General features: G+C 34.0%; 1 protein-coding gene across 3 annotated transcripts; it reads right to left on the bottom strand.

Annotated features, from left to right (window-relative positions):
• Positions 1–68,523: 68,523 nt before the first annotated feature.
• Cph (BCL11 transcription factor chronophage) lies at positions 68,524–135,359 on the bottom strand. Of its 3 annotated transcripts, none has more exons than XM_023162978.2 (3): positions 134,948–135,359; positions 90,113–90,613; positions 68,524–72,474 (listed from the first exon to the last, which is right to left on the bottom strand). In XM_023162978.2, the coding sequence occupies exons 1-3, from the start codon at positions 134,982–134,984 to the stop codon at positions 70,517–70,519; spliced, it is 2,496 nt and encodes an 831-aa protein (XP_023018746.1). In that variant the 5' UTR covers positions 134,985–135,359; the 3' UTR covers positions 68,524–70,516. The 3 variants fall into 3 exon arrangements, with proteins under 3 accessions (XP_023018746.1, XP_023018745.1, XP_074033178.1); XM_023162977.2 differs by having other exon boundaries at positions 90,113–90,616; positions 134,948–135,351; XM_074177077.1 differs by lacking the exon at positions 134,948–135,359 and adding an exon at positions 134,478–134,608 and having other exon boundaries at positions 90,113–90,616.
• Between the last annotated feature and the right edge of the window lie 8,820 nt (positions 135,360–144,179).

The following is a 144,179-nucleotide window of genomic DNA, read 5'->3' as shown; positions in this document are numbered from 1 at the left end:
GTATTTTTCGTTCGTTATTGTTTTAAGCTTATTTAAAAAAAATATTTTTAACTTTTTAGTTCGATGTTCTCCAAAAGCGTATTTTTTAATTTTTTAAACTATATTTATTTTGTTTTCTTTGTTGGACCCGGTACTTCTGAAATGTCAAAAATGTTGGATACAGAATTGAAATAAGAAGTCACTCGGCTATTATCTCCATTTGAAATATTTGACATGTGCTTTGTTGACAAGGGGTTGATTGAATGGAGTTGACATATTTCACGATTTTTTATAGTGGCTCGTTTCAATTAGGCAACTTTTGAACAAGTAATATTATGTAATATTAATTGGTAGAAAAAGTATAATGAACTGAGTCCAGAGAATAAATAGATAAAAAACTATTTACAAATCTAAGGAAACTGAAAAACATAGAATGATTGAAGTATAACTTCAAAGATTCCAATTCAAAGCGCGTCTCAATAAAGCTTCTCAGAGATTCTCAGTCGCTACCCTGTAATTCCACTATAATGCATGATTGTCGACATCGTTGGGAAATAAAATATCTGCATGGAAGGTAAAGTAAAATATTCGAAATACAAGAGTAGTCTGTTACCTGGGTGAAGTCACAGAGCGTGTTGCTGGGATACCGATCCCTCATCCTCTGAAGAGTTAGTGGGCATATCAGCATATCAAAGCGATCGTCCAATACAACTTCTCTAGCAGCACAATTATTTTTGGCAAGAATCATATGGAGACTTTACCTGAGCGAATGTGTCTTAAATGCCACTGAGAAAAATACAATATTAAAATATAGAAATATACACATTCTTGCTTGGCGATATTAAATTATTGACATTTTTGACGATATTTCTTCTTTTATATTATCGATGAATTGGAGAAAGCTCTTATGGTTGGTTGATGCTTCATTTTCTTGATACTGTTCGAGCTTTGGTTATACAGGATGGAGTTAATGGGAAAAAGAATTGATTGGTAATGCGGTGTAAGTGAAAAATAATTGTGAATAAAATAAGAAGCATAGCAGAAAATACTATCAGTTACGCATTGGTTGGAGATGAGAATGTCAAATAATTGAGAAAGAAAATTAGATGTTTGTAGGGATTTTCATTCAACTACTTGATTTAGAAACATTTTATTCCTTTGTTGATTTTTATTTTGTATTATAAATTTTTGTTAGGAAATAAAATTTTCATAACTCTATTATCGAGCAGTTGTCCAAAATATCCATCTACTTGGGTTTTTATTATCATTATTATTTTTGTATTATCTCATCGCATATCATTGAAATGCTCTCTTATCTCGAAACGGAATTTTATGGCCGAGAAACAGATAAATATTTAGAAGGACATCACTTGGGTAGTTTCGAGTAGGTACTCATTGTTAACACTTTTATGGATTAAGACAAGGAATTCAGGCGCAAATGGTTGACCCTTCTTGACTATATTTATGACCCCCACCATTTGTCAGTGATGAGTTTTCGAGATTTACTTAGAACACATTCCTTAGCCGATGCATGCATTTTATTCCTAGATTTCAGCCGAGAACTGTTTCTTATTCAGGGTTTTCCGCCGAGAACCAAAACCCGCTCTACAGTCTCCTCGCTGATCGAAAAAAGACTTAGCGTTAGTTTCTCAAAATTATCATGTTTGGTGTTATGTTTGTCATTGTATTTTGTTGTTGATAAACGCTGTGTTCATCTAAATAGTAATTCACCTACCACCAGTCCTGACATCTTCTATTGGCATATTAATAATTTATTATTCATATTATATTTTTCCCATGTCTCTTGAACGTAAGAAAACGGAGACGGAGCTCCTTCTGATTATGTAGTATTAGAGTGTCAGTTATTCGAAAATAACTTTTTGGGTCGACGCATTGGAGAGAGAGATTCTACGGAATGGCCACTGAGATACCCCAGCTATCCCGATTTGAATCCAGTGGATTTTTTGCTATGTGGATGGTTGAAATCACTACTGTATACATAATTAGGTACGGGAAGAAATTGTCAGTGACTTCAGGCTACTGGCACCTGATATTCTTCAAAAAGTAGAGGGAAACAAAATCTCGTTCGTACCATTGTACTCAAGTTGATAGTGCTCACTTCACACATCATAAATAAACTCAAGCAACAATGTATTGCGAAACTTTCGTTTCTCGCCAAGCACTTCGATAACTTTCTCACCGGTTGAACCTTCTCCAATCAGGACCAGGCAGAAATGACCTTCGTCGACTTCATTGAATCCCGAGCTCGCAATTTTCATGCTGACGGAGTTAATCAATTTGTGATACGTTGACAAAAGTGTAATGATTCAAATGTGGCTTATTTCTATAAAAATATTTATTAGAGTTACGGAAAAATCTTTTGAAGCGACATAATATTCACTTACAAGAAAAATGAACTACCAAGTTTCATTATATGAATATATGAATACTATCCAGCTACCTCAACCTCTTATGATTTATTTTAACATGTGTTAAGAATCACACGTTAAAAGGTAAGACCTCGTTAGTACTTGGCTCGCACAAGCTTCGGCTTCTGAGGGTTTTCGTTTGTAGGGATACGACAGCTGGTTAACGGAAAAATTAACAAACATAAACATATTTCAAATACAGCGATGACTTAGGTCGGTAACAGTAGCTGCCATTAGATGTGAAATAATAACATGGAAAGTAACTGCATATGCTCTCTTCCCATAAAATTATTCTTGCCATGCATAATTTATTCGTCTGTGTATTCTGTTTTAATAGATTCAGATCTCAGGAAAACTTATAATTGAATCGATATTGATTGTAAATTTGGGATAACATTTTTGTCAATATATACTTATGATGATGATATGGGCGAATTTCGAATTTGTCATAATATGTTGGGTCGCTCATTTTTATTTGTAAATAATTCAAAGAATGCGAATAGACCTTACACAAAACGCTAGAAGCAATTTTTATGTTGAAGAAGAATCAGCGAAACAGAGATATATAAGAAAATATCTCGTCGCGAAAACTTCCCAGTTTTAATTTAGCTACGGTAAAGAGAACTACGCTGCTGTTTCTAAATGAAAATCAATAATCAGTCACCAGCTCATTCTTTCTCGAATGAAACGTACATGTTTTCGAACAGAATAAAAACACGTGAGCGAGGGGAATACGTGTTTGACGAATCGAAATCATTACAATGATCCTTGTTTCGCCTGCGTGATTTGTGCTTCGAGCTTCAAAGTGACCAGTGGGCAGTGCCGACCAATCGAGAGTGTCAGGGACACACCCTCTGAAGTTGTAGTGGGGTTTGTCGGATAGCAAAGGGAAATACTGACCCTTGCACAAGCTTTACGAGGGTAAAATGATTTTTTAGTTTATTTCGCTTTTTATAGTCTCTGACTGCGGCTTGTTACTTTTGAATTTTAACGCTTCTAACCTACTAGCTTCGATGGTTCCATATACTGTGCTGATCAACTATTTCGAAAGAATCTCTACGTCTCAAAAAGTTGATATGTATTTGATAAAAATAGTTTTGGGCACTCCACTTCTCAAATTATATATGAATGACAGAGAACATCAGTTTACAGGATGGGAAATAACTACCAGGAAAAGACCTTCTCACGAAAATTCAAAAACATGACGAGAACAAGTTTCTGAACTGAAAAGTATTGAAAATTTCGCAACAACGTTTTATTGGAAGTGAAATAAGTTATATAGAAGTGGTCAACAGCCTAGCAATTTCATGACATTTTTCGAAAAATTGTTGCTACGGTGAAAGCCGGCTTTCATTACCAAAATCACTATATATACAATGTGACACCTCCCTAAAATTTGCATCTTTTCTCCGAATTCGAAGAACTTTATTTTCAATTGTAGAGATTATAAAACTGTACTTTGGGACCAAATATCATTTTCTCTCTACAGAAACCAAGGCCTGCTGCGAATATTTTCCTAGGTTAAAATACAAGAATTTGAATTCACCATTGGACTGGGCACCTTCTCAAATAGTGGTATACCAAATTTCATTAATAATTCGGTGGTCAAATCAACATTCACATTGTATAACGATAGAATGGTAACTGCACACCTATCAAATGGTTTTTGAATCTTTGTGAGTTGGCCGTGAAACACCGTTGAAACACCGTGCGGATATGCAAAATCGCGCTGCTTTCATTTAGCACTGTAAACAAAAGACTATTGTTGATTATTAATGCTATTAAAACATAAACGTCAGATTATGCCCGATTTGTAAGAAAAATATTTTGTGGAGCGTTGGAAATTAGTGATTTATTATGGGAGAACTAAGTGTGCGAGATAAAATTGAACTTGTGCGCCTTGTCGGAAATAATGCTCTTTCGGCAAGAGAAGCTGCCAGAGAATTTTATAAAATACATCCTGATAAACTTCCAGTGAGTAGCAGTAGTTTGAACTTGAATAGCACTAAAAAAATATCAGGAGAGGCCTTGTAAAAAATTCTTTCAAACCAAAAATTTTACACACTCTGGAACCGGCAGATGAAGAAAGAAGGTTAGAATTCTGTTTGTGCGCTCAAGGAAAATATTTGAATGATTGTATAAACTTCTTCAAAACTATTTCGTTCAGTGATGTGACCTACGTTCACTACAAATGGAGTATTCTCGTCCCAAAATTCAAGGTACTGGCCTGCTGATGATCCTAATTGGGTTATAAACGCAAAAAGACAATATTCCAATAATCCATAATCGGTCCGTTTTTATTCAAAAGTTATCTGAATGGAATTATATTTCTAAACTTTTTGAGAAATGACTTTTGGGACACAATACATAACTTACCAGTGCAGGGTGGCCTAAATTTGAAGTTTCAACTAGATAGGTCTTCTTTACATAATGAAATTATTATAAGACAATGGCTGAATAATGATTATGGAAATCTATATAAGTTGAAAAAGTCCTTAAATTCAGTGGCCGCCAAGATCACCGGACCTGACATCGCTAGATTTTTCTTTGGGGTACTGTGAAGCAAAAATTTCACGAGTCCAGGCCGCAGTCAGTGGAAGAACTATGGATCAGAATATCTGCAGCTTGTGCAGAAATTACAACAGAACGACTGAAAACAATTATTATATTGAATATTTGAAGAAGGTATGATAAGTGCATTGTAATTGATGACGGATTGGTTAAAACAACCAAAATTTGATGAAAGTTCATTCCTGTTTCTGTCTACAATAATTTCTTGAATATCGTTTTTCAATTGTTTACTTTGACCAATGAATAATTGATCAAAATGAATGTTCATTCGTTTATTTAATTTGCTACATATTTATCAACAATTACCTACTCAATGTTCATTCTACTTTTCAGTCCATCAGATAGGTACCGACCTCAGAATTATCAATATTAAAAATGTTTTGATAAAATTTAGTATATCACCATTTGAGAGGGTGCTTAGTCCAATGGTGATTGTAAATTTTTCCTAAAAAATCGCTAATACGATTTCCTGTATTTCAACATATATATATATATATATATATATATATATATATATATATATATATATATATATATATATATATATATATATATTTGCATATTTTGTAATATATGGACACTACCAAAAAACAATCACGACAAAAACGTCGTAAAGGAGAAGTCAATAACCTCTTATGATTTAATTATCTATATAATGACCTGTTTCTTGTGAGGAATTTAGAAGAAGACTTTAGTGAACGCAAAACGTTATCCTACCAATTATTTTTAAATCTAAATAATATTTCTGATATCACATAAAAAGATAAGTTTGAGTTGATTTCGTCATCAATTCATTTCACACAAATTCTCTTTCAAATCCTATTTTTAATGCTTTCGTAACGATTGTATCAAAAGAATTCGGCAATTCTACCATACGAATTTCCCGATATAATCACCACGTTAACAAGTGCAGCAATGCAAATCTCTAAGTAGTCACATCATACCTACTTCGAGAAGTAAAATAGGCTGAAATTTCCAATTAGATACAAGTTTGTAGTAAACATGGAACGTGGACCGTGAAACCTCAAAAAAATTGTGAAGTGACTACGTGACACTTTATCCAATTCATGAAACAATAACAGGTATATAAGATTGAGTTAATTCAACATCAGTCAATCAGGTCAGCTAACTTTCCAGAAAACAACTATATTTACCTTTTATTTACCACTGTGCGGAAATGCAAAAATTAAAATAAACTTTCAAAATTGGAACATTAGAAAATCTGTACCACTAGGTTCAGGGCATGGACTTGAATATATAGATAGGTACTTTTACGACATAAAAAAAGAAATGTGTTTCTTCATATGACATCTAAGGTAAGTGGACCAAATAAGGCCCACTTAGCGGAAATGGTATTTGTTGTTATAAAAAAATGTCCAAGTCATCTGAAAATATGATTGTATGTCAGGTACTAACAGATTATTCATAAAAATGTTTATAATTTAGACATATACGTATGTAAATAATGCCGAAATTGTTATCTGCCACCCCTCAATGAATCTCACGTGTCCAGTCGTGTTTTTTTCCTTTTTTTGATATTACAGTTAATTTGCTGAAAAATATTTCCATTTCTTTCAGAAAATCAATTTGTTTTAGTGTTCCGCAAAAGGTTTATTGAAATCTTCGACATCGTCAAATCGATTCGAATTTAAAATATTAAACACTTCATCAATGTTTTATCCATGGTTTCTGCTACACTTTAGCAGATGAGGAGTATCAAAAAAGTAAAATATTTTTTCACATCACCAAAGAAATATGGCTGCTCCACAGTTACTTCGAAATCAATTCTGGCAAGTTTATAAAAATTAGAACCTGCATCTGAAATGATACTCCTAACTCTCAATCCAATTTTTGATAATTGCCTATCAGCTTCAATCACAATACTTTTTATATTGTATTGTGGATGACTTGTAAAAAAGTATGCAACAGGCTGTTTCTAGTTCGAACGTATGCCTTTTGCCATGACTACCAAGGCATATTCTGCTATAGAAGCCGTTTTCTTGTTCAATAATTCCAAATGTGACTTGATGCTCATTTTATCGAAACAAATGGTATTGAATAGATTGAATCAGAATTTGATGGAATACAAAAAAGAAGTAGGTTAGCAAACGTTCATTTCGTTTGGTTTTGAACCGTTTTTCTGAAATAACTTTTTTATATTATTGGGTTGGTTGTTGTAAATCAAAACTTCAGTATAAAATACAGATTTCATAGTTTTGGGTTGCCTAGTTTGCTAATTATGAAGTGTGTCAATCAAATGAAATTCTATTGATTTTTGTTATTGATGACAGAATGTAAGGATAGAATTATTTGCTATTTATAGTAGATTATTTGGAACATATAAATGGAAAGTAGGCTCCAATAACGGTTATTTGAATGTATATTTGATACTTTGGTTCTGCAGATATTTCAGTGAAAGTATTTTTTTCCTACAGATACATACAAGCCAACTCAAAAACTTGATGTGGTTCAACAATTATTTTCCTTTGTGGATTTCCAGTGGAACTATGATTGTTTTGTCATTTTATACCATTACTTGTCAGGCATATACTATTCGTAAAATTCAATTTCATCAAATTAATTCCATAAAATAAGTCTGCATATAATGACCCCACTCTATATGGTCTATAACAATTTATTTTATGATTTTCGTTATATGTCCATTCCTTCAATCCTACATAGCAAATACTAGAAAAACATACTTTTTTTCGTAAATTGGAAATCGAAAAAAAGTATTGCCGACATCACCCTGCAAATTACCTCAATCCATAATTCGACACTTGTTCATTTTGAAACTAGACACGAATTTTTCACAAATACATAACCACTACCAACAACGACTGACTCTGTAATAATATTCCATGTCACAACTTGGCTCCCTTGGTAGACGCTTCAGATTCAGTCGGTTGCGCTGTAGACCGACTGAGCATAAAATTCAAGGTAGGGAATCTTGACCGAAATATGGCGGAGAGTGAACTTACTTGTCTTACTTCTATACGATGCCTTCATTAACAATGTAGTTCTCAACATTGAGTATATTGAACACATTGTCGACTTCTCCGAAGTACATCATAACTTATTCTCAAATAGAATGTACCTGGTTGATGTTTCGCTACTGCATGAATCGTGAGTGTCTTTAAATAAGTGGGTCATAATCACTCAGCAGTGACTGACTGGCGAGCTACGTATTCACTCGTACATATCATTTAAGAGAGTGGTGGGCTGATGATCGGAATGATAGTGGGGGTGATGTTCTGATGTCTATGCGAATGCTTACTGCTGATAAGTTCGCACAGTTATTTGGTTGTTCTGATTGATCCACGTTGTTGATAGGTATGCTTCTGATGGAATATCGATCGTAGTAGTATCCATGAATGAATACGTAGCTCGTCGGTCAGCTGTTGCTGAGACTTCCAGATATAACCTTTTTTCTTGCAGTAAACAAACATACCGCAGTAGCAGCCGAAATGTTTGATACTTCAGGTTCCATTCGGCGACAGCCTACCAGTCCGGATTTTGTTCCCTTCAATGATGACTCTGGCCGTAAAGACTTGTGTTTATACAAACAGACGAGAGTCACAGTCCATCCTTCAATATCAATATTAAAATATTAAGATTCTTTCCGAATCAAGGTATTCATCAAATTTTACATGAAACTTCTGATGGTAGTCATCTACTCACAAAGGTTAAATTGTGTCAAAAGCTTTTTACTAGGTTTGTTGGCTATGGTCTGAAGGTTTTTAAGACTAATGTTTCGTCCACTACTGTGATGGACATTATAAAAGGCGATGAGGTAACTTCAGGCTTGAAAACCTGCATTCCATGGCCAAAAAACCGGAAACCAGCGAAGAAAGTTAAAATTCTTAGAATTGAAGTAAAATTGTTTACAATATTTTTTTCCACCTGTTATATTGCTTTATTATAGACAGTCCAAGCAAAAACAGGAAGATACAGACGGGAAGTGCTGAAAAACTGAAGAATATGTGAAAGTTTCCAAGAAATTTTACACTTGCAGAAAAGTTTCACGAAATCTGTGAAAAATTTCCACAAATTACCAAAATTGAAGTTGCCAGATATTAAAAATAATAGAAGTCATTGTTATCGACGATGATTCGCCATGATACTGGCAGACTGCATCTATTAGTGGAACATGTATTTCCGAAACAAAAGGTGATTCAGTAAGAATTCTGAATAATGTACCTGTAATTAATAATGCTAAGTGCGGTATTGCCAATGTAAATTTTTGCGTTCATCAAGTTGTAGAAAGTAGTTTGAAGTTGAATTTAAAATTTGATCATTTGAAAAGTATAGAATGCTAGGGGAGCGAAGGGCACGTTGTGACAGGGGTGGACATTATTGGACTCATTTGTTTTTTTATAACATCGTGCATCATATAAAAATGATCGGTGACCTGCCAAGCGCCAAGTTACTAGGTTGTATGTGTCTCGATTTCAACCAAGTAAGTGAAAAAATCCTTTACGAAATTTTTTATTCCTGATGAAACGGTGAGAGGGAAGAGGGGATAGGTGGAAGCACTTGAATGATCTATGAGTAGTCAGATATGGGAGGAATAAGTCCAGTTAACACCCGAAGACGATTGTGGATACTAACAATCGAAACATCATGAAGTAACTTGGTTTGGAATCTTTTAATTTTTGATTTTTCATATCTTGTTGATGAATTTTTTATTTTTCATCACGTGTAAACAGTTATATTTTTTTATTTTTTGGTTGTTGCTTGTATTTCATTTCATTGTATTGTCAGTTTTTCTTTATATAATTATTACTTTTTCAGATAACCTCTTTAATTCTTTTACATATTCTTTTAGGGATTTCGAATCAATTTGTATCATATTAGACAATGGAAGTTCAAACTAATGAAATGCATCCCGAAACATTGTCAACCACCTTTAAACAAAGACTAATTTAGCTTAGTATGTAATATTGTTACCTACCTCTATATAAATAACTATATACTTTTCTATAATATAGTCTCTTAGAAATGTTAGAATCCATAGTACCTACCTATTTTTGTTCGATAAGAGTTTATTAAAATAACTAATAAGTATAAATAATTTACTACAAGTTATTATTTGCAGACGAAGTTTCTGTGTTTTCATATAAGATTTTAAAAAACTCCTGCCGAAGTCATGTTATTTTTCTACAAAAAAATCTTTAAAATTTACGATATTATAATTACTCATAAATATTAGAAGACTATTCAAAGTGATCTCTTTTGTTTATAACGTTTTGAAATAATAATGAAAATGATTTATCATTGATATTTTATTTATTTCTCTACTGTAACATTGTTTTCCGAAGATGTAACAACTAGCCCCAAAGATGTAACAACTAGCCCCAAATTGGGGGTAAGTTGTTACAATCGACTTTAAATTGTTCATTGTTAAATTGTAAATAAATTTCAATAACTTTTCAATCAAATAATACTAACGATAACAGTAATCAAATTTTCAAATTATTCAATAGCTTTTGTCACATTGACAATTATCAACAACGTGCCGCCCACTCCCCTACTCGTGTAGATTCCACACTCGTATCTCCGCATTCGCTCGTGCCACAACTTCCAACTATTCGTGTGAAATAGATCACTTTCGACACTTATTGCACATTATACTATTCCAAGACTTTATATTTTGAAATATCGTTAGATATCATCACAAAGTGATTCTATTTTCTAGTCCTGTTTCTTTCATTTTTCAATATCTCCCTAAGAAACAAAATTTGGTGGATTTTAGTCGTTTTCAAATATCTCCATTACTAATCAGAATTTTCAAATCCAAAAACTTCATTTGAATAAGCTCTGAAATGATCAACTTGTTTCTAGTTCAACTGACTCTGTATATCTTACGGTTTCCCGATTTGTCATGCTAGTTCTCCTTATCTTGAACATACAATATAGTTAAGAAAATATGTAATAACTGGCTTTGCTAAAACATGTATTTTCTTCACCAACAAAGTGTTTTCAATTAAACCCAAAACAATGTTCTATCGATACGGCCATTTTGTTATTGTTTATCGCGGAAAGCTAAAGCTCACTGCCAGGAACTGAAAGAGAAATCTGTGATAAATTAATCCTTCACTAATGAGCGTAAGAGCGATAAGCTTCATCATGTGAATGCTCCCAACCCAACAGCTATCGCTAATTAGATGAATGGATCACAATGTCTGTGCCTGTCTGCTCACAGCCCACTTGACTAGGATGGCGGAGAATACTATGTGGTTTGTTGAATAACCACTACCATTGAGTCCTGCCGAATATCCCTTCTATTCTTGTAGATGTCTTCAAACGCGAGTTGTTTCCAATATATAGATCGAAGGAAACGATTGTAAAGAATGTATATTCTGTTACGGGGTATTGGGTATGAAATCGGACTTTGTGGGAGCCGTTCTAGCGTGAGGAATGTTAACAAAAAATAACGAGTGGAGAAAACTAGACAATAATTTTCGTTATATCAGACGAATTAAAACGAACTATCAATATTCAAGAAGTGAAAATATTTGGACGTTCAATGAGGTATAAGTAGAAATATTGGTTTTGAAATTCAAGTATACCTGAGTGTACTACTTTTCAAGTATACCTAAATTTTCAACCGATGTATTATGTCTGTTTGAAATCTGATTTTCCGTTAACCAGCTGTCACACCCCTACGAACGACAACCCTCAGAAGTCGAAACTTGTGCGAGCTAAGGATTAACGAGGTCTTACATTTTAACGTGTGATTCCTAACACGAGTTGGATGATAGCAAGTGAAAATCCATCGTTCAGACTAGGGCTTGAACCACCGACCAACACGGCAGTCAATTCGAGTGAGTGAACAAAGCACCCTCGTCGAACCGCCTGGCTACCGACCGACTGATCTGAGATAAAGAAATCTGAGATATAGATAAAGATGTTATCGAGAAATTTATACGCTGGACCCGATAGTCACTCACGTAGCTGTAGTTGCCAACGTGGTCATGTTAGTTGTTTCTTAGAACTAAAACCACGAATGTGCGGTAGGCTCCTGTTGTTGACCCCGTTCATATCTGTTGTTTTCTGTTATCGGCAGCCAAGTGTTGCCCATCTTTGCACTTGGCTGCACCTCGCTGATGAGACCAATAGCCAAAAATATGTGCCATCAGTTTGTCCCCTTTTTAGAGTGGTAACTCAACTAATGCTGCATAGTAAGTTGAAGTAAAACCATCAGGCACCTGTGCAACTTCCTCTATTTAGAATATTTTTCACAAGCAACTTTCTATAAATGAAAAGCTGAAATTGACTTCATTTGGTAGGGATGACACCGATAGACTTCCACCCCAGAGTATATGTTTGTGGAGTTGCTTCCGGTTTCTGTCTGCAGGAGGCGCAGTGGTACATCTTCTGAATCAACTGCAGGGTTGTACAATTACCAAAACTCTCATAAATATTATAAAAAATCGAATCTGTCAATTATAAATGAATTACAGATCCGTATTTTCTCAATAGAGTTCGAAGAGATTGCTAACATCGCTGCAATTGAAGAAGATTGAGCCAAAAATAGAAACCAAACCGAAGTGAAACTAAAAGAGGCTGGAGTTTTTTAATATTCAGTTGTACCTACTTCAAACTATCCCAAACTGAGATAAAATTCCACTGTACTTTTCGACAAGGAGTTTAGAAAGGCAAAAAGGGCGCCTGGGGGAAGTTCTGTGAGAGTATCTCTGATTTACCTCGCAGCACAAGAATTCACAAAATTCCCTCTAGAGAGCCGACTGCTGAAATTGGGTCGCTTAAACGGCACGATGAAATATTCACGATCACTTTCCTAGAAATCTGACTCTTGATAACAACATACCTCCCATCTTCGAGAGCGCTAAACGCCCAAAAAAGATCGATTGTCAGGTCATCAAGAAGGTTATTACAGCATCGGCAGTTGAATGGGCTATCAAGTCGTTCAGTCCTTTGAATCTCCTGGAGAGGATGGTATATTTCCAGCTCTTCTTCAAAACGGACTGGAAATAATTTTACCTATTCTCATAAAATTGTATAGAGCTAATGGAATTATATACCACCCAGCAAGGGTGGTATATATACCTAATGGGTCGGAGAGACCCACACACTAACTCGGTACAACCAATCAGCCTTACATCCTTTCTGCATCCCCCCTGAATAACTACTAGTATGCTTATAAAACCAGTAAATCGACAGATATAGAATTGAACAATCTTGTAGAGAAATCGACTATAACTGGCTGGATCTATGCCATACTGGTAAACAGAACTGCAACTACGACTCTTCAAGGCGAGTTCATTAGGTTCAGGGTCACCAGAGGCTGCCTTCAAGGTGGGGTACTATCTCCCATTCTGTGGTCGCTTCCGATGGATAGTCTGCTTGATGCCCTCGACAGAAAAATGTAAATCTGCAAGCTTATGCAGATGGCCTCGTCATCTTGGCACGGTCAACGCCATGAAGTCTAGCTTGACACTGGAAGTCACAGCATTCTGGAAATGATCTCAGACTTTATGGCACCAACTGTCAACTACCAACTGCCTTATAAAGTACTGTTCCCGAGTAGGGAGGACTGGATCCTCAGGTAGAAGGAAATATCAAGGGCAGATAGTTGTTGGTTCACAGATGGATCAAAAACATTTTCAGGTTTTGGTGCGACTCTATTTCAAGCGGAATTTTACGCTATTGAAATGTGTGCGGAGAGAATTGTAGAATCCAACCTCATACACAAGTCAATGAAAATATTCTCGGACAGTCAAGCGGTGTTGGAAGCTCTTGGCTCCTACCGAGCAACGTCTAAACTGGTAGCAAATTGCCAAAAACGACTCTACTTGATAGGACGGCTCAACATATTGTCTCTGGTCTGGAATCCTGGCCATACTGGCCTGGAAGGCAATAAAGCTGCTGACCCCCTTGCAATGGATGGTGCTGCAAGCACGCATGCAAAAATACATTGAAAACGTGGATGGCAAGAAAATTCATGGACTTCTGGCAGAATATTCTATAATTGGCTCACTCCAAGGCGTTTATTCACCCTTCGGATCATGGTAATTTGATTGAATCATCATATGCAGATCCTCGGACTGTCGGATGACAGTGTGTCTTACCTCTGTTTGGAAAATGATGAAACAGCAGGGTACATATTTTGTGCCTGCCCCGCTGGGGACCGAATCAGGTTTTCAGAGTACCCTTACCATCTGACCTGAAAGACCACTCACCATGCAAACTAATCGGCTTCGTTAAAAAGCAGTGTTTATTTGGGCGAGTGAGAATATGTTTGAGCCACAATAAACTCTTGCGGGTTGTGGTGGACGGTCGAATAGACCAACTCACTTCTGACCTAAACTCACTCTCACTTCTGACTTAAACTCACTAAAAAGAAAGAGCATATACCTAAGAGGTAAAGTCTTGGGTAGATATATAAAGAACAAATCAACCATGGACAAAGATAATGAATGGGGATCTACAAACTAACATGTGGATCGTGCCCAAAGGTTCATATAGAAGGGACTTCAAGAAATTTGTGAGAATCTCCGAATATAAAAAAGTTTTGAATTGCAGAAAATCAGTTCCAGCTAAGCTTGCCACTTTTTAGAGAACAAAAACGAATTTCAACATAGCCTACCACATTTTATACAGGGTGATTCAAAAATACTTTGACAAACTTCAGGAGGTGATTCCTCACAATATTCTAATATGAATTGTCCAAATAAATGTCCGGAAACGCTTCGTTTCCAAGATACAGGATGTTGAAATTTCATTTTTATTTTCGTTTTTTTCAAATAACTTTTGAAATACTGAACTTAATTAAACGAAACTTAGTAATAGGAGATTTTTGAGGTGTCCAATTCGAACCTGATGTTCTTATTGCTCTTACTCGTAGGGGGCGCCACCTACACGTCTTTTTCTTTTTTTTAAAGATTCATAATTTTTGGGCGTACTTCTAGCACATTTTTCAGTAAAAAAATCGATTCCTCTATCATATCTACGTAAATAAGCTATCCTTGTTACTAGTCGCTGTAAGCAACCGTTTTCTAAATATTTGGACTTGAAAACTTCAAGTCGATTATTTGATAATCGATACATGTTGAAGTTATTACGAATATTTTGCTTTTTTCAAAAGAATGCTTTGGAAATGACTTTGACGTTTTACTCGTTTGAAGAGGTCATTACAGTTGGGTACGTTCCTTTATGACATCCTTAAGCGAAATAGTTATTTTTGTATCAAGGGTGCATAATCAGTATTTGTTTTAATAAAAATTGCAAGACATTTTATTTCAGAAAATTTTGAATATGTAGAATAAACTAAAATAAACGAAACTAAATTGTATTCAAATAAATTGTTGGAAGTGTCCACCTTCAGCGGAGATACAGACAGTCAGTCGTCTAGTCATTGAATCTCGTACCCGCTCAAAAATTATTGGTGTGTTTCTTATTGTTTCGCAGGCGTCTACTATTCGGTTTCTTAGATCTTCCTCGTTCACTAATGGAGTCTTATAAACTAGAGACTTCAAATTTCCCCAAAAATAAAAATCTATCAGGTTCAGATCTGGGGACCTTGGTGCCCACGCCTGGTTAGGTTCTTCTACACCCCTACCGAAACATCGATTTGGATAGACTGTGTTAAGGAATTCCCTGGCTACAACGCTAAAATGGGCCGGAGCCCCATCATGCATAAACCACATGCGGATACGAATTTCTAATGGTACATTCTGAAGTAGTCCCGGCAATTCATTTTCTAAAAAGTGTCTGTAAGTTGCGCCATTCAGTCGGAGCGGAAGAAAGAAAGGACCTATCAAGTAATTATCAATTATTGCCGCCCATACATTTACAGAAAATTGATACTGATAATGCCTTTCACTAACTGCGTGCGGATTTTCGAGAGCCCAAACATGGTTGTTAAGAAAGTTTGTGATAGCATTCCGGGAGAAGTTTGCCTCGTCCGTGAAGAGTACATATCTTAAATATTGAGGATTTCCAGCCAATTTTCTCAAAAAACATTGACACATAGTAATGTGTTGGGAAAAGTCTCGTGGCAAAAGAGCTTGTACCCTTTGAATATGGTATGAATAAAACTGTTGATCGTGGATAATTCTCCAAACTGTGGACTGAGTAGAATTGACAGCTTCAGCAATTACTTTTGTGCTTGTTTCTGGATTCTCCTCGAGAGCATTCAAACAGCTTCCAATTCTGGGGTTCGGACTGCTCGTGTTCTTCCAATAATATCAGCTGCCCCCTTAAAGCTACATGTTTCTGCCAAACGCCGGTGGAGACTAGCAAATGTTGGAGCTGAAGGCAGTACTCGATTAGGAAATCGCTCCTGGTAAATACGTCTTGCTTCGCGCGCATTGCCATCCGCAAGGCCATAAACGAAATGCATATCGGCTAAATGAGCATTATTGTTTAAATAATCCATTTTTTCAAAATAAGTGTTTTCTACTTCTACTTACGGAAACTTCAACAAAACGTCTAACTGTCACAAAATATGTAATTACCAAAACTACTCATAAACGTCAAATTCATTTTCAAAGCATTCTTGTGCAAAATATTCGTAATAACTTCAACATGCATCGATTATCACTTGAAGTTTTCAAGTCCAAATATTTAGAAAACGGTTGCTTACAGCGACTAGTAACATGGGTAGCTTATTTACGTAGATATGATAGAGGAATCGATTTTTTTACTGAAAAATGTGCTAGAAGTACGCCCAAAAAAGTTATAAATCTTTAAGAAAGAAAAGACGTGTAGGTGGCGCCCCCTACTAGTAAGAGCAATAAAAACATCAGGTTCGAATTCGACACCTCAAAAACCTCCTATTACCAAGTTTCGTTCAATTAAGTACAGTATTTCAAAAGTTATTTGAAAAAAACGAAAATGAAAATAAAACTTCAACATCCTGTATCTTGGAAACGAAGCGTTTCCGGACATTTATTCATTTGGACAATTCATATTAGAATATTGTGAGGAATCACCTCCTGAAGTTTGTCAAAGTACTTTTGAATCACCCTGTATATAGAGAACGTAGAACAAAAATTAAACCACTTTGAATCTCTGGAAATCAATACACGCAAACATTCAAAATTCTTTTCTAACAACCAACAGAAAGTTAACATTTTCTTAAAATTACCTGTATTCTCAGAAATTGTAATCGTTTCATCAAAATCTACCTGGATTTGGTAATCCAATAATTTATCAAATCAAGTGTTGTAACTACTTACTGTTATAAAATATATTGTAGAACAGTTAGTTTCACCAGTTCAACTGATGAAACTACAGTGTAGTGAAACGCATCCTAAATGAAATTTATTGTAGATACTGAATAGAATTACAAATATCTTGCTCTGATAGCATGTCCATTTTGGAATGAATCATATAATAGAAAATAAAAGTTAATTTCAAAATTAGAATGATTATTGTATTTTCAAAACTGATTTTTTCCAAATTGTCTACCTTTTTTCCTATCGATAACTTTCTCTTCAGAGAAGAACCTTTTCAATCGGGAATTCGTTAGGATTTTGGCAATGATCATTCACAGTTCCCAATACGAACAAATGAATGTAATGTTTATTTCTCAGTTCAAATGAATAACATCACTTGATTTGATAACAGTAATTAATATTCATTGAGAAAGGCCGTGTAAAATTTCATCTAGGCTCTTGCTCTAAACGATGGCCGCCATATGTCGAAATGAAAATTATGGAGGAGTCTTATTACTTTCAGTATAACCGAAACATAGTTCAAAAATTATGATATACCTAATTCAAACCATTGATTACAATCAGTAATCTGATTGAGTGCATCTTGAATATTTCTATCTATGTTGAAGAACATAAAAATTAGTTTCAAATAAGAGAAACCGCTGTATCTAAGTACAACTGAGAATATTTTTTCGTTAATTCAGATATTTCTTTTTTACCACCAAGAGTTCGAAAAAAAACTTTGTTTCCAACCAAGAACCGGATTCATACTTCCAAGTTACAACTGTCTGTTGACTATATAATAACATAAGGTTGATTTGAACATCTTGTCTATTAACTTTTGAGAAAGGATATCTGAATTTTCATCAAACATTTTAGTTAGGCCATTATAATAACGAACCGTTGTATACAGAATAAAATATCAAGATCGGACAAAATTCATGTCAAAAGGCATCTTCATTAGTATTTTTTGATAAGAGAGGGTGCTACCAATTTTTTTCTTTGAGAAGAAAAATATGTTTTGTGAAAACTTGTTTGTGATATCTCGTATTTCAAATCTCTATCTGGAGCGGCTTTGTTATCTCTGAAATCATAACTAAAAAAAAAATTATTCAAAATCTACTCAAGTTGATCCAATGAAATGTTCACCTTTCACAATTTATTTTTCCCTCCATTATGGGATGTGTCTCAGCACCTGAGCACCTCTTATTGCATCCATGAGTTCTGGAATAGGGTGCGGTTCTATAACGTTCAGTTTAGGTTTCACGAATCCACACAAAAATCCAAGGATGTATTATTGGATGAACCAGTAGATCACTTTGAAGGGATCATGTTTTCCTATTCTCCAGTTTGGATAATTGTTATCTACCTACTTTTGAACCAGCCTATCGTAATGAGCAGGAGCTCGACTTTCTGAGAGTGGTATCAGTTGAAAACTGATCGATAGTGTATGATACACAGCCGAATATTATTTCAGAACTCGAGGATAAAAAAAGAGAGGCTTACTCCAGGAACAGTTCATGGAGTGGGAAATGAAATTGTTAATATACTGAATTATTTCCAGGAAGTGAATGGTAAACATATTGAACAGTCATTGGAATAATCTGAAATGAGTTTTGATTACATTTTTTCCTGAACTTATGATATTAATCGTTTGTTCTAAAATGTTTAAAATGAATATAGAACCGCTGATTACTCAAGAATGCGTGCTCCGATTCCCTATAGTAAAACAGTGTTGGAAATTGAACTGAAATGACTGTCAAAATAGGTATCACAAGACCTTTTTTCTATTCGAAAGAAGTTATTGGCCTCCTTTAGCAATATTTTGTTTCGTTCACACTGTATATTTTTTGAAGGTGTTAAGTAGCATCAATAACTTCAGAGACCAACTATGACCAACAAAAATGCATTACCTCTGAAACAGAAATTTTGAAATGTTTGTTCCCGTTCCCTTCGCCATTTTTTGAAATATGGAGTAACCTCAATACGCAGCATAAAACATAATTAAATGAATTTTTGTGAATCATATGTGATTATATAATTTACGATTCATGATTAACGAATGAATACAACACAAACGATGAAAAGCTGCCGCTTTTCAGAAACCTCAATTGGTTTTAAATTTGATTAACCAGCACCTTCGCCATATATTTAAAACATATAATTTCAACGTCCTATTTATAGTGAACTATTTCAGCATAATTTGTCTTAAGAGGGGATCCAAATAATTTCTATAAGTATTAGCCTGGCGACCAGCTTTAGGGCGCGGGTGCAACTCAGCTGATTGGTCGAACAAAATATGTAAAAAGTTCTTTGCTGAAGTCAACTATGTGCTGGTTGCTATACAATCCCGAGAGTAATAGTCGTCTCAGTTCTCTATGTGCATGATTATCTCGAAAGAATCAAATTCCAAACACGTGTCTCCGAAAGTACATTATTATTCAAAAAATGATTTCAGGATTTGCACTCAAACAGGAAAGCATCTAGAACACGTATGGATAGTGAAAAATAAGTTGAGCTCAGTGTGATGAAAACTGCTGGTAATATTTAATACAAAAAAATCAACTGTGGCTATTATTATTATCAGTATCATTTCCATTGATGAAATATCATATATTGATACTTATAATCCTAATCCTGATGAAGACAAATCCAAAAACACTAAAATCATAAACATTGGTCCAGCCGTTCTTGAGCTCTTTTATTATTATGCGCTGGTCAGGCCCTATCCCCCGAAGCCCCGATACATTCAGGAGGGCACGCCAGCATTATCGACCAACGACCACTTCTCACATCGTGAGGTGATGATTAGGTCCAAGAATCATGTGCAATGAGCAAACGCATTGAGTCAAGAATGGCAGCCTACTGCATCTGTCCGGCTAAGATTCCTGCCTTAGTGTGGAAAGCCGGTATGATTTTTGAGATTTTAAAGTGGAGAGGGTATCATTCCACCAAGGACTCCAATAATCGGAACAACCATCTTGACAGAGTGGTCTGGATAGAGTCTGCGGAGTTCGAAGAGAAAATCTCGATATTTTATCCGTTTCTTCTCCCCTTTTCGGACGATATTTGTCTCGCCAAGAGCTGAAAACTTCACGACAAATATCGTTTCGCTCTGGTGGTCGAGAAGGATTACATCAGGCTTATTAGCTTGTATGAGCATGAGGGTGGAGAACGAATAGTTCCAATAAATTCGGCACTTGTCGTTCCCCACAACGGATTCAATATTCTCCGTAGAGTAGGGCAACACCGGCGTCTCGTCAGTACCGTAAGGGTGACATAGATGGTAATATAGCACTCTCAGGGCGGCGTTATGTCGATAGATATAGGCCGAGACCGCATATGCTAGACATGCTGGTGGCAAGTACATCAGGGTTTCGGATGCCTCGTGGCAGGCCCTGCATTTCGTGTCAGGAACCTCTATACCCATCACGCGACTGCGGTGGACTAAGGTGTTGAAGATACTGTCCTGGCAAGCCATGATAAACCCCTCAGTTTCCGACTTCAACCCACTCGACCTGTGGAAAGCGAAAGTCAGGCGCTTTGATAAGACAAGGTCTCCAATGTTGAAGAAGACCCCATACATTGGCTTATCCTTCAGTTTTCGTAGAAGTGAGGTGATCTCTGCGGCTTTTATATGAGCTTTTTGCTGAACGAGTTCCAACTCGGTGACAGAGTTGTAATCACCTCGTTCAGTGTCGAAAACTAAACCGGGTTCATCAGCTGCTCGGGCAGCTGCCCTAAAGAGAAATGCTCCAATTCCTGATCTCTCATGGTTGCAGACCATGCAGATAAAGGAATCCGAACTACTGATGACTTTACAGGCTACATCCAGTACCATTCTGTCATGTAGACACTCCAAACCCAAAAGTCCACGGCCTCCATGTTGTCGAGGGAAGTACAACCGTGGAATGGACGATTTGGGATGCATACTCCTATAGGGGTGCATCATTTTTATTATTATCATTATTATTATTATTATTAGTTTTTGTCATATTTATTCATATTTCAAACCTTTCCTGTACTTCCACAAATCATTCAAAACCGAAATTAGCTAAATCGTTCCAGCTGTTCTCGAGTTTTAGTGATACTAACGAACAGCAATTCATTTTCATATATCAGATATTTTTTTTCACCGTAGTGTCGCTGGTCAGGCCCTATACATTATCAACCAATTACCACTCCCCACACCGTGGGGTAAGTGATCATTGGGTCCGAGAATCATGTGCCCTGAGCAAGCGCAGTGAGCGAAGAATGACAGCCTTCTGCATCTGTGCGGCTAATATTTGTGCCTTAGTGCGGCAAGCTGGTATGATTTTAAGATTCGATTCAGATATTAAACAATAATGAATGGTCCTAAACTTCTCCTAATAAATGAAATATTCAGAAGTTATCATTGTGAGTTTGTTGATACAAAAATATCATTTGGGAAAGAAGGGTTTTAGCTTTTTACTTCCCCATCGTTATACAAAAACAAATGTGGGAATTTTCCAAACAAAGGAAATGATCAATTGATTCAAAATGAACTCTTGACAAAGATGTGTTGATCATGCAAATAAGTAACTTTCAGACACTAACTGGAACAAAAAGCCCTCTCGAAACACAAAAAAAATACTTTCGAAACAACTACTTTCATATGAACACCGAATTATACAAAAATACTTTTTTCTATTCAGTTTGTACTCCGAACATTTAATTGTTGAATGAGATATTATTCACAGTCTTTATTTGAAGGTGACAATGTTTCATGATGAACTATAGTGAAATTCATTCACAGTCTTGCTACACATACAAAGAAATAAGTAAGTTTGCATGGAAATAAGCAACATTACATGCAAAGAAGTAAATTTGCATGATCTACACATCTTTGTGTAGATCATGCAATTTTTACAATTAATTGCTTTTCTCCTTTCTTCAAGAGATTCCACTTTTATTTGTATAAAAATGGAGAAGTAGAAAGCCAAACCCTTTCTTTTCCATAAAACCAATCTTTACTAAAATAGGTATATACCTTTTCAATTTGGAAAATATCATGTTTTACGCTGACAGATCAATCAAAATTGATTATTTTCCTCCACATATCATAAATTTTATCAACAAAATGAATACCAATATACAAAAGCTCATATATTATGATGAATTTTAAGGAAACAGATTTTCCATTGTCTTGATATTGATTCGAAATAATTTGCGGTGAATTATTCCAGAGACATGAACTGAACATATATGTAGATTGTTCCGGGAAGATTCCGGCTTGTAGAATGAAAAGCCGAACAGGGGAGTTATAACTGCTGATAGGTAAACAAAGCTGGAACAATCAAGCTTTAGCTACAAATCCATCCAACAGTCATCAGCCATAATAGCTAGGTGTTTTTTCATCTAGTATCGTGAGCCGCCTGCTTGAGACAGCTTTAGATTGAGTATCACCCCCTTGCAATTTGGGTAGAGTGCGGCAGAGTCGTTTCATTTTGGTTTTGAACGCTCTCTCGAATGGAAAACAGGGAAAATAATCAGTTAATGAACGGAAGTGGGTTGAGGAATGTAGCAAACTTTTCTTCTATCACTAGCATAATACATGAATTAAAATCATTTATTATGAATTTTTCACATCAGGGCTTACCCAAAGTTCTTCATTTTTACTCTTTCCTGTCTATTTTTTCTCTGATTACGAGAAAAGTTACTAAATTCGTTCCACGGATATACTCATTTCAGATAATAAAATCTTGTGAAATGTGACATTTTTATCATTTTCTTTTATCCCGTACACGATAAGAAAATGTTGTATACTTTGAGCCATTGAAATGTGCCACAAAAAGTATTTCACTGAATATTGCAATACTTGTTTCCCCTCCATTTTATATTTTATGAATGCAGGTTCTAAATTTTCATCAGATGTTTTTGAATTTTCTGAGTTATGTTTGATGATGATATTAAAATAATTTCGGTAATCGTTAGTGAGTTGTCCCGCAAGGCAGAAGTGCTAAGAAATGAGTTTTTTGTAAAAATACAAAAATAGAGATGCGCCGAATAGCGGTTTCACCGAATAACCAAATACCCAATACTACTCGGTTCAACCTGTACCGAACTGAAAATTCGAACGAATTATTCGGTTTGAATATTGATTTGAGGGTTACTGACCAACCTAAACTAACCTATTATTGGAAATGAGAAAAATGAATTTTTTATTATGGGATCACTTATAGAAAACCCTCATACGAGTCGAAGTAAGATCGAGAAATATACAGAAATAAGTAGACGGAGAATTTCTAGGGTGATAAAAATACAAATTCCACCTGTAACATATTCAGATGCACCGGGATTTATATGAAATAGACTTCCATCGGCGATTAGAGTTTTGTCTATGGGTTTTGGACAAGTTCAGTGAGGACTCCATTTTATTATCTGATGAATCTACTTTTCATAACACGGACTTAGTGAACAGACACAAATTAGTATAGTGATATGAATCCTCGTTTATTCCGCACTCTTGATCACCAGAATATATGATTTGTTAACGTGTGAGGAGGAATTATAGGTACACAACTTATACGACCCCCTACCATCCGAATAAATGGATTGGTAGGGGGAGACCACAAAATTGACCAGCGATATCACTAGATTTTACTTGCCTCGATTTTTTCCTATGGGGATAATTGAAGAATGAGGTTTACGACATTCCTCCAACCACACTGGAAAATATGAAGGAGACAATTCGGGCTGCTTTTAGAAGAGTGACGCCTCAAATGTTATTAAACGTTAAGCAGTCTTTCACAAAGAGTGGATCTTTGTATTCGACAGGATTACCGTCATTTGTGTTTCATATTTTGTTGTTGTTTCAGTTGAATAATAATGAAAAAATGTATAGTCTTTTAATGAACCACTGTCAGGATATGAATTTAAATGATAATTACATTTCAGTGAAACATTTAGGTAAATATTTTCGCTGAAGTGAAGTATAACAACTGTCAATGATAATTCTGTGAACGAATGAAATAAATGTCGTTTCAAAGCTATCTCAAATAATGCATCGAAATAAGAACTACTATTTGAAACAGCCAATATCTGAGAAACTATTTAGATTAGGGATAGGAAATTCTGAATTGAAATGGAAATAATTTAATTTCATATTATTCAGATAAAAAAATACAGAGTGTTCTATTTGAAATAACAAACCTATCTTTTTCCTAAATTATAAAAAAGTGATAATGATTAACGAACATTCTGTATAATATTGAGAAAAGAATTTCATCGAAATCAATAGCCCAAAACCTCTTTTATGCTTGGTCAGAATTCGAATGGTTCATTTCTGTACATTTCGATGTTATTTAGTTTCCAATTGTACTTACCGTTTCATAAAAAATCAATAACTCGAGAACGGTTACAGTTACGTACATAGTACATTATACGAAATCATATTATTTTATCCTGACCTATTCAAAAGTGTAACGAAATAAAGGGTATTTCCTGATTGATTCAGCCGTTACTTGATGAAGATCCAAAGTAATTTCAAAAACTAGATCTCAACGATTTTATCTCCAACGATTTGATCTGAAAAATATATCACGATATGTTTCGCTATAAAAATAGCTTCTTCAACAGTGAGTATTCAAATCACTATTGAAGAAGCTACTGTGTTAGTGAAACATGTCGTGATATATTTTTCAAATAAAGTTAGTGGAGATCAAATCGTTGAGGTGTAGTTTATGAAATTACAGAGTTGGATGGAAGAGCAAGGTCTGCTCATGTTGCTATTTCTCCGTAGCATGATCAGACCATTTCTTGAGTTTTCATTGAAATTCAATTCTAAGTGCTGAGAAGGGTTATCAAATTGAAAGTTTATATTCGTACTGCTTTTCAACACTTGTCACTCAAGTACACCGAGAAAGGAGACACTTCCAGTATACCAATAAACCAAGGAATACAGTTCACCTGACTGTTTTTATAGTGTTTGCATCCCTATTTTTGAAATAAACAAAAGAATAAAAAGTAATGAACACTCGATATTGAGTATTAACCGTTTTTGTAACAAGAAATCTGAGTGTCCATATTCTGAAATGGTTGATTCAATAGGAAAAGTAACAATATACAGGCACTTACCTAAGGGTTAATGCACTGAACAGAAAAAATCAAGGAAACTCAAGACTTTTGTTTTGCACTCCTCCAACTAGACTCCTCTGATTCTTTAGCTCCCGGACTACGGCAATCTCCAGCAGAAGTTATTTCAGATCTAGTTTTTGCAGTGCAGCCAAACACGTCCAAGGTGTTCTCCCCACTGTGTCCAATTCATTCAATTTATTCCTCACTGGTTTAAATACTTTTATTATTATGAAAAGAGAAATGAAAATTTCTATGTTTTTTACCACTTTTAATTGTAACTAACGTTACTGCAGTTTCGTCCTATATGGACATTCTCAAACTAATACAATAAACTCACAATGATTCCTTACATTCGCCAATATATACCATTCAGGTACTTGATTGAGAACCTGAATTTACAGTTCAGAATGCGGATGTGTCAATTTAAAAAAACCGGAGAGTGAATTAAATCGATTTGATCATTTAACAGGTTGCACCCGCAATGTTTATGCTTGTAAATTTCCAAGGATTCTGAATAATTGAGTTTGCAACCCTTCCTTGCATAGTGCAGAATTTCCGTATCGTTTAGATTTGAAAACTTGTGGTTGCATGCCAAGGAATGGTTTGAAAACGTCAAATAATTTTTTCCTAGTATGAAGGACCTTTCATGTTCAGCATACCGTTTTTGGCAATTTCGTCCGCATTGTCCCACATAAACACTATTACACTCCGGACACTTAAGCTTATAAACTCCAGATTTTTCCAACTTGTCGACCTTATCTTTGACATTGAAAAGGAAATGAGATAACCTAGCATGTGGTCTGAATGCTACTTCCACATTGTTTTTTCTGAACAAACCTGCGATTATTTCTATTTTTTTATCAAAATATGTTAGCGTTACCAATTTCTTGATTTCTGGTTGTTTGGCCTGAAGATATATTAATCTGTGAGTGAATTTCCGGTTTTGTTTCCTGACTAACTTCTGGATAGTATCTGCGTTGAAACCATTATTATGACCTATGTGTCTAATTGTATCAATTTCCCTAGCTAGATTGTCTGCAGACAAAGGCAGTGCAAATGCTCTGTGCAACATTGAGTTGTAGGCCGCTAATTTATGACTGTCTGGATGGAAAGAATCGCTTGGGATGGTGATGTTTGTATAGCTAGGCTTTCTGAAAATATTGAACTCGAATCCATTCTGATTGTGTGTAATCGCCAGGTCCAAGAAATTTATCTGCTTCTTTATCTCTGTTTCGAGTGTGAACTGAATGTTGCTATTGAGATTGTTCATGAATGTCATAAATTGGTTCAGCTGTCGTGTAGTACCTCTAAAACAGGCAAGAATATCGTCTACATATATGTACCAAAAATGAATATGTTTTTTACCCAAGTCGGAGTTTACTATAGTGGTCTCCAAGTTATTCATGAATATGTCTGCTGAAAGTGGACTAAGGGGTGAGCCCATTGGTAAACCTGAATCCTGTTTATAGAATTTGTTGTTGAACTGTAGGTAGCTTTGATTTAGGTACACATCGAAAGCTGTTGAAACTTCAAAGCAAGTGATATGGTCTACTTTGCCTTGATCTAATATGTCTAAAATGAGGGGCTTACACTTGTTGTATGGTATGTTGGAGAACATACTCTTTACATCGAATGAAACTAAAATTGTATTATGTGGCATGGTTTGGTTCCTTATGTTCTCTACGAAAGTCAGCGAATTTTTAATGCTGTGAGATGGGACGAAATTGGTAATATTTTTGAACAACTTGTTAAGATGTATTCCCAGTATTCCCGGTCTTATGGGGTTATCCTCTTATGTGTTTTTATCAGGACATACAGTTTAGGGCAAGAGGGGTTCATGTTGGTGATTCTTCGTTTCTCTGATTCCGTGAAAATGATTTTAGTATCTGAGAGGAAATTTTTCAGTTCATTTTGATTATTTTTCGTCGGGTCTTTCTTGATGAATGACTGACTCAATTTTCTGAACATTATTATTGTTAAAAATCCTGAAAAGCCTGAAATGAGTTGGAATTTATTTATTAAATTCCAAATATGATTTTATATAACTCGCTTTCAAATTGATATCTATGTGTACCTCAAACGTTGGAATTTATCCTGATAAATTATTATCAAAGTTTTTATTTAAATTACCACTACGTCCTCTTCATGTGAAGCTAGGCACAAAAGAATCCTTTCAAAGTTTCATCCTCCACACATAGAATTGGTTCAAGTTCAGAACCCAGGCAATGTTACCACATGTTTCATCAATCCGTTCAAACAAATACACAGAGAACGGCCACCAATTCTAAGTATGACATAACTAGTCATCTGTCTGTACCTCATTTCTCATTCTACGTTGATCACTATGAAAAACAACTGTACGATTGAACAAATAGAGGAAAGTACTTGTTGACGTTCATTTTCATACTTGACTATAAAATGAATAACAATAATCAGAATAAATAATATGGACTTTGAATAGGTGCCTGCATTCTGATTATGATTTCACTGGAGTACTGCTGTAGACTGCTCAAAAGAATTCCAAATCTGTGAAAATAGAAAATAAAAATTTCAAATGATTATTGGCTTGTTACAATCTACAAGTTAAAATTGACAAAAATTGTTTTTGTGTACAGATTGTCTCGGGAACAGTACAAAATGAAAAGTTGAAAATATAACGTTACATTATCAAAAGGTGCTGCATTATTAAGAGTGGGTCTGGAAGCAACAGACTGAGAATACTGTTATCTCTGTTTGGAAAGACAATATTCTGAAGGAAGAACTCGCACCTGGATAAAAATTCAGGAAACGACTCTCTGTAGGGATACCTACGAGCTCCGGTGGTTTAGGTTACCTATTGGAAGGACGACAGGCAAGTTAATATACTCAGTAACCTTCCTATGGAAGCGACATCCCAGCTGACAAAATCAACAAGGGAAGAAGTCTCCTAACTAAATGGTATTTGCAGAGTAGAGAGCAGGGACAGTTACCAACCTATTACAACATCCATATAACAAAATGTAGAATTGGTACAGCGGAAGGCGGAATTATCACGGAATCATAAACTCCCTAATTCTAAAACGTAAAGAGGAAAATTAGAGTGATAATAAACAAAGTTATAGGTGAACTTGAAGTAATTCACATTTCACCGATGTGAATAACCTAGAGTTAACAACAAAACATTTGAACAAATGAATCCTGTGAGTAAAAAAAAATATGTGAATGATAATTTTTCAAGAAATTATACAAATATGGTTTTATATAGATGAATATTTTCCTGAGTAAATGGATTTATAAATGATATAAGGAGAAAGGAAGTTCATAAAACAGTCTCCAATATAGACGATTAGTCTCAGTTTCTATTTTCAGGTAATAACAGTTATGTTTTGATGAATGTCAGAAAGTGTTTACTTTGATTCGAAAAAGAACATCACTACAGGAAGTTTACTCGAACAGTTGTCTAGAACAACCCTTATCGGATATTTTTATGATCAACTTTAAGAATTTTGAAGATATGTGTTGGATTAGGTTAGGTCAGAAGTGAGTCGGTGTATTCGATCCTCCACCGCAACCCGAAAGCATTTATCGTGGCTCACACCTATTCACACCCGACCAAATAAACCCAGCTTCTTAACGAAGCCGATTAGTGATATTTCAGGTTAGATGGTAAGAGTGCGGCTCTGCCAATTTCTGAAAACCTGATTCGGTCTGCAGCGGCGCAGGCACAAAGTAAGTGCTCCGCTGGCGACACACACTGTCTTCTGAGAGTCCGAGTCTCTGCATATGATGATTCAGACTACACTGTTACAGGTCACTGTCATCTGTTAGACATCGTAGTTCATCCCTACTGTAGTCCAATAACTGGTATCAAGCTTCGAAGGGTGATTGGAGTGAGCCAATCCTGGAAGATTCTGCCAGAAGTCCATTAATCTTCTAGCCATCCAGGTGTTCGATGTTTATTTGGCAAAGTCTGAAGCAATGCTAATGACACGTTATGGTCCGATGAGGCTGCTTGCAGCACCCTCCTTTGCAAGGGAGTCAGCAGCCTAATTGCCTTTCAAACCAGTATGGCCAATAATCCAGAACAACGACAATTTGTTAAGTCTTCCTATTGGGGAGAGTCATTTTCGGCAATTTGCTACCAATTTAGACGTTGCTCGGTAGGAGCCAAGAACTTTCAACGCCACTTGACTGTCCAAGAATATTTTTATGAGGTTGGATTTTATCAATCTCTCCGCACACAATTCAATAGCATAGATTTCCGCTTGAAATACGATCACACAGGTCCCTAGGCAGGTTGATATCTTTGTTTTGGATCTGCGACTGAAAACACTCGCACCAGAACCTGACGGTGTTTCTGATCCATCTGTGAATCAACATCTATCTGCTCTTAATAATTCCTTCTCCCAGATGATCCAAACTTCTCTACTCGGGAACAGTACTATATAAGACAGTTCGTAGTTGACAGTTGAATGCATAATGTCAGAAACCATTCCCAAAATGCTGTAACTTTCTGTGTCAGTCAGCAATAATTGAACTCTGCATTGGATTGATTTGTACACTATATGCAGTTTATTTAGCCTGCTCTCTCTCCAGAAAACTGTAGAGAGGTAGATTTAGAAGGATCTCTATGGCCGCTGATGGTGTGGTACTGTAAGCTATCTGTCTCTGTAAGCCAAAGAGCTTTGCCTGAGCCGTTTTCTGTAAAGCCTTCGGTCACCAGGCAATTGCGCCATACGTGATCATTGATTTGACAATCATCACCTAAATTCAATGGATTTGTTTGGGACCTAATCCCCGAGTTTCACCACAAATCCTCCGATATATCTATACGGCTTTGTGTGAAACTTCTCCAAGTAAGCGTTCCAGGTGACTTTTTACCAAATGAAATGACCCCACCATTGAGGGAAAGTGGCGTTGAATCGTCCAATGTTCTCATCCTGGTTCATCAAAGTTTTGCTGGGGTTGACAGACATCTGCTCCCTCTGGCACCAACTCTGAACAACGTTCATCGTACTTTGGAACTTTGACCGTGCCAAGATGACAAGGCCATCTGCATTAGCTTGCAGATCTACTTATCTTATGTCGAGGGCATCAAGAGCAGACTATTCATCAGGAGCGCTACAGAAGGGGTGATAGTACCCACCTTGAGGTCATATCACCCAAACTTTTATTATATATGCATACGAATGGTTTGTCTTCCTATCTATTCTGTAAATAATAGAATAGCTGTTTCAAAATCGCTACCTCAAATATTTGAGAAATGGTTCAATTTTCAGTAAACCCTCAATAGATTCCATAATGAAGAATGAAAACCTCTATAAAATTTTACATGGTTTATAGTTTATTTACAATATAATAAAGACATTTCGTTTAGTTTTATGATATAGTATGACCCTCCACATTCACAAAGTTAATTTATGAGATATCGCTTTTTCCAAATAATTCATCTGTCTTTCATGACAGTTTATGTTATTCGACACTTCGAAACTTAAAAGAGAAAACGCTTCTTTCTTCTTTTTAATTTTGGACTAGACACAGAAAGATCATCACGATTTTGCGGATTTAATAGAATGTTTCAAAGTATTCCTGGATCAAAAATTGATCCATCTCAATGAAATAATCAATTATCTGCTATCGCAGGATTTTTTTTGGAATAACTCTAAACTTTCTGATTGAAGTCTACCTTGTCGAAGATCTCGGACTTCTGAAAGGCCACACTCCATCCAAGGTATTAACAAACATTCTGTGTTTTCACCGGATATGATCTAGTTGCTTGCAAGAAATTATGTTCAGACATATATGAATTTTTAGGTCCTCATTTTCCATTTGTCTCTGGACAATATTTCCAGTAGAATAGAAGATCTCAAGATCTTCGCTTGGCGAATGTTCGTTTCTTGGAATCCTAGATAGCTCACTATCGTTTGTTTAAAGGTGGTTGACAATGTTTCGTGGTGCATTTCATCAGTTCGGACTTCCATTGTCTAACATGATATAAATTGATTTGAAATCCCTGAAATAATATATAAAAAATTAAAAAGATTAGCTGAAAATTAACAATTATATCAAGCAAAAAAACTGAAATTACAATGAAATAAAATACACTTATCCCTAAGGTGAAAGCACTCGAAATGACCTAAAAATAGTCAGTTCTCGGAGTCCAGTTATCACCCGAAGACAATTGTGGATACTAACAATTGAAACGTCGTGACATAACTTGGTTTGGAATCTTTAAATTTTACATTTTTTGTTAATGGTTTTTCATTTTCATCTCGTATTGATAGTTCAATTATTTTTTAATTTATGATTGTTGCTTGCATTTTATTTCATTATAATTTCAGGTTTTTTGTTTAATATAATTATTTTCCAGGTGATCTTTTTAATTTTTTATAGATTCTTTCAGGGATTTCAAATCAATTTATATCATATCAGATAATGGAAATCCGAACTGATGAAATGCACTCACTATCGTTGTTGAAAATGGCATAAGAGCGGTTAGTAAGCCTTATTTCCTTATCAAGGTAATCTTGTTCCTTATTATCGGTCATTTAGATCTGAACGGGACGCATTGGCATCACAAAAGTAATACTGCAAAACTGTCACCTTTACGGCGGTACCCACTTCACCTAGCTATAATAGCTATTTCTTATATGCGTGTTAAAAGTAAGGTTTTATTTTGTGAGGGAAAATTTCACGAACTTATAACCCAACACAAATATCATACAAAGTTTTTTGTACAACTGTCCTGTTTTCATAATAAAATAGATAAATTTAATATTTCCATCGCTTGTCAGTTAACTATTTCCATTTTATCGCATTTGCTGTGAAGTGGCCGTGTCAGGTGACGCCAAATCACATGGTTACCAACAAACAGTAATGTTTACAGCTCACACGTTTTATTTTGAATCACATTTAAAGTTCTTGCTGGCGTTTAATATCTTGCATAATGAAGAACAATAGTGGGGAATTGAGTGTTCCTAGCGATATTGAAGAGGCTACAAAAAGAGCTTCAATTGTATTGAATATGCAACATCGCATATTCTATTTTTCATAGCTGGAGGGAAATTTTCGCGAAACCGTCTTTTGAACCTATCTAAAAGAGAAATTGAAAATTTGGAACTCTTCAACTTTGTGGAGCAAGTTTTCAATGATGAAGTCGAGTGCGCTCGTTAAAAATGGTGTTAATACAAGCAAATATTTCAAGGTAATAGCCTTCTTAAAGCGGAAAAATGAAATTTATAGGCCCAAAAAATCAAAAACTCCTACATTTGAACAAGTTCAGAGGTTTAAAAATGAGGCGCCAGATGAAAAATATTTGATGATGAAAATTGCTACTATTTTCGGAATATATGGAGCCCGCCGGCGTGTGCCATTTATTAATAGAAGACATTAAACTAATGGATAAATCATTAATTGTTCAAATTCCAAATACAAAAACGAAAAAAGGTCGTTCTTCTTGCATTGTTGGAAAAAAACATTGACTATTTTAATAAATACGTTGCATTACGCCCTTCTGTTATCAATCATCAACTTTTTTTTCTGAAATACTCAAATTATAAATGCAGTGCCAACCCAATTAATATATACACGTTTTGGCAAATGCCTTCTACCAGTGCTGAGTTTCTGAACCTTCCGGAACCAAAGGGATATACAGGTCACTGTTTCAGAAGGTCTTCTGCTTCTTTGCTAGCAGAATTAGGAACAAATATAACGGATGTTAAGAAGCTGAAAGAATGATCCCAACAGCTAGCTCCAGCGTTACAGCATCGTCCTCTTCACTTCAAGAATTAATTGTTAATGCGCACGAAATTTGTCAACTCAGCAGTTGTTCTAATTGTATTAATGTTCATTAATAATAATAATGTAATAGATGTATATGATACATTTGTAACAGAATGTATCTATATCTATTGCTCATAATAAAACTTCCTTGAAAATTTAATAATTGTTTCGTTTATTGCTATTTGGTCGAAAAAAATCTTGTTAAAATAATTCTAACACTAGTGTTGAAACATCATCTTTCAATACCCTTGACAACCTTAAAAAATGTCATTTTAGTGACAGTTGTACAAAAGTAAATTTACTAAGTTACAAGTCTAATAATTTAGAGTGTTTGTATTGGGATTTTGAAACCTTTCCTTAGCTACCTTTGAACAACTCTCAACCGATGGTGTGCAATCTAGAGGAAATATAATTCATCAGTTGAATAAGACAACGGGGATATCATTCATTTCAATAACATTTATTTTCCTTTACATTGAAGGAGTATATTTTTAGGAGGGATTAATTTTAGGGAAAGAAAGTTTTTGGCCTTCTACCTCTCCATTTCGATACAAAAATGTGGAAATCTGTCAAAGAAAGGAAGGGAGCAATCAATATCAAAAGTAGTAACTCTGTACATACATAGATTATGCAAAGAAGTAACTTTTAGACAGAAGCTGGAAGAAAAAGCCCTTTCGAAACAGCTGAAAGTTGCTTCTTTGCATGATCTACACATCTTTGTATAAAAGTAGTTGTTGAAATTGATGGCGCTCTTCTTTTCTTTGGAAGATTCCCACATTTTTTGTATCAAGATGGAGAAGTGGACCTCCAAAATCTATCTTTCCCAAAAATTATTTCTTCTCCTGAAACTAAGCGAATAAATGTTATTTACGTACTGTTATCGATGACATGGGCGAATTCAACCCATTCCGTGACAAAAAGTCGTAATTATAAACGAATTGAATGTAAAATGGGCGAAACATCGGACGTCTAACAGTGATTATGACAATGTTCCATGTGGGTAAAATTTTACTTTTCTCATTAATTATACTGTGTTGGAATCCTGTGAATGATATCTGATTCGATCAGAATACAAACGAAATAGAGAAAGTGTTTGTCATATAGTTTAGCGTTCATATAAAAGAATTTGTTTCGAAAATATTTTTCTTTCGTGTAATTCAATGTTCATATGAAAATAGCTTTATTAGGAAGGTTTTCTCTTCCAGTTTGTGTCTGAAAGTTACTTCTTTGCATGATCTACACATCTTTGTATGGAATTAATTTTTGGAAATGATTGTTTTCTTTTTTTCTTCGAAATATTCACATATTTTTTGTATCAAGATGGAGAAGTGGAAGACCAAAAACATTCGTTCCCAAAAATTTATTTTCCCATGTGAATAAATCAACTTCTGTAGATTGTCCTGACAAGTTTAGTTACTTTTCATTAATTCCTTGTTAAAATAGTAACAGTCCTTCGTTATATTTGACCGACGCTCTCTTTCCCATAACTTTCATCAATAAACGATTCACAAATTATTTTATTCCTTTCTTCTTTCTTTATAATCACTTCCGTCTCCACTGTTTGAAAGTTAGTAGGGCATTCGAGAAATTGATTCAAATTGGTTCAAGAAACATGTTTCTTCAGATTTCTTCAAATTATTACATGCATGATATAAATATATCCGTCAGGAGTCGGATAAAAACTTATTTGGAGGCGAAAACAATGCATTCTGATGAAAGGGCATAATTGGAATCGATGGGAGAAAATAAATAGATCCTTTATCAATAAACAAAAAAATTATTTCATAAATGGCGAAGGCGCTAGGGAAGGTTGATAAATTTGGTTCTGTAAGACGGAAACAATTAGGTACAGGGATGGTTGAAGAAAAAATGTTGCATATAATTTGGTCAATTAATTATTATTGATAATCTCACTCCCTGTTCTCAAGGTATACAAAATACCCACTTCGTCATGGCACGTGTATTATACTATAAATATTTGCTGAAGAAACTGTTTGTGAAAGGTTTTGTGCCACCCCTAACCTAACTCTGATCTTTTAAATACAAACAAGTATTTTTATCACAGTGACAGTACATCAGTTATTTCGGAAATATTATGTCATCGTAGTGAATAATGAATATTTAGAAAATATACAGTGCGTGTTTTATTACATTAGTGTTCCGACACTGATATTTATCTTAACTGACGTATGACAGGTAATGAAAGAACTGATGTAGTGTTTACTTTTTGATATAACAAAGAAGTGCAAGAATTATCTATTATTTTTACATAATAAAAGTTAGTTAAGTAGTATATTTTTATGCATCTGAGTTTCTGCTGCAAATCCTCAGTGCGGACATAAATAATTTTTCTGGTAACTTTCGGAAGGAATAAGATATCAGATTCGGACAAAATTATGGTAAAAATTAATAATTTTCAGTACGGTGACATCGCTTGCCACCGGAAGGGCGCTATAATTTTTTTAATGAAAAAGAGTATCTTGTGACATTCTGTATGAAAGGTATTTCAATTACCTATACAATGATCGCGAGTCTTTGAATTTCGATAACCGGTTGCGGAGGTTTTGATGTTCAAATTTGGGTCTCCACTACCTTATGTCTGATTTTTTGAAATGAATGTTCATGGGACAGCAAAATAAATCAGTAACATCTTTTGCAATAGATGAGTGTTGACTTCAAGAGCATAAAACGATAGCATTTGGTTTTAACCTCGTTATTATTTATCTTATACATGAAAAATTCATTCAAACAAATGTTTGAAATGCTCTCCTTGATCCTCCCGACAGTAAAACACTTTATTTTTGAAATAATTTTTGATATTTTGGATTGTTCCTGGGGTAATACCACCACAAGTTTTTCTAATTCTGTCTAAGCTCCTGTATTGCTCCAGGTTATTGAGTCGTCTGGTGGATTTGGTAAAAAAGTCTAATTATATGTCTCAGACATGAAAAAAACTATTGTTGATAATAGGTTTCTTGAATAGTATGCAGATGTCACTCCATTTGTTCAAAGGTCTCACCATTAAAATTGTGTTAGTCTCTGGCGATACCACTGACAAATTAATCTGCATTTGAAAATCACGAATAAACCATGTTGGTAAACTTTGAACATAGTAAGGATAAAATAGAAAAGTATTCAACAAGGTTTTCCAATTCACATGGTGACTAACGTTTAGATTTCGAAAAAGGTTTTCAGGTTTAGATTCTTCATTCTCTAATATTTCATTCAAACCACCTTTTTTGACTTAGGGTGTTCCATCAAAACGATATTTTCTACTGTAAATTTCTACAGTAAATCATCGAGCATAAGCACTACAGAAAAATCCTTGAGGCACTCTCAGAGCGGTGTCTGTGCGAAAGTAGCAATTCACATTGGATTTGAACCGCTGGAGATTAAATCCATTTGGAAAAACGTTCTCAGGAAGTGTATTCCACATAAAAGTAGTTCTCCAGATGAAAGATTCTTGAACAGTGAAGTTCGAGGTGTACTGAGTTGAATCTCAAAACAATGAGCAGTCACAGTCCGTCGCGTATTTCTGATATGTACTGCTCTTGGTGAAATCAAATGTGCCAAGTCACTTGAACACTTCCCGTGAAAGTATCTATAGAAGAGAGACAAATCTTCAACCTTTTTGCGATGTTCCAGGCTATCAAGGTTGCACATGATGGGCGCGTCTCCAATCAGGTGGATGGCCCTTTCCTGGATGGAATCTAGCAGCTTCAGGGTATGTTTGGCGGTGGAGCTCCGTTCATGAGAACAATACACCAATGAAAGTCTGATCTGAGCTTTATAAAGCATCAAAAGATGCTGAGGTGTGTTCAGTTTTCTGGTTCGGAACAGTGTTCCAAGCTTTTGAGAAGCAGCCTTTGCAATTCCAGCAACATGATCGTGCCAAGACCTATTGGTGTCTATTTTAACCCCCAACAAACTTATCGAAGCAGAAAGCAGAATTGCCTGACCTGACATTATTATATCCGGATCGGAGACATTTATCTTCTTAGAAAAAACCCGATGCCTGGGTTTTTGTGGGATAGAATTGAACCTGATTACTTTCACTCCAATTCGAAATCACTTCTAGATATGCAACCTCCTGCTGCCGGTGAAGATGTGCCTCCGTAGCCGATGTCTTGGAATCCAAATGGATTGACGAGACAAGTGTGCTGTCGTCAGCAAATCAATATATTGGATTCTTGGTTTTTTCCAATAAGTCGTTGATATACAATAAAAAAAGGGTGGGAGACAATATCCCTGACAATATCCCTGACAATATCCCACAAGCGCTTATGGTGAAAGTATTCGAGAGAAATTCATCGACGGACACTTGCAGGGAGCGTCTTCAGGAAACTGCAGAACCACATACAAAAATGATCCGACAAGCCATAGCATCGAAATTTGGCCAGCAGACCCTCATGCCACACACGGTCAAAGGCCTTAGAAATATTAAGCGCAACAGGGAGAGAGATTCGAGAGATTCTTCATTGTCACAACTATATACAAAGAGCTAATCAGCAAGTTTAGCGACAGCTTAGAAGGATGGGCATGAATCCTCAAAATGAAACTGAAGATGAAGTTAGTGAAGAAATTGATGGTCATATTTGGGATGAATTGTAACAAAGAGACAATAATAGACAAATTCCTATTCATTAGTTTCCAACAAGATTATGATTTCTGAAAAAAAAAGGTTTCGGCTTCCTACTTCTTCATCTTCATACAAAAAATGTGGAAAACTTCAAAGCAACTGAGAAACCAATTATTTTTACTAGAATGCAAGAACCTTAACAAATTTTCCTCATTTTCAAACCATTGAATATTGGCTCGGAAACTTTTTCTGACCAAATCAGCATTCATAGAAATTATGTGATGAAATCGGCAGATACTTGATGAAAATGTATAACGTATTCAAGAATCACTTTATCGTGAGATTTTCACTAAACAGTTTTACAAAAAAGCAACACACGTTTCGCTATACAACACTTCTTCATAAGTATAGACACGCCGGAAGAAGCTATTTTATAGCAAAACACGTGTGGCATTTTCGTAAAAGGGTTAGCAAAAATCTCACAATAAAGTGTTTCTTGTATAGAAATTTTTGAATTTGTAATTATTTATCATCGTGATGTTTCAAAATAAATTCAGGTAGTTTTTTTAATGCTAGTGACCTTATAAAAAAATCAGAATTGCTGAAAGTGTCAGAATCCTAAAAAGTTAACATTCAGAAAAACTTTCAGTATTTAGAAAGTTTTGAATTGGGTATGAATTTGGTAATTTCATAAATATGCGATGAGAATATATACGTTTACGTATTCAAATGAGTTTTTTTCTAAGAATTATTTAATGAATCACTATTTGTATTACTCACATCGCATTTAGAAACACTATGTATTTGTTGCTGCCAATAGAAATGATGATTTAGACCTCAGAATCATTATACTGATCAAATGATAATTATCGATAAATCCATTTCAAATATTTCAACAAAGCAATAAACTCAAATAAGAAGAAAACAAATTATCCAAAAAACGAAAATTTCAAACGATCGTAATCAATTTCAGTTTGAAAAAATCTGTTTTTCCGTTAACCAGCACCTCTACGAACGACAACCCTCAGAAGTCTCACCTTTTAACGTGTGATTCCTAACACGTGTTGGACGATAGCAAGTGAAAATCGATCGTTCAGACTAGAGCTTGAACCACCGACCACGGCAGTCAATTCGAGTGAATGAACAAAGCACCCACGTCGAATCGCCTGGCTACCGACCGCCCATTATATATCTGGTATAAATTAATCGAGAGATTAATTTATACGAAATACTAAAACTGGAGTTCATGGAGGTGCGAAAAAATAGTAAATTCAGTTCTACTTTAATTTCTGGAGGTTTTAGGTACAGTTATTCGACAGATTTGCACATCAAGTTTTTTCGTTCCTGGAGTACTTGTGATGCACCCTTTGGAACCTTTGGTGTAGTGATAAATATTGCTGGAGTTTTTTTCCGACACCAAACCGTTATTTTAACACCTCGATATGTGTCTCAATCACCACGTGATCATCTTCAAGCAGAAGATAAAACTGTTGATCACTTGCTGATCGAAACACGTGTGGTGGTGTTAAAATAACGGTTTGGTATTGAAAAAAACTCTAGTAATATTCGTTCCTGGAGTTCTTTTCAGAATCGGTTTCAATGAAAGGCAGTCAAAAATTTTCAAAATATTTTTGATTTTCACATTCCGTAAACAGTGTTATTCCGGAAGTAGCCGGATCTATGCATTTTTTTGCGATGTTGTTTGGCGATATTCCTAAGGTACTCATTTCATTAGAAAGCAATATGTATAAAGATCCCCATTGTACGATTTTGGACAGATTGCTATTGAAAATATTAATATAACGGTATCGCTAGTTCCTGCAGTTGATAATTCTAAGAGTTCTCTACGACATTCATAAAAAAAGTCTTCGGTGTTCTCTTCAATTTGGAATATATTTCCAATTGCTTTATTACCGGAAAAACGTGTTTCTTTTATCGGTGTTTTGGCGCCAATTTCACGATTGAATTTTTCTTTTCATGAAAATAAATGTAGGTGAATATTGAAGCTTTACATTCTCAGAATTCTCATCCATCTTGATTATTAGAATACCTGAAAAATTAACAAAGTTTTTTATGAAATGAAGCCATTTCATAACGGTTGAAATTTTTTTCTTTTCATCACGCTCTCTCATTTTCGAAATTATCTCTGTTCGAAAACAAATTGCCTAAACACTGTGAACAGTTATTACATATTTACGAGTTTTGATAATTTTGAAAACTCAACACGGAAATATGTCGGGTTTCCTACTAAGAACTGATGATTTACGAGTAATTAATTTTACCCAACTGTCAGTAATTTGCGATTTTATGCCAATAGGAAAAATTTTTAGGGAAGTAAGGTTTTGGCTTCTCACTGCTCTATTTTGAAAATGCGGGAATCTTCCAAAGAAACGAAGAAATCGATCCATTTCAAAAAATCAACAATATACATAGATGTGTAGATCATGCAAAGAAATAACTTTTAGGTACAAACTAGAAGAGAAAGCCTACTCGAAACAGTCATTTCCAAATGAACATTGAATGAATACTACTGGAATTTTTGACCAATAGAATGTGAGGATGGTTAGAAGAGTCGTGTTGTCAATGTTCCGTTCAGGAACTGATCGCGATTTGAGTCTTGAAATTCATTATTGGTGCAGTTATAATTACTTGAAATTTTTTTACCTGTTTAAAATGTGGCATCCTTCGACAAGTACTAATAGTAATATCGAGTGTGATAACAACGCAGACTTTTTCCAGTGTAGTAATTCCAATAGCGATGGTGAACAATGCGAAAAAGAGATGCCAGTGAATAGGATTCGGATGCATTTGAATATTGAAACATAGAGAGTATGTTTCAATGTATATAAGAATCTACATCTTAAGTTTGGTTTCGAGAAAAAATTACTATTACAAGCAACATCAGATTTGACCAAAATTCCTTTCTCAACTGTACGTAAAATAGTCAAACACAAACTTTATGAACGCAAGCAAGCCGCGATGTGATTCAGGATTACCAAAACATTCAGATGTACATGTGATAAAATCATTGAAAAAAACAATATACGACTGTTGTGACAAAACTCTTTAGAATTGGATGAAAAAAAATAGGATTTAGATTTAAAATAATAAACAAACGTCAAGCAGCTATGGAAAGCAGAAGAGTAATGGAATTGCCTAACAAATACTTTGAACAAATAACTAAATATAGACAAGAACAACGGCAAATTTTCTATTTGGACGAATCTTGGAACCTCACAACACATTTACGAAAGAGTGGACTGATGGTTGGAGAATGTGTACGCCTAACATACTTGAAAACAAAGGATCGCGACTAATTATTGTGCATTGCGTAGTAAGTCAAGGACGGGTTCCGAATTCTTTGAAATTATGTAGAAAAAAATCTTCAAGAAAATATACTCTTTACCAGTTTGGCTGGAAAGCAAAGCTGATTTTTGAAATAATTATTCTAGAATTCTCAAGATGATAGACGCTATCTCCAAAAGATGGCGTCGCCAAAGTAACCTCTCCATCAACTCTGGTCGTGAAATCACTTGTTAATAAAACCTAAAAAAAGCATTGAAAATATTTGAATAGGAAAATCTTGCTCCCCACAATAAACTGCAGTAACGTTAATTATAAATAGAAATGTTATAAAAACAGAGGCAGTTTTAATTCTCTATTTTCAAAACGTATATTGTAAAAAAATTGCAATTTTCGTATAAGAGAAAATTGTTTTAGTTGCATTCAACATCATCGCATTTCCTGCGCATTTCAAACTGCAAAATTGAAATATTCCGCCAGGATCCTCCATTCTAGAAAAATGTTCTTATCACCACTACCCTATTGAAGTGGCAAAACCTTTGAAAAAGTGATGTCCTTGAGAGTATTGCTGAAAAGTATGGACACACCATACTGAGACTTCCCCCCTATTTGTGTATTCAATACCATCAAGTTGACACAAAGCATTAGACGTAAAAATGATTTTCCAAAATTTGGTAAGAAGGTAATAGAGCTAATTAAAGAAGAAGTATCGAATATTACCGAAGAAGACTGACAAAAAAGGATTGAAAAAGTAATTTTAGTTGACTATATGGAGATTGGACACTTCCATATTGATGGTGGAAATAAATTCTTTATTGTTTAAATGACGACAGTGATAGTGAAACAGATAATATGGAAGAGAAGCTTTCGAAGAAATATGTGAGTAAGTAGTATTCATAAGTATTTTCAATTATCACCCTGTTATTATTATATAATCATATATATATATATATATATATATATATATATATATATATATATATATATATATATATATATATATATATATTGATATTGATATTTGTGACAAAAAGGATTTGAAGCTTCATAGTATTTATACCCAAACCAGGTAGGATGGACTACACCCTACCAAAAGCATTCCGACCAATTAATCTCACATCGTTTTTCTTAAAAATCATGGAGAGGTTATGTGAGCGGTACATAAGAGATGAAGTACTTGTTCACAACCCACTTCATCCAAATCAGCATGCATATACCCCGGGAAGGTCTACTGATTCGGCCCTTCACCATGTGGTTGGCAGCATCGAGAGATCATTGGACAACAAAGAATCCACCCTGGGTGGATAGCTATCGAGGGAGCGTTTGATAAAACAACCTTTTCAACAATTACCCAGCAACTACACTCCAGAAATGTACCCCTGGTAGTAGGAGAATGGATACTCCAGATGCTCTCTAGTAGAGCAATAAGTATTAATATAGAAGACATCAAAGTAAAAGGACTGGTCGTGAGGGGATGTCCACAGGGAGGGGTCTTATCACCCCTTCTCTGAAACATAGTTCTGGATACCCCAATTGATCACCTTAACAAAAATGGATTCTACACAATTGCATACGCAGATGACATAGTTATCTTGCAAACCGGCAAATTTGTAAACACACTGTGCGATAGAGCGCAGGATGGGCTGAGCTGGTCTTTTTCACCAGGAAAAGAAGTTTAACGGGCTTAAAACCTCCCGAAATCTTCAAAAGCAAACTAAACTTCTCTGAATAGGTAAAATACCTTGGTACTATCCTCGACAAGAAGCTAACATGGAACTCTCATCTACAGAGTAGAGCATACGTAGCTTATGAGCAATGTCGGAGGACAGTGGGACGCGCAAGGGGTGTTTCATTCCGTGTGGTCATCTGGATCTACACTGCAATAATAAGACCTATGTTGAGGTATGGAGGCATTGCATGGGGACCGGAAGTTCTACAAGCAACGGCCATCCAAAAATTATATCGAATACAGCGACTGGCTTATTTAAACATCACAGCCATGAGAATAACACCAACCGCGGCAATGGAATTAATCACGGTTCCGATCTCTCTGGATCTGTACGTTAAGGAGGTTGCGTTAATGGCCATGGTACGATTGCGCACGGCTGGTGTAAACCTCGAAGTAGGAATGGGTCAATTGAGGCTGGGCCTATGGCGGGAAGCGCTTACTGCGCAACCTCTGCTGCAGGCAACAAATGATGCAATTGAACCCAGGTTTATGTTTAATAAACCTTACAAAATACAAATCAAGTAGAACACAGAGTCAGATGCTACAAATGCAATAAGGATTTATACAGACGGCTCAAAAACCAAAGAAGGCTCAGGATGTGGAGTGTACTCCAGGTCACTAAGCCTAAGGATTAAGTGCGGAATGGGAAGAAAAAGCAGCGTGGTCCAAACAGAACTGGCTGGTATCTCAATCGCCACAAAAGAAATAACCAAGAAAGGAATTTCTGGCAAAAACATAACAATCTGCACTGATAGCAGACAAGCACTATTAGCCTTGAACAGACAGCGTGTTACCTCAGGGCTAGTACTAGAGTGCCACCAAGATTTAGCCAAAGCCTCGGTAGATAATAACATTATCCAGAGGTGGGTTGAATGGCACGACAGGAGTAAAGGTAATCGCATTGCCGACTCTTTAGCCAAGGAAGCGGCTGGACTAAGAATTTTAGGACCCAGTGGCACCCACGGTCTGATGATTTCGACAATTGCGGAACTAGTCAAATGTTAAACCCATGCTCAATCCTTAAAGAGATGGGATGGAATCAAAGGATGTAATCTTGCCAGGATCACCTTGGGCGACCATGGGAAGCTAGCGCCGAAGAAATATCTGGCAATGACCAGGAAAAATCTACGCCTTGCAGTAGGATTTCTGACTGGCAACTGTCAACTAAGGAAACACCTCCATAATATGGGGCTAGTGGACACACTTCTATGCAGGATGTGTGAACAGGATGATGATACTGTCAGGCATATCCTGTGCGAGTGCCCGGAGTTATCGTCAATAAGAGAGTGTGTGTTCGGCGAGTCTTGGCCTACACCTGCCGATATAAAGGAGATGTCTCCCAGCGACCTGTCCACCTTCCTGGAAAGGACAGGATGAACGATGACCTAGGAGGATAACTCCTCGGGAGGATTTACAATGGGTCACATGTGGCCTAAGTGCGTGGGCTTACACTCACCCTCCCTACTCTACAGATACAGATTGAAGCTTCATAACTGTTATTTAATTATATGCGAGCGCTTTCGACAGCTGGTGGTGCTGTCATCATTAAGGCTCTACTCAAACTCAACCTCAAATTTTGTAACAAATATCCATATTAAAATACTGAAAATGAATTAAAATTAGTTGCATTATTCAAAAATATATATATTTAATATATATGTTACCGGCCAAACCCGATTTTAGGCCAAACTAGTTTTACCTAGGCTAAACTAGTTTATCCTATATGCGATCGGATAAACGTAGAGACTAGGCGAAACGGGTCTGTCCTAAGGATGACAGGAGAAATTAGTTTAACCTAGGAGGAACTGGTTGGGCCTAATATGAATAAGTACACTTCAGGATAAACTAGTTTGGCCTAGGATTAACTGGTTGGGCCTTATATGAATAGGTACACTTCAGGATAAACTAGTTTGGCCTAGTCTATTCTATGCTAACAGGGACAAATTAAGCGAGCAGGTACGTGTCGAGACCTATGCATTCGGGGATCCTCCGATCGTATTTCTCACGTCGTCGCTTGCCCAGTTACGCTCATTCTGCTTTAAATTGAGGACGTGTTAGTTGATACTCGTGTTTTGAAAAGATAAAAGTATATTTTTTCGGTTTTGTTTTATGTTATCATGGATGAGCCTTCTACATCTAGTAGACAAGCAGATCAAAAAAGTGGAGAGAAAAGTTTGTAGCAGAAATTGCGGAAAGTGAAAATAAAAAGTCTTTTCATTATAATGTGTTGTTATCAGATATATATTCGGAACTGGTTGAACAAGTGGAAGATGCTGAAAAGTTGGAAAAAAGGACACCTTTACAACAAAGACGACTCAAACGATTTGGTGTGCTAAAAATAGGAGATGTAAAAAAACTAATAACACGGAGGGAAGGGAATATAAAATACTATCTACAGGCTGATGAGCTTTATGATGTGATTGACGCAGCTCATGTGGCGGTTGGACATGGAGGACGTGACAGAATGTTAGCCGAGACATCAAAAAAATATGCTAATATCACAAACGAAATGATAAGCCTCTATTTATCAATGTGTGATGTATGTCAACAAAAGAAGACAAAAAAGAAGAGAGGACTAGTTTGAAAGCCGATTCTTCACTCTGAAATGAATAGCAGATGCCAGGTGGATTTGATAGATTTTCAGACACAACCTGATGAACAATTCAAATTTATTATGGTTTACCAAGACCATTTAACAAAATTGGTTTTTCTGCGTGCATTAACATCTAAGAGAGCGGCAGAAGTCGCCTACTACCTGAATGATATATTTCTAACTATAGGAGCACCATGCATTATCCAATCTGACAATGGTAGAAAATTTGTCAATAATATGATTAGTGAGCTCGCAACTCTTTGGCCAGAACTTAAAATTGTGCATGGAAAACCAAGGCACAGTCAAAGTCAGGGTTCCGTTGAACGCGCTAATCAAGATTTAGAGAACATGATAAGTTCTTGGCTGAAGGACAACAATTCAACGAAATGGTCGTAGGGTTCAAAATATGTCCAGTTTATGAAAAACCGTGCCTTCCACTCAGGAATAAAACAATCGCCTTACAAGGCCTTATTCGGGATAGAGCCTAGAGTAGGACTTTCGACTTCATCGTTACCGCAAGAAATAATAAATGATCTTCAGGATGAGGACGACCTCAGAAAAGTTATCGAAGATGATTCGAATAGTAACCATAGTGAAGATGGAGATGGCGGCGTTGTGGAAATTGATACACAGAACATTAAAGATGTTAGAATAACGACGGCAAAAAATCTTAAAAAACAAGCAAAAAAAAGGAAAGCTTCTTTCGACAAATCCCATCCACCGGCAACATTGGAGACAATGTAACTATACCAATTCCAGACGTAGAAAAAGGCAGAGGTGATCTCAGAAACATTATTGGGGTTATTCTTAGGAAAAACGATGAGGACCTTTATGAAGTTGGCACCAAACATGGTGTATTGCTGAAATTATAGTGCAGGTACAGATTTTTTGCTCACTGTATTTTTAAAGCCCATTTTAATAATAGTTATTTTAAATAGACTCATACTTCAATGCGACTTTACCATATTTTTCTGGTGATTGAAAAATATTAGTTTTGATTTGTTTTTTTCTTTCAGAACTGAATTCGATATTTGCATTTAGAAATTTTTAAACGTAGGTGATGTTGACCAAGATACTGAAATATCTCTGAGGACTGCAGCCACTAAGCATTCAGTTGGTTCAGGGCAAGGTTTCGTAAGGTGCAGCTGCGTAAAAAAATGTTTGACAAACAGGTGCAAATGCAAAAAAAAATGGTTATCTGCAATTCTAAATGCCATCAGAGTACACCATGCAAAAATAAGTGAATTTGATTTTGATCTAATTAATAAATACATCTTGATTTTATTACTCGTATTTCTGGTATTTTATTATTCCCTGTTAGCATAGAATCGACTAGGCCAAACTAGTTTATCCTGAAGTGTACCTATTCATATAAGGCCCAACCAGTTCATTCTAGGCCAAACTAGTTTATCCTGAAGTTTACTCATTCATATTAGGCCCAACCAGTTCCTTCTAGGTTAAACTAGTTTCTCCTATCATCCTTAGGAAAGACCCGTTTCGCCTAGTCTGTACCGGTTTATCCGATCGCATATAGGATAAACTAGTTTAGCCTAGGTAAAACTACTTCCATTGTCTATTATATGAAATGATTTGAAATCCCTGAAACAAGTAAAAAAGAATAATTAAAAAAGAATAGTTGAAAATAACAATTATATTAAGCAACAATGAACCTGAAATGAAATGATAGTAAAATAACCTACAAGTAAAAATATAATAATTGAATAAATAAAAATTAAAGGAATGCAAAAAGAAAATAATAAAAATAAAAAAGTGTAGAGATTCCAAGTCACGTTAGTTCACGACGTTTCGATTGTTGGTATCTACAATCGTCTTCGGGTGATGACTGGACTGATTCCTCCGAGAGATGACTATTTTATAGGTCGTTGAAATACTTTCACTTTCTCTACTTTCCATTTTCCGCTTCACTGATTCCGTGAGAGATGACCAATTTGGCGGGAGTTGGTCATTTCTCGTTTGATGATGGGTTTCCATATGTTTCGTATATCTACGCTGGCCTGGCTGAATACGTTGTTGGACAACATGTATGCGGCTTCCTTAAATTTTCTCCTGAACCAATGTTCCTCTCTGTGCAAGATCTCAGCTTGGGACCACTCGATGTTGTGTTGATGGGTCCAAACATGGTCTGCTATTCCTGATTTGCTGGTTTCTCCTCGCTGTGTGTGCTTCTTGTGCTCGGCAATGCGAATATTCAATGGCCTCTTAGTTTCACCAATATAGGATTTTCCGCACTCACAGGGTATCCGGTAAATGCAATTCTTGGAATCGCAGTCCGCGTTTGGGGGCCTGGTTTTCGTGAGGCTGCTACGGATAGTGTTACCGGATCTAAAACAGGTTCTAATGTTGTACTTGGAACCAATTCTTCTTATCCTCTCCGATAATCCTCTGATGTAGGGAAGTGCAAGCACTGGTTGTGACGGCTTCTCTTCCTTGCGAGGCTCCTGCTGTCTTTTGGCCAAAGTCTTTTCTATCATCGCTTTGGAGTATCCATTCCGCTGAAGATCACTTTTGATGATGTCTAGTTCCTTCTCGAGACCTTCCTTTGTATTACAAAGCCCAAAAGCACGGTCTAATAGAGTCTTGATGATTCCTCTTTTTGTCGATTGATGGTGGTTGGATTCGTGGTTCAGATACTGTCCCGTATGAGTGGGTTTTCGGTATACAGATGTTTCCCACTTAGTGTCGGTCCTCTTCACCAAAACGTCTAAGAATGGCAATTCATTGTGGATTTCCTTCTCCATTGTGAAAGTGATGGAAGGTCTCACGCTGTTGATGTGTTTCAGAAAGGCGTCTAGTTCAGTATTCCCATGGTTCCATATTATGAAGGTGTCGTCAACATATCTCAACCAGACTCGAGGTTTCTTGTGGGCTTCTTCAATGGCCAGAGTTTCAAACCACTCCATATATATGTTGGCTATGACTGGTGAAAGTGGCGATCCCATTGGCAGTCCCTCATCTTGTGTAAAGAATTCGTCCTTCAGTTGGAAATAACAGTTTCGTACACAGCATCCTGTTATTTCCAACTGAAGGACGAATTCTTTACACAAGATGAGGGACTGCCAATGGGATCGCCACTTTCACCAGTCATAGCCAACATATATATGGAGTGGTTTGAAACTCTGGCCATTGAAGAAGCCCACAAGAAACCTCGAGTCTGGTTGAGATATGTTGACGACACCTTCATAATATGGAACCATGGGAATACTGAACTAGACGCCTTTCTGAAACACATCAACAGCGTGAGACCTTCCATCACTTTCACAATGGAGAAGGAAATCCACAATGAATTGCCATTCTTAGACGTTTTGGTGAAGAGGACCGACACTAAGTGGGAAACATCTGTATACCGAAAACCCACTCATACGGGACAGTATCTGAACCACGAATCCAACCACCATCAATCGACAAAAAGAGGAATCATCAAGACTCTATTAGACCGTGCTTTTGGGCTTTGTAATACAAAGGAAGGTCTCGAGAAGGAACTAGACATCATCAAAAGTGATCTTCAGCGGAATGGATACTCCAAAGCGATGATAGAAAAGACTTTGGCCAAAAGACAGCAGGAGCCTCGCAAGGAAGAGAAGCCGTCACAACCAGTGCTTGCACTTCCCTACATCAGAGGATTATCGGAGAGGATAAGAAGAATTGGTTCCAAGTACAACATTAGAACCTGTTTTAGATCCGGTAACACTATCCGTAGCAGCCTCACGAAAACCAGGCCCCCAAACGCGGACTGCGATTCCAAGAATTGCATTTACCGGATACCCTGTGAGTGCGGAAAATCCTATATTGGTGAAACTAAGAGGCCATTGAATATTCGCATTGCCGAGCACAAGAAGCACACACAGCGAGGAGAAACCAGCAAATCAGGAATAGCAGACCATGTTTGGACCCATCAACACAACATCGAGTGGTCCCAAGCTGAGATCTTGCACAGAGAGGAACATTGGTTCAGGAGAAAATTTAAGGAAGCCGCATACATGTTGTCCAACAACGTATTCAGCCAGGCCAGCGTAGATATACGAAACATATGGAAACCCATCATCAAACGAGAAATGACCAACTCCCGCCAAATTGGTCATCTCTCACGGAATCAGTGAAGCGGAAAATGGAAAGTAGAGAAAGTGAAAGTATTTCAACGACCTATAAAATAGTCATCTCTCGGAGGAATCAGTCCAGTCATCACCCGAAGACGATTGTAGATACCAACAATCGAAACGTCGTGAACTAACGTGACTTGGAATCTCTACACCTTTTTTATTTTTATTATTTTCTTTTTGCATTCCTTTAATTTTTATTTATTCAATTATTATATTTTTACTTGTAGGTTATTTTACTATCATTTCATTTCAGGTTTATTGTTGCTTAATATAATTGTTATTTTCAACTATTCTTTTTTAATTATTCTTTTTTACTTGTTTCAGGGATTTCAAATCATTTCATATAATAGACAATGGAAGTCCGAACTAGTGAAATTCATCACGAAACATTGTCAATCACCTTCAAACATAGGTAAAACTAGTTTGGCCTAAAATCGGGTTTGGACGGTAACATATATACCTATATATATTATATAGTTATTGTGATTCTTATATACAAAGAAATGATGAAATGATAATAGCTCCCTAACTATTTTATAAAAGGAAAACTGTTGGAAGGTAGGTTGCACTATATCGTTTACTTGAACTATACGAACTGAATAGAAAAAGTGATTTTCGTATAATTCAGTATTTCTTTCTTTCTTTCAGAGGATGCATGGAGACGTGGAGAGCCAAAACATTTCTTTCCCAAAAATCAATCTTTCTTAGAAACACACCCTTTTCAATTTGAAAATTTTCAACTTCTTGCTCAAAATCAATCTAATGAAAACACTTTCCCCACACCAGTATTATTAGAGATGGTTGAAAATGATGCTAATTAGTAGTCATCTCCTAATGATGCTAACTTGATTGGAAAAAAGCGCGTCGAGAGACAGTTATGTTGTTTCAGTATGAGAAAGTTGTATTTAAAGAATATTATTTCAATTGTGATTAAGCCGATTAGTTGAGGAGTTCTACATCACACCCAAATCCGCCTCAGGTGTAGACGCCGCAAAATGACATATCATCCAATATTTTTGACGATTTGGTACTAGTCATACTAGTCAGCATTATATGTATATTATTGAAGAATGTTTCAATGGGGACAGCCACAAAAATTCTTCCCGCATGAGGGCGCTGAGGGGCACGATGTCAGTCCTCGTTGTCCAATCGTTATTTAGATATGGATAATATGAATTTATTAGAATGATGCGACAAATAGTTGGGAAGTCTTTTAAAGAGGGGTGTTTTAAGAGCAGCGATACTAGGACGGAAGATATTACGCAGTATTGTAACAAGTACTGCTGCCTAATCAGAACTGATTTCTTATCTCTCTTGAAAGACATGGTTGTTAATGTTGTAGAAGGTTGAAAATATTAAACATACAAGGACCGAAATACCCCGAGGAGTTAGTTATAAAAGGTAATTTGAAAAATAATGATATATAAACAATTAAATTCAAGATGAAATAATGAAGATGAATGACGCAAAGAAATGCAATAAAAAAGAATATGTATTTCAAAATATACTGCTTCTCACGAAATTTCAATTGTTAATATTCACAATTGCCTTCGGTTGATAACTGGTTCCAATAAAAAGCACTTTTTCCAATCACCATGCAATGCGTCTTCAGGAGGTGAAGTCTTCTCAGGCACTCAAATAGCTGATTGAATTACAAATAGTAAATTTTCGTCTTGCCCTCTCGCAGATGGTGACCCTCATTTCCTTCTCAATTTTTTTAATTGGCGAAGGCGATGGGGACGATTTTCGAGTCGCAAATATGTAGGCCAACTAATGATTTTCATAAGTTCGAGAGTACATAACTTTTCACTTGATCAACTGTGAAAATATTTCTAAACAAAATAGTTAACTGACAGGAATCACACGTTAAAAGGTAAGACCTCGTTAGTCCTTAGCTCGCACAAGTTTATCAACTTCTGAGAGTTGTCGTTCGTGTGGGGGCGACAGCTGATTAACGAAAAAACAGATTTTGAACAGATAATACCGTTACGTAAATTATCATCATATCCAAGACATTGTATAGTATGTGGAACAATATTTTGTAAAGACAACAATGAAGTTTTATTCAAACAGGAAAAAACAAATCATTCTTCACCTTTCTATCAGACTGATTCAACCCTATGATTCCTGTACTGAAGGTGATGTTATCCGGTTCTCTCTTGGCTTGATTAGTATTATTCAGAGTAGATGGGACCCAGTGCAATTGAGACATCTCGGTTCATTTTTGAATCTCACAAATTTTGCAAGACACAAAAACTGAAAACAACCTAGTCTTAAAGCTCATTTGTTTCAAAACCTTCATAAAAACTGTCCAGTAATGAACGTTTCATAATTTATATTGGAGTAAATTTCGAATTGTTTTTTCTAACCGACATCCCTATACTGCTTCTTATACAGTTGTTGATTTGGATGAGCTAGTTTGAATTTTGGAATAACGAATGATGTGAAAATGATTACTCCTTTATCGTATCTCAAATAAATGAGTGAGGCATATAGGTCATCATTGCGGAACACATGAAGATCAACACTTCATTGTCAGATTTTCACTGGACAGTTTACAAAACCGCAAAAAAACGCTTGAGACTTGCGTTTCGCTATACGCTGGTCTCAAGCGTTTTCATATATATATATATATATATATATATATATATATATATATATATGGCAAGTTGACTTGGTTGTCACACCAATAGGTGGTTCCACTTATGTTTCGCTTGCGTTTACTCAGCTGTTTTTATCAAGTACTTTCTTGGTTTTTCTCATTTTGTCTTCAATCGAGGACCGCCTGCCCGGTACTGACGATGCCCAATAGGCTGAAACAGCTGTATACCGGTGGCTCTCAAATTGAAACCAATATGGGAATGATCAAAAAGTATAAGGACTCGTGTCACGGTTGTTTGCGGTTTTGTAAACTGTCTCGTGAAAATGTCAGATTGAAGTGTTATTTGGATACGTTATAGATTTTCTTTTTCCATTTTTTCTTTATCCATTTTCCATCGATGAACATTTGAACATTTATATTTCCTTTTCCGAGAGCCTGCATACTCTGACCATTACCAATAATAACTGACTGGGAAACTTGGAAGTTTTCGAAAGTGGAAAACCAATTTCGGTGCATGGTCATATGTTGAGTGGCACCTGAATCTGCAATCCAACTAACGTTTGGATGTAGATCTAACTGAAAAGGTTGTGAAATGAATGCTGAACCTTGTACTGAAATAACATTCGTTTTGATATCTTTGGTACAGTCTTTCTTTAAATGTCCTCTATGACCACATCGATAACATTTCGGAGTAAACTTTTTCTTCGCGTTATCTTTCTTGTGCAGGGTTGTTGTTATTGGTGGGGATCGATCTTGAATATGGTTACCTGACAGAAATGACGTTGTTCGAAGTCGTGATGTTATTTTCAAAAAGGAAATATCTGTCAAAGAAAGCACTGTCATATTTGAAGACACTGTTGCAAGTATAAGTTCCGAAAAGCAATCAGTATCAATTGATGAAGGTACTGCTTTGGGTAAAATGGAATCAGAAATAAGCATTAGTCTGCCAGTTGATCATCCTGTTCTCCGAGATAGATCTAAATTGCAGAAACCTGAAAGATATGATGCTTTTGCTATGCTTGCTGTAGAAGAACCCAATACTGTTGATGAGGCCTTTTCATCTAATGAATCTGAGATGTGGAGAAAAGCAATGGACGAAGAAATGCAGTCGCTGGTGGAAAATGACACCTGGATATTAGTGAAAAAGCCTATTGGAAGAAAAATCATTAAAAATCGTTGAAGAAAACCCAGAAGGAGATATTAGATTTAAAGCAAGGTTAGTTGCAAAATGTTTTTCTCAAGAAGCTGGAATTGACTTTGATGATACTTTTGCACCAGTTGCTCGATTTGATACTATAAGAACAGTTTTATCAATGTCTGTTTCCGAAAAGTTGCACTTATCACAATTTGATGTGAAGACGGCCTTTTTATACGGATTACTAGACGAAGAACTTTATATGGAGCAACCGGATAACTATCACGACGGTACTGATATGGTATGCAAGTTACTGCGTAGTCTGTATGGTTTAAAACAGGCACCTCGTTGTTGGAATTTGCGCTTCACCGAATTTCTGAAGAAAAAAGGATTGCAGCAAAGTTCATCAGATGCATGTTTATTTATCAGAATAGAACTGGATAAATTACTTATTGTAATTTATGTTGACGACGGATTAGTATTGGGAACTGATTTAAAAAGCATTGAGAAATTTCTCAATGAGATAAAAACTGAGTTCAAGATAACTGAGTGCACAGCAAGAAGATATCTTGGGATTGAAATAAATAAATCAAACGAAGGTGTGTTTCTGAACCAGGAAATTTACATTAAAAAACTTTTACAAAAGTTCAATTTATGTCAGTGTCATCCTGTCAAAACAGCAATTGAGAAATGTTAAATTGGCGATGAGTTTCAAGATAAGGATATTCTTCCAAATATTCCTTTTAGATCAGTCGTAGGCGGTCTTATGTATTTATCAGTAGCTTCAAGGCCTGATATAGCCACTGCTGTTCACTTTGTAGCACAAGCAGTGTCGAAACCGAAGTATCATCACTGGGAGATAGTGAAAAGAATATTGAAGTATCTTCGAGGGACAACTGACTATGGCATTAGTTATAAAGCTGATACACGTTCTCTCCAAGCTTACAGTGATTCCAATTATGCAGGTGATTTATCTTCGCGTAAGTCAACTTCTGGATTTGTCTGCAAGTTAAATCAAGGTGCACTAACATGGTTTAGTCAAAAACAACGGTCAGTTTCATTATCAACGATGGAGGCAGAGTACATTGCAGCCAGTGAAGCCGCTAAAGAAATTATCTGGTTGAATTATCTTCTTGATGAAATTCATACATGTGTGAAGACCATCCCAATATTATGGATTGACAACGCTAGTGCTGTAAAGTTGGTTCACAATCCAGAATTTCATAAAAGATCCAAGCACATAGACGTTCCATACCATTTTATTAGAGAAAAAGTACAAGAAGGTATATTTCAAGTACTACATATAGCAGGCGAGGATCAGATAGCATATTCTCACCAAACCACTGAGCAGAACTCGTTTTGAGAAGCTGAGAGATTTACTGGGTGTTACTAAGAGACCACTGCACTTCAGTTCAAGGGGCAGTGTTGGAATATGAACTGAATTGCAGCTTATAGTCATCCTGTATAGTTTTATGTGGTTGCTAAATGTTGCTATTGAGAAGTTTAGTTGGTCAATTATTTTTAATTCAAAGTTTGACTGTCACGTATATATTTGTATTCCTCAAGTTTATTAAAGTTCTACTTCAACTTTGCTATTTCATTACTATCCACAGTTTCAAGTATAATCTACAACAATGAGTAACAGAAATATATGATAAATACTCATCATATATTTCTTCTCGTTGTGGCTGTCTTTTCAAAAAATTCACCACATTCCTGGACTATATCATTTTCATAGAAAGCTCACTCACTTAAAACACTTTGTTCAATTTTTGTACCACTATTCTTTGACATCATGACATTTTCTCTCTACTGATTTTCCAGCGCATTTGCAATAATTTTAGTTATATCCACTAGTGAATAAGATTGTCTTCGTCAGTTAATTCATATTGTGCCGTATGATATTTCCTTCTCCACCTCTTACAAAAAAGTACTGTTATTGGAACTTTTATGTATGCGGGTATCAAACTCATATTTTTTAAATTAGATGATTTTTTTTCTTTGATATTTTACTTATTTAATTGATATGCTAATAGCAGGGGAGCCCACGATGCAAAATGGGGATTTACTCGAGCATCATTGAAACATATTAGGTTGCAAAGCTTAGATGATAAGAAGAAAAAAATGTTATATAATATATACTTGAATATCACTAGAGTTTTTTTTCCCAACACCAAATCGTTATTTTCAACACCTCGACACGTGTTTCGATCACCAAGTGATCATCTTCAAAGAGGAAGATTAAAACTAGAAAGTAACGCGAAGCTAACTCTATTTATGCTATATAGATATCCCATACAGGTAAATCATCCAGGTGTACCACCTATACAGGTATACCAATCTGAATTAATTTTAAAATTTTTCTTCTTCTATTATTTTACAATATACGTTTAACTGTTATAGCTGTATATAAAACAATTTTCAGCTATATGAAAATTAATTTCACAATATTGCCCATCTAAATTTCTGTCTGGAGTTTACGAAATTGAATGAAAGGACTGCGATGCAAAATATGGACAGACAAAAAGATCTATCAAAGTAAGATATAAGGAACACATATCACACTTAAAATATGGAAGACCTTAAAAATCAGCAGTCGCCCATCATATTTTGCAACAAAACCATTCCATAGACTCCAGTTCATTAAGATTAGTTAGACAAGTTAACAACAACAGGCAACTAGATGCCTATGAGAGTGTAAAAATAAGTAAACACAATATTATTATGAATAACGATGACGGACCTATACCAAAGGGCATGCTATATAGCTTGTTGAAATAATATTGTTGGGTTCACTGATTACTACATAAGGACACATTACAAAAATAAATTTAGATAGGCAAAATTGTGAAATTAATTTTTATACAGCTGAAAATTGTTTTATATAAAGCTATAACAGTTAAACATATATTGTAAAATAAGAGATAAGGAAAAATTGTAAAATTAGGTTAGTATACCTGTATGGGTGGTACACCTGGATGGTTTACCTGTATGGGGTATCTATATAGCATAAATAGGGTTAGCTTCGCGTTAGTTTCTAGTTTTAATCTTCCTCTGTGAAGATGATCACTTGGTGATCGAAACACGTGTCGAGGTGTTAAAAATAACGATTTGGTATTGGAAAAAACCTCTAGTAATATTCATTACTACACCAAAGGTTCCAAACAGTGCGTCATAAGTGTATAATATAAACCTTTTCATCGGTGGGGGAAGCGGCTATAGACTTTCGAATATGTAAAAAAATACTGTTGCATGGACATACTCGAGCGCGTCAGATATTGATAGCATCAATGTCTTACGTATTTTTAATAATGTTGGTATGTTAATCTGATCGTTTGCATGATGTGGATGGTTGTACGTAAGGGTTAAAAGTGAAAAGAAAAAAAATTGAATCGAGCGCGTCAGATTTTCTAATGGGGTGTTAAGTGCAACAAAAAAAATTCTCTCATTCAATAATCTGACAATTTCGATCTAACGCAAACTCGCGGTCATTATTATAATGCGCAAAAAATTTCACCATTTTGAAATACTCAAACGCGTCAGATTAAGATATATGTGGTTCATCTTTATGTTTAAGACATGCTGTCTCATAATCTGACGATTATCTAGAGGGATTCGCTCAATCTAACAAAAACAATATTGTTTTTAATTTTTTTCAATTCATTGAACTTAAATAATTGAAAAGCTCAGGAAATAGCATGTGAATAAATAAGTGTGTGTTTTTTAAGTAGGATACTGGTATTATTAAGAAAATAATTTTAAAAATATGCTCAAAAAATTTTTAATTTTTATAATCAATTGATTAATTAATGAAGAAAAAAGAAATTAAACTTTTTTACCACTTTTATTTGTAACTAATGTTACTGCAGTTTCGCCCTATAAGGACATTTTCAAACTTATATTTTGTATGAGTTTGAAAATGTCCTTATAGGAGGAAACTGCAGTAACGTTAGTTACAAATAAAAGTGGTAAAAACATAGAAAGTTTAATTTCTCTTTTATTCGTTATGATTTCCCACCACGTAGTAACGGCTACATCCATCAATTGATTGATTAGTTAATCATCATCTTCATCACGAACGAGTCTCTGTGATCAGCTGTGATGGCGTCATGGCAACAGAATTCAGAGTGGGGATGGAGTGAGAGAGTAATAGATAGAGAAAAAGTGAATAGAGAATAGAGGAATAGAAACGTGGAGAGGGAAATATAGCTATCACACAGCTGCACGCATTGAACTTTATCGACGAATTTTTATTATTTCGGCTTGCGGAAATCGTCAGATTATATATTTTTCGTTATCCTTGAATTATTTCCTTCGAAATAAAAAAATAGCTACGCTGGAGACCATCGAAATGACATAATTTTTTAACAGCTTTGCTGCCCTCCCCTTTCTTTACATCACTCTCAAATTGTCAGATTACTGGATTATACACTTTTTAGCAGGTAATTTACTCACCCTACCTTAATCTGACGCGCTCGAGAATTTCTGATGATCAATTTTTTTTACTAATCTGAACCTTTATTCCTCACAGGCGGCCTTATATATGGGGCTCATATTTGGTGGAGGTACTTAACCGGGTTCAAGGTATCCCCCGGTATATTAATCTGCCGCGCTTTAGTAAATCCCGAAATCCCCGCTTGGACTCTCCAATTATAAGAGAATATTATAATATATTACAATACATAATGAAATTTGGAACAATCATGAATTACAAATCAATTCAGAGAACTAAGATTTTTAAAAGCAATGACCGAGAATAGGTATCAATTTTTTTGGAATCCTCAACCCACTTGCCTGAATACATTTCAGAATTATATAAGTTTTTCAAATGATTTTTAGTGTTATTTTCAGACTTTCCCATTATTCATCAATGCAGTTCTATGTCTCTTGCCAAATTCAAGCGTTTTCTTTAAAAAACTAATTTTTTTCTTATTCTTTCTCTTCATCAATTTTTGTTGTTCTTTCAATATATTGGACTTCTTGCTAGTAACTAATATTTTGTTCGAATCCACTTCCTTGACTGAAGTGTTCTTAGGTACATATTCAGGATCAACAACTTTTTCAGAAACATTGTGGCTGAAATCGCCTCCTCAAAAATACCATTTTCAGAATGTGATTTTTTTTGTATGTAGTTTGTCATCAAGTTTCACAACATACTAGATGATGGCAAATTTGAACAGGTTTCTAGAGTAATTATTTCTGATTAGGAATTATTTTCATCAGAGTCGGCTTTAATGCACCTACTGCTTTTCCACACATCATTTTCATTAACAGCGTCATCTTGCAACTTTTTCGGTGTCATTACGTGTTTTAATGAAGGCTTGGTGGACTGCTTAATCCTTTGCATAAAACACTTTTTCAATTAGATACAAAGTTTTGAATGAATAAATAAAGTAAACAAAAATATCTATATCGTATAATTTCGAATCATAATCATAAAATTAACAAAAATATCTATATCGTATAATTTCGAATCATAATCAAATAGTATGGTAACGCCACCGTTCAGACTTTGTACGGATAACATCATTATATTTCAACCAATTTACACAAAACATCAATGAATCATATGCATAAACCTTCCTCTTTCAAAAGCCGTATGAAAATCCATTCAGTTGTTTTTAAGTTTATCACATCCAGACAGACGGCATTCATACATGTACCTGAGAAGTAACATTAACGATCTGCATTGTTCGGCTACCCTATAATAGATGTCGCACAAGATACAGTTATGGCGCCGAAAGAAAATGAGTTGAATGTGTTGAATTATAGAGAAGTGTTTCACGGTTTTATTATTACAGAAATTGAATAGATGAGGGAATTCTCTTTCTTCTAGTATACCCAGAATTTTTACCAATAGGTATTACAACAGTTCATTTTTATTTAGTATACCCATTCTAGGACAAGTCCATCACTCTTGTAGATTCATTTGGCCGATTCGGTCGATATAGAAATGAAGTAAAAATATATTTTATTCATTTTTAATCATTCGACAACGAATGACGTTTCCGTTCTTCTGACATCTTCAGGTCCTATAATATTTCAAAAATATAAGTAAACAGAAATGTATAATCACACGTTAAAAAGTAAGGCCTCGTTAGTCCTTAGCTCGCACAAATTTCGACTTCTGAGGGTTGTCGTTCGTAGGGGTGCGATAGCTGGTTAACGAAAAAAAACATATTTTAAACATATATTTGTGAGTGACTTCACTCACAATTAATATTTCAAAAAAAATGTGTTAACACTACATGCTATCAAAGTCAGTTTGGAAATTATTTCATAAAATCGGGTTATCGTACTGAGTCTATAAAAATAAAATCAAAAACAACATGTAATAAGTTCAAGAAGTAAGATGCAAAACTTTTCAAATCGAGGTTAAATGGGAAAGGTTAGGCTATGTTTGTCAAATTGTTGTAAATATGAGATAAACCTAAAAGCTCACTTCGACTATTATTCAATACAGGAAAAGTAAAAACTTTGGAACCAATTTTTTCAGTTTATTTTGTGAACAAGGATACATCAGAATAGTCATGTGCACACTGAGCTTTCAAGGTGGACTGTTTGATTTTTATCGAAATTGTATCTTGAAGAAGGGCCACAAAAAGTCATTGAATCAGAGCAACGATTTTTTATTTATTGTTTAGAAAAAGCAAGTGACAAAATGAACAGCAATTTTGAACAGCAAAAATCCATAAGAGATGTTGGTTTGTTATAATTGACCCATTTCTCGACATTTCGTTAGATAACAGAAATCTAAGAGAATGAGGTCTGGGAACATTTCAGTCCCTCCACAAATGTATCAATTTTGTAATTTCTCTTGAACTTCAATCCACTGGTTGAATGCTGCTTATGTAACATCTATCCTATCACCATCTCGCTTATCAAATTGCTATTGCATTGCAATTACTTGAAATTGATACATCCTGGAAGTACACCAATGTCTTCAGATTTTTGTTACCTACAGGAATGTCAAAAAAAGGTCAACTGTGGAAAACCAACGACAATAGTGAAAATAGAATCAGATACCAGTTTACGTTACCATTCAATGGCAAAATCATTATTACTTTGATTTAACGACTTCAAGTGTGAATATATGAATTTATTCAATTTTCAGTACAAGGATCAGTCACATTATATTCACATTATAAATCAGAACTGTTAGAGTAAAATGGACTTGACAACTCAGGTTATGAAAACGTAAAGATGTAAAAATCTTAAATGTTAGAAATGTTAAAATGTATGTGTAATTTTATTATTTTTCGAAAAAAGGATAAAAATAAAAACAACAATAAAAATTAATTTGCGTTCCGGGGCGACTTCATTGATTTCAGTGGCGCATTTGCTTTTTTAGCTGCAGGAAAACCCGGAAAAACCTGCAGCACCACATCGTCTGAAGATCTTGATCTGCCAATGTCCTCTCTCTCATAAAACAAAATGTAGGGTATCTCCAGAGGCTCAGAGGCTCCAATAGATTTATTACATCGCCAGAACACTTCGTGACACAACTATCGTCAAACTTAAACCAGCCCGTTTCGTCTTTGACCAAGGCGTAATAATGACCAAATTCAACGCCAGAATCACAGTGAGCAATGACTGCATGAATATTATAATAGTGGTCTGCTAAATTGAAATGTTCAACTATTTCGAACCTTCCAAAGAGTTTCTTGCTTCTGTCAGAGGTTGAGTCTTGTTTGAAGATCATCAGTGTTATTATTATATTGACTGGTGCCTCAACTATACTTGTTTCCTTATCACAGTCAGTTAGTTCGACGCATGTTTGGCAATACAGTCGATCATCACCTGTTAAAAATTCCATTTTCAGATGATTTAACAATAAACTTTGTACGGACTGGTTATTAGTCATATTAGGAAACGCTAGATTCCGAAATATAATCATGTAAGAATGTAAAAAAAATATGTAAAAATGAAAATGTAAAAAATAATGGTAGATGAAAAAATGATAATGCAAACATCTTAAAAGTGTATCTGTTAAAATCTGTTTAAAATCTATTTTTTCGTTAATCATCTGTCCCCATACGAAGGACAACTCTCAGAAGTTGAGAAACTTGTGCGAGCTAAGGACTAACGAGGTATTACCTTTTAACGTGTGATTCCTAACACTGTATAAAATTGCAACAAATATTAAGCTGTAAAATTTGCCATTATTCGCCATGATTTCACAATATTAAAGATGGAAAGAATTTTATACAAATATTTGACAAATAAATGTCTCACTTTACTAGTTCCCATTTTAGTAGGTGGTTTCAACAGTGTTCTTACATGGTATAAATAAGTTTAGTGATGAAGGAACACTCACTAAGGCTTTGCTTGGGCGTGGGTGTTTTTTCATCGTGTATGGTTCAACATGTTTTGATAATTTCTGTATTGTTCTTTTAGGATCAGATGCTCTCTTCAAATTCATTTTCGATAAAAACCAACCAGTCCAACCCAACATTTCTTGAAAGTTAGGATTGTTGTCTATTATGTTATGTCTTTGTTTACATATATGTCCTGCGATAAAAGTTCAGAAAAATTTATTAATCTGTTAATTATGATTTTTTATAACTATTGCCAAATGAAATATCTAAAAATTGTTCATAATTTTTTTTTCAATTGATATTTAGCTATGTCTGTTTTCACATTAAACAATGGCAGTTATTAACATAGGATATGAATTTTTTACGTAATCGAAATATAAAAAAATGGATTTTAAACAATTAAAAATTAAAATAAAAAAATCAATCATAATCATGCCATTGTTTAATGTAAAAACAGACATAGATAAATATCAATTGAAAAAAAATTTCATCAACAATTTTTAGATATTTCATTTTGCAATACTTATAAAAAATCATAATTAACAATTTAGTAAATTTTTATGAACATTTATCGCATAATCGTATGAAGTATATATATTATAAGGGCTCCACGAAGTTTAAAATTTATAGGCCAATTATTTATACCTTTTATCCCAGTATTTATGCCAACGGAGATTGTGAAAAAATTTGTTAATTAACAATTGAATAACTCTTTGAAAAATGGTGATAAAACTTTTTTTTACGGGACTCGATTCATTCAAGTGTTAAGAAGACATTAGATTTTTTTCAAATTTTTAAAATGTCATTTTGTGTTATAAAAAAATCATTTCTTTTGATAAACTCTCTTTAGCGGCAGCGCGCTTATGCCGCGCGGAACCCTATTTTCAACGTCAAATTAAATTTATAAATAATGGAGATAGAGTTTCGGAAGTTGGGATTTTTTTATCAGAAATTTCCTCCTCTTTAACGAGCTTTTTTCAAAATTGCTTAAATATTAATATTTTTTGAGTTATTAACGAAAACTAAATACCATTTTTTTTATCTTATTTTGTTAATAACAATTGCAATTTTTTACCTGCACCAAAATCCTTCAAAAACATTTTTCTAGAGGTAATTCCGAATCTGATGAGCTATCGCTCATATTTTTAGGACCTTCATCTCTATTTTTCAGGTTTTTGAACTTGTCAAGTCACTTGAACACCTTATGTGAAAGTATTTATAAAAGAAAAACAAATGTCCAACTTTTCTTTTCCATTTTCCAAACTATCAAGGTTGCAAGTGATCTTCGTGTGTCCAATCAGGCGGATGGCTCTTTTCTGGATGAAATCTAGCAACTTAAGGGGCTTCAAGGAGGCGCTTCATATATGAGAATTAAACTCCAAAGAAGGTCTGATCTTAGCTTTGTGAAGCATTAAAAGTTGCTGAGGTGTGCACAGTTTTCTGGTTCGAAACAGAATTTTTTGAAGATTCCCAAATTTTTAAATTTTTTTTTCAATAGAACTTTGGGAACAATGTCCAATATGTCTATGATATAACATTTTTAGAAACTATTCTGCATCATAGATTGAATTGAAAACTACACATACAAGCACTTCAAAAACTCTTGTAAGAAAGAATTGAATTTGTTAAGTGCCATTGCTTTTAAACTTTGGGGGACCGACTCAAACACGTTGAGGCAAATTAACAGATCGTATACGAGATACCAATTAGACTATGTAGTATGGAGTAATCATATACAATTTGGTATATGTTCAAGCAGGAGTATATGTCATATTTATGGTTTTGAATATTATTGAAAAACTAAATGGAAAAAGAAGTGTTACATAAATCTATTGTACAATATACGAAAGTGAAGAACCACTTAACGAATCCCTGTAGACTTTTTTCAGATTTATATTATCGCAATGTCTTATTCGAAGTAAGTAATCCCATTAAATCTATAAAATTGTTTCTGAATCAACTATAAAATCCAATAAGGAATATGAATCTTCATTTCCAAACCAACAAGAATTTATAACGTGTATCTCTCAGTGCAGCTACACTTTTCTACTTCCTGAAAATGTCAAAGTCGAAGCCGAAACGTCGAACAAAGCAGAGTTTTGAACACGGTTTAACTCGAAATCAGATGTTCAAATTTTTAACCGCGGAAATCTATTCTATTTGTGATATTTAGAATACTTCATCTATCTTCATTATCATACCGACGATCAATTTGATATTATTAGTGTCAATGATAATAATAATATCAAAATTATTTACATCAAAAGACGAATCATAACTCCAAATTATAATGTTTTGATTCAAATAGGTTGGATAAAGAAAATGGATAGAGTCTTTAAAACGTCACCAGATGATACATATTTCTTTCAATATGCAAAATTTTTTAAATTCAAGTCAATGACAAATTTGATTTTTGTTCCAAAAAGCTGATTTATCAAATGTAGTAACTTTTTGCCCTTTCTACATTTGTATTTATTTGTAAATTTAATATTCTAATTATTTTATAGATCTGTAGAAGGTAACAAATCTAAATAATAAAAAACTTTCTCCAATATAAATTGTCCTTCCCAAAATAAAATTAATTTTCACCATATTTTAATTATCTTCTCATCATACAGAATATATCAATGGAAAATTTATTTTAATACCCGCAGTCCGACGCCTATTAATATTATCTTAAACGTAATATCAGAAAAAAAATCGAGCGGTTCTTTTGGCGATAATTTCGCATTCTTTGTCGGTGTTTTCGCGTTCTTTGTCGCATATCCCTATTTTAATGGCTCGTTAGCGGCGTCCTCAAGGGATATAGAGGGTAGACATATCTCAATGATTTTGTGAGTGAATTGCAGTGCTATTTGCTTGAGACGATTATGTTGCTTTCTTTGATGTAGCGACATGTTTTCATTCTTGAAATTCTTTTACTCTCAGAAAATACTGAACGAACTATAGGTGAAAATCGTGTTCCCATACACCTATTTTGAATACGGTATGTTCTGATGACCTTTCATTTGTTATATGTATACTATAGCATGTGACGGCATAGCATTTCTTTCTTGTAATGTCTCTAAATTCGAGCTTTTCTGTGTTCTTCTAAACCTTCAATATCTGCTTTCATCAAAGTAGAATGAGAGATTCGGTAAGTGATATTTTGTAGAAATTTGCATATTTGCAAATATATAATGAAGCCGAGATACATGATGTAATGTATGATATTCTTTGTTTTACATGGCATTAGGATTTTGTACATTTTTATCTCTAATCAATATGATGAATGGTGGAAATTTTCCTTTCATTTATACCTATACATTATTTTCTTCAAATTGAAGCTTCACTTAAGGTGAGATAACATAAATGAATCAGAGAAGATACAAAACTAAAAAGAAAATGAAGAATCCTAATTTCATGACAGATACGAGAGTGGTCTGAAAAGTTTCCGCCCTCAACATGAAGATGGCAGCACACATAAATAAAAGCTAGTGAATTTCCTTGGTCATGTGTTGACAGTTACTCACCAAAGTTTTAGCCATTTTGGACGCGAAGATGTTATGTAACAGTCGTTTGAGTGAGTTGATGTGAGTGTCTTTATGAAAATAGACCAAATCGAGTATCGAGCTGTCATTAAATATTTGTTTTTGAGAGGCAATACGCCTACGCAAATCAAAGATGAGTTGGATTCTGAGTATGGATTCTGGGCAGCTAAATTTAAACGTGGCCGTAAGAGTTTGGGAGACGATGAACATTCGTGACGTCCAAAAACTGCAACTACCAACGAAAACATTGCCAAAGTTCACTAAATGGTGCTAGACAACCGCCGAATTGAAGTGAGATAGCAGAGGTTATGAACATGTCAAAAGAACGTGTTCGTCACAAATCAAATCTACATTTATTCATGAGAAAGCTGTCCGTGCGTTGGGTGCCGCATTTGCTCACGTTAGAAAAAAAATTGTTTGAATGAACATTTCCTACGCTTTGTTGGTGCAGTTTAGGTGCAATAAATCCGAATTTTGGCATAGAATAATTATTGTAGATGGAACATGGATACACCATTATACGGCCGAAACAAAAATACAGTCCAAACAGTGGACTGACCGGCTCCAAAAAAAGCAAAAACTGTTTTTCGGCTGGGAAAGGGATGGCGACTGTTTTTTGGGATAGTCATGGAGTTATTTCAATCGAGTATCTTCAAAAACAAAAAACCATTGCAGGAGCATATTACGCGTCATTAGATGACAAGGTGAAGACAGAACTAGCAGAAACAAGGCCACATTCGCTAAAAAAAATCCCGTGTCACCAACACAATGCACTGTCTTACACCTCAGAGGTTGCCATGGCGAAAATCGTCTAATCCATCCTACTCACCAGATCTAGCCTCAAGCGACTTCTTTTTGTTTCTTAATCTGAAAATTGCGCTCGGAGGACAGAGATTTTAGTCAAATGAAGAGGCAATCACCCTCGTCAACAAATATTTTGCTGAAAAAAACGCCGAGTACTATTTTGACTGGTTACAGAGATGGAAGCATCGCTGGGAGAAGTGTGTAGAGTTTAAAAGAGACTATGTTGAAGAATGTAAAAAATTTGAAAAAATGTTTTGTATCTTTGTTAGGTCGGAAACTTTTCAGAACAACCTCGTAAAATTGTATTCAGTAATACAATTTGAAACACAATTTTGTTAGATTGTGTTTAAATGACAATTTCTCAACTTTTAGATTCCAATCTGTCTGATGAAAGCTCAAAAATTCGAAGAAAATAAGTGAAAGTTTAATTTTATTTGAAAAAATTCGTATGAATTATGAGTATAATTTTCTATGAATATAGTCAATACTTTTTGAATGAATTCTGTACTCAAAAGCGACAATATATAACTATAAATACATCAATATTACTGGAGCTTTTTTTCAACACCAAATCGTTATTTTAACACCTCGACACGTGTTTCGATCACCAATTGATCATCTTCAGAGAGAAAGATTAAAACTAGAAACTAATGCGAACTAGCCCTATTTATGCTATATAAGTATCCCATACAGGTAAACCATCCAGGCGTACCACCCGTACAGGTATACCAACCTAAATTAATTTTACAATTTTGTTTCATCTACTATTTTACAATATATGTTTATATAAAACAATTTTCAGCTATATAAAAATTAATTTCATAATATTGCCTTTCCAAGTTTATTTTTGCAATGTGTCCTTATGAAGTAATCAGTAAACCCAACAACACTATTTTATTTTAACAAGCTGTATAGTATGTTCTTTGGTGTAAGCCCGTCATCGTTATTCATGATATTATTGTGTTTACTTATTTCTACACTCTCATAGGCATCTAGTTGCCTGTTGTTGTTAACTTCTCTAACTAATCTTAATGAACTGAAGTCTATTGAATGGTTTTGTTGCAAAATATGATGGGCGACTGCCGCTTTTTCAGGTCTTCCATATTTTGAGTGTGCTATGTGTTCCTTATATCTTACTTTAATAGATCTTTCTGTCTGTCCATAAAATATTTTGCATCGCAGTCCTCACATTCAATTTCGTAAAATCCAGACTTTTCCGAATTCTCGACTTTGTCTTTTGGACTTCCCAAAAGGCTCTGTAGTGTATGACTTGTTTTAAAAACCACCTTCATACCTAGTTCCTTGAAAATCTTTCCAAAGTTCCTCGTATATTGGTGGTATGGAACTGAGATGTATTTATCTTGGTTTTTGTCCTTTCTGAAAGTCGAGATTTCGTTCATTCTTAACCTAAACTTCTTCTTTCTTATTATATATTTTTTAAAACAAGTCATACACTACAGAGCCTTTTGGGAAGTCCAAAAGACAAAGTCGAGAATTCGGAAAAGTCTGGAATTTACGAAATTGAATGTAAGGACTGCGATGCAAAATATTATGGACAGACAAAAAGGTCTATTAAAGTAAGATATAAGGAACACATAGCACACTTAAAATATGGAAGGCCTGAAAAATCAGCAGTCGCCCATCATATTTTGCAAAAAAACCATTCCATAGACTTCAGTTCATTGAGATTAGTTAGACAAGTTAACAACAACTGGCAACTAGATGCCTATGAGAGTGTAGAAAAAAGTAAACACAATAATATTATGAATAACGATGACGGACCTATACTAAAGAGCATACTATATAGCTTGTTAAAATAAAATAATGTTATTGGGTTTACTGATTACTACATAAGGACACATTGCAAAAATAAATTTGGATAGGCAATATTGTGAAATAAATTTTTATATAGCTGAAAATTGTTTTATATAAACATATATTGTAAAATAATAGATAAGGCAAAATTGTAAAATTAGTTTAGGTTGGTATACCTGTATGGGTGGTACGCCTAGATGGTTTAACTGTATGGCATACCTATATAGCATAAATAGGGCTAGCTCGCATTAGTTTCTAGTTTTAATCTTCCTCTCTGAAGATGATCACTTGGTGATCGAAACACGTGTCGAGGTGTTAAAAATAACGATTTGGTTAAAAAAAAATCTGTTTTTCCGTTAATCAGCTTGGTGTTGGGAAAAAACTCCAGTAATATTCATTACTACACCAAAGGTTCCAAACAGTGCATCATAAGTATAAATACATCAATATGACGTGAATCAACCTAATAAATGAAAAAAGGATTTTCAAGTTTTGATACATTTTACTCCAGAAATCATTTGAAGCTTTTTTCATTTAGAGAATGTAACCCTGTACTCGTTTCGTTAATAATAGTTCGTTATTTGAAGAATGACCATCTATGGATTCTAACTTTACTTTCTTTATTTATGTATTATCAAGGTAGGGCTTCCCATCACTCTTTTATACCTATTACAGTGGTTTATTACTGATAAGTGGGTTGAAATAATGAAGGTGAGCATTTGTAAAAATATTTGATGACGATCTCATTGGTCAGTCACTTTTTAATTTTATTCACAATCACACATCTCATTAGTGAGCAATGATGAATCTTTTATAAAAGAAAAATGATGTCGATTATGAGATGACCTTGTAGTGACAGAACAAATGAATGATTATATTTTGTATTTTTTTTTCAATATAAACGGTAATATTCCATTATTTGTGGTTGTTTGGTTATTTAACTTTTAGGTGTATGATATGATTGAAACACAAACAGTCGGTTGTAATAGATTTAATTTAAACACACACTGAAAAGTGATGTCAGTATAGGAACACATTGATATTAAGTACAGTGTAGCCCATACGAACATCGTAAAGTGCTACAGCCATATTTTCAAATAAATTAAAATATTTGAAATAACATATAAACATTAATAGTTACACTTAGTTTCGATTTTCTCGTCAGAGACATACTGTTCTACTGAAGACCCTGGTCCACTTTTTGACTAAATATTGCAATAACTCAGTATGAAACAGCAAATAGAAATTCATTATTTGTTTCAAAATTGATTTATTTTAACCCTGAAATAGTTTTATTATAACCCTGTTATAAGGTTAAGTCAAATATCTAACACATTTAAGTCCATAAACATTTTTTTGTACAGGAAGTACGATATTGTGCCGTTGTTAATCCCAAATCACAGAACAACAAATATAAACAAATATACTCGCAAATCACTTTGGTAATATTTCAAAATACATACATACATAATATTAATATATGATTTATTCTTCAATTCATTTCATTATTAAAAGAATTCACAAAAATATAAATTCTATTAAGAATTATTATTATAATTAAAATTTGATATTGAGGTTTTATACAGGAAATAAATTAATTGGTTTTCGGAATTGAATGTTGAAATTCATATATCTCAGAGTATGCAGAGTAAATTTCCAACTGAACAAACATTTCCAATGTAAACACAATTGAAATTACTATAGTGGAAGTATATTTCAGCCACTATGGTTGACTTTAGTTCCTTTAGATTTATGGGGAAATACTAATCATACTTCTTTGATTGATGACTTGTTTATTTTGTGGAAATTCATGTTTCCTGAGGATACTATGAAAACTATAAAATACACTTTTGTCTATTTTCCACGATAGTTTCATATTTGTTGACTACTTTCGGTCATTACACCATTTTCGAAACTAACGAAAAATTGTGTAATGACCGAAAATAGTCAACAAATATAAAACTATCCTGGAAAATAGACAAAAATATATTTTTATAGTTATTATAGTGTATCCTCAATGAAATACTAATCACATAATCAATAAAAATTCAACTTCTGGATAGCTGCAAAATTGTACATGTTTTTATTCTTAATGAAGTCCTTTCGTAATTATGTTCAACTGATGGTGACATTTTAGTGAATTGAAAATATTTGTGAAGTAGCTTTTATTACTCTGCATACAAAAAATATATTAGTGAAGCGATGATTTGGGATCATCAATTATACAACACATTTGAGAGTGACACCGGGAAACATTATATATTGAACAATTCATTTCATGATACAGTAGGTCTAACCGAACATATAATAAATAAAATATATACAAACTCAGCGTATACTGGCCAAAAAACGATATGATAGGGAATGTACAGTGGGGCTGTAAGTTCGGAGGTTCGACGCCTAACTGTCTTTACCTATATAACATAATACTTAACCCAATCTTGCAACCCTCAGTCTCAAAATATAAATTTAATTACAAATTTACAAGTAATAATTAATCAATAAACTCAATAATCAATCAATAAGAAAAAGTTAAACATTGCTTTGGTATCGGTTACAAAGAACAACATGATCGTATTCCTATTTTCTGTAGTTCAGGAATAATTTTCAAGTAATAATATACAAAGATAAGTCATTCAAAAAATACGGAAAAATGCATGGGTATTACAAATATGGAAATTTTCAAGGTAAGATCTATACCTTTTCAACGTGGACACAGCACAGTCGTTGACGTCAACAAAATAATTTGATTAATAAGTTTACTGAAATAACCATATTCGTCAAACTACCAATGCGATTTTCCAAGTTCAATTTGCAAGTCAAGGTCACTGAAATATCAAATTTCACCAGACTTTCCAACAGAGGCAAATCACTTTTCACAATAACAATTCTTTCAAATAGTTTATTGGGACTAGTACGTTAAACTTGGAGGTGGCGGGGGCAATCTCATACCACCCCACGGATAGAGTCATACTGCCTCTTTAGAAGTGATACTTGTAGACGAATCTTCATCTCCCGACAACAAGGGCAATGTGCTGAGTAAGTGACCTTTTCCTTGGTTGACCACACATTTCCTCATATGTTTCTCTAGAGTAGACGGAACTGAAAACGGCATTTCACAAAATCTACATCTGTACACATCTTTGCCTATCCGACCATGCGTTTTCATGTGTCTTGTTAGTTTGGAACTTTGGGCACATGCATAGGAACATAGTTCACATTTATAGGGTTTTTCGCCTGTATGTGATCTTCTGTGAACGGTCAAGTTAGAACAGTTCTTGAACACTTTACCACAGTACTCGCAAGTATCATTTCTCCTGGACTCCTTCTTCATTAGAGGGTTTGGTAGAAGTGCACTAGGCCCTGGTATTCCTCCTTTAGAATCACGGGTTAAACCTGGTAGCCACCAATCGTTTCGATCTAACTCTAACTTCAGTCTCTTAGATGTGTCGTAGGAATCATTGAACGGGGGGAATAACGGAAGCGGCTGGGGTGGTGGACCAGGCAGCATTCCTTTGGAAAAATCCTCCCTCATTTTTAATTGGCTGGATAAACTTGTATTGTTATTGTCACGATCTTTACTTGCTAAATGAAGTTTCATGGCTGTGTTAGACTCTTGTAATGCTTGTTTGTAAGCTTCACTATACTGCGCGATATTGTTGAATCCAAATTTATCCATCAGTTCACCGACCAGTGAAGCTGATGGATTCGCAGCGTTTTTTGGAATCTGACTGGGTAAACTCAAATCTTCCGCTTCCTCTTCGTCGATTTCCTCATCCTCTTCCTCATCTTCCAGCTCTTCATCCTCGCTATCGTCACCATCCAAAGTCTCTACAGAGCCAGCATTACTAGTTCGATCTACTGATGTCCTATGTATTTTCATATGTTTTTTGAGTTTGGAATTCTGAGCACAAGCATGATCGCAGACTGTACACTTATAAGGGAGTTCTCCCGTATGAGCTCTGCGATGAACTTCTAGGTTGTTCAGATAACGGAATTTTTTACCACAGTAATCACAAGCGTGAATTGCATCAGCAGAATTTGAATTTCTGGGTGATCCCGGTTTGCCAGGTGGAGTTGACGCTGACCGGGGAGTGTTTATGAGCTGTTCCTCCCCTTTATTAGGGGGAGATGTACTGGGTGGTCTGCTACTGTTTCCACTATTGCTACTGTTGTTATTGTTGTTATTATTGAAGTTACTACTACCAGAACTGGTATTATTGGGGATAGAAGTTGGCGGCAACTGAGAAGGGGAAGGACTTGCGAAAGGCGGTGAGTGCTTGCGGGGTGACGGCGAGCTCGCCTGCGCCGCTCCCGGGCTGGTGGTGCCTGCCAATTGCCTCAACCGCTGTGAGTAAAAATCCAGTTGTGGTTCTAAAGAAAGAGCTTGATTAGGAGTATTTCTGTCTCTGGGCGGTAAGTTGTTCACTGAACTGACTCTCTCAGCTGGCGATGGAAAATTCGGATGAGGCGGAGGTGGTGGAACATTTCCTGCAGCAACCGCAGCAGCAGCCGCTGCCAAATTCAATCCGTGGTGGCGAAATTGCTCGCTCACTAGTTGGTCTATCCGGTAATGATGTTCGGGTCGTGAAAAAAGTGGCGTTGGTGGAACTGGGCCATGATTCAGAGGCGGTAAAGGTAGCCTCAGTAAACCTCCCACACCAAATGGATTGTGCATGTCAGGAGGGGGCAGCAGGTGATGTCTCATATTTGGAGGAGGGGGTGGTATGCCACCACCAGATGAACACCCTGAAGAACTACTTGTCGTGCTACTTGCACTATGATTATTGTTGTTGCCACTTTTTGAACTTGAAGGCGAACTTTCTACATAGATTTTGATTCCATGTGCGTGCTGAACATGTTGTACCAGTCTCCAAGCCGAATGCAGGCGTGCTTTGCAGGTACTACAAACGTAGTTGCTAGGTTCTGAAACAAAAAAATGATTTAGAGCGCGGCTTGCGAAATAGGTACGAAACAAATAATTATTTTGTTTAAACATATTATCGTATGACTTTGAAAAAAGTACGGGAAATATTTATGAAACAATTTTTTTTCATAATCCCCCCAAAGAATTGTTAAGAAACTACTCCTAAATTATCAAACGACTTGATTAACTTCAACAAAGGACAAATTTTTCAAAAAATTGACAGAGAAAAGAACCAAAGAACCTTTTTTGTTGATTCCAAAAACATATGGTGAAAGTCAGAGATTATCAAAAATAAATCTGAGTTTTGTTAAAATAGTGAAAAACGTTTTTTGTAACTTAAATAGTTTAGCAACTTTTGACCAAAAATGGTAAACCCGAGGAATCGGCTGACTATTTTGTCAACAGTGGTCGAGTATCCACGAATTTTTTAAATATCGAAAATTATCACATCAACATTTTTGTGGCAATTCTGTAAACATGTACATTATACATTTTCTCATAAAATCAATAGATTAGGATTCATTTGAAAATGTTAGAAATAGCCTTCCCAACTAGAAAGCGAGGCCGAGTTGGTATTCAATTATATTCAAAAAATTCATAGGTGAGTCATTGTTGGAATCAACCGAAGAAATATCATATTTTTCCATTTCAGCTGCGAATGTTTATCGAAGGGCCACGATAACTGCTAGGATGTATGGGTAGCTGAACATCTCGACGAGGTCAAACATGACCTAAGACAAGCGGAAGTGACATTATAATGACGGGCACGGTATGATCCGTGCAGCTTCTTTCTCAAACGACGGCTATTGTTCTGGCAAGATAATTTCACGAGTGATTCGGTTAAATGGTGTCCTGTTTCTGCCGGACGCTCGAGGAGACGGAAATTGTATCTGTTTCCTATTGGTTTCACCACTGTCGATGCACATTATTTTTCAGATCGTTGAAATAAAATAGAAATGACTGTCTATATTCCATTCACATCAACTAGAACATTAATATTTGCCAGATTTGATTTTTAAAGGGCTGAGGTGCGAATCATTATGATTTCAGACGACCGAAATGAAATGAAAATGATTGTTATATGATCGTTTGCTGAGTTTTTTTTAAATTATTTGACATGCAAATCGTCATCAAACTTAATCTGAGCAGTTTTTGGATTTGCCTGGAATCGCACGTTGAAAGATAAGACCTCATTGATTTTTAGCTCGCACAAGTTTTGACTTCCGAAGGATGTCGTCCGTAAAGGAACGACAGCTGTTATTGGAAATATAGAATTTAATTATAGCATGAATGTGTGAAAATATGTTTACTGTTGAGTGTACGTTTCTGACTGAAATCAAATTTAGATCTGTTCAAAACCGTAATAAGCTGTAAATACAATTTATATTATAGTTCTGAGTTGCGATTTTTTGAAATAACCCAATGAAGAGATAAAGAAAGGGAGAGATACTTAGTGACTTTTTTCAGTTTTATCATCAATACTTTGAAAACGTATTCACCGTAAAGAACACTGAAAATGTAAGCTACTCTTATTTTCCGTAATGCTCCGAACCGAACAACTGATTTTTGATGATATATATACTACTTCAACCTTAGTAAAACCAGTAAATAATTTGTAAATAAAATATGAATATTTCAAATGAATTAAGATATACAATCTTGTGGACAAAGTAATGTCATAATTATAATTTTAAATATTTGCTAATGAATGGTAAAACTGAAACATCTTCCATATAGAATGAATCCAAAAACAAATACTTCTCCCACTCACCAGAAATGCAACACTATTCTCGGCACGCGTTTCATCAACCAAGTTTTCTTCAACCCCTGCCGACTTGGTTGGTGTCGAGAAGAGTATTGCATTTCTGGCGTTTAGAACAAGTGCTTGCTTTTGGATATTTGCTAATATTTATGATTTTTGTAGACAAAATGACATACTTGTTCGTATCTATCATAAAATGAGTTATGTGAATAGTTATATAATAATAATGATTGAGGAAAACGTTAAAGTTCATTCAATAAAATCCATGAGCAATTTAATAGAAAAATCCAAAATTGTGGAAAACTTCCAAAGGAAGAAAGAAAGCAATTAAGTTCATGATCTACGAATCTTTGTAAATAGTTAATTTTGAACTCCATTGATTTCTTTTTTTCTTTGGAAATTTCCAACAATTTGTTGTATAGAGGTGGAGGGAGAAAGCTGGAAGGCTTTTTTCGCATAAACTAAGATTATAACTAAATATATTCCCTTTCAATTTCAACAAGATTCCTGTGGCTGAGATAAAATAAAATCAGCGTATGAATGTGTTTACGTTCTGTCATAGTGGGCATGATAATAGATTTGTCTCACTCGTGACATGAATTCGTAATATTATGAATAAAATGTGTGGCCCTATCTTGTAATATTGTCCAGAACGGTGCTGATGAGGTGAGAAGACCCGTGTCTTATTCCGAAATCATTTCATATATTATATTGTGTATCGCTCATGAGAATAATATCTGATTCAATTTCACAATGAAAGTTTGGAGTACAAACTGAATGGAAAAAACTGATTCGATTTTGAATATCGAGTCGAGTATAGCTAGTCGTCAGTTTAAACGTTCGATGATAGTTAATCCATAGTTTGAACTGTCGATTATAAAATTAAAAAAGTATGACGAGTAAGTAATACGAAATGTCGAATTGATAATTATTCATGATCAACGAGAAAGGCGTTTGATCGTCCAATTGAAAATTACACACTTTTGAATATACCATTGAATATCAAAACACGTGCAAAATTTTCGTGTTGGATAATTTAAGATGAAAATTCTCAATATTTAAAAATTTTATCAAATCATACAAATTTCAAAATGACTTCTAATTATTTTGAAAGATCACCTAAACTTGATGCAGTCGACGCATAATTCATGATATTGTATAATATTTTTCCTACAATGCAGATGTGGTCTGTAGATGAGCGTGCCATGGGAAAATAGATACACTAAGAAAACCAAAATATTGAAAAAAATATACATTATAAGCAGTAGTAGTATGCAAATAACTGTAAGGAAAAAACCAATTCATGCAAGTTTTCTCATACAGGCCAACCTCACAGATGATTCTTGTTGAAGAATAGCAATTCAGAAAACCCTGTGAAATGTCAAATTTCTTATTTGAGATAATTATTGAAATATCAAGATTGTAGAACAATTTTCCGTAAACAATTGTGAGAGAAAATCAATCTCTTGAATAAATTTAAAATTTCATAAATTCGCAACAGCGGAGATCTACATTTCGGCCACATGTTGACAGGCCATTACCGCTTTCTCGGAGGTTGGTCCGCCCCATAATACACTGAAAATTGAAAATGAAAAATTGCTCGGACGTTTATGTTGGAAATTCAGCTCGGTCCAGGGTGTGTCAGACGTGACTCGACTTGAAATTGTCTATACCTAGTTGAAAATTTGCAGTTTGCTTCGGGAGGGTATTTATTGGATATATGTAATGAGGCGATTATAATACAGTAAATTGATTTATTATTCCATTATTTTCACGATGATTTCATGAAATCACGTGGAGAATTACAAAATGAAATACGCACAATAAACAGTTGTTTGAAAACTCTTTCGGAGAATATGTAGATAATATCTTTGTATTAGTTAACAAAAACAATTATGCTGAAGTGAAACCATCAGGCACAAGCGCCTGATGGTTTCATTACAGTTTTCTGTGCGGCATTAGCTGGGTAGCAAACCATGTACAGCTACAACAGCATCGCATATTACAAAAATATCCAAGCATTTTGGTCCGTTGTACTTCAAACTGCTCGAAATCTACGTATCAGGACAGGAATATAAAACGAAGAGGTTTGAAATGAATGTACTTAAATAGTAAGTTTAAATATTGATACTTTGTTCGAATTTAAAGGAAACACTTGTGAATAATCATTGTCAGAAACGTCCAATATTAAAAAAAAACATGCATAATTTTTTTGATTTGTTGTTCAAATTACTATGAAGAATTTGAGATAAGTGTTCAACCCAATTTGAGACTGAGAATGTATGATTCATGTGATTTTACTACGATGTCTTTCTGGCAAAAACATAACAATCTACACTGATAGCAGACAAGTCCTATTAGCCTTTAACAGATAACGTGTTATCTCAGGGCTAGTATTGGAGTGCCACCAAGATTTAGCCAAAGCCTCGGTAGATAATAACATTATCCTGAGGTGGATTAAAGGACACGACAGGAGTAATGATAATCGCATTGCCGACTCTTCAGCCAAGGAAGCGGCTGGACTAAGGCCTGATGACTTCGACAATTGCGGAAGTAGCTAAAAAGATGGGATGAAATCAAAGGATGCAATCTTGCCAGGATCACCCTTGGCGACCCTGGGAAGCTGGCGCTGAAGAAATATATGGCGATAACCAGGAAAAATCTACGCTAAACAGTAGGATGTTTGACTAGCCACTGTCAACTAAGGAAACACGTCCACAATATGCTGCTAGTGGACACACCTCTATGCAGAATGTGTGAACATGAAGATTTTCACAAAAAAGATCTCTGCATCAATATTTATATTAGTTAATTTTTGATTATGTCCTGTGAGGATACGGTAAGAAAAAATTAGGGAGAAGTTTCTGTTGTGGTTAGGGAAATTATCAGTGTCTTCAACTCATTTTTGATATTCTACTCATTTCTCAATTTGAATTTTTCAATATTTCTTCGACAGTGTTCAATTGCGTCACACATCTTCATAGCTAGTATATTATTTTCAATTATAATGAAAAACTATTGGATAGCTGAACTGAAATATAATACAGTTGGGGCCGCGAAACATCACGTGAAAAATACGTGATAAAACACATTCTTTTATGTAGGTAGACATCCTCTTCTTCTAAAGTGAAAAAAGTTTGCGTTCAATCAAAGGAAGATCTTGTTTTAATGATAGCTTCAACCCGTTACGTTGAAGAGATATTCAAACGTCGATAATTTCTTTTTTTTTGTTTTTGAGATCAGTTGATGTGACGTATCATTTTGTTTCGCAGTTTATATCGTTAACATGCTGCTTATTGAAAAGTTTCTAGTTTATTTTACAGTTGTTTTCACTATTTATGAACTGTGGCTATTTCATAGATATCACACATTTTACAGTGAGTAAATTTTATATAGCAGTTCTGAATTAAATCCTTAAATTGACAATTGCTTTGTTTAGTGTTTGGTATACTGAAATTGTCAGGTATCGAAGTTGGAAAATTATAATAATTAATTTAGTTATGATTATAGATTTTAAACAAATTTTTTATAGGATAAATATAAGTGCTGACGAATTAAATGAATTTGTCCCAATCTCGTAGCATTGGGTTACTTTTCAGTGAATTTCAAAAAAGTAAAAGTCATTTTTCATCAAAAATTATTTGGAGCACTAGCCAGGCGGTTTTATTTTGAATAGATTGTAGTCTCATATATTAGAAACAAAAATTTTTATGTATATGTAATCTTTTGTGTCTCAACTATACACATGGACAATGAAAAACACCATTCCAAAAAGAATTTCTGAAAAAGACATAAAAAATTATTATACTTTCAGAAAAGTGAATACTTATTTATGATCCTTGAGGCAAATTTAAAAAATATTCATCCACGATATCATCAACTAATTGGTATTCTCCTCATGTGAAAATATCCCCTATATAACCACGTATGATAATTTTCAGTTTCTAAATTCACCCTCGTATCAAACTTTCAACAGGGAAATACAATACAAGATTATGAATTTCACCGCAACGTCAACTGCCATCGATACCCCGTAAATGAATCAAATCGAAAGTGCAGATTTCGCTTTTTAATAAATACGGCTCACGGTGACATGCCTCGCAGAATTTGATGCCTGTGTTTTAATAAAGTCGTATAGCCTTTACGTCAAGGGTTGAAGAGATGAATTTGTACAGAATACATTTGATATGAAAATATCACCAGTCAACAAAAACACTTGACTTAACGATTCCGAATTTCATATAGATGAATAGTTTTGATACTACACCTAAAATATACTTTGTTTCCACATATGCCATTCCTGGGATTGAAAGGGCTCACGAAAGAGCAATTTGTTGTACTACTGGTAGTACAGTAGGTTACATTGTAATTCTCAAAGTTGAGTGGAAGAATAGCGTAAGCTATAAACTCCGCCAAGATAAAAATAAAGACCATTTATTATTATCATAGTCGCATGCGCACTAGTCGCATTATTTCGGATGATACCAATAATGAAGTGGAAAAATTCATTCATATATGAAATACTCAGATTACTACTACTATTAGAGTTAGTAGGACCAGCACTAACGAAAAAAAGTGCGGTCATGAGAGATGCAATTAGTGTGTAACAAGAAATATTGCTCAAAATTAATTCGAAGATCTCAAAGTCAGTGCAGCTTGTTACGACAGATTTTAAGCATGCTCTTCTTAAGTATGAGTTAACTAATATATTGGCAGTTATTCCTTTTTGATAATGTATTTCTTTACTTCTTCGACAGATGTCAAAGGAGTTTTGAAATATGAAATTATTTCAATGTTGTTGATTGACAACTGAAACATTCGATGTAATACAAGGTGCTCTCCGATATCAGTCTGTTGCCATTTCGCCACTATCCAAATTTTTCTTCAAGATGGGTAGCCAAGTACGGTCTATTTCTAAGGAGCTATTCGAAATACAATTGTCTCCAGATATGAGAATAGCTCCTTAGAAATAGACCGTACTTGGCTACCCATCTTGAAGAAAAATTTGGATAGTGGCGAAATGGCAACAGACTGATATCGGAGAACACCTTGTATTACATCGAATGTTTCAGTTGTCAATCAACAACATTGAAATAATTTCATATTTCAAAACTCCTTTTACATCTGTCGAAGAAGTAAAGAAATACATTATCAAAAAGGAATAACTGCCAATATATTAGAATTTTTTTGTCCATTTCTGAAGACGGGGGCAGATTTTGGCCTCCAAAACGTTAAGACAAGTATTGCATTATTTCTTAACAATTTTTTTGATAGGCAGAATTGGTAAATACGACAAGTTACTGATAAATAGAAGATTTTTCTTTGTGAAAAATACTTTGTTTTTACGCAGTAACTTATCGGGGTAAACTAAAGAGTTTGCCCTTCTACACTTGTATGAAGTTCTCCATTACCATGTTTATATTTTTCAGATTATGGAAGGTAACAAATACCCAAAAAAGGCCGATGAAAAACTGATTTTCCTCCACAAAAAAATGACTTTCGTTGAATACAACATAACAAATTTTGGCACCGAAACAGCCACAATAAAATGAGTTATTACCGATATTGTTTTTCGTAAGTTTCTCTACAAAAAGGTTTCGATGATTTTCCACGATATCCAAATAATCGACGTTTAATAATAATGTAGTTTTTTGATGTAATAAATGCAATTTCCGAAATTATCAACGTAATTATAGAGGGGTGGGCAACTTTTTTCATTCATCAAAAAATCCTCTACAAAAAAGTTCTCACGGTCAGAAAATTTGACTGTCATTAAATAACATAGATATCTTTCATAACAAGGTATTTTGTAAAGGTGACAATATATACTACACTAGTAGAGTACCGGAGGCGTTTTGTTGTGGGTTCTCCAATAGAAAATAAGATATAACATTGCCCTGGAAAAATAGTTTTTAGTGAGTTTTCATTATGTATTTGGTATCTTAATTGAAGAATTGATGGATGAATTCTATGATTTTTTTTAGTTTACGTTACGTTACGTACGGGCAATACTGAAAAATAGATCAAAACTGATTCAAATCCCAATCAGTTTTTGCTATAATATATATGGATTAGACCTATTGAACTCTTTTAGTAGGTACTTTACTTATTAATGACGATAAAAAATACGTGACATGAATTGAGTACTTTCTGTAGAACATTTTATGATGAATAAACAAATGTAAAATAGCATTCTATTATTACTTTTGATACATTTCACTTCTGATATAACACATCTATGTATAATTGAATGAAATGTCGATTGTGTCAAAGATATTAGATTTGATATCTTATGAGATAAATATATTATTTTCTTACTGTAAGGTATTATCAAAGATTGACTCTCTATATATTCCTTCAATAATTACGGAAGATGTGTTGTTAGTTTTTCTTTTTTCGTAAAAATGAGGGCAGTATCATTAACCAATGACCACTACTCTTCACACCGTGAGGTAAGTGATCATTATGTTCATGGACCGTGTGCCCTGATTAGACGGATCAAATAAAAAATACCATCCTTCTGCGTTTATTCAGCAGGTCTTCAGGTTTGAATATAGGCAAGACAGTATTCTAAGAATGATAACTACATTCCACGAGACTGCGCAGTACGAAGATTAAATCTCGATATTCCATCTTTTTTTTTCTCCTTCAGGATAATATTTGCATTTGGAGTAGAAAACCTCGATTATATCGGAAGCTGACAACAACTTTTTATTTGAAATGGAACACTGTAAATTTTTGTTTGGGTATTCCTTTCCGATTTAGAATCATTTAGGATGGTATCATTCAATGTGAACAAAATTGATGATTCTGTTCATGCCGACGAAAACATGCAGTAGTTCCAGTACAGGAGATGCCATTATTCACACGGAAGTATTAATATACTGATTCGAAAAAAATTGAATTATATTATTTGAAACGAATGGAAATTAATGGAGTTTCATTTCGAATTAGAAAAAATTTACTTTGCCTTCTTTGGAATTTCAACTGTAAAATCGTGTCAGATCTATGCTTTCATAATTTTCTGTAACAGGAAATTACACATATGCCCCTACATATGAACGGGAATTTCAATCAATGAACTTATAATATCCTGGAACTTGTCAATCAGCCTCATCGCGTCCTTTGATAAAATACTTGGCCCACCATCATGCTCAACGGGTCGCGCCATTCATTTCAAGACGGGTAAATCTTTTTTTCTCCATTAGTCCGCAACGTCCGCAGTCTTTAGAATTTCAGATCACGGTCAGCACAGAAGGCTTAGGAACATTTGCATATGTTTAAAATGTGACCGCGAGCAGAGCACAAAGGCTTCACGGAGACACGATTATTTATCACGAGACGAGGGTCCATTTCTGGGGCGGGGGTGGTGAAACATCTTGGCTACTCCTTTCAAATCTGAATCGTATGGTGTTCACACTTAGTTTAGAAGGACTGGTCGATAATTTTCAGTATCAATCATAATAATATTCCATGGTTCTCAAAGCAGACCCAGCCCTTTTCACTGCTGAAATCCTCATCTAAAAATAACAACTTTTGAAGAACTACGCTTTTTGACAGTATTTCCGTTTCTTTCCGTTGCTATTGTTCCGTACGAAATAACGCAAATACGGTGTTAAAAACAGTAAATAATGACTAAATATTGAATGTGTTTAAGCAGACTAAGCTGACTACAGTAAAGCTCGTATAATAGTATAAATGTTATAATCATGAAAATAGAGTCCTCTCAATTATTTGTTTTCGGTTTATTTCCACAATCTATGTAAGATATATTGGTTTTGTGGTAGTTTTTTCAATGACACTAACAATATGCAATAATGAAGTTTAAAGTAAATGAAATAGAATATTTAGTGTACATATTGGGCTTCGCAGATGATAGAGCCATTTTTTACAAGGCAAATAGCTGGGAGCAACGGGAACATGTAGTAAAATCGGATCTGGTTTTGATTAAACATTGGCTCGAACATCGATTATTGACAGAGAATCTGGGGAAAACTCACTATATACCTTTCAGTAGCAATAATTCCAGCAAACATTGTTTTTCACAACTGAAAATTGATCAATATGTGATACTTCCCGAAGCTAAAGTGAAATATTCAGGAGCAATAATAAATTCATATCTCAAATGGGATGCTCATATTCAGTATATTTGTAATAAGTTGCGTTACATGCTTTTTAAGCATGAGAATTTCATCATCCACTCTAAAAAAAATAAAATTTTTAGAGGGAAAATTTATACAGATATAGAAATGGTAAACTCCTAGTTAACCCAGCTGTATTACTGCGTGAATTTAATGTATTTTTTATAAAGAAAAATGGGCTATTGAGCAGTGAATTGTTAAATTTGATGATTTTGCCTATCCAAAAAAGACGCTGATTTCAACGCAAACTTTTATTTTCGCTATATCTTCAAAACCATTCACTATCTTCAAAATCGGTAGGAGAGCCTAATTCAAATTTTTCTACAAACAATTAAACTATTGAATTCCTCCCAACTAGAATAATACCTGAGAGTTGAATATTTTGTTTTGTAATGAAAAAACTACTTGTAATTCCTTTCAATGAATTCTACAAAGTAGTACGGAACAATTAACCTATAATTATTATTGCTCACAAAATATTCAAATTTTGTAAAAATTGTGTTTATATTTGTTATTTTAATAATTGTGAGACAGAGAATTCTCCTCTTCACTATGATTCAAAACATTGTTTTCTTCATTTTGATATAAGAAAGCACCATTGAATGTACTATCAGTTTGAACAAAACTATATTTTTAAATCATTGGAAATAATTTAATACACGTGAAGAACACCTCAAATGTATAAAATTGATGCAAATCATGATAACTGTCGCAAGCCGAAATATTTGAATATTTCGCTAAAAATTACACCAAATTTTTGGTTGTAACACTAGTATAACCAAATGGAAAATATTATAGAAGGGTTGTTTTAGAGATGGCAGACCGTTGACCAATTAATTTTTATGCCTAGACTATGCACATTGAGTTAGATTCAAAGTTCGTATAAGTAAATCATTATTCAATGAAATTATATGCAATTTCCTTCAAATATATCGCTTCAATTAAAAAGTTAGTACTGGTCCTCTTTTCTCAAAAAATAGGAAATATACTGAGATGTTCCTGTACATTTTTCTTCAGAGGTAAATTTATCACTCAGCACACACCGGCCCTTTGGAAATAGGGACAGCTTATGTGTTCCTTTGAATATATAATGTGGCTGTGGACAGCACAAAAGAAACGGAGCTTAAAAATTTGAATATCGCGGTCATTCTGGGTTTTATCACAGCATTAGGGAAATGATCTATTGAGTTTAATGATGGATTGCTCTCTGGGCACCATAAAAAATCAGCATAAATACAATGTCTAGTTGATAATCATACTTCCAATCATGATGAGTACCCTACTATAATTTGAATGAATTTTCTAGTAACAAATTCCAAATTTAAGTTAGAATTAATTTGCGTTTGTGACAGTATTCAAAATTTATGAATTATAATTTTTCGTACATATTGTTATATTTAACTCAACTGTATATATTTCGGTTGAATTTTTCCTCTATCATCTCATGAAGATATAGAATATATTAATTCAGACATGAAATAATTTCCCCATTTTAGTTAGTGCTGATTAGATTCACTACGCCTATAACTAGTATTTTGAAAATGTATGGATAATGTATGGAATTTTGCCAAAAATCCTAGTAACTTATAAAATTGAAATATTTTCGTTCCCGTCTTGGACCGTATTCCAGAAAAAAAAAAACAGTATATATTTTCATCATTTAATTTGAGATTTGGAAAAAAACTTGTATGAATTAGGTGTAATGGTGGTAGTCACTCAACTAATTCGAAATTATTTATTCAATTCATCCATCCATTCAAAAAAGTATTAGAAAGTGGTTGGAGTAGCATTACTAAGTATGATGAACCCTTTTTTATTATTAGGTGTGAGCATTTCTTGAAATTTCGTTGCAAAAAATGATATACTATATAGGTACTTGAGTCGTATCAAATCATCGTCCAAAATCTTGTTCACGTGTGTTGAGAGGGTTCAACCCTTGTTCTTACGAAGGTGGAAAACTTATTAATTATTCAAGCAACCCTCTGGTTATCTTGTCCACACGTCGGCTATAAAAAAGAGGATGAGCGCGCGACCAAAACCAGATGAACAGATGATAGCATCAAGAGCGTGTGCGTAAGCACAATACTAATACCTGAAAGTAAGAACCCTCTCGGGATTAATAATTAGCTTGTCGAAGTTTTTTGTTCAACGGAATATGCTCGACACACGTTGATGAAATTATTTTACCCTATGTATGAGATAGTTAAAGGAATAATTGAAATATTGAAAAGAGGATAGATATTTGTTTTTTTTAAGAAATCCGACCGCTCAAAGCAACAAATTTCCATATATACACATCTTGATCAATCCGCAATTTTCTCGATTTTTATATACCTATAAGAATACGATTCAGAATTGAGTATAAACGTTACCAAACAAATATCCCAACAATCTTTTTACATGTTGTATTTCATCAGTTCGGACTTCCATTGTCGACTATAATATAAATTGATTTGAAATCCCTGAAAAAAATTAAAGAGATTAACCGAAAATAACAATTTTATTAAACAAAAACCTGAAATTACAAAGAAATAACATACAAGCAACAACCAAAAAAAATGAAAAATTGAAATATTAATGAAAGCTGAAAATAAAAAACAAATTGAAAAATATTATTAACAAAAAATGAAAAATAAAAATTAAAAGATTGCAAACCAAGTTATGTCACAACATTTCGATTGTTAGTATCCACAATCGTCTTCGGGTGATAACTGGACTCATTCCTCCGAGATGTGACTATTTACAGGTCATTTGAGTGCTTTCATCTATCCCCTATTTCCTCTCTCCGCTTCAATGATTTTAGCGGGACATGACCATTTGGCGGGAGTTGGTTGTTTTTCGCTTGATTAGAGGTTTCCATATGTTACGTATCTCTACGCTAGCTTGACTAAATGCGTTGTAGGACAACATATACGCGGCTTCTTTGAATTTTCTCCTAAGCCAGTGTTCCTCTTTGTGGATGGTTTCAGCTTGAGCCCACTTGATGTTGTGTGTGTGTGTGTTTCTTGTGCTCAGCAATACGAACTTTCAATGGCCTCTCAGTTTCACCGATGTATGATCCTCCGCACTCGAAGGGTATCCGGTAAATGCAATTCTTGGAATCGCAGTCCGTGTTTGGTGGCCTGGTTTTCGTGAGGCTGCTACGGATAGTGTTTCCAGATCTGAAGCAGGTCCTAAGGTTATACTTGGACCCAATCCTTCTTATCCTTTCCGATAATCCTCTGATGTAAAGAAGTACAAGTACTGGTTGTGGTGGCTTCTCTTCCTTGTTGTCTTCTAGCTAATGCCTCTCCTACCATCACTCTGGAATAACCATTCCGTTGAAGGTCATTTTTGATGATGTCTAGTTCCTTTTCGACACCTTCCTTGGTATTACAGAGCCCGAAAGCACGGTCTAGTAGAGTCTTGATGATTCCTCTCTTAGTCGATTGATGGTGGTTGGATTTCTGGTTCAGATATTGTCCTGTGTGAGTGGGTTTTCGATATACAGATGTTTACCATTTAGTGTCGGTCCTCTTCACCAATACGTATAAGGAAGGCAATTCGTTCTGGACTTCCTTCTCCATTGTGGAAGTGATGGAAGGACTTACGTTGTACATGTGCTTCAGGAAAGTGTCCAGTTCTGCATTTCCATGGTTCCATATTATGAAGGTATCGTTTACGTATCTCAACCAGACTCAGGGCTTCTTGTGTGCTTCTTCAATGGCCAGAGTTTCAAACTACTCCGTATGTATATTGGCTATAACAGGTGAAAGTGGCGATCCCATTGGCAGTCCCTCATCTTGCGTAAAGAATTCGTCATTCAGTTCAGTAGCAGTTTCGTACACAGCATCCTAGTAATTCCATAATTACTTGTATCGGTAAGTTTGTTCTATCTTTCAGGTCCCCATCTTCGGATAGCTTCTTCTGTATGATTTGAAGTACTCCTTCGACAGAAACGTTGGTGTAGAGGCTTTCCACGTCGAAACTGATCAGTTGATCCTGCTCTTTGACTTCGATATTCCCTAGTAGTTCAACGAAATGCCTTGAATTTTTCACAAAAAATGATGTGTTACCTTGCAGTGGTTTGATTATTGGTAGTAAAAATCTGGACAAGTTCTGAGTGGCTGAATCTCTGGAGCTAATGATCGGTCTGAGCGGAACATCCTTTTTGTGGATTTTGAGTAGTCCATACAAGTGAGGTGTTAGCGATGATCTTTTTTTTTTCGTGAAATATTTCTATTTTTTTGGTTGTTGCTTGTATGTTATTTCTTTGTAATTTCAGTTTTTTTTTAATAAAATTGTTATTTTCGGTTAATATTTTAAATTTTTTCAGGGATATCAAATCAATTTATATTATATTAGACAATGGAAGTCCGAACTGATAAAATACACCACGAAACATTGTCAACCACCTTCAAACAAATCTTTTTTCATCTTTTCTTTATTCTTATTTCAACCAGCCTTTTCAAATTTGAAGGGTGATGCCTTCCGTTATATTGTGTTTTGGAAATGTGAACATATGACTTGGTTTGATTCATATTCACCAAAAATACTAGATCACATAACTTTTCGAACATACCCTACTTATAACTGATCTTAAAATTTGGAATGGGGCTCATCTCGTGTTTTCAAAGTTTCACAGGCACAAAAATCTGATTATTTTGAAATATATTAAATTAGGTTGGGTAAAGTTAAGTTAAAGTGAGTAGGTACATTCGAACCTCCACCGCAACCCGAAGGGGTTTATTGTGGTTCACACCTATTTACACTCGACCAAATAAACCTAGCTTCTTAACGAAGCCCATTAGTTGGTATGGTGAGTGGTTTATCAGAACAGATGATAAGAGTGCGGCTCTGCCAAACTCTGAAAACCTGATTCGGCCCCAGCGGGGCAGGCACAAAGTATGTGATCTGCTGTTTCATCATTTTCCAAACAGAGGCGAGACAGGCTGTCTTCCAATAGCTCAGGTCTCTGCAGGTCCACTCCTGGAAGATTTTGCCAGAAGTTCATAAATCTTCTCGCCATCCATGTGTTCAATGTTTATTTGGCCTAAAGCGATGCCAATGACAGGTTCTGGTCCAATGAAGCTGCTTGCAGCACCCTTCTTTGCAAGGGAGTCAGCAGCCCCATTGCCTTCCAGGCCAGTATGGCCAGAAATCCACGTAGAGACAATTTGAGTCTTCTTATTGAGAAGAGTCGTTTTTGGTAATTTGCTACCAATTTAGACGTTGCTCGATAGGAGACAAGAGCTTCCAACGCCGCTTGACTGTCTGAGAATATTTTTATTGACTCAATAAATCAGATTAGATTTGCAAGTTACTTTTTTGTCTAAAACACCATATCATGTTACAGCTTGAAAATTATTTCGTTGGTAAAGCTGAGTCTAAACAAATGGCAGGTCCGAAGAATACATTGATTAATTGAGCGGTTATGAAAGTTTATTGAAGTTATTCCGTAACCGGAGAGTTTTTTCATGTTATTCTGTAGCTGAAGCACTGAATGAACCACCCTTATTATCATCATAATGTATTGAAATTCGAAAACTTCCTCTTCGTTACTTTTTCAATTTCAACACGAAACCGAGTTACTTGACACCACTTTGCTTGAGGGTAGAAGCATAAGATTATTTTCGTTTTCATTTTAGTTGAGTACGATTTGTTTCAGATTGTATCATATATCAGTTTTTAATTGGAAACAGTAATGTGTTTGACACGAAAAAACTCTCTGAGAGTTTAATTAGGATCATGAGTAACTTATTAAACTCATTTTACAGCATCAGTTTATTTGCCCTTGATTGAATAGCATGCAATAACAATGAGAGTGAAATTAGTAATGAGAGTTCTTTATTATAGACAAGAAACATTTTTTCTAGTATATTTTCATATGTTTATAATTCTGAATCGTAACTTTAAAAATATCAATATTTATTGTATTGAAATGGTTTTTTTTGTGTGTTATAGTGTTTCTATGAGAAAATTCACCGGCAAAAATTGCCAATTGTTACGAAGGAATTATATCAATATTATACGTTTTTATTTGAAACATTTAACATTTTCATTCATTTGGAATTAATGTTATTACAAATGTGAAGTACTATGGGTATTTTTCCAAATAGTATTTACAAAACAACTTTTTGCAAGAAATTTTATGATAAATAAAAAGTTCATAGCTAATTTCATTGTACTATTTCGGAATTTGACTTCGACGGGTCCTAGTGACCCGTCAGGGTCAGGGGGACCTTTATGATAGAATAAAGATCATGTAAAAACTTCAACTGGCTATTTTATCTGATGCAGAAATATATGATTCCTGGATATTATGGTTCCTATTGAGCATATTCATATTTTTTTAATATTGCGAGTAATTAGTTTTTAATGTATACATATATTTCTTTAACTCAGATTCAATGTATTATAATTAATAAAAAACGAAACTCCCAAACTGTTCTGGACGTTATCTCAAGTGATTCCATCTGGACTTTGATGAAATGCTATCCTTTTGTCTTTTATCCCGCTGGGGACATATGTTTTGAAGAGTAGATGACCATCAGCATCAACCCCCATATGAATAAAGAACTTTAAAACATTCATCATGCATCAGTGGGTCTATTAGATGAAATTTCAAGGGTCACAAATGGCAAGGGTTATAAGGACAGTGTTTTCGACTTCGGGTGAGCAGAACAACGGATTTGGTGAAAGAATAAACCACGCAGAGTACTAGAGTTTTATCTGAACAATCTGATGCCGACATATACAGTGTACGCCAAAATTTCCGGAACGGTCAAAAAAAGCCATTGCTTACAAAACTATTTTTTATACATGTCTATTGCTTATAACCAATCTATCGTTCATATTTCCCAAAAACCAAAAAATTAGTTTTTACAGAAACCGTTGTCATAGGAACTGATGATTTGATGAAACGAAAGGAATAATTTTTTGAAAATTAAAAATGGAGTATTACCACATAAATACTATATAATCATACTCATCATTCAACCGATCATTACCAATGAAATACTTGAGTTTATAGTTCAGTGAATATATAAAAAGTTCCATCTGATTGACCGATTAATTTCCACCTTGAATATTATGTTAAGAAATGTGAGAAACTTTGAAGTTTCCAAAAATACCTATTATGAACCAGTGAAGATGAAATTACACAAAGAATAAGATGCTTCAATTATCGTCACTGAATCACATGATTTACAATGAATGAAAGTCGTTATTTTCCCATAAGAAACTTTGGCCAATTTAATAATCTTATCTTGTGTTTTACCTTTTCTATATATGCATATGCATTTATATTTGTTTGTGGCATTTTTCAACAAGAAGAACATAGGTACTGGGCTAATCAAAAATGGAATATCCACAATAACTTTCGATTCAGATATCATATATGTAAAGTTTCGTTTTGAGAATAATGTACTTATTTCCAATATAATGACTAACGTGACACTGGAGGCTCTTCATAATGATATTTGACATTTGTGAAAAAATAGTATTTTCTTAGTTTATTTATCAATGGACTGTACTGTTTCTAATGAATACTATTATATGGTGATTCATAAAGTTGTTTTTCAAGAAAGCAAGAAATAGAAAAGCTGTATTTGATTTAAATGAGGCTTTCATGAAACAAACTCAAAAATAAGTAACTCAATACTAAAATTTAAAGAGAGTTCGGATTGAATCACGTCTTGGACTTTGCGTTGCTTATATTTGTACTGAACTTAACTTAAAAAAACATGTACTCACCGCTATGTGTTGTATTCGATTCAGCATCAGCTACTTCTGTCCTCGATCGTTTACAACTGTTCTCCTCAGATGACATGGTATTGTCCATTTTTTCCTGTTTGATAAGGGGTTTTATATCTTCTTCAGGGCTGGAGCTGGTCAACGGTGAGGATGCCCGCCTCTTGGGTGTTGAAGACGCCGCTCCATCGACGCAGAGGTCTCCTGGTGCTGGTAGCCTCGGGGAGGCCGGCGGAGGTGTATGTACCCTGTTACCCATATTTTTCTTGCCAGAGATTGGCGCCGAAATACTGGGCCTCCTTGTATTAATACTGGATAATGGTAAATTTCCGTCGTCATTATCTCTCTCCCTTTCATTATTCGTGTAACACTGGTTGAAATTTTCTTTGTTGCAGGAACTCACTTTATGCTGTATAAATCGAACTATGTCAGATAGTGCGAATGCTTTTTGGCAGACACCGCAGGTGAGGATGTCTTGATGTGGATCTTCCACTCCATCTGCATCTACTGTAACAAAAATATGGTTTGAAATATAAGATGACAGCATAACAAGTCAAAGGATATACCTATTGACGATATCTTCACTTAAATACGTCATAATGTCTTTAGAAGATTTACATTAATGATTTACTGGTTAGATACAATTGAAATAATTAACATAAAATGAGCATTACTCATTAGAACCTAGATCAGTTTATCTGATTTGGGTAATTATCAAAAATAAGTTGAGCAATACTACAATTCCAGTATAATGTATCATATATGTATACCGAGTTTTTATATGTAGCATGTGATCATTAAAACGATTTTCGATAGAACGACAAATTTGTCCAATATACTTTTGAGCGCCATTTTCTCTCAAAACTTTCACATTTTCCTGTGGCATGACGACAAACTTTTCATCTTTTTTTTTTCAGATGAAAAAGCAGATAGTTGCCTGCCCATCTACAGCATAATAGCTGATATCTAAGAGTATAGGAACTAGCGGTATACAGAAAATCTTCTTTTACAAAATATATCTCTTAGATGAACTACTACACAAAGAAAAAAACAATTTTTTTATTTGAATAATATACAATGATGATAAATATTCTTCAATATTTTCCTCTACATGCAAGTAGATACATGTTTCATAAACTTCCTAAAAAGTTCATTAATGCAGATTTCACAAAATGAATAGTTTGAAATGGGGGTTTTGTTGTTAAACAGTCGGCACCCCCCGCACCCGGCACCCGAAAGTTGCTCGGGTTGAAGATTAACGAGGGCTTACTTTTTGAAAGTACGTTTAACATTATTTCACTATTTTGTATGAAATTTTTTACTACATTTCAATAAAAACTCAAGAAAGCAAATCAGATCTAATTTCTTTCATTCAAAACATAAAAATTAAACCGACAAACAAAGTCTTGAGTGAAGGAGAACAATTGAAATATGAATTAGGAAAACTGGCAATTGCTAATCTCGGTAGGGGTCCATTTATAGCGGGGTGAAGGGGTTGGAACATTGCTTGTCGAGTGTCATAACGACACCCGGTCGCGTCAGGGGGTGGGTTGAAGCTTGCAGCTGTTTTCTGGCAATCGATACCTCTGTTGTAAAATATCATAATGAATATGACGAATAAATGGACCATGTGGACATTCACATATCAAATGAATTTGTTTGCTTTCAGTTATGTTTTTTGTAACTAGCTTTCCAGATCTCAAATAGAGATCTAAGCATGAAACTGAAGGAGAATTTACGTTTTAAAAAGAAGAGCAAAATAATTGGAAAGACAAAATTCGCATATTAGGAAAGTCATTCATGAGGACGAATAAAATGAACCGCAGAAATAATTGTTTTGAGCAAATCAAAATATGAAAGCCCACAAATATTTGTCTTCAATGAATTGACACTGAACAAAAATATTCACTTGTGATATTACTAGTATTATAGGATATTTTTCAGAGTTTTGAATATTTTGAAAATAATTATTTGAAAATATTCGTTAGCCACAAAATTTTTTAATGCTATTTCACCAAATAGGTATATATATATATATATATATATATATATATATATATATATATATATATATATATATATATATATATATATATATATATCTAGCATAGTAGACTATGAAATAACTGTTTAGAAACGTCAAAAAGAGTTATCCTAGTACTTTTTGGTGAATTTTTGTTTTTTCAAAAATGAAACGATTCAAAAAGTACGTCGTATGTACTTTGTGCAAGCAGCTGTCAGATATTGAAATCGCACCTCGGGTCGAAAACTATCAGTGTGAAATTTTTAGTTGAATAAACATTAGTAAAGGTAATTTTGTCCTTTTCAGACTATAAAGTCATTAAAGAATTTGAGAGAATATTCAGTTTAACTAAGTCTTTCAATGTACGATGTAGTGATAAGGAAATCCTTTTTGAAGTCCTCCCTAATAGGTGAGACATTTCTATAGAAAGGATTTCTTTACCCAACCCAGGCCTAAAGGAAATTCACCCCTTGCTGACCACTCCCTTATTGACCAATGGTCTGCGCAAAGCCGTTCTTATTTACTTGTCTATATACGACGCCTGGCTTCCATTGGTCACTAGTGGATAATCGCCGGAGTTATCCTTTATATCCTGACTGTTGAATTATGTATGAAATATGCCTCTTCGGGCTATCAGTACGAGATATCGATGCCAGTTCGGAAAAGAAATAAAATTGCGGACAGATATAGATATCAAATTGGCTGTTTCCCGCTCGATTACAGGACCAATATGTATTATAATTTATACTATAGGAGTTTTATTGCCGATAGATAGCGATTTGATTGATTTCGGATTGGGACTCTGACTAATACATAGTAATGAGTGGGAGACTTGGTTTGAAGATTTATATGCTAGTTGATTCCTTGACGAGGATATTGAATCGCCGAAGTAATTCTCTGTTGATTGACAAAAACAATACCTTCATTCTGAACTCATACCAGAAAAACAAAGAAAAATATATGAATATCATTCCTTGGATCATCTAACACAAGGAAAATCAAAATGGAACAGTAAAAAAGTGATAAGAAATTAAATCTTGAATCAACCAAAATATATTCGATTATTTTTTATCGACCTCTCTGGGAATGTTCACCTTCCATAATCAGAAAAAATTGTACTGAAAAGGTCTATAAAACAATCAGATTTTCTCTACAAAAAATAAATTTTATTCAATACTTGAATACTGAGTGAAATGGTCTTTTATCCTACGCGAAAAATGTTTAGGAAGCAATTCATCTCAGATCGAAAAAAGGATGATTTGAAAGTAGGTAGTATCCAGAATCAAGCTAATTATTGTTGAAGATTTGATTTTGTCACATCGGTAATATTTTTTCTTTTGTAAAAAACAGATTACCGATATTTATTAGATGCAAACTGAAACAAAAAATTCAATTGGTGTTTTAAAATATATATATATAAGAACAATGAAATGAAAATACATATTTCACTTCATACAAAAAATAATCTCATGGATAGTAGCATACGACGACTTTTGAATTAACCACTGAAAAAGTATTTCCATGCATGAAGTGATGATTTCAATGATTATATTTTAGTCTAATTGAAGTATGGTTCCATTATGTCCTGATGTTTTTTGACGAAACATTTTTCCTACATACCAGAACACAAACACATTTTTCGATGGACTTTCCACCAAACAAATTGGCGTCATTCTCAACTTGTAGTGAATCTGTTAAGCTTTTTTTATCAATCAAGACGATTGTCGTGAACGCAAGGTTTTAAACGTTGCGTTCACGGTTTTAGAAATTGTCAGTGCTCCACACTTTGAATAATCTCTGTTAAGCTCAACAGTACTGATTTCATGTTTGCATCACATCTTGCGTTCGTTTGAATGAAATACTTTTGAAGGCATCTTTTAAACTTTAATATCACTATATAAAATTTTGAATCGATTCACATTCCCAATCTCATTTGAAACATTTACATTCCAATCTTTTAGTATCTGTTATGAACTCTTCGTTCCAAATATATTTCATGTACCTATTTTGTTGATACCCTTTTTATCAATTTGTTAGCAGATTAGCCATTCCAATTTTTCAAACATTTTTGAATTCTAAATGAAGTGCTGAACAAAAATATAACCTTTTCTGTGAGAAAAATGTCTAAGTTTACCTCTTGAAGCTTCAATTTTACAAAAAAAGGTCAATCTACTGCTGTTCAATTAGGAAGATGAAGTGATAAATCTTTCGCGTGAAACAAATTATGAAGTGAAAAGATAATAAATGAATAATAAAAATTATGTGGAATTGGCCGCGGTGGTAGTGCGCCCGACTCACGATCGGAAGACCGTGGGTTCGATTCCTGCCTCGACCAGATATTTTTCTCGAGATAATTTATCTCGTTAGTCCTTAGCTCGCACAAGTTTCTCAACTTCTGAGAGTTGTCGTTCGTATGGCGACAGCTGATTAACGGAAAAACAGATTTGAAACAGATTTGAATGATATGAGAAATGAAATAATAAAATGAGTTATTTCAAGTAAGTGATATTAATGCAATGTTGATCTGATTGATTCGATTGAAAATGGTTTAATTTATTTGAATCTGTATTTCAGCAGAAAATTCGAGGATGTGAAATACAGCATCACCTCTTCAATGTTAGATATTGAATGAAAGAAGAAGCAGCAGAAACAGGAGTGTGAAATAATTAGTTCTCTCACGAATATTCTATATACCGACATTAAGAAAGCGAGACGTTATTCCTATTAGAAACCACTTTCTTGTCAAAATAATTTTGGTATTTTCCAACGAAGCCACTGGAGGAGCCCTGGTGACTGCAGGATGAACTTGATTTGTATCAATAATACCCCACCGTATACCACACCACTTATTCACCTCAATTTCGACAAACTTTCAGCAAATAACACAAGTCAACAATACTTCTCACAAATAGGAGTGACACCATTAGAGGGGTAGAAATGAATATAGCGCATAAACAGCCTTGTTTGTGCAATGCCCGTTATTGCGGCAACTTCTGCATCAATTTTTCTCTCTTTTGTATCGAGGGGGATTTTTATCCAATGCCATAAATATCCACACCGAGACTAACTTAATTTCGGTATTACTTGGGTTAGCCAATCTTATCATTAAATTAGGTGACGGCAATGTGACAAGCTTTGCTCCAGAGAATAAAAAAATGTGATTATTGACGACCTTTGGGCATCTAAAAACAAAGGAAAATCTCATTACATTCCCAGGCGAACTCTGACACAACCTCCGGCTTGTCCTTCGAGTTTGTCACAAGTATAGTCGAATCATTTCGTGTGAGGGGCTCTTCTTGCATTGATGAATCGAATCCTTTTACAGAAATGAAAAGTTTCACAAAAAGTATGTCTGGACTCTCAATGATATAGTATAAAGTTGAAAATACGTACAGTGCAAGTCACGAGAAAAATATATATAGCAAAAAATCTACGAAATATCAGTATCACGTGTGAGACAGTGATTTGAATATTATTTCTGGCAATGTTGCCGCACTGACAGATTTCCAGTAAATAGTTGACCAATTTTTCATTGCAAAGTAATCTGTTATACCTACTTGAAGTTACCCCACTAAATCTTCCTTATGAACATATTTAGATTATTGGTATTTTTCAAACTAATGGGGCTACATTATTTTCAATGATATTTACGAAACAAATGTTGAGAAACAAAAGAGGCGAAAGCCTCTCAAAAAGAAATCAAATGTTAGTTGATGACATCAATGAGCACAAGTTCAACTATTAGCTGAAAGAAAATCCATTTGTACCGCAAAAGTCCACCTAAAATCTCAAATAATTTGAAAGTTAAGCGGGAATAGTGGACCTTGTACATTTACAGACGAAACGGGTAAAATAGATATTAACTACTTGTTATTTCGAACAAATATCGAGTTTTGAATTGTGTCTGTGACGTCATGTTCACTGCGAATATAGTTATAGAATATGATGTTTAGCAAACTTGAGGTTAAAAATTTCAATGATGTCCAATAGTTTTATTTTATTTGATGAATAAAAAAGTTTTAGAAATATGAGCTGTTGTGAAATACCGGTATTTTTGTTTCTTCTTTTGAAACTTTCTGAACATATTCTCAAATTGATTACGTGATATTATTTTTTTTTTAATTTTCATGATAACAATTCTTGAGAAATAATCTTGCGAAAGATAATAATAGGAAATACATGACCAGCACGATTTTAATTGTTTTGATTTGCTCCCGGGTTTTGTCGTGGTCTTCTTTGGTTATAATCTCCAAACATTTTAACTTCTTGGAAGAGTACTTCAACTACGCCACTGAAGATGACTGCCGCAGTTGCAGTTGAAACGTTTGGAGATTATAACCAAAGAAGACCACGGCAAAACCGGGAAGCCAATCAAAACATTGACACCAGCCGTGAAAGCCTATACGATTTTTATTATTTTGCCTTTGGATCGAAAGACAATTTGATAGCAAAGTCCGATTTCGAATGGAGTATCTATTAACAACAACAACAAATTTTTCTGGTCACTATGTATAAGTTGACAAATGTACAAAAATCTATCGAATGAAAATTTCTAGTTACGGCATGAGTAAATCTTACAAGTTGTCAAAACTTCTCAATCAGGAAAACTCTTTATATATTTGTCGTCACAATCTTACTGAAAAAAAGATTGGGCCATTTCTAATGGATTGAAAATTAAACTCGAATTAACAATTGTTAAGGGCGAATGTTATGCCTGAATGAAGAATTACTGTGAAGGTTTTCTGATCTCATCCCATTAGATTTTTTCATTGAGTTAAAGTTCCATAGAGTTGTATATAATGAACTCAAATGGTTTGGAAAACCACAGAAACGAAATAACATATGAAATTCAAGAACTGAAGATACATTTCATTCTTGATAATGCTCAACAGTGTTTTTATGATACACTTAATCATTGTCAAGCATTCGGAAGTAGGTAGGTATACCAGTATTGTTAGAGAGTAATATTTTTGCATTCATTCTGACTAATAGATATCTGTCAAACTATACTTATTTAACCCCTTTCAACTGACTGTTATAAAAAATGATGCTAACGAGGATATCATTATAATCAGCAATGAAGATTCAATTGATAGTTCATTTAACTTTATCAACAGTCTTTTCTTCACACATGTTAGTTAGTTTACAAAGGAACTGGACTCGAAAATTTCCAGAAATTGTTTCCATTCAAATTTTCTACGATAAGGAAGGCATCCCTTTTCTGCATGTCACTCACAGTATAAGTTCATAATCAGTGGAGAAAGTAAATGAATTTGAACATAAATATACCTGGTACGATGTATAGGTACAAAATTGATTTCAGTATTAAAGTAAATAACCCAAATGTCGAACATGCTAATTGAAGAAAAGAGGAGAATTATTCATCCAACAATAAAAACCGAAAACAAATAATATAAAAATGGCCATTCTACTTTGAAAGTTTGGTCAGCTTTTCTTCTAAAGAGTCTGAACGTCTGGAGCATTACATACGGTAAATTGAACCGCCCCGTACCCTTTCTCCGCCATTTTTAATCAACAAGCGTCCAGGTGCGTACTTATTATTGCTTCTCTGTGTGTTGTACTACGATGAATGAAAACAACGGATAGCTCGTTTGCCTTTGTCCTTTGTCCCTCAAAGGCGTTTTTCTTGGTCTCTACAATATTTTTCATCGAACTGTTATGAACGTCTCACTCAAGCGAATTACAAGTACATATTTTCATCTGAAATATATCACTTGATTGAGTGTTTGAAGTTTCGGACCTTCGGACAGATTTAACATCTACTAGAAAAAAATTAATGAAATATGATATCAACATAATGACATCAAAAATGCGAGACATTTGAACAATGAGTAGGGATTAAATGTAAAACTATAACAAGGCTTATTTGTGAAGAAAACAAATTATCGAAAGGAATTACTGAACGGGATGAACAAATTTAAAAAAATTATGAACAATGAAAAGAGCTCGTGCGTCTCAGGACGCCTGACAGAAGTGATAACTTAAACTGATCTAAGTTGAACTATTTAATATTGAAATTGTTCAACTTGAGAAAAGCTTAGGTTATTACTTGAAGTTTATGTATATTAATATGATAATGTAAGAAGAGATTATTTATTAATAGAATCTTTTATTGATTATTTTGTGTCCATATATTATAGCTACCATAATACTGTCAACAGTATATGTCCATGGCACACTAATTACTAATTGTCTGTCCGACGAGAGAGGAGGAGCCTGCTTTCCGTTGACCTATGCGTGAGAGAAAGACAAGACAGACAAACTGGCGCCGTTACGCGTTAGGTAACGAAATGCTTTAACCTCCCATAAGAAGTTATCACTTCAGAAATGGAAGAAAAAATTTTTCAAACAAAGCTAAGTCTACAGTTCTTCTCAACATGATACGAATATTATACGTATCTCCGAAGAATTTCAACAATTCTTCTCACTTCAATTAACATATACGTATCCCCGAAGATAACGTTAACATGGTGTCTTTTCAGTACCATAGGAGTGCCGCGGATATGGTAAAACAGCACCCGTATGCTACGTAAGGTTGAATAATTACATTAGTATTGTCATTTCTATTATTGTAATTAGTTGTGGCAAAAAATATTTCTATGTCGCATATTATTAGTATTCATGTCAAGTGAATAGGGGATGATGTAAACTTCACGTGAGTTTAAGAATAGAAACCGTTCGTTTTATAATTAATCAAATTCCAATCTCAGACAACATATCCAACCCATACGGTACAGAACCATGGCCTTCACTCCAATGTTCAATATTCTATAATGTGGAGCAAATTTTTGTCGTCCATAAAATATAGTAATTGCCACACGAACATTAACCACAGCCCTCTTGATTAGAAATAGCCTCGCACTAGCCTGATTAAAACTTTTGCTCCCAATAATGTCCAGAGGACCTTCTGAAATACGACACTTACGGATACTTGGTATTATTTTATTGGCACTCTTAAAGACAAATGAAGACCGGGTCGAGACAGTTATGGCGTCAAACAGTAGAATTACCCTTTTCTCGTACTTGATTCCTTCGGCTTGAAGTCTCTATTGATTTAATCAAAAAGTTTTTGTTTCACTGACAAAGTTTCCTCTTTTCAAAAGATTACTGGGTGATATGGTAACAAGTTGTAGAGTTTCAAATATGTAGAAATAATTTTCTCCTCAATTACCACTGACAATTTCGTCTTTATTTCCGACAGATTCTACTTGAATTGAAAGAAATACAAAATAATACAGTTGGGTCGACAGTTAATTCACTGATAGTGAAAACCTCACTTACGATTTTGGCCAAATTCCATTAGAATGGCGAGCACTTCTGTTGAAAAATTCATATTCATTTTTAAACTCCGATATCTGACAATTTAAATATTTCAGTATGCGGAATATTGAACAGAGCCATTTTCAATTCGAGGTTGAAATTTATAATTTCGATATAAAATTCACTCACTGTGAAATATGAAATGCTCACAGTTTATTTTGTTGTGAAAACAACTATGTGTCATATTAAATAACCTGTAAACAATGTAAACTGTCAAACGATAGTAATAATTGATAAATTAGTATCAAAGCTAAGAAATTACCGATGACTCAGTACATCATAAACTATGTACAAGCTGTCATTCAAACAAGCTGTCATTCATAAAGCTCTCTATGATTAATTTACATTTTTCACTAGAAGAAGTAGAAGAAAAGGATGTTATATAAAAGTAAGTGTATTCTTTCGTCTACCTATGTTTTCAAAAAGTACTGAATTGCCTAAATTAAAAAATATTCTGTAGCAGAATTATCCCAACTATGAGTGAAAAGTTGAAAATATAGTATTACAGCATTCAATTAATAACTCTCGAATATATTTTAGTAGGTAAAAAAACTGTGTATCTACACGGGTTCTTGGTAAGAAGTGGAATATATTTTTTTTTCGTATCTATAATGGAAATATTGAAAATATCTAAAATAAAATATGAAACAGCTAAGTAATTATTTTTTATTATTTTTATATATCATATACATATCACATATAAAAACTTCATTATGAAAATATATAATTCACAAGATTACTATGTATTTAAATTGAAATGGGTATAACTTTAGGAGAGATTGGTTTTGGAAAAAAGTGTATTGGTCTTCCAACCTCAAAAAATGATCGTTTGAATAAACCCCTTCGTTTTTATTTCTTCAAAATAGTATTCAATAAATAATAAACTCATAAATTAATTGAAAAAATCTCACCAAATTTTTCGTAGAACTGTTTCATCCTCAAATATAACTGAATATCTCTTATGGAAGACATTAGGGACATTATGTACAACTGGAAAACTATACACTTAAGAAAGATGGTACTAATGACTGTAAATCGGGTCACCAACAATCGAACAAACACGTTACTCTTACGGACACTGATCATCAACTGATGTATTATGAGTTACAGGTAGACGATGTTAAGGGTGAGATCGCCAGAGTGGGGGATAATCTAACCCCAGACTCAACTGGTCCAGCGTAATAAAAAGAGGGCATCACAACAATGGCTTTTTAGCAACTCCGCAAAAATCATGTTAATACCGAATTATGAATTCAGAAGAGGATAAAAAACTGAGGGGTAACTGAATCAGTTAAAAAAATGCTAAACAATAAAAAGTGATTTATTACAGGTAAGAAAACATTAAAAACTTCTGGGGGCAGGCAGATGCAAAAAAACTGAGGCGTTGAAAAAATCTCACGATATTTTCAACAGGGGTCGATCGATGTGATAACAGTTGAAATTCATTGTTCGTGGGAAAGAACATAATTTTGGACAGCGTTGAAAGTTTTAGTTCCATTATAATTCGTTTGATTTTTTCCAATTTTAACATAAAACAAATCGATTGGAATTTCAAGCTAATTTAGAACTAAATTTTTATTTTCATTCAGAAAAAGTTTGGACGCGATAAAAACTATAAACATTGGGTAGCATCGAATATTTTGTATCGTATGTATAACGTAAAAATTAATACAAATCTTGAGCAAGAGAAAAATACTAATAAACTAATAAATGATTTGTTGGATTCGACAGATATTATTTGTCAATCACTGTTCGATTTTTAATTATTAGCACTCCTACGCTCTCCACATTAGATGAAAACTTGTTTTCTTATTGTACTCTCAGCAATGCCTTTCTCTTTATCTGAAATGATCAATAAATGCGACCGCACACAAAGTAATTTAAATTCATTCAGAATAAAAGTGTACTTGACATCAATTAAATGGACATCATTAGTTTTTACTGATGCAGCGACATGCAAATATACTGAGTACCTGTACTACAAATACAGGAAAACTCGCGAGAAGGTAAAATAAGAAACAAAAAAATGTATTTCATTACAATGGTATTACCCCTATACTTCTCGAATTTGAATGAGATTATTTGATATCAAAATGTTATGGTCAAAGTTGCTTCATTTAGCATCAGCTTGTACAACTTCAGCAAACATATTTTTCCAAAAAAAAACTGAAATATTGAAAAAATGTAATTATTTCCGATTCTTACAATTGCGAGTCTTCGGAGTTGATTTTGGTAATGTATTATCATAGATTTCATTATATGACCTCGCACTAGTCAATAACACATATCGGTATTATATTAATTTATATTATTGAGATTTTTTTTTCGATTAAAACCAGGACCATAATGAATAAAAATTTATCATTTTGATAAAATATTCAGTAACTAAACAGAAAAAGTTAATGAAAATCTTTTTTTGATAGGTCGGATATAAATATATTTTCAGCCCTCACAGTTTGATGAAAACGAAATAAAAATAAATTTATGACATCTGTAAGGTATTTCATAAATCCGTATGTTTTTTATTAAAAAAAATAAAAATATATATGACTTGATATTTTTAATAAGTGGTAATGAGTACATGTTTTGTAGATGCAGTAACGATATATTGATATTCATATCAACAGATGAATTTACAACAAAATTTTTGGATCAATCAATAATCTAATCTGAGTAGAACTTGAATCCAAATGTGACATCGAATGGTTTGAAATATTTGGTGAAGTACATCTAGATGTGTCAAAGAAATACGAAAGGAGAAACGGTTTCATGGCGAAATATTCAATAGTAAATATCCGGATCATCACTGCTCTCAGTCAACACTAAGCAATAGTGGTTAGGAATTCCATATGAATGATAGACACATCAAATATATTCTCTAACCAAATACAATTTGAACACGAGATGAAAAAAAATTGTCTTAATTGGCACGGAAAGGGAACCACACAAACTGACTAGAAACAAATTGATGCCAGCAAAAATTCAATATACGCTTGTTTAGTTCGGTATATTGCACTTCTTTGATATCTTCATAAACCTAAATCAAGGGACGAGAAATTCGGTAACCTTGTCACCAGTCAATGCTGCTTCTTTCCTTAATCGCTTGCCGTGAAAATTGTTGCAGATCCATAGTACGGTGTGAATTATAGTGGAAATGGTGCCCTCAATATTTAGACCAATATTTTCTACGTTACTGTACTAGGAGAAAATATAGCTTTGAATGACCTTCGCTGTCACCAGATTTATGGTTTCTTAATTCCTTCTGGTGTGGACACCTAACAAGTAAATCGTATGAAACAACCAAAAGATCTTCTGCAAACCGAATTTCTAGGAATTTTAATCAAAATTTAACTCGACATCCAATGTCATTAAAATATTTTGGGGTGATTCTTACTATTCCTTGAAGTTGAAACTGGCAACCGGAAAAAAATGAGATAAAACGTATACAGTATACAGTATTTGTAAAATGTTCATGTAATTCTTGATAACAGCCCTATTTTGTTTGGCCACCCTGTATATTTGAACCTTTTCTTACTCATTTTCAACCGAAATAACTTTAGAAGATCGATTGTCTAGAATTTTTTTCTATGACTCCCACATTACCGATGTTATACATTACAAAACTATTTCGACAGCCTGATTTTATTTTAATTGTTTAACTTTTTACGTTTACGTTTTACATATCCATCCTATTTCTTTACAGCAAAGAAATCTCTTTCCTGTATTGCCCCCATGCAGCGTATATAAACGCGCTGGCAAGCCAAAAGTCAAGAAATCATTCTTCCGCACTGTTTCGCACCGATGGTCCTCACAATGTAAAACCGTAGCTCCGTCACTTCGTTGTCTTTGTCCAGTTATGACGCAAATGTCACGTTATGGTGTTTTTCTAAATTACTATTAAGCCACTTTTTTCTTTCAAGAGTACTCTAGTACTTGAAGTCCTCGATTTAAACCCTATTAACCGAGTTTCCTGGCTCCGTGAACAACTAATTAACTATATGATGCTTTGACGGTTATTTAAATATGATTCCTCGAAAAAACAGTCATTGAGGTCATCGAGACAATCAGTTTATTCCAAAAGGTAAGTGGAGGAAAATCTGAATTGTACGACTGAGATGATCTCTCAAATGGTGTACGGGCTTAAAAAAATGAAACAGGTATTAGTTTTTGTGTCAGTGATGAAGAGCATCACTAGATCATGCATTTGTACCTGTAGTGCATTGATATTTTTTTTATTTTGAAATATATTCAAAATAGTTGTGAACAAGTTCATCTTATTTGAAAGTGTTTCACCACCTGATTTACCTGCATTAACCCTCATAAGTATTCACTGAACTTGACTGAATAAATTAAAGGCGATGCCTTCAAGATGTTGCAACAATATATACCTCACTTACCGTATGACATACCCCACATTCGTATTATTTGAAAGTAGAAGATGAATTTTATTATATATGCATCTGAATGATCACTCTCTATTTTAGTTTTTCAACAAGATAGTAAAATTCGGCCAGAAACTTTCAAGAGAGCATCGGGTTAAGAAAGAGGAAGGAATAATTGATTTTTCTGCTGAAATCTCAGCTACATTTCATTTGAGAGCTCAGAAAACTAACCAGCTGTCGATACCCCAAGAAGCCTCAAAACCGAAACTTGTGCTGATAAAGATACAGAGTAGAAAATACGTCAATATTTCACAAAAACGCAGTACCTGTCGACTTTCGACTAAAAAATAAGACTATTTTTCAGTACTGTTTACTTCGCCACCTTCTCCTCAAAGCAAATGTTGAAACTATTTCAATAGTACTGAGGACTAAGTAAGACGCCTTTTGAAAACTCTTGGAATTTTATCGTAACAACAAACTTCAAATTTTAAAATTCCGCTAATTAGTTGAAAAAATATTCAAATGTTTGAATTTCTTCAACTGCTTAATTCGTATCCAGTAGATTGAATATTGAAAATAATGATTTTCGTAAATTTTTTTCAAAGTTGAGTCACTCAGGGAAATTAATAGGTTTCCATTGTGATATTTTACGCTTGGTGGTGAAATTAACGTAATCACTAAAAATGAAAAAAATATTTCCTCTCAATGAAAATAGAGGGTTCCCTGCATTTTCCTACAATATTGACCCAGTTTATGACAACGACTGCTTCGTTTCCTTCTGGTCACCCTGTATAGAAAATTCAATAATATATATTGAATTTCACATAAAAGGTTGTTATATATTCTTTGGATACAATTGGTACATTTGGTTTGGTTGGGAAAATCTGAGAAACGTATTGAAACATTTCCTTACATTTTTCAAATAAAATAGTTTACAAAATGCTTCTGATGAGTTGAACATTTTTAAATAATTTGTGCTAGGAGAAGGAAACTTCACTCAATATAAATTTATTTTTTATTCTAAATTGGAAAATATTGAGTGTTTTTCCAATAACCAGCTGTCACCTTCTCACAAACAACCCTCAGAAGTTTAGATCTCTGCGAGTTCGAGAAACGAGATCCCACTTTTTGACGTGCGATTCTCAACAAGTATGCGACCATTTTAACACGTTTTAACATACTTCAATCAACTGTACACCCTGAGTAGGTTATTTGCATATAGCTGATGAATATCTGCGGAATAGGTGAAAAAATTCAATCTTCATCACCTTTCACCCCCATCAGCTACAAATTCATCATTCTAGTGACAAAAAATTTGAACATTGGTTGGCACAAAAGTTAAATTCGCCATAAACGTTACTTTTTTTTGAATCGTAGATTTGATATCTTTCGTAGAATTCAACTGTACTAATACGCAATTCTGAAGAAAATTGTTGACAAGTTTTCTGTTAGATATCATGGCATCTCTTAACATTACATGTTAGGCTAGATATGATCCGCAATGTGGTGTTCAAATGTCAAAGGGTCACTCGGACCAGCATGAAGCCATACTTTGATATTTATAGTTGCGGTGTCTCAGATTTATACTACACTCAACGAAACAATGCGAAGACGAGAAAGGTTATGATATAACGCAAATTGAGAACATGCGATACTCCCATGCATTTTTTTGATAGATTACATGGAGAACTTATTGTTCAAACTTCCTCTTTTCTATTGTGTCCCGCATACTGAATATATAATCGAATAGTTTCATTTTCCGTCTTCGATGAATCTAGTCCATGTACGCAGTGCAATTTTTTTATGAAAAACACGAATTCATTTTATATTTTTCTTTTGTAGCTTGTATGTTATTTCCTTGTAATTTCAGTTTTTTGTTTCAATAAAATTATTTTCGGTTAATCTTTTTATTTTTTTCAGGGATTTCAAATCAGTTTATATTATATTAGACAATGGAAGTCCGAACTGATGAAATACACCACGAAACATTGTCAGCCATCTTCAAACAAACGTCGATTTTTTTTGTAGACGTAAGTATAGATCTCAGCGTTATCGATGAAAGATGGCATGGTCCGCTGTACCGACTTCTCATGAATAATCAATTCACACAAAACACATATTTTTTTTAATCACTCTATTCTTTGGTGAAAATCATATGAAAATCGATCCGGTAGTTTTTGAGTCCATCATGTTCAGACTGACAGACAAACAGACACAGTGGGGGACTTTAATTTATAATATGTAGAAATAATTAAGAATCACCAGGAGACTTCTGTGAGTGTGGTAATGAAGGTGATACAAAATCTAATGAAAAATTACCACAGATCTCCAAAGAACATTTCTTCAGAAATTGTCATCCACCAGGGTACATATTGTATACAAGGTGTTCGAAATAAGAAAAATCGGAAACGAATATTTAATGTCTGTTAAACTAGGAGCTTCTATTTGAATGGAAATTCACCAATTAAACGATTATGGTGATAAATCACTGGAGTTGTCGAATAAGCTAACTTGCGGTCCAAATGAAAAACTGAATTTCGGATAGGAAACTTCGGATTGAAAATCTGTAAACGCCATCTTGTACGGCGTCAAAAGTGTTAATGAAGAAGTGGCTTGTTTTTTAAAATATTTCATAGTAACACCAGAACATAATTAAAAGAAATTGACAAATTTCGGTTCCATTCGGATATACTAATTGAAATTGCCTGAATTTTGAGGCGTCATCCAAATACACTTCAGCATGAAGAACTTTTTTCTACTTTAATCGACTAAGTACTGCAAGAGACGTCAAATTTAACCCTGATGGCCCTCCTCATCTTAACAGTAGGTTTACTCTTTGAAAATCAATTCAAATCTGTTTTTTCGTTAACTAGCTATCGCACCCCTACGAACAACAACCCTCAGAAGTCGAAACTTGTGCGAGCTAAGGAATAACAAGGTCTTACCTTGTAACTTGTGATTCCTAACACCGGTTGGACGATAGCAAGTGAAAATTGATCATTCAGACTGGGGCTTGAACCACCGACCAACATGACAGTCAATTAGAGGGAGTGAACAACAAAGCACACACGTCGAACCGCCCGGCCACCGACAGACCATAAACTTATTTGAGATATAAAACATCTTCTTTGCCTAACGAGTTTCACAAAAATATTCAAGAAAAGAAATAACCCTATATCTAATATTCTCTATTCAAATGAAGGCTCAAATCATCATTATAAAAATCAAGTCATACTTGAGTAAAAATCAAGTCATACTTAAGTAGGTCGTTCATTAACAACTATTTGGCCAATACAATTTGATATAGTTAGTAGTTTTATTCATAGTAAAAATACCTCACTTTTTACAAATTGCATGCTGCTTCTGCATTTTCCCCGGTTTGTATACAACAGACTATCATAACCTATTTTTCATAATTCTTATACTGCATTGCGAATGTGTTTGAGAATTGAACAAAAACCCCTGAAGAGCGTCTTTACTGCTTAAATCAAAATTTGATAGGTTGCATTCTGTTTTATCGCCGCATCCTCCAAAGCCTACTTGATCAAAGTGTACGTATCAAAGTCTACAGGAAAAAACCTAAAAGCTCTGTATTTCAAAGATGACGGGAATATACAGGGTGTCTCGTTGAAAAAAAATAGTTTTCCATCAATAACTATTGATATCTCACTTGGAAAAATAAGTTATTTTACGCCATTGAATTCTACGTAAAGTAGAAATGTTTTCATGGAAACAAGAAATTTTTGACAGGGAAAAAGTTACTGAAACGATAATATATATCGATATGGTTTTCACCATTAAGTTTGTCATAAAATTTGACCCTCAGACAGAGCCACCAGTTTTCATCTATTCAGTTTGAAAACAGTAGTTTCCTTTTGAAAGTGTCCAATTTGGCCCACTCTGGCCCACTTTCATACCTCAGCAAAATGGATTTTCCTTAAAGAGTTCACGATATATCTTATCATCTATTACAGACATATTTGTACGTTTTGTGCTACTTCAATATACGTAACATATTATTTTTGCTGCCGTTTCTTTAAAATATAATATCAATGAGATTATATCAATGTACTAAGAAAATTCAGACGCAACTGAATTACAAAGTTGTTATTGGGTTGATTATTCGTTATTTATTCAACAGAGGCCACGAATAAAAACAGAAAAATTATCAGACATTCAGCTGAACGTTTTTGTGAAATCATAAAAAGAAACGTAAATCAAAAGATTCTTATCCCTTTCGTCCTCCAGAGTCGGGACCAGTGCTGATGTCCAGATAACATTCTTTAATTTTATAAAGTGAATCGCAGTGACCTGTGAGCAGATGTGGGTGCTGTGTGGGAATCTTGGAGTTGACCGCTCAACCCTTTGTCAACACAATGGCAAATGTTTTTGCTCCAATACTTTTCTATCCTTGATGAAAAATGATGAGCTATTTCAATGAATTCTAAAAGTTGTATACGGTGACACACTGTGAGAAAGAGTATAAATACACATTGCTGATTGAAATAAAGATGCGTACATCACTGAATTCGTATCCAAAACAATTGATTTTTGAATTTTCATAAACGATGCCGGTGAAGGATACATCCTGCTTGATAATGTATGCGTAATTTGTATAAGAAAATACATCGGGTATTTCTTAGCATACATTTGAGGGGTGTTTCTTTGTTATATTTAATGAAGAAAATACAGAACTCTCTAGTTGTGGCGTGGAAATGTTAATTATTTGTCAAAAAACACTTTATTGTGAGATTTTGACTACAGAGTTTCACAAAAACGCAACATATGTTTCGCTATATAATACCTTCTTCAGGAGTGGCCATACTCTATATTATATATATAGTATACTCTTTATTACTCTATAGTATATAGGGTATTCCTACTCTATAGTATAGACACGCCTCAAGAAACTATTGTATAGCGAAACACGTCTCGTTTTAGTTAAATTATGGGAAACGACGGTTTTGACTTTCTACCTCTCCATCTTGATACAAAAACATGTGGGAATCTTCTAAAGAAAGGAAAGGAGCAATCAATTTCAAAAATGTAATTCTATACATAAATGTTAAGGTCATGCAAAGAAGTAAATTTCAGACACGAATTGGAAGAAGAAACCCAATAATACTTTCATACGAACACTGAATTATACAAAAAAACACATTTCTTTATTCAATTTGTATTCTGTTTCGAAAGTTGTTTTTCGTGTAATTTAATGTTTATATGAAAGTTACTTCTTTGCATTATCTACACAACTTTGTAAAGAATTACTTTTTGGAAATTGACTGCTTCTTTCCTTTTTTGAAAGATTCCCACATGTTTTTGTATCAAGATGAAGAAGTAGAAAATCGAAACATTTCATTTTGAAAAAAATACCCCCTTCTAAAAATATACCCCTTTCAATTTGAAATAAAATTATGTAGTGAAAATCTCACAATACGTTATTGATGTTCATCAAGTATCTGCTGATTTCATCACATATGTACATTTTTTACGATTATATTAGACAAATTATTGAAAATGAAAAAATACATATTTTGGTTGAAGGTTATGTAGATAATTTTATGGAAATGAATGTTACCAACACGAACTCAGTGGTTTAAAGGCGAGTAGGGAACATAAGATTCCAGAAATTTCAGAGAGGAATCACTTTGTCATGTTTTTTTTTTTCAGAAAGCTTATTGATTTGTTGAGGATTCATCCTTCGTATTGTTTATTTCGAATTATCTAAAATCTCTTATTTAAAAGACGTCGGTGGTGGATGAAAACTACTTGTGAAACAGAACAGAAACAAGAACACTTTTTTTACCCAAATATAACTGTTCAAATGAATGCAGTTTCGTCCTATAAGGACATTGATGTATAAGTTTGAAAATGTCCTCATAGGATGAAACTGCAGTAACGTTAGTTACAAATAAAAGTGGTAAAAACATAGAAAGTTTCAATTCTCTTTTCTTTAGAATGATTATAATAATATAATAGTGTCCGATTGGATAGAATATCTGTCTGTTTAAAAATCTGTTTTTCCGTTAATCAGCTGCCGCCCCTATACGAACGACAACTCTCAGAAGTTGAGAAACTTGTGCGAGCTAAGGACTAACGAGGTCTTACCTTTTAACGTGTGATTCCTAACACGGTTATAATAGTACAAAATTCTGTTTGCCTCATTTTATTGAGACGTCATAATTTTCAAGAAATTGTTTTCTTCATCGTGCACAAATAGAAATACCTGACTTGGATTTGACATAAACTCCAAAATAGTTTGAAAATCTTCCATGTCAATTTTCATCAAATGCTGTATTTCAAAAATTAGTTATCTTTTTTGAGTGACTGAAAAAATATGTTGCAAATATATTATATGAAATAAGAAAGGTTCATAAAAAGGTGAATATCAAATAAATACCTCATAATTTCATTAATCTAAGTAAACGAAAGACTTTGTAGCCACCATAAACATGACGAAATTGGGTGAAAATATTCTCGTTATCAGTATTTTCACCACAACAAACGATTTACCTGAGAGATAACAGAGTTATTGCCTTGGCTATAGAAACCATGATTTATGGATACCCGCCTATGTGATTAGTTAACATGTGATTTGTTGATGAAATGTAAACCCAAAAATAATGTACAAAGTGATGCATTCTCGGTTTGGTGGAGCAAGTTTCATATTTGAATCAGCTATATTTTTGGGATCATATTCAGGAAGATTGAGAGTTTTTATCGTTGAAAATTAACTTTCAGAAAATCATTGTCATTGACATCATTGTACTAATGATAATAATAATAATAATCGTCTTTATTGTTTCCCAGCTGTGGTTACATACAAATATTTAAATAAATTACAGAGCTAGTTGCTGATGTAACAAAAGGCGAAGTTCAACTCAGCACAAGTGCTACTGAGTTGTTCTTCCAATCCAATGCAATCTTTATTAGCCATCAGATAAACAAGTAATCATACTTTTATGACGGATATATTACTTTTATATCTATATATTGAGACGATAGAAACATGTACTAAATGGATGAATAACGAAAAGGAAAGTAACATATCTGTAGATTTCCTTTGCTTTACAATTCATAGAGTACCTAGGGGGTATTGCATGATAAAATTTTTGATTCAATTCCAGAACCTCAAGCCACTGAAAGTAGACACAATTGTTTGTTCAATAATTCAATTTGAAATTACATCTTTTTACAAGTCTCACAGTCAAGATGTCTTTAATAAAAACTGTTTTTTTTTTCAATGTTGTACGAATATTATTTGTAGCGGTATACTCAACTCAATATTTTATTGATGTTCATACTCCTAAAAATTAAAAAAAATAAATATAGGGATAAAAATACTCGTTTTACAAGATAACTCCATTTAAATGAAGTCCAGAGAGGGACTTATCCAATTTGTTAATAACTCTTCTTATGAAACATTTTGTTTTTATATTTTGTTAATGAAGTGACGTGAATTGATTTTAAATAAGAGTACATTGCATTGGATTTCATGACGGGAAAAACCTATCTGTCCTCTTCAATTCCATAAGAATGACCCTTGAAAATATTTCCAACTGTCATTTTGACGTTTTTTGAAATTGAATATGATTCTCACGAATCAATCAACATATTATCATCACCTACCAAACTCTAACCCTTTACCAGTTCATGACCATTGACTCAGTCCGTACTCCTATACTCAGTATACTTTCATTTTCAATATTTAAGTTGTATTGTAACTTTTGTATTATATTATTTCACACCTTGATGAGTTTTTATTATTGAAATTGCCATGCATTGTGTTGTTTTTGTACCATCATGCACAAGCTTTATAGCTCCAGTAGGTAGATAAGTTTATTTATAAAAACATTCTTGGAAAACTTCTGCCTCGTTTAAGTTATAATTATTTCAAATTTGAATTAAAATGACAATTTTGACGATTATACAAATCAGTCATCCAACTTACGATGATTTATAGATGTATTGCAGAGAAATAAAAATTTCAAAAATCATTTGGAACGAAAACAAGAGATCAAATGACAGCAGTGCATTATCAGACATTTCAATTCTTCAAATTTATTTGAAATTGAACATTTGTTAAACTTTTCGCATAAATACCGTATATATACTTGAAGGTATTTATTTCGACTCTCAAGGTCTCCAAACACTATCTCCGTGAATGAAGTAAGAACAAACAAATGAATGATAAAACATTCCATTGAATTATTTCGATAAAACATGCCTCTTGGAAAATTGTACGTGGTTCGAAATTTATTTGCAACAATGTTTTTAAATAGTATCAAGCCCAAATTTTCATTAGAAGTCATGATAATATAAGCAACTAACTCTATCTACTATTTCAGAGGCAACATTATCAAAAAAGATCTGATTTATTATCTTTACTGGATATCAAAGCAGCCAATGTATTAGGATTTATTTTTAGACAATGATTTATAGATATCTTGTGAAAGTCACCAAATCTTAGAAATTGATGGCGGAGTGATAAGAAATTCATATAAAATTAAATGAAATCAGTAAACCAACAAGAATGATATAATGAATATCTCTTTTATATGGGGATGAATATACATTGAAATCTAATTTTATTTTTATTCTTGAATACCACTTGTGAAATATTCTGGGTGTCTCAAAAGGAGACATCTGATAGAAAGTAATAATATCATTCAATTTTTGACGTTTTGAGAGTTAAAGCAATTTCGAGTTAATTTTACAGAAATTGCTTCTGCACTTGTGAAAAATCTATAGCAAAAATATCATAACTTTTTTGGTATTTGTTGCGAATATGTGGTCTTTTCATGAGTATGAGTTACATGCATAACTGCATAATTGCAGATTGGCACTAGATATAGTTACTTTGATTGGACATGACATTCTCTCTCATCTTCTTTTGTTTGAAAGTGTGTCTTTGTGACATTATAGTATTGAATAGATATGGCTTATAATTAAAGACTGGAACAACGAGAATACTCTATTTCAGTCTTTGAACATTGTCAAAAATGAATCCGAAACGTATATCTACCGTTTTTCCTTGGAGTTTTTCATCTTTCACCGATTAGATTTTCATTATAGGAAAAGTTAAAAAAATATTATGTTTTTCTCTCATATCGCAATGATTAAAATAAAAGTTGAGAGTATTGAAATTACTTAGTATTACTTATTGTGTCATGGCTCTGAAAAATAATTTAATTCGAAACGTTGGAAAAGAAATAATCGTTTTGTTAAAAATTATAGATTCTGGGTGGAAATTATTCGATCTCTGGACGAATCAACTTATTCTACCTTTGATTTTCAAAGAACAATGAACAATGTACTTCAGGAAGTGATTATTGCGTTTTTCAATTATTCACCAAACATTGACTTGCTGTCAACCAACCACTTATGGATGATAGATTTGAGTATTAACGATTCATTGATGAAATATTCTGACCTCTAGGTAACGGTATAATCCGCGAAGAGGTACGTATGAAGTGTTGGTCTCAAATTCTCCCACGCTACCTTACCTGCATGCTCTATATCAAGCAACGGTCCGAAAGGAAAAGGGTCACTTCATTCATTCATTCAACACTTGTTCCCCGGACAATGGTCAATATAATAGATCTATAACCTGTAGTGCAGAAATGTCCATTCTTCACAATAGCTAACCTACCGCTGATAGAATTTGATGTTTATTCCCCATTGTTAGTTTTCCATTAGCTCGAATAGAATTGAAGGTAATGATTGAATATCATTTGAGATATGTCTATTCGATTAAAGAAAGGGTTGAAAATTTACCATTAAGCTAGTGGTATCATAAATTTTTCCAGTTGAAAACTTTTTTAAATATCTATATAACGTTATGGAATATAATTATTGTGGATATAAATGCTCACAGTGATATCATATCTTTTAAACATTTCTAATGAAATTTCATGTCATTGTGTGATGAAGAAAACATTGAAAGAAACTACAACAGTATTCTAAATTTCATTGACTCAATGAAAGCCAATTGAGAAAGAGCGAATTTCATGATCTTTGGGACCATAGAACCTTCATTTATAATGAAAATAAAGTAGAAAATAATCCATCAACATTTTTCCAAAATCAAACTGACGAAAATGAAATATTGAAATTCATTAATAATTTGATAATAATAGTCTACCCGGTTCAACGAACTTTAATTAGGTGACATTAATGATACTAAAACTACATTTTGAAAGGCTTTTTGCTTTGTATGGGGTGAAACTTCATTGAATACCAAGAATGAACTTTATTATCTCTTTCATCTACTTATAAAATACTTAAACGCTCTCTTTATAAAATATTATTGCTTTACGAAATAGTTTGGAACTGAGAAAAGTAGTGTTTCCAGTTCTGCTCTAAAAGTTGCAGCCCTTGATAATATAAAAGGTGTTTTACATTTTATTGAATTGCTGATATTCACTTGCATGTCCCGTTATTTTAGCTCAAATCGGGTCGGAATAGTACTCATCTAATTGTATTTTCAATTTCATATATATATATATATATATATATATATATATATATATATATATATATATATCTCAATAATCTCACAATCTCACTAACATTGTAAGTATCCGTCTGTTAACTTAGTTCTGTATTAATTCAAAATCTATCATCTTAGCTCCCTGATGATGACAATAACCATTGTCGAAATATTGGAAATATAATGTTATAAGAGTACACTTGCGCTTCGCTGCTATCCCAAATAACTCCAAGGAATTATATATATATATATATATATATATATATATATATATATATATATATATATATATATATATATAAATCAAAAATGAAATATATATATATATATATATATATATATATATATATATATTTCATTTTTGATATGTAAAGGATAGGCACTTGGTTGCGAAAGAGGGTCAAGAAAAAGGAGAAGATTCATTGATTTATCTAGAATTCATTTTACTATAAAATTTCATTTCGAAAGTTTTTGCTGTAGAAGTTTATTGCTGGAAATAATATATTTTCTGAAACTATTTCTGTTATTACTTTGGAACCGCTAGGTTCCAACATATATTTAAAAATAGTTCTTCAAATAAAAATCACATTTTGAATAAATTATTGAGTATCCCATCTGAAAAACTGAAGAGAAAATTGTTTGCGGTTTTATTTCAACCAGTATCAGAAAAAAAATGTGTCAAGTTATTATTCAATAAAACTGTTTGGTATATAGCCTCTACTCCTTTATTATTTGAAAGCACTTTTGAACTTTTCTATGAAACATTTTTTTAGATTTCAGTCCTTCCTCTGATAAAATGTGATACGCCCTGTATACCGAAAACTTGTTTCTGAAACTATTGGGGAGACTTGGTTATTCTCCCAAAACGAAGAGAAAAGAATTCTGTTCATAAGCATACTTCAATTCATAACTATCTTCATTTATTCGAATATGAATTTCTGTCCATACGAAGTCTTATTGTTTTGGTATCATTATGTCTATTTCAGTCACCTAAATAATGAATAAAGTTAATTTCCATTACCGTTCTCCAGATTTCTCTTGTCCTCTCTTGTCAAAAGAGGATTATTTTGTCTTGTCTCAAGTAAGATGAACCAATCTGTTGTCCTTCAAGAGAAACATCTTCTGTAAAAATTCAATGTGACCAGTGAAATGGATTACCAAACTTACAAGAATTTATTGCAAAAAATATAATTCCCAATCTTTCTGAGAAAAGTGTTCTGGTTATAGATCTTTCCTATTTTTCAAACTTGCAAGTGAATTCGAAAAAAATTTTTTTGAGAAATAGAGATCGAGCTCAATTAAAATTTCATTTAAACGTATACGTTTTTTAATATTCCTAATTTATTTGGTAACGAAATATTTACCAATTCACCTATATATTCCATCATTCTTGAACTGAAATGTTCTGTGCTTTTAAATGAATATGAATATCGATGAAAAACAAAATAGTCCACCCAAAACTTATGTTTCGAATATCCGGTACTGAAATTGTTACTACAAGTTATTTAGGTTACAACGAATAAATTAAAGTTAGTGTAATAAATAATATACGTGGCCAGTCTGGCGGTTATTATTTTTATCTTATCACTTATGCTCGGTACATGGGTTCTTATCTAAGGTAAACATTGCTCACCTATTTCAAAAAAACTCATTATCACATCCGCCATGTGCTGTGTACTTGGTATTAACGGGATATTTAATCTTTTACGGTCATGAAGTTATGGAAAAACAATGTTGTCTTCGTATTTCTACATACAGGCATACTTCTGGAAATAATGGGTACTACAAAAGTTGGCCTTTAAGTTATAATATTTGATAAAACATTGTAAAGAGTTTGCAAAATTCGAAAGGTTGCAAAAATGTGTAAACAAGACTCGTAACAATGTGTATTTGACCAATAAGTCGCCTGGCCGTGTCAAATAACATCTCATAACAGTCACGAAAATCAGGCCCATTTTTTATGTAAAACCTAAATAATCACATTTCGATTCCATTGTGATCTATCAATCTGGTGTTAACTGATATTCACTTATTCACAATACTACTCAAATAACTTTATATTCAAATAATTCCGAACAGCAAGCTCTGAATATGCAGTAGAGTATGAAAAATTAATAATTAATTGAGCATTCAAATTTTGGGCAATTACTCTTTTCCATAATGTACATTTGAAATATAATAATATGCTTTTGAACAAATGCAAACTTACAAAAAAAGTTCACAACCATTCACATCTTTATGAGAATTTTGTGTGGATATGTTTAATTTTTACCGTCTTATAAAAAGGAGGTCACGTAGGTAAGTAATATCACTAACACATCAATATTTTCACATATCATGATTCATTATTACTTCCAAACAAATACATTAAAATTTTATAGGTGATAGTGAGCCGATCTGGCTTACTGACACAGTCTACGGAAGTAGCATCAATTGGAAAATATCTGAAAATATTGATCAAATGCATGCAAGGAATAAATCCACATTTTCGAAAAATTACGGAATAAAAAAATCAAGTTCAAAAAGAAATTAACTCAAAATTATGGAATAATATTTGTAATTATATATGGAATAACCCATCAAAAATAAATCGAAAGCAGGTACGAAACATTCGGGGTGTACAATGTTTTTGAGAGCACTTGAGAAAAATAACTATCAATTATAAAATTATGGCTCAATGGCTTCGATGTCAACGACATAAAAAAATAGGTCTTCAATTTGCTAGTACATAATTTAGATTTCGGTTTGTTGATTACTTTCTTGTGTATATTAAAATATTATTCCATGATTCCATGATATATATATATATATATATATATATATATATATATATATATATATATATATATATATATATATATATATATATATATATATATATACGATGCTAGTTGAGGCAAACTAGCATCGATTCTATACTCCATTCAAGATCACAACATTGTAATAGTTATTAAGTTTGTTAACCCCATCAACAAAACCGACTTCATTCCCATTTATATTGACACCTCTTCCTTGGAGACAGAACTTCCTATAACAAGATAACTAGATTATACAAAATCGCCGGTCGGTTGTCAGTATTTGATTAATCTTTCACTAATTTAATAACGTCTGGATTGTGGACTTCCCGGCGGACAAGTCTTTTTAGAGTTGTTGAACAATTAGTAGGAGTTAGTAGAATTTTTGACATGAAAGAAGTTGTGATAGATTTTATGTTACCATTAGGATAATAATATATGAGATTATGAGTTGCAATATTGACTATGAATTTTAAACAGTTGCGATGTAATCCCGAATTGACTTCGACACTGCTCAATAACTTTCAAATATTTAGAAACAACAATGTCTTTTGAAAAAACTGTTCCACCTTTTGAAAAGATGTGCAAAATAAATCCATGAATTGAAAATGAAACTAAAAAAAATTCTCTTTATCTTTGAAAGAGTGAAGAATCGCTGTTTAGTCGACTTAAGTTGACTTCTAACAAATATATTCCAAAGTATATGGCGCTAGATTTTGAGACTTGTTTTATCCAGTAATAAGATAATAATGTAACACGTGATACACTGTAATATTTGTCCATCCATATAAAATTCTTATCACACTGAGGATATTTAGTGCAAACATGTTGTTTTGAAACACTTCTCTATCGTCATCAATTCGGAAGTTGAAAAGGAAAATACTATGAATATGTTTCTAGATGTCGAGATAACCAACTGTTAACAAAATAAGTTTTTTGTTCAATTTTTCGATTTTTTTGACATCGATTACAAAAGTCTGATCATTCACGAACCCAAGAATGATATCGAGACTGGTGTAGGATTGCCGTGACTCTAAATTGAATATCAGATGACTCAGAAATCACAAGTAATGAAAAAGCTGATGAGTGCACCAGAGTCAGTTCATCGACTTAGGAGCTCTGAGCCAGCTGTTGGGTTAGCACAATTTATGGTACATTACCTGATTAGAAAATGGGTCAATGAAAAGAGTCATGAGAAAATTCTGGGAATATATATGCCAAGGAAGAAAATGCCAAGGAAGAAACTGAAGAAATGTTTTTGCAATGTAATATTCGGCTCATAATAGGGCTTCTCACCATTTAGGACGACATTCGAATAAAATAGAGCTGAATAACAAGTAATTTATGTGCAAGCAATTCAACAAAAGAGAAAAGATAGATCGCTATGTTTTGAGCGAATGTGAAAAATTTACGGATAATCCAAATTATGCTCGGAAAATATGAGAAACACAAAAAAAAAGATCTGTACAAACCAACACAGGAAACAAGACTGTTGGAATGGGTGCCAGGAAAAAATGGAAGAAAAACTCAATAAGTTAATAAGACTGCAGTGTCTTCCGGATACTAGAAAAATGGTCAAGTTAGACTCCCGTGCAGTGAAAAAACGGCCTACTGGACAACTCAATGTAACATTATCAGGTGAAAATTTTTTTGCTGTGTTGATTTAGTTGTCAAGGCATCTAACCAGATACCAATATACGATTTCTCTAGTTGGGATTTCATATGGAGTACTGAGGCTGCTGAACAACAAGCACAACAAACTCTGAAAGCAACCTCGATATTTCAAAATTTTAAAACTTCTTCTATCTTGAAAAAAATTCCAATAGCTCTGATTGCATTGAATTTCAACTGTTTCATCTGTCTAGAGACCCAAACATCATAAGCCATATGAATAATAGAATATCGTTCTTTTCCCACCGAACGTAGGCATTTCCAAGAGCAATGATATTTTGACTTTACTCCCCCGACAAGACTTTTTGAGACCTTTTTTCAAAAGAGTATATTGTGTGTGCCGCAACTTGAATCCAATTCGAGTCGCCCTCACTTATACAACTTCTATTCTGAACAGATTTATGGGTTCATTCTGAGGTAATTATTCAGTTTGTCTTTTCTAGACAATAGCTAATAGACATATTCAACTCTAGTTTGAGTGGATATTGGCATTTCTTCTAGATTTTTCCACTGCTCACAGTTTGTAGGATGAAGGAATTGACCATTTCTTTTTTCCACACTCTTTTCATATTTAAATAACATTTTTCACTGAACAGTTTACAAAACCGCAACACGTGTTTCACTATACAACAGACGTGTTCATACTCATATGAATTTTTATGAAGAATAGGCCAATTCCCTCACATATCAAGTCTCAGTAAGGAATCCTTCGTTACTGAATCTTTGAGATGTATAACTTATATTTTCTTACTCGGTACTTATACTTTCACAAATCATATCCATTGTTTATTTCTTCTCAGCATTTTTCAGATAATTTTCCACTGAATCTATTCATCCCAATATGTTTAATACTACTGATGTACTATAAATATACTATATATGTCATTTTTTCAATAAGTGAATGGTTTTGGAAGTGATAGTCGGTAAGACTTTTCAATGATGAAACATTCAATCATCTTACAAACTGAAAAAAATATATCTGATGCTGAATAAAGCGAACTTCAACAATTTATACAGTTTATTCAACTAACAAAACGAAAAACTTCTTGCAACTAAATAGTATCACTGAGCATTTTCTTCCACCGTGAAAAAGTTCAATTCTATTCACTTCTTGGATCTCCTTTGATCTTACAAATTTTTAATGTTCTAATATGGCACCTCCAGTCTCCATTATCGACCTTCTTAGGTAAAATCACCACACAATCCACTTATAAATTCGTTTGCAGCCTGAACCCAATGCGGAAAGGAGATTGTGCTTGCATCAGTTCACATTATTATTTTCCCATTATCTTCTATTCACAAGAAGAATTATTAAGCAGCGAAGTTTCTGGTAGTCAATTAGATCGATATCTAAGATCTCAGATCGATATCATGAGAGCTACTGCGAGTCCACATGTTTGTTTACATCGCAGAAACATGTGAGTGAGGACCCGTCCTGAAGTCAACAATGGCAAAGCTGTTCCGAATATTTCGAATGAATTGAAACTTTTATAGATAATTCCAGGCGTAAAAAATAATGAAATGTGAGTCAGCATATTCATATAATCATTTTCATCAACAGTGCAGTGCAAGCTAAAGACTAACGAGGTCTTACCTTTTAACTTGTGATTCCTAACACGGGTTGGACAATAGCGAGTATTCACTTTGTCCAGCCTTATAGGTTATTGCGTTACTATTGTGAGGTTGACTAGAACTAGTATCAGACATTTATTAGAAAACTGTTATTGCATTTTCCTGTCTTGCTTGTCTGAACACTTGAATGGATTTTGGTTCATTTCAATTGATTTTGTCACACTCATACTAGTGAATTATAGATTTCTAAAAATAATTGATAGGTGAGCAATTTTCATATTGACATTGATATTTGTGAGAAATGTTTTCACATAATTTAGTGTTTGGACTTTCATTACATATGAATCAAGATACCTGAAGGTTTGAATTTAATATTTGAGAAACTGAAAATGAAGGGTTTTTTTTTAAACTGACAAAAATCAAAAATAGGTATGGATTATATGGAATGGGCTGAAAATATTGTGATAAAAAAGTTTCAGACAAGTTTTGCTTTTGAAAGCTGCATTTAAATTGAGAAATATTGATTGTCCATAGTGGTATGTGATAGTAGACTTCTTGATTTCATTTTCATAAAAATCTTTTCACTGAAATAGTTGTTAAAGTAATCTAGAAAAATAAGTATGAATTTCAATAGGTTTTCGAATAAATTGATGTTATTACTTCATTGTGAGAAAATTGTCAAAACTCGAAAATTTTTGTAGAGTACTATAAGTGAGTATATGAAAAAATGATATGACAAAACACTAAAAGTTTATAAACACCACCGCAGACAATAACATATAATACACAATACCACACATGCATAAATAAAACCGTCATATACGAACATTGTTATTCATATTTTCTCGACACATATATATATATATAGCAGCATAAGGTAGCAGTGTTCAATAGTATGCTTGAAGACTTAGTCTCTGATAGAAATCAATAGAGTTTGGTGTCCAATAATAGCTATGCTGTGTGGATATAATTGATTCCATTTTTGAATCATCTAAAAGAACAATTCGTTCAGGCCAGTCTCAACTCACTATACTGTAGGTTAATGGACTGACACCTATCAAAAAACAACTACTCCCCTGGCTAGTACTCCTCTGTCTGATAATTTGGTTTACAGCCAGTATCCAAGTTTGCCTACTCAATTTGTGAAGATTCCATTTTTTCCAAAGAACACCAGGAACAAGCCTTGAAACGGATTTCTACCAAGAAATGAGAGTAGGATCCATACAATATTGACCAACTTTAACATCATTTTTAAAAAGACTTGAACGTACTTTCTAAAATAATAAAGACAACATTCAATATTGCTCAACAATATTCTCATTAATATAATCCAATAGTGCTCAGTTTGAAAATTTCAAACTTTTCAGTTTGGAAATGAACAGAAACTCAAAAAGAGTATTTTATTTTGTATGTCATTTTATTGTTAAATATGTTACAGGGTTCAATACAAAATTTAAAAAAACCTTTCGAATGGGGTATCACTCGACTATTATTTTCATTTGATGTTTTGGAAATGAGGATTGTTTTGAGGAGGGGGTGGTGGGTGAAGGCTTGATTTTTCCTGTCCTGAAAACTGTAATTGGAGTGTTTCACGGTGTTTTCTTTCGGTATCAAATGAATCAGGGTGGTTCGTTTCAACTAGAATGCATTGTAAATTACTCCATCAAAGTGCTATAATTTATAAAAGGCTACAATTGATCGCAAACTGACAAATTTGAAAATAAATTTTTGCAACCAGAGACAATTTCGAAGAGGAAAGTTACCTTTCATTTATGAAATATTCCTGAGACTTTTAACTAGATTGCTTTAATTCCGTGGTAATTTCTTTACTTGTTCTGAAAAATTATACATGTACGTCAGACATACAACAATCAGATTGTCCGTGAGAACAGAAATCAGATAATATCTTGAATACGTTCACCGTGAACTCTATTTTTACGACTGTGTGAATTTCTTGACCAGTTATTAGGAGAGTGAAATGGAACGATTGCCCTAGGTAAGAAGTTTCATTTTTGCTAAGATGCTTTTCATGATGTTCCGAAATGTAGATTGAGTGCGATAATTGAAGACTGAAGAAATATTAGATATTTGTTCCCTGAAGGAAAAACATGTTCATGAAAAACTACTTCTGATTAATCGTTGATATACTTGTAAATTCTATAATCTTTCAAGATTAATTCATTTTCTTTTATTAAATAGCTCAATTTTTAACATGATCTAAACTGAACACTTAGCAACTAACATATTTCGGAAAGAGTCAATGTTTCTTGATGCCTTTTCAACCTTCCATAAACTGAAAATTAAACAAATCTAAATCAAAAGAGTACAGGGTAAGTGTAATAAAGGTCAAAGTGAAGAATCGGACGAAATATTACTGCCTGATATAAAACAATGAAAGGTTTAATTGGTTAGAAACTTGTATTTATACACTAAGCCTACAAATAAATTATATATTTGACATGAATAGACATACAGAACGCTGTTGAGAATTCAGTTTACGTTCACATTTACTTTCTCACCTTAGCAATAGTAGCTACCCTCCATTTCCAGCATTACCTATCGAAAGAATATCAACTGGTGATCCCGCGATGAAAAGGAGTTATACAAAAAATTGACAATAGAGAACTTATATATTGCTCTTTCAGAAATGAGAAAGTTTATTACAAATTCAAAAAAATAATGAAAGAAGCTCTACTGAAAAAAGTATTCTATAATCTTGAGGAAGTTTACAGTGAAACTCTGCTATAATTTTATTTTACAGATGATTTCATTCTCAGTATGTATTATTTATATTTTAGTTGCTTTTTAGCTGACTTTAATGTGATTTCTTTGTATACCCACTCATTTAATCTATATTTGACATATATTTATTTTTTAACTAATTAGTATAGGATTGTTCCACTTTTGTAAATATTTAGTACATTTAAGAAGCAATCTTCAAATTGTTTTTTCCTACCATGCTTTGTCAATACGAACTTTATTTCTTAGACAATAAAGTATATTTCTCACATTGTACCCGTGCGGAGCCGGGGCGCATCGCTAGTGTTACCATAATCTTTATATTCAATATGTAGACAAAATTTACAGAATCATTTCGGGGTGAACATTTCAGTTTGCCTTTTATTACACTTCATCTGTTGACTTAGCTTTGTTTATTTCTCAGATTTTTAAGGTTGAAAACCCCAAAAAACAGCAAAAACCACGGTTATTGTCATACAATCTAATATGAAATGTAAGAGGTTTTGAACACTTTCGTTCTTTACTGATAATATGAAAGTTTCAATCTATTTTCAGCATATTTAATGAGCGATAAAATCAATTTTTCTATCAGAGTGTACCATTATGTAATTGTAAGTAATTGAAGAACGCCTATGAACAATTATGCTTTTATATTTCGACCCTCTGAGAAGTAACTCTTCACTGATTGGTAAATTTCCAAATCGTAACATGACTTCGCTCTTTCTCGCCAATGAAATAACGACTGCTTACTGTGCATTATTGTTATCATTGCAATTCGCCATTGTTTATCATCCTCCTTTATGAGCACGACCGAGTTGAACACATATTTTTCTGTCTTTGATTGCATAATATGAATGACATTACAATTTAAATAAAGTCAATTTTGTTACAAGAAGTAACATTTGTTCAAATGTATATAGGATCCTGCCTTTCGTGCCTTTCTTCTGTGTGTAAAACAAGTACAATAGGATTTATAGTTTGCCAACATTGCAAAGTTTTAGAACACCATTAAGTGTAATAGGTTAAAATGTGTCCAAATCCATAATTTTAGAAATTTTGCTAAGCAAGTGACTTGAGTGCAGAATAATTTGGTCACTCAATTCACAAAAACGATGAAACAGTTGAAAGTTAGACAGTGTTCACAATTACAGATTTTTTAGATTTTTGCTTTAAAGTAAATGCTCTCGTGTACCTATAATAATAAAATTCAAGATGAAATCACTTGACCTGAGGACTCGGGATTTTATCAAATTATCATACACATTTGCTTAGCAAATTTTATAAAATTTTGAAAACCTTTAAATCGATTCAACTTGATTCTCTCGGGAAAGAATCGTAAGTTGATAGATTTCATTTCACATTAAAATACGCAAAAGCTTGATAGACGGGGAATGTTGAGATTAGTTTCATAAAAAAGAAAAAATATTAGGAATTCAAAAAACTTAGTTTCGAAATCAAAATTTCATGATCTAGGTAAAATATTTCAAAATTATTGAAAGTTACCAATCCAGCTTACAATGAGATTTTCAATGTAAAGTTTTACAGAACAGCGAGACGTATTTTGCTATACAATAGCTTCTTAACTAGGAATGGTAAAATAATTCAACACTATTATTGTCTTTAGAACCAAAGATCTACTGCTAATAATACAATTATATAATTAATTCTAGGGATGATTTAGTTACCAGAAAAGACCCCAATATAATCCTCAATTTACTAGTCAAAACAGGTCAAACCAGGCCAATATATTGTTTGAAGGTGATTGACAATGTTTCATGATGAAAATTTCATTAGTTCGGACTTCCATTGTCTGATATATACAATGATTCGAAATCCCTTAAAGAACTAATAAAAAAGAAGAATTGAAAATGAATATCTGAAAATAACAATTATATTTAGCAAAATACCTGAAATGAAATACATGTAATAATAGAACAAACGAACAAAAAATAAAAATAAAAAAAAAGTTACGAGATTCCAAGCCAAGTTACTTCACACTATTATTTCATTTCAGGATTTTTGCCTAATATAATTGTCATTTTCAGGTATTCATTTTCAATTCTTCGGAAGTCTGAACTTATGCAATTCAGGCCAATATATTGATGATTAAATACAATGATAAGAACAAATTTAACGGAAGCTAGTGTCATATTGTCAAAGTTTGCTAGATTTTATCCAGAAAAGAGATATCCACCACAAATATCACTTCAAAGTTCAACTCGTTCTACCAGAAATTTACACTTTTTGAAAACTATTTCATCTGAATCTGTTTGAAATCTGAAATCTGTTTCAAACGAATACAATCAACTTGTTTGAAAATGTCCTTATAGGACGATACTGCAATATTTCCACATTTCATTTGGAAAACACTTTTTTTGTCAGTAAAACATGTTGAAACACTGTAATCCATCTATTGTTGCCATTTTGTCAGAAAATAATATTGGTTTGGTCCGGCTATGATAATAATAATATTGATAATAATAATGATAAAAATACAGAAAGTCTTCGCAAAAGAAGCATCGTCATAATTCAACATGATACTTATATCTGATATTCCTATTTCATTTTCAACTTCTGTCTGAAGTATCTTCCTTTCGAAACTGGAAAGTCAATAATGCGAAATTGCTTATTGTGACTAGATGAACTCTGATGATTTATTTTAGTTTAGAGATCACATGCTACCAGATGAGCCCTTCGAATTCCTCGCAATAGTTTTTGATGGTTTGTTAGAACTGTTGCTTTATCAGCAGCTGTGGTTGGAAATATTTTGAAAGAACAATAAATTATTTTCGATTTTGATAGTTCTTGTGCAAGTCTCCACTTATTTTCAGTTCACCAAATAATATTGATTGAATAGATTTGCCCCAAATTTATATGGACTCTTGCAGTATTATTTGAAAGATTATTTTTTGTAGACAAATCATTTTTTATTGGGGTGTTCCGGATTTTCAACATTTAACAATTTGAAGAAATAAATTAATGAAGGGCAAACTGAAAAATTCATCCTGGAAAGTTACAGCGTTTGTCAGAAACAATTTCAAAAAGAGGCGTTTTCAGTAATGCTTTCTTTCAAGATTTGAGAATGAAAAAGGATTATTTTCTGAAATATTAGGCGTTTCAAAAAAGCTACGTATTATAATCTTAGGTTTTTAGTAACTCATTTCATTTATTGACAAAATAAAAAATACAAGTAACTGAAAAATTATATTTTTTCAAAGGTTTATATCACACAGTAACTTTTCAGAAAGAACTTTTCAGTTTGCTCTTTATTATACACTCGAAGAAAGATTCTCTGTTAATCTATATTTATTTACTTTTTGAGATTTTTGAATGATAAAAACCCAGAGCTTATTTTGAACCACAATGAAAAGTTACTCATCTAAACTGAAAACCTCTTCGTCGCCAGATAATACACATATTGAAAGTATGTTAAATCAATAAAATATTGAACGAGGTGTTGTCATAGTTCACTTATGATTGTATCCATGTGATCAGTTCGATTTGATAGTTCCAATCAGAATACACAATAAGGTGAAGTACAGAATCAAGTATTTTTTATTTATTTCACTAACAAACTGGATTATAATATTCACAAAATGCCTGGTCAGCTGTCTATGATGGGGTAGTTGTATTTGAGTTAGGGAAATTACTTGAACTATTGTACCTAAAATTGAACTTCATTCTGATTCTATCCTCCAGAGAAGGTGGATTATTTTGCAAAATAGTATAGAGAAGTCTATAAGTAGCTCTGGCAACTACGGAAATGTTACATTTTTCTTTCCATTTCTCCAGATATTTAGATTCGATAGTACTGGAAAAGGAAAAATTGTGGAAAAAAAAGTTATTTGAATTTTATGGAAACTCGTGAGCTGTGGAAGAATGCTTTTTTCGCTGTCAACGGCATTCTGGTCATTAGGCTCGTGTTCTGCGTAGGTTATGTTGATAACTCCCCGTGCCATCTAGAAAGCGTCATGGCTACTTGTGGTTAGAATTTGAAGGGTTATCAATGTGTACTCTCAATGAGACTTTCATTCAGTTTATATCCAGCTGAAAGGCAATTTCTTCTTTCATTGTGGAGTACCTAAGGAGTACCAAATACTTTGTAATAATTCTTTATATTTGTTACTTGGTGGTCGAATTTACAAGTAAAAATGTTACTCCAATCAGCTGCGGAGATCTACTTCAATTCCCGATACAATACGAAATTATACACACCCGATAAAAATATTATCAAATATAAGTCACAGTAGAAAGGTAGGTATGGTATAAATATGTTATTATTTTGAATATATCAACTTGGCAAGATATAACAAAAGTATTATCAATAATTCTCAAGATTCTACAGTACTACATAGATAGACAAATACCACATGCAATTAGTTTTTGTTTCGACGTCTTGAATAAATCACTGATGATAAAGTTATTTAAAACTTTTCCATTAGTATACTAATAGGTTTCAACAATGGGTTCCAGTTCGTTTTTGGTAATTTTCAGTCGACACGTGTTAAATATCTTGTAATAATCACCATAAAAAATTCTATAGATATTCAACGCTATTTTCACTTTTCCACCCGTATCGAGTAACAATATAATTAAACCTAGTAGTTGGGAAATAGTTAATCCAATTACTTGATGATTGAGATGACACTAAAAAGGGTTAATCTTCTTTCAGCTCACTCAAGCTCCTTGATGACTTTTGAGGGTTGTTTCAGAAAAAAACTGGTTGGCGGATAAAACTTATAAATTCTCGCATAACACTTTTACCAATTCATATGTTCTCAAAAATGCAATAATCCACGGGTGACTAGTAATTTTAACAAACTGTTTCAAACTAATAGTTTCCCCATCAAAAACTATCCTTTTCAGGTGGACACTTAGTAATCATAAGGGGCATTTCATTATAGCGATGTCCAGCGAAAAGGGGTGATCATTGAACCATATATTTTATAAGGCTCATTGTTAAGCACCTATTTTATAGACCAGTTATTTCATGATCGTTCTTTCCGTTAGGTCAACCATAATTTACATGAACTTGAAATTTTCACTACAATACATTCTGAGTTATATTTTGTACCATGTGTTTCCTTACAAATTGATAGATTGCAGTAGTTATTTGAAAAGGTATTCACCCATTCCTATCGTGTGCGAAGTTTACATTGAATCCATCCATGTATTAATGCAATAAAAACTCACACAATGAACAAATTGATATAATATTAATGAGTGTATTCATTTCATGATTAAAAAACTGTAAAATGAATATTTCAATGAAGATATCCAAGGTGAAAATGTAGCCAGTTGGGCTGACGTTGGTGATTTGCTCTACTCACTCAAGCGACCGCTGTGAGAACCGGTGGTTCGAATCGCAAGATCGGACGATCGATTTTCACTTCCTATCGTCCAACCCATACGATAAAAGGTAAGACCCCGTTAGTCCTTAGCTTGCACAAGTTTCAACTTTTGAGAGTTGTCGTTCGTAGTGGTGCAACAGCTGGTTAACGAAAAAACAGATTTTAACAGAAATTATTACTCAGAAATCAATATTACTTGAACTTTGATCACATTATTCTGAGTTTTACTGAATTTTCTCTTTTTTTCATTTCTAATTATTATAATTTCGCAAACTCTTATAACAATTAATGATTTTACCCAAAACTTGCATATTGCAATATTGAAAATGAGGCTTCATGATAGATTTAAATATTAATAATGTTGGTTTATTTAGTAAGTATTTTCCTGTTTTGATGAAAGTCCAATTTTTCTTGAAATGCAGTGAACTATTTGAAAATACACCTAGATATTTCTTTGAAACATTTTCAATTTTTTAATTTTCTATAATGTTGGAAATTATTTGATATTTTGATTCATGTTTCAGCTTGATATTTCTCAGTAAAAAATGAATAATTCCTTTGTGACGCGAAGGAAGGAAAAGAAAATTTGGAGTCTCAAGAAACCGATTTTTGAAAGATTTAAATTTTTAGAAAAATCGAATAATGAATAAATATCAAATATGTGTACTTGACCGTAAGTCAGTTTGGTTGGGAAAAGCAATTAATATGACATTCCATGCTTCGTTTACGCGTAACTTTCATTTGTCATTGCTGATGACTTCAAGCTTGGTGAAAGCCTGGATTGTACCTACTTTAATCAAAAGATAACTGAACTATTTTCTCCACCGCCGTGAAAGAGCTCGAATCATACTACTGGTATCATGTTGAATGCCAAAATCAAATTAATATATAAATCTTTACTTATAAATAAGCGTTGACAAGTTTGAATTGTTTAAAAATCAACTAAGTATTTAGAAGACCCACATAAGGTAAACAAGCTTTTTGGCTTTCTTCTTTTTTGCAAATTAATCTCTCCTGAAAATATCTTTCCTTTCAATTCGAAATCATGAGAGGCAAAATCTATTTAAATTTTGTTTTTCCGTTAATCAGCTGTCGCCCCTATACGAACGACAACTCTCAGAAGTTGAGAAACTTTTGCGAGCCATAGACTAACGAGGTCTTACCTTTTAATGTGTGATTCCTAACACGTTTGCAGAATCATCCCAGCTTCAACCAGATAAATTCTCTCGAGAAAAAAATATCTGGTCGAGGCGGGAATCGAACCCACGGCCTTCCGATTGTGAGTCGGGTGCACTACCACCGCGACCAATTCCACAATTCTGTTTAAAATCTGTTTAAAATCTGTTTTTCCGTTAATCAGCTGTCGCCCCCATACGAACGACAACTCTCAAAAGTTGAAAAACTTGTGCGAGCTAAGGACTAACGAGGTCTTGCCTTTTAACGTGTGATTCCTAATTGAAATATAACTTCTGATAATACCTGGGAAAATGAATCAATGTCAGTCCAAACTCAGGCAAAGTAGTCTTATGTATACAACCGGGCTATTTTCGGTGTCATCTGCATCACACCATCAGTGGCCATGAATATCCTGTCAAAACTATCTCCTGTCTACACTTTCTGAAAAGGCAAGCTGGATTGACAACATACAAAATTATGCATATTTCCAACTGGATCAAACAGGCTAATGAAGATTTTAGCATAGTACTGTTTGACATTGAAAGTCACATCATTTTCGAAATGACCTCCGATATAATGCTTCGACAGTCAAGAACGACTTGCCTTATCTAGAGATAGAGGACTGAATTATTCGCAAGGAGAAAATATTAAGACCATGTGTCTGTTGCTTCCCAAACTGTTCAGAAATCAGGTTTGAATGCAGACATATACAGTCACAAGCCCAGAACAAAGATATCGACATGCCTAGGGTCCTATGCGACCGTACTTCAGGTGGTAATCTACGCCGAATAGCAACAATAAACAAAACATATGAGTCAATAAAATATTTTCGGCCAAGAGACTTGGAAGCATTTGGCTCATGTTTAGTAAGAAAATCCATTAGAGGAGAAACTTAATGAGTTGTTGAAGCCACACTGGCCTGGAAGGGGATGAAGGTTTTTGTCAGACCAGAACCTGTCATTGGCAATTATCAAACCCATCAGCTGAATCACTATTTAGAATGCGAAAAGGGTTTCATACTTCTGGCAAAATGTACTGGAAATTTCAAGGAATTTATACATTCTCACCAGAATATCACCAAATAATTTTGGATGATCTACGTTTGAATCATCATACTGTCGGAAGGTTCGTCGAGCTGTATGTATATCTGTTTGGAAGATGATAAAACAACAGGGCATATATATTTTTACTTGCTCCGTATCAAATTTGGGCAGAATTTTACTCTCATCATCTGACTTGAAAAATAATCCACCAAACAATCGACTTCGTTAGGAAGGTGAATTTATTTGGTAGATTTCAGATTGATGTGAGTCACAATAAAACCTTGATGGATGCAGTAAAAGGTTTAATGGATCGACTTACTTTTGACCCAATCCGTTTTTAATTTCTTCTTGAGAATTCAAGTAGGAAATACATGAATCTGAAATTTTCACTGCATTATATTTTATGTTCGGGAAAGGGAGCCTGTTTCAAACTCTTCTTTCGACAAATAAAAGTTGTTCATTATGATGATTTTCAATTAAATTAGTATGAACACGTCTGAGGAAGCTATTGTATGGTGAAACATGTGTTGCGATATTGTGAACTGTTTGGTGAAGATCTCACAGTATTACTTGAATATATATCAATTACATTTTTTTTAAATTAGATTACTTACTAGACCAACTAAACTGTATCTATCGATTTCACTATACAATATAAAACAAAGGCTCTTTCTGCTGTCCCTATGTATGCTTAGATAATTTCACTGATAATTTCAAAGGTTTCTAATGAGATGTCCTAAATGAACACATTGTTTGCAAACGCTGGCTGAACCCTACAATATAGGTAGATTAAAAAAAGTACTACAGTATCGTACACCTTAAAAACGTCACCGATAGTATATGTCTTAGAGATAACCCACAATAACCATTTTTTATCCTCGAGCGATTTTATGCAATAGGCAGTAATCCAATAAAGTAGTAAGTTTTAGGAATCACACGGTAAAAGGTAAGACCTCGTTAATCCCTGGCTCGCACAAGTTTCACTTCTGTGGGTTGTCGTTCGTAGGGGTGCGACAGCTGGTTAACGGAAAATCGGATTTTAAACAGATTTTTTATACATCAAATGTATTCAGTATAAATCAGTATGGCCCCTTTACAACACGTAACTAAAATGAATAGTTTTAAAGATATTATAGATTCAAAATGCAAGGACGTAGCGGTTGCGGCGGTACCGGCCGGGAGACCGGTGACGCGTGCCTATAAATAGCTCATCGAAGGCCGCACTTCGCCTTATGGCACTTTATGATCAGCAGCGATCGCACGAGTTTATATGTATATGTAGAATTGGCATTGTACCCGTGCAGAACCAGGGCGAGTCGCTAGTGTAATATAGTCCACACGTTTGATCAAATGAAGAAACGTAGGAAAATGATCGATTTTCATTTCTATTTCAATAAAGGGAAACTGTGTATGAGGGGTAATTTTTGTTGATGAAAATGGTTTTATTTCCTGAATCTATTTCTATCTATTTCAATTTCATTTTCTACCGCTCTTCGATATGAAAAACCTCAAAAATCAAAACTGGAACGACATGAAAATTAACAAGGTCCTACCTTTTAACATGCGTATCCTAAGCATGACTGAAAGATATCGCGGCTCAAAAACCGGTCACCCGTCTAAATGAAAAATTCAGACAGCCACATTTTTTTAAGCAAAATTTGGACAGGGATTTGAAATAACTTCCATCAACTTAGAATTCCGACTGTAGTTTTATTTGTGTGAACTGACATAAATTAATGATTCAAAAACCAAGTCTCGAAAACTATCTCCAACAAAAAATTTAGTTTTACTCAAGACTACTTGATGTTTTGATGATTTAACGAAGACACCACCGTAAAGATGAATGTCCAATGCTACAGAGGAATTATTGCAGTGGACTGCTACACTGGAAGTAATGATGATATGGTGCATTTGGTGAATTCTGATGACAGGATCAAATGAAAACAAAATAAAATCAAATGTGATTGAACGATGTTTTGTGAAGACAAACGGTAAAATTGTAACTGTGTGGTCACAATGATTTCTTCAAGATCCAAGAATTTTCGTAATTGTGCTTTCATTTGGATTAAACCTGCTATTTTTTATGATATATGAGAAATACAATATTGATGATAACATTAACAAATCAAATGATCATTCGGTTCTACCTGTCAGAAAATATTTTAGGTTCTCAGTATATTGAAAGCTATATTGAAGCAACGTTGGCATAAATTTTAAGTCGATTACCGAACACATTTATATTAGCCCCAAACGTTTGAATTTAGATAGGTATTTCCTTAAGCGGTCAATGAATATTAATAAGACAAGAATACCTTCAAAACCTCTAACCAACAATTGCCAGTAATCAACTGACCGTTAGGACCCATGTCTTCGTTCTTCCTGAAAAAAAATATGTTTGTGCCATAAGGTGACCACTATTACCGTGCGAACGAGGTAAAGGGTTGGACAATCTTGACTTCTCAACTCTACCCTTACCCCCTTTGCCTTTCGATAAAAAACTGTCCTGTTTGGTACAGGTAGCAGTGGACACGCGTCATAGTTTACTATCAGTGGCAAGAGGGTTATTAAAAGAAGATGCGTCACTCGTTTAAGAATTGAAGTCCACGTACCTCATTCAGATAGCTGAATATGGTAATTATATTTGATGGCACGCGATCTCTTTTTTATATATAGTTGGAAGAATGTAAATTTGAAGGGTCATTGTTGAAAAGGAATTTTTGAATCCAGTTGAAAATAATAATGATCATTACCTCATAAGTTTGACGTTTAAGGTGAGATTACACTTCAATTGTCTACATGTTTCGTTATTATTTTAATACCATCTGAACTCGAGAAATTTTTGAAATTTTTGTGGAAAATTATTCGTACCGGCTGACTATTGAAATTGAAATCAATGATCTTTTCCGGAATGTGTTTGATAGCCCAGTTTGGATTTTACGGGATTCCACGGTCTTGTGAATGTTTTATGTGATTTCATTTTTCATTTCGATTTGAAATTCAATGGAATTTTTGCGGAAAATTATGCCTACTGAATGAATAGGTTCGTCTATATGGCTAACAAACTGCCCAATCCTCAATCTAGGTATTTCGTTGCATCATTCCTATGAACCTACACTTACAATTGAGTGATAATGTTCAAGTCCCTATGTTACAAAACAAAAAAATCAAATCATATTCGTCGCAAATTGATGAATAGCAAACGGGTAATGTGTGAATCAAACAGAATTGATAAAATATTTTTTGTGTTGCGTATTACTCCTAACTCATCCGTTCACTAATTTCGAATCAAAAAAAATCTCTCTATAGCTGTATTATTCAAAACATGAACTATAAAATCTGCATAAATAAAAAACACCTATCTGAATTTTTCAACTTTTGTTTTCAATAAAATAGATGAAATAATAATGATAGTATATGTATTATATGTATGTTTATCAATTCTATCAGTATATACCTATTGAGTTTGGTCAAATTTCATTCATATACCGATTCATATCAGAAGCTATATCAAAAATACAGAAAATGGGATAATGTTAATTTTGATCACTTACAAATTATTTCTAGAAATCTAATTTTGATTTGTTTACTAAATCTGAGGAAGCAAGAGAGAACATGACAAATTGTTGGTAATTAAAATTATTATGATTTTTTTGGTAAGAAATTTATCAAAACTTGGAAGCCACGGTTTTCCCCCACTCACAACACAAACACAAAAACAACTACCAATGACATTATCGGAAAACACTTGTCACTCGCCACCTGCAGAATTATTCCAGTAACTACCTGTTAAATTCACACTTTGAATCCCAACACATGAAAAAGAAACCAATTAAAATATATCAACATAAGTCGATGTGACCTCTGACGAAATCTGAAGAGAACTGAAAGAAACTGCAAGACGAAAAACGCGCGCAAGTCTACTTGCTAAAAAATCATTAAAACTTTTTGTTATTAGAGCTTAAAGAGGTATTACTCTGTCTGGCATGACGCCGCGAATAATTAATTGAAATTTGAGGTCACGTGGAAGTGCAGAAGCGTGAGTAATGTTTTTTCTCCCTTCTTGTACTATTTTCTTTCCAGGAGATATTCAGATATATATCAATTATTAAATACTTGACTTGAGTTGGATGTTTCTTTTATGCTGGTTGAATGAGCCGCGATTAGAAATAAAAAATAATGAATATATAGTAGCAAATATATTTTTGCCATCTTGACAATTAGGTAATCACGGTTAGTAAAGAAATACAACTCACCTTGTGCAATCCGAACGGCTGGCATTTTGATTCTCATTTTGGAAATTTTTCAAATGTCCTTTTTACCGAGAAAATCAGCTGTCCATTATAAAACAAAAATCCTTTTCACTAAATCATTTCCACCAAGTCAACACTACACCGAAGAAGTCCACAAACTCAACAAAGTTCAAACACATTTAACAGAAAACGAAAAATATTTTTATCACAAAGGGCATTTATTGGTATCGGCTGAGTCAAAGGGTCAAAATATGATCTCGTACGTATGTCCATAAGATCTTCCTGGACCAAGATGCTGTGTGGTCACAGGTCCACACGCGTGTGTTCTACGGCTAGCTTGTCAGGCGATTCTCGGCCGTCCCATCGCCCATCGTCGAGTAAGATCGCATGTGTTCGTGGCTACTCACTAGCCAGCGGTCCTAAGCACCCCATGTAGAAGGGGATGATGCGCCGCGCATATGATACCGGAGTGGGGATTTTGCCCGCTGGCCTCCCGGATACGATATTCCGGTCGGCTCCGGTGTGTATGCTATATGTGATAAAACGCTTGTTTCGCGAAGCACTACTTGACAAAGTTTGCCTCGAGATTTATTGCTTCACAAACTGACTGGAATTATATTGAAAGTCTCAAGAAAATCTATTTCTTTTTTCACTATCCAAATGAACTGTTGTATATACTAAATTTCGCTAAACGTTTTCCTATGAAGTAGTAAAAAAAAACAAGGTTGTTCAACTACATACTTCTTGATTTGATTAATAGTGAAATTGACTAGCAAATAAAATTTTATTAACATTTTAAGGGACTTCCACCTTTCATTATCTGAAAAAAATAAGATGTTTTCTCACTTTTATTCGTTTTATTTTCACCTCATGTCAAAAGAAATTAGAAATATGTCAAAGTTGTGACTTTTGAAATACTCGATTCAATACAAGGTGTTCTTCGATATCAGTCAATTCAACTCTGCAACATTTCATGTCTTTTTTTGAGACTGGTAGCCAAGTATATACAATTAATTTCTGACAAGCTGCAAGATATAACAATGTTTCAGGTGTAGTGCGACTTATTTCGTTTTTACGTTCTTTCACAAAAAATCAGAAGAACTTGAGTCGGGTGACCGAGATGGTTAAACAGCTGAATCAAAACCTTCATCCTATTTAGCGGCCGCTAAATCTGTCGTTTGAATTGTTGAGCACCGTCTTGTTGAATCATAATTTTCCCTTCAACGAATGAATGGCATATTACCTGCGAAATTTACAGAAAAAAAAGATCGGAAGGAAATTTATTCAAATCAGTCCACTGTAAGCCCAGTAACAACAATTGTGGCAAAAAACTACATGTCTCAGAAAGAAAGAAGGTACACTCGTCCAGAAAAATTAAAAAAAGTATCGTTTTCCCCAACTCGTTCACTCAAAATTTCAAAAAGTTACATGTGACTATCAAATAGTTTTGATTCAGTTCTTATACTAATCAAATCTTACACATGTGGATCAGTTGTAAGAGGGTAAGATTGAAAAAACACTGATAATTTAAAAAATATAAAGGATTGGGGCACATACATTGAGAGGTGTACGCGATATTCCTGTCAAAATTAGTCTGTCTGTGTTCCGTTTCTCTATTAGCACATGAGATTTATATGAGAGGAGTAATTTACGTTTTGCCTACATACGTGAATATTTTAATTATTGTTTCTTGCTTTTCAATCGTAAACTATAGTTTGCAATTGAAAAGTTACGTTTATTATAATTTTCCATTCAGCAACTTTATTTACTGGCGCTCTTACGCAACCGAATATTTCGTTCTGATTATATCATTAATATTATCAATAATTTTATCATTTGATTCAGTTTTATTCCATTTGTTATTCCATAGATGTCGTACCATTTCAGACAATGGGATTTGGAACTTGTAACATTTACCAAGAAACATTTTCAATCACTTCATTGATTTTATTTTATTGGAAGTTTTGACGAAACTTTTTCAAAATAATGCCTCAGGTACGGCTGTAAAAAATTTGTCGGAGCTGGATGAAACATATCAAACAACCTTGTTTCAATGGTCCCTATGTATTGTTGACTTGAAAAAAATATATGTTTAGAATATGTTTTTCCGTTAATTAGCTATTGCACCCCTACGAACGACAACCCTCAGAAGTCAAAACTTGTGCGAGCTAATGACTACCGAGGTCTTACCTTTTAACGTGTGATTCCTAACACGAGTTGGACGATGGCAAGTGAAAATCGAACGTTCAGCCTGGAGCTTGAACCATCGACTCACACATTGACCGATTGACTAAGTGAACAAAGCACCCACGTCGAACCGCCCGGCTATACCGACCGACTTCAAAATCTCAAGAAAACGAATTCTATAGAGCGGAGTGATGTATCACAATATTTGGAACTATATGTAGGACTGAAGAAAGGTATGTCTTTGGGGAAATCAGCTGAAAAACACAATTTAATCATATGTTTCTATACTTCCATTTTGTGCATTTAGAAACTTGAGTTTCTAACAACTTAACCTTGCCACTATGTGTTACTTATACTTCGTTATAAATGACGATGAAAATGTAATACGAAGCATAAGAAACATTTTCACAAATGTACAAGAAATCATTTTAGCGAGGTATTGAATGCTCTGTGTTGGAATTTATTTTGGGTTAACTTCAAAAGAAGTGCAAACCAACCATTGAATATAACTCAAACGACCAATTTTCTGGATACAGAAGAAGATTGCAGAAGAGGATTGGTTTACCACATTCATAAATAGAGATATGTCTATAACTTTTCAGAAAAACGACTAGCTTGTCAAAGCGCCATGGTACGATTGAATACAATGTACCTACCTACATTGCACAGGTTGTGATCCTCATCATTTGTAACTGATTTTGTGCCTGACTAATCAATTTAGGATTTTGATCCTCATTATTTGATTTGCTTCGTGCGAAAGGATATATTTTCATTACTACTAGATTAATGTTGATCTTGTGTATCGCTATTCGAATGGTTTCATTACAAATGAGTTATTTACATTCCTATTGACCAATTCTAGAAGTTATACTAAAGCCAGATTCGTCTTGCAGAGATTTATATGAGTAGATCTCAGGTCTTATATTGGGCTTGTGTTTTTGTGGATCTGGTTAAACCCATGATATATTTTCATCTGACTGAACTGTTGAACTTCTAAGTTGGGTTTTGGGCTCGATGTAACTTAGTTGCTCCTTTACAATGAAAGCTGCACAGAGAGCCATATAACGATTTCCTCTTCAGCGATCGATGTCGAAGCCCAGTTCAGGCAATTACTTCGTTCGCGTAGAGGCACTCATTGTTATTTGACTTATCAGAGTTTTTTTGAGTTTTCTGTCAATTTTAAAGAAAATCATTCTCAATCATTGGAACGCCATCAGTACTTATTGGTTGTTCAACTCGTATCCTCATAATGCTAACTTAGATGCAGCAGTTTTGTTCTGGTAAGGTAAAAGTGTTTTCAATAGATTGAAGTTTTGGTGTATAGAATATCCTAAGTTTTTTTTACATTTTTTATCAGGGAAGAAAGGGTGAATGAAGAATACAGAACATTGACATTGAATACAGAATACAGAACAACGACATTGTGTCGTTTGTTTTCCAGTATATCGATACGTATAAGTATACTTATATACTTTAGCTGAACATCTGGAAAAAATCTTCAAGTACTTGATAAGTTGTTCCAACCATATTGCTTTCATTTTGATTAAATTAAACTCATAATGTATCAATGTATCAATAAGGTCTAATGAAGACTAGTGGTAAATTACACGTGCACAATTATTCGTGAAAAAAATTGTTTCGGAATATGAACTGAGTGATGAAATAATTTGAAAAAATAATTATCTGAAGAAAAGTCTTTCCTGTATCCATTGCAACGCTGCAAGTTTTTTATTCTAGTCGTCCGCTATTGAAATTTTCGAGACTGAATTTCTTTGACAAAAGTCATTTTGAGGCCAAAATATGAAGTAGCCGACAGTAACAACTTTCAAATTTGTAGGGCGAAGTTACCAGGCGTTTCCAATACAGTAATATTAGACTGCATGGATGACACGAATATAATGTTTTGTAAGGTTCTTCTGAGAGGTTATCAGGATTCAAGGTCATGAGAAGTATTTACTGTGTTCCTCTAGTGTTCATTTTGAAAAACACACTCACAGATCTCTTTAAGAAATCTGAAATAGTGTTTGTCCATCACGATATTAAGCAGAAAATTTCACATATTCAATTTTTGACAAAACGCAATACCGTTGGTGTACTTTGATATATAGCCACTATGATCAACGGAAATAATGATATTTATTTCACTTTCACTTTCATTTACCTCAGACACTGACTCACTTCTGAATTTTCAGAGATTACATATCAAACACTATTTCAATCTGTCTCAAAATGGAAATATTTTTGAGAAAGATTACTTTTTTGGGAAGCTTTCCACTACTTCTTCATATTGCAGATATTTTATTTCTTCCGTTGATTGAAAGTTCCCGACTTTTCTTACTGATGGAGGAGTAGAAAGCTTCCCAAAAGAGTAGTGTCTCCTAAAAATATTCACCACATAGTTGCAAATCACTGATAAATTAGAACTATCGATTTTCAGTACTTAATATTCGTAAGACAAGTGAAAAAAGAGCAAACGTTTTACATGAAATTGAAACATTTGGTTCACCAATGAATTTCGTTTGTTTTTTGAATATGATTAATCAGATAAAACAAAAAAATTGTTTGACTAAAATGATACCTGGTTTGAATACATGCATAAAGAAACTATAAGCATTAATGGAAATATAATTCTTCATTCACATATTTCGAAATTATGTAAACATAGTAGTGAACTTTTTATCAGGCTGTACCTGTGCCGAGTCCACCAGTGTAGGTAAAAGATAAGTATATCAGGCAAACAAAATGCGATAACCTAGGAAAACATAGATAAGACTGAATTGTGACCATAGGGAGTTTATATTATGTTCCACATAGCTCATGTAAGAAGATATAAAATATGAATGTATACAGGTCTATCAAAAAGTAAGAATATCACAAAATGGGGTACAATTCTCAGCAGTTCGATCCGTGTTTGAGTTCGGCTTTGAATATCAACGAAATTCCTGAATATTCTAATCGTAAAAATAAAAACAAACGATAAAATTCAATTCCAAGAACACTCATTGAGATGCAAAATCGTCATCCAAATTATCATTGTGTCATATCATTTTAACCAAATAACAATATTAGTGGATATTCTGACGTAGACCTAATTGGGGAGGTTAAAATCAAAAATGAAATTGTGTTACATTCCTGCATTCAATTAATATTTCCTTAATGCCTTCTTTAAATGAGGGTTGAATTCTGTCTACTTCAGCAAATGTTTCAAAGTGGTATCTGAGGAAGTCTGTAGTATATTTTCTTCATTTGATTCTATAATAAATGGCAATGTATTTGTAGTAGTTTGAGTAAAATTAAATATTCCCTCAGTTTAGCAAATTTGGAAAATTTCCGTTGTTGAAACTGAGAAATTATTTGAATAATGTTAGATAAAATATTCACATCTATGGATTCAGTTGGATTTCAGAAATTTAACGTACGCAACGTTTTTGTATGATCCAATGATAGAGGTTGTCTAAGAGAACTAATAGTAATATAAAAATAAAAGGGTTCAAACGATGAAAGTACCAATCACTACCCTTCAATAAAAATATAAATCTATTTCAAAGAGACATTTTCATATACTGTTTTTGTTGTTTTGAGTCAGATTCTGAGTTTGTCAACTCGGTTCATTATTTTGGTATTTATTTATTCTTAGTATATTTCGTATTTCAGTACGACCCTGTTTCATTCAAAGTGGGTTGAAAAATGTGATAATCTGATTATTTAAAAAAATGACCAAATAACTTCTGTTTTATATTTTGAATAAGATTGGTTCTTATTGCCATTCAAAAGAGGCAGAATAAAATATGATGAATGTTTTGTGTGACAAGATGAACATCAACTATGTTCTCATTATACCAATCTTGTAATTGGTGGAAATAATTCAGACAACAAAATACTCATGAATGAAAAATCAAATGTTTTCCAAGTGAAGGGATTGCAATTATTGAATAGGATGGAAACTAAATAAAGTAATCAGATTCTCCAAACAAACCTCAAAACAGCTGTTGCAGCTGTTGAAGTTAAAGAGGAAATCCAATAAATAAAGCCAAAGGAGTTCCCAACTTTTCACATTATCATTCAAAAGGGAAATCGTGCTCAAGCGCATTTCAAACTGCTTAAAAGAATTAATTAACTTTCTGACTTTTTAAGTACACATTACTCCAAGTGAGGTAGATGATACTATATTTCTCCACAGTAAGGCGCCACTTGTAGCGTCGGCGTCGCGTCGGTGGTACAACGTTCACAAGGAGAGGTTTTACGTAACTTATTTAACTCCTATATCTCCTTGCGTATACGCGTGTGTCATTCTGAATTATATGAAGGAATTTGTTCGAGTAGAATTCAAATAAAAAATGGAAAGAAATGCACGCAGCTGCAGTTTTGTGTAGTATACATTTTGGTTCCCGAAGAATTCTGCCCTTACAGCAATAACTCTTTATTAAGTTAATAGTAGATCGCGAAACTTCAAAATTTTTGGCTACAACCCATATATGAAGATTGTCATATCATCGACTTACCATCCTATTACTTGTACAATCTTTATACTCAAACAAGCAAATCACACAATTTCTTAGAAGTATGACCATAACAATAGTATACTTGAATCAATTGCTAATTTCTTTATTAGAAAAAATATCAAAATTTTGTGTATAGGATATGTAGGATTTTCCAAAAGGGACTTACGACAATTGTAAACAGACATGTTAATTAAGCTATATCTGTCAAATTCGTTGCCATTCATTCAGTCTCTTTGCCCAATAACCATGGATTGATATAACATTCAACAACACGTGCAAATAATAGAATTGTTTTATCACATTGGGTGTTATGTTCGGGCAACGTACCGCGCGCTTGACCCATTTTAGGGTCGCCATAATCGCCCTACCGAGAGAACTGTTTGCAAAGTGATGGATGAATTTGAGTCCACTGGTTCAGTGAACGATGGACAAAACACCCGTACGTCGACGAAACGCACGATTTGACAAAAACACTGCCGATATCTGCGAGAGCGTGCAGGAGAATCCAAAGTAGTCGATTTCGCGTCACTCACAAGAACTCGGCCTTTCACAGATCACAATTTGGCGAATTTTGCGTCGTGACTTAGGCCTGCACTCAAACAGAACGTAAACGACCTTAGACAACGATGTGTGTTCGCTGAATGGGCTCCAGAGCAGTTGGCAACTGACACTAGTTTTTATCAAAAAGTAATCTTCAGCGATGAAAAAAAAAATACATGAGATCCAAGAGCGTCCAATGCATCCCAAAAAGTCACTGGTGTGGATTTTGGGCTGGCGGCGCCATCGGTCCATATTTTTTTGACGGGCGGCGCTACGTGCCACACAGCTCATGCCACATTGAATATTCTGCACGAGTGATTTGAGGGCATGGTCATATCTCACGTGAAGGTTATGTGAACTGGCCACTGAGATTGTGCGATTTGATCCCGTTAGACATATTCTTGTGGAGTTTCTGAGTGGGGTTTCACAGCGAACTTCGAAGCCAACATAATCCATGTCATCGGTTGAATTGAGCCTGACTAATGCGCCAGAGTCATGGAAAACTGGACGTTTCGGATGCGCTCTATTCAAAGAAGCCGTGGCGGACATTTGAACAATGTTATATTATACATTAAATGACGTCAATAGACCTATCAGAAGGATAAAAAATTTCGATGATATCTCACACTTTGTTTTATTTAAATTCAAAGATAGTAAGCGCTTAATGAAATACCCTATATACAGGGTGTCCCATATAAAACTCCGCGGGCAAATATCTGAAAAATGAGAGAATATCCATATTTCGTGAAAGCAGATGATTTTGATGTCAAAGGGTCCTCCCTTATTTGCGAAGAGATCCAACAATAGGCGTCATCCATTAGGGCGTCGCCACACCGACGCCAATTTTTTCAAATGGTTACCTAAATTTTCCGATCCGTTTTTGGATTCCGCATTAAATTCTGAATTCAGCCATATATCACATTTGTAGTTTTCGTTGAATACTGATGAAAAAAGGCAATTTTATTGCATATTATAAAGAGGGCCATGAATATGAATAAGTCAAAATGAATGCAATAATACGAGTTAAATGAAATGAATCCATCAGTTATGATTTCACTGTCTGTTCGATTTTATCTAGTTGTGTATTTCTGTAAAAATTAAAATAAATGTTACAAATTACCAAAAAATATGTTACTTTGGCCATAACTCGACTAACATGATGATAACGAAATCAATTAGTGATAACAAGAGTCATTTTAGTAAGTGTTCGAACTGCCTCCCTTCACGTAGAATACACATATTGCACCTTTTTTGTAATTCCCGTTATGGAAGCACAATCATTTGTGATACTATTTTTCAAATCCTCTACATTTTGTGGACGTCGCTTATAAACTAAGTCTTTGATATATCACCACAAAAAGAAATGTAGTGTAGTAATATCTGGACTTTGAGCTGGCCATGGTATTGGATCCTTATTTCCAATCCATTTCTCATTAAAACTATCATCCAAATATTGGGTAACTATTCTATTATTATGTGGAGGTGCCCCATCTTGTTAAAACCACATATTCAGTCGAGTTTGTATTGGTGAACTCTCCAAGAGATTCGGCAACACATGTAGAAAAACAAAGTACATCTTCCCCATTGAGAATTCCTTCGAAAAAATGAGGTCCTATCAAATAACCATCAATGATTCCGCACCAAACATTAACTCCCCACACATACTGAAATCTCGTTTCTTGCACCCAATGAGGATTCACGTCAGATCAATAGTGACAATTATGTTTGTTTATTATAACGTTGTTATGGAAACGGCTTTCATCACTCCATAATTTTTTTTTCAGAAACTGATCATCATCATGAATACGGGTGGAATGGATGAAGTTCAATCTTCTAGCAGCATCTCCTGAATATGGGAATATATTTTAGTTATTAAAAATAAAACATTAAGATTATTACCTAGATGTAGTCCTTGAACCAAATGTATATTTTATGGATGGAATTTGTTTTTTGACAAAATACGTTGTATTGATGATTTCGAAATGTTACAATGCATTGCTACTTGT

The sequence above is a fragment of the Leptinotarsa decemlineata genome, unplaced genomic scaffold (assembly GCF_025532065.1).
Source record: "Leptinotarsa decemlineata unplaced genomic scaffold, Ldec_3_MD MMD2_tig00002159_RagTag_RagTag, whole genome shotgun sequence".
Taxonomy (NCBI): domain Eukaryota; kingdom Metazoa; phylum Arthropoda; class Insecta; order Coleoptera; family Chrysomelidae; genus Leptinotarsa; species Leptinotarsa decemlineata.
Note: the sequence above shows the minus strand (reverse complement) of the source record. Positions and strands in the feature narration are given on the sequence as shown.

What these genes read in the sequence shown, in the direction of transcription:
- Cph (XM_023162977.2), bottom strand. Translation starts at nt 134,984, where the DNA reads ATGAGAATCAAAATGCCAGCCGTTCGGATTGCACAAG. An exon ending in AGCCGTTCGGATTGCACAAG is followed by an intron (nt 90,617 to 134,947) that starts GTGAGTTGTATT and finishes TTTTTGTTACAG; the next exon opens with TAGATGCAGATGGAGTGGAA. An exon ending in ATCGAATACAACACATAGCG is followed by an intron (nt 72,475 to 90,112) that starts GTGAGTACATGT and finishes TTTTTGTTTCAG; the next exon opens with AACCTAGCAACTACGTTTGT.